The sequence below is a fragment of the Ornithorhynchus anatinus genome, chromosome X1 (genome assembly GCF_004115215.2).
Source record: "Ornithorhynchus anatinus isolate Pmale09 chromosome X1, mOrnAna1.pri.v4, whole genome shotgun sequence".
In the NCBI taxonomy this organism is placed as follows: domain Eukaryota; kingdom Metazoa; phylum Chordata; class Mammalia; order Monotremata; family Ornithorhynchidae; genus Ornithorhynchus; species Ornithorhynchus anatinus.
In genome coordinates, this window is record NC_041749.1 from 103,074,063 (window position 1) to 103,218,241 (window position 144,179).

General features: G+C 46.2%; 1 protein-coding gene and 5 non-coding genes across 6 annotated transcripts; 3 read left to right on the forward strand and 3 right to left on the reverse strand.

Moving 5' to 3' along the window:
• Nucleotides 1-18,698: 18,698 nt before the first annotated feature.
• On the reverse strand, nucleotides 18,699-117,989 carry SLC6A11 (solute carrier family 6 member 11). Its single transcript, XM_029052240.2, has 15 exons — nucleotides 117,862-117,989; nucleotides 117,328-117,560; nucleotides 112,612-112,746; nucleotides 112,346-112,486; nucleotides 110,157-110,247; nucleotides 85,342-85,474; nucleotides 60,178-60,312; nucleotides 36,900-37,003; nucleotides 30,403-30,527; nucleotides 29,392-29,504; nucleotides 27,586-27,723; nucleotides 23,465-23,567; nucleotides 22,016-22,116; nucleotides 20,205-20,375; nucleotides 18,699-19,713 (listed from the first exon to the last, which is right to left on the reverse strand). Exons 2-15 carry the CDS (start codon nucleotides 117,545-117,547, stop codon nucleotides 19,561-19,563), a joined length of 1,863 nt encoding a protein of 620 aa, XP_028908073.1. The 5' UTR covers nucleotides 117,548-117,560; nucleotides 117,862-117,989; the 3' UTR covers nucleotides 18,699-19,560.
• Nucleotides 33,218-33,290, forward strand: TRNAF-GAA. Its single transcript has one exon. It is a non-coding gene; the product is annotated as a tRNA-Phe (tRNA).
• LOC114807039 lies at nucleotides 63,768-63,905 on the reverse strand. Its single transcript, XR_003755092.1, has one exon. It is a non-coding gene; the product is annotated as a small nucleolar RNA SNORA7 (small nucleolar RNA).
• LOC114807051 lies at nucleotides 65,087-65,224 on the reverse strand. Its single transcript, XR_003755104.1, has one exon. It is a non-coding gene; the product is annotated as a small nucleolar RNA SNORA7 (small nucleolar RNA).
• LOC114807024 lies at nucleotides 72,614-72,751 on the forward strand. The gene has a single exon (XR_003755077.1). It is a non-coding gene; the product is annotated as a small nucleolar RNA SNORA7 (small nucleolar RNA).
• Nucleotides 89,605-89,741, forward strand: LOC114807031. Its single transcript, XR_003755084.1, has one exon. It is a non-coding gene; the product is annotated as a small nucleolar RNA SNORA7 (small nucleolar RNA).
• Nucleotides 117,990-144,179: the final 26,190 nt, after the last annotated feature.

The following is a 144,179-nucleotide window of genomic DNA, read 5'->3' on the forward strand; positions in this document are numbered from 1 at the left end:
TACCCCAGCGCTTAGAACAGTGCTCTGCACATAGTAAGCACTTAACAAATACCAACATTATTATTATTATTATCTCCTCCACAGTGTTCTCAAAGACAAATTCAAAAGCTTTTCCCTCCAAGTTCTTAATCAATCAAGAGAAGCAGCATGGTGTAGTGGCTAGAGCGTAGGCCTGGGAGTCTGAAGATCAGGGTTTCTCATCCCAGCTCTGTCACTTGTCTGTTGTGTGAGCTTGGGCAAGTCACTTCACTTCTCTGGGCCTCAGTTACCTCATCTGTAAAACAGGGATTGAGACTGTGAGCCCCACGTGGGACAGGGACTGTGTCCAACTTGATTTGCTTGTTTCCACCCCAGTGCTTAGTACAGTGCCTAGCACATAGTTAGCGCTTAACAAACATGATTTTTTTATGTATTTATCAATCAATTAATGGTATTTGCTGAGTGCTTACTGTGTGCAGAGCACTGTACTAAACGCTTGGAGAGTACAACGCAACAGAGTTAGCAGACACAATCTCTCCTTTTCCTCTTGCTCCTTTTAATGTTGGTATTTGTTAAGTGCTTACTGTGTGCAGAGCACTGTTCTAAGCGCTGGGGTAGATACAGGGGAATCAGGTTGTCCCACGTAAGGCTCACAGTCTTAACCCCCATTTTACAGATGAGGTAGCTGAGGCCCAGAGAAGTTAAGTGACTTGCCCACAGTCACACAGCTGACAAGTGGCCGAGCTGGGATTCGAACCCATGACCTCTGACTCCCAAGCCCGGGCTTTTGCCACTGAGCCACACTGCTTCTGCTTTTCCACTTAATCCTCCCCCTTCCCATCTTCCTCATGAGCACAGAAACAGTAGTGTACCGGGGAGTCTCACAAATAGCAGAATGACCTGATCCAGGACAGGGAAGTCCCCAACCCCCTCTCTCAGCATCAGAGGCAGTTCTGAGAGATGGGGGGAGCTGGTACCCACTTCCCAACCCCCACCCTCTGACATTGAGGGGTGGAGTCACCAGGTTGGGCCCGAGTCTCCGGAAGTCTTCCCGCTTCTCCCTTGTTTCCTTGCTCTTTAAACAGTGAGACCAGTTTACTCCCTGAGCTCCCAGTGAGGGAAAGAAGAAAGCCACAGAATAAACACATGGACTTCTCTTTGTTTTGATGCTGTCACCTTGAGTCCCCTCACATCCTCATGAACTGGATGGGGAACAGCTTACCACCAGTGATGCTCCAAGTCTTTCAAACATTATTAACAGTTAATGGTTTCAAATTAAGGTTTCTGTAGCAATTATATTACTGGCTCCAGTTAAAAAGTCAAATCGGGAGCCAGCCTCCCACTTCCCAGCCAACGAGTGAGAAATTGGTCAGATTGCGCTCTGAATTATCTCCATCTATCTGGAAACACTGACCAGGTTAAGGGGAAAAGGGAAGCTGGCTAACTCTTTCTGTGTCCTGGAGCAACCAGATAGTCTGAAGAGTTAATGTTCTTTCCAGGGAACAGTGCACCTCTTCACCACCTCCGCCTCCGCCTCTTCCTTGCCTTTATTCTACCCCTCACCACTACAATCTACCTACTCTTTGCAGAGCCCTGAACTAGGGGGAACATACAAAAGAAAGAAAAGATGAAACCCTAGCCCCTGAGGGAGTTGAATAAGGGAGATGGGAAACTTAAATTATTGAATATTCACATGGATGATAAGTACAAGTGGTAAATAAAGAGATGAATAAAAGATACATTCCCAGATGCTAAAATGGCTAAAGGAATGGCATGATCTGGGAGGAGGGAGATCATTATTATTATTAATAATTAATGATAATTGTGGTATTTGTTAAGCACTTACTGTATGTCAAGCACTGTACTAATCACTGGGGTAGCTACAAGATAATCAGGTCAGACATGGGGTTCACATTCTAAGTGGGAGGGAGAGCAGATATTTAATCACCATTTTTCAGAGGAGGAGACTGAGGCCCGGAGAAGTTTAAGTGACTTGCCCAAGGTCACACAGCAAGCAAGTCGGAGAGCCAGGAGATTTGTAAAGGAAGGGCTTCTGGAGGAGGTGATTTTTAGGAAGCCATTGAAGAAGTGAAGGGGAGGAGGGACATGGGGTGGGGGGTTCAGGCAGGGGGAAAGCCTGTTAGCTTGGTCCTGGGTTGGAAGTGTGGTCTGTCTCCCTGCTATATTACAGGATCCCTGAAGGTAGGAGTCAGCGTGGCCTAGTGGAAAGAACACAGCCCTGGATTCTATTCCCAGTTCAGCCATCGGCCTGTTGTGTGATTTGGGATAAATCACATAACCTTTCTGGACTTCCATTTCCTACTCTGTAAATGTGATAAAATGTCTGCTCTCCCTATCTCTTAAAGTGTAAAGTCCCATGTGGGACAGAGATTGTGTGTGTTCCCAGCACTTAAATGTCACAATTATGATCATTATTAGAATAGAATCTGGGAAGCACAAAGTCTTAGATCTGCTCTGAGTTGATCAGCACATTTACCGGGAGGGCTTGGGGAAATCCTCTAAAGCAGATTTCATGAGATCCCAGAGACAAACCCTCCTCAAAACCTCCTGAAGAATAACTTCACTGGCAAACTCATCAGGGCCTTAGAGGTAAGTTTTCCTGAGTCTGAAATACTGGCCCTCTCCCCTCCCTCCTTCCTGTTCCCCACACCTATGTATACTCTTCCCTCATCTAAGGGAAAGAGTCGAACCCACAGAAAATACGAGCACTTTCAGTTTTCAAACCATAGTGACAGTATTATCAAGCAATGAAAATGAGAAATGAAATCCACCAGCTTCTCTTGAATGCATCATGAGTTGATCCAAATCATCACAGACACTGTCAACTGAAGGCCCTTCTGACTTTGCCGTGCCCTGGCCACCCGTCTGCAACTGGTCTTTAATTATAATAATAATAATCATTAATTATAATAATAATTATTATTACAATACTTGTTAAGCACTTATTATGTGCCAAACACCGCTGTAAGTGCTGGGAGAGATACAAGTTAATCAGGTCGGACACAGTCCCTGTCCCATATGGGACTCACACTCTTAATCCCCATTTTACAGATGAGGTAAATGAGGCCCAGAGAAGTGAAGCGACTTCCCCAAGGTCACAACAGACATGTGGCAGAGCAGAAATTAGAACCCAGGTCCTTCTTAATCCCAGGCTCGTGCTTTTTCCATTAAGCCTTACTGCTTCTGTTTAAAGGGCTGAGAAGTTACCTCAGTACAACCGATCTGGAAGGCAGGATACGCATCAAAATGTTCTTGAAATCAAACCAACTAGAAGCAAGAATTTAACCAAAGACTCTGTGTAGCTCAATCAAACGGTGGCAGTTGGATAGACACTAGAACAAGAATTCTTTCTGAACGAGAAGTCCACCAAACCCAGTAAAAAAGGCCAGAGGCAGTTTGGCGACGTCAGTGCCTCTAATGAGCCATTGCTTCATAAACCCAGAAGGAAAGAGAGACTCTGGAGTGTCCCAAGGAGGAATGAATGTGGACACCTCACCCCAGCCCACCAGGACAGATGGGAGGTGGAAGAGACAGTCCCAGCACATATCCACAAGAGCCCAGGGAGCCAACGTGTTTTGTCACTAAGCAGGCAAAAGCTTCCATCAATCAATCAGTGGTATTTATTGAGTGCTTACTATGTGCAGAGCACAATACTAAGTGCTTGGGAGAATACAGTATAACAGAATTAGCAAACATGCTCTCTGCCTATAATGAGTTTACAGTCTACAATCTCACATCCAAATATTTTGACTCTTTCTGCGCAAGGAGCTTAGTCCAGCCTCACGGGTAAGTGCCTAACGACCGTGATGACAATGAAGGAATCTCCCCTTATAGAAAAGAACCTGCATGAAGGAACTGATCCTAGGGTTAGTGTTTTGCTAGGGACTGATTCTTGGGTTAATAATGATGGCATTTGTTAAGCGCTTACTATGTGCATTGTGAAGGGCCTGCTAAGATATTTTTTTATGGGCAGGATCTATTTACAGTGCTGCTGCTGTTGTGATTCCACAACCAAGCAGGCGGTTGCTTTGAGATCTCCCACAGTCTTGGCTGTCCACATTGGCCAGCCATTTTTCAGGATTCCTGCTGTGTCGGTCAACCTCACAGTGTGCCCTTGGATCTGGGACCTTCGGGAGATTGATAATTGCCCCACCCTCAAGCCCGGGGCACATATGTACATACCTATAAATTACACATTGTAAATTATTTATTCATATTAATGTCTGTCTCCCCCTCTGTTAGCTCCTTATAGGCATGCAACGTTTCTACCAACTCTGTTGTACTGTACTCTCCCCAGCACTGAGTAGAGTGCTCTGCACATAGTAAATGGGAAATGAATACCACTGATGATGATGAATGCTCTAGGTGGTTCTTCGGTCAGGTACCTTTACCACCTAAGGCAGAGCCCCAGCAGAGATTCTACATTTCCAAAACTGGGACCAGAACCCAGTTTTCCTGATCCCCAGAGCCATGCTCTTCCCAGTGAACCAAGAGTAGGGCTATCTAAAAGTTACCAGCCTACAGGCATGTTTCTCAACCACACAGTGAATGTCATCCACCCTGCGTGCTCCCACATTTCATATATGGTAACTTGGGTCAGGTAAACAGGTTGACCGTCAGACTGGCTTAGAAATCTTTTGAGCTTCTGATTGCCAACCTACAAGCAGGAAATGAAGAACGATTACTTTCCTCAAATTGGAGGTGAAGCGGTACCCACGGGCCTTGAGTTCCAGCCTTGAGGATACTTCTGAAAGAAACTCCTCCCTGTTCCCTCTTCCTCCTCCTCCTCTTCATTTTCCTCATCCTCCTCAGCATCAATGGCAATTACTGAGCACACATTGGGCATGCAGAGCGCTGAACCAGGCACTTCAGGAACATGCAAATGAAATGGAATTTCTAGTCTCTGGCCCCAAGCGTTTTACCTGAAAAATGTACTAGAAACAAGCCTCTTTTTTTCATCCCTCCATTTATCAGCAAACTGCAAATAGGTTGCCGGGCATCAGAGGGTTTTAAAATTCAACTCAATCGATCCCTCTGTAGCAGAATGGCTTTGCCCACAGTGAGGCTTGGGTCTCATCAATGTATTTATGTAATATATCAATGATATATTTAGGGAGCTAAGAAAACGGTGTGCCTGAGCCCCTTCCCTCCTCACCCCTTAAATTCGAAGCCTCTGCTGCCAAGGTCACTGTCTCTAATTCCAGGAGCGTGCAGAGACCAGTGTTTGCTCTCCAATCTCGATCCTGGGGCTTGTGCAGTCTCAGAACAGCTGCCAGCGTATTCCTGCTCTCAGGCAGTCAGCCCCTTCTTCCCCCAGACCTCAAAAATGGATCCCTCCTCCACCCTCCAGAGGACCCATGCACCCACAGACGACCAAGGTCATTCCACACTGTTGGGAGATGAATCCTTCCAACCCTGGGCCTGGAGCCTCAGTCCCAAAATCCCGATAGAGCCGGATTCTGAACACTGTGGCTCGCGGGTGACTGGCGAGCAGTTTGGAGGGCTTGTTGGTTTCTTTGTTTCTCCCGGGGAGTTTCAGTACCCTCTGGGTAATGATTGCTGCATATTCTGTGCAGGTGATGTATGGGATTTCTGCCGCAATATCGCCCCCTTTGAAAGAATGGCTATTTCTAACATATTAGAGTCATTTGTCTTTCACTTTGAGTCTTTGTAGCTAATCAAATTGTCACTGCAGAGGCATTGATCTTAATTTATGTTTTAATCCGGGAGGGTCTGAAAGGCAGCCATGCCTCAGCCCCCAGCCCCCAGCCTCAATCTAGGACCCTGTCAAAGCCTCAGGACTGCAAGAAGCAGGACGGGATCGGCAGGGCTGAATTCATCATCGGTTCATCTCTCTCCAGCTCATGTTTTAGGCAGGGCTAAAGGCCACCTTTACACACTCAGAGATTATAAGGATGCTTGGAATGTCAAGTGACCTCCCAGAAATCAAAAATCAAACCCAGGGAAGAGAAACATTGGTTCGGACTCAGTTTGAGTTCACTGGGAATTTTCTTTTGAATTTGGGAGCTACTGCCATTTTGATTATTACCATGAATATTAGTCGGAGTGGTTTCCAACTAGTGCTGTTTAAATGACATTTTTCTGTGGGCAGGGAATGTGTCTACCTGTTCTGTTGTATTATACTTTCCCAAGTGCTTAGTACAGAGCCCTGTACACAGTAAGCACTCAGAAAATACCATCGATTGATTGATTGAGAGATCACAGACTTGGACCTTAAGAATATGAACCTGGAATCAATCAATCAATCATATTTATTGAGTGCTTTCTGTGTGCAGAGCACTGTACTAAGCATTTGGGAGAGTACGGTATAACAGAATTGCTAGACACGTTCTCTGCCCACAGTGAGTTTACAGGAATCACTGAACTGAAAGGATCTCAGGCCTCTGAGCCCCCAGCAGGGCCCTTTCCAGGTCTCCAGGAGGAAGAAACCATTCAGGTCTTGTGCAGTGAAAATTTCTCAATTCCCCCAAATGTGAGCAGTGTCAAGAGGGGCTTAGAAACTTTTTCAGGGCAGGGATTGTGTCTACCAACTCTAGGTTATTAACCCAAGCATTCAGTACAGTGCTCCATTTCCAGTAACTGCTCAATAAATACAATTGATAGATTGAATGATTGATTTATGAATAATAATAACATTTGTTAAACCCTTACTGTGTGCCAAGCACTGTACTAAGTGCTGGGATAGGTAAAAGATAATCAGGTCCGACACAGTACCAGTCCCACAGTCTAAAGGAGAGGGAGAACTGGTGTTGAATCCTCATTTTACAGATGAGGAAACTGAAGTACAGAGAAATTAAGCAACTTGCCCAAAGTCACAAGCAAGCAAGTGAAGCAGTGCGGCCTACTGGAAAGACCACAGGACTGTGAGTAAGAGGACATGGGTTCTAATACTGGCTCTGCCATTTGTCTGCTGTGTGATCTTGGGCAACTTGCTCAACCTCTCTGTGCTTCAGTTTCCTTATCTGTAAAATGGGGATTAAATCCTACTCCCTCCTACTTAGACTGTGAGTCCTTGTGTCAGGGAGTGTGTCCAACTTTATTATCTTTTATCTACCCCAGCGCTTCATACAGTGCTTGGCACATAGTAAGTGCTTAACAAATACTATAACAATAATACTACTAATAAAGTATTAGTATTTAATAGGAGCCCCATGGCACTGTGGACAGAGCACGGGCCCGGGAGTCAGAATGACCTTGGTTTTAATCCCGGCTCCACCACTTGTCTGCTGTGTGACCTTGGGCAAGTAACTTCACTTCTCTGGCCCTCAGTTACCTCATCTGTAAAATGGGGATTGAGACTGTGAGCCTCACTCGGGACAGGGACTGTGCCCAACCAGATTTGCTTGTAACCACCCCAGAGTTTAGAACAGCGCTTGACACCTACTAAGTGCTTAACAAATACCATTATCATTATTATTATTATCAATAATAATAAAGTGTGAGAGCCGGGATTAGAATCCTGGTATCCCGACTCCCGGGCCCTTGTTCTTTCACTAGGCCAGGCTGCTTGGCACTGATTTATAGACAAGTGCTCCATAATGGTAGGGGAAGATAAAGTTGGAGTGGGAAAAATTAGTAGTATTGAATGGCCCCTTCCTAACCCGGAAGATAGGTATCCAAGAGGACAACCTTTGTTCAATTCCCTCACCTGTGCTCTTGTCACTGTTGGAGACAGAGCTCTAATAAAAATAATTGCGTCATTTGTTAAGTACTTACTCTGTGCCAGCACTATAGTAAACACTCGGGTAACTACAAGATAATCAGGACACGGATTCCACGGAACTCACGGTCTATGAAGGAAAGAGAACAGATAGTGAATCCCCGCTTTGTATATGAGGAAACTGTGGCCACAGAGAAGTTATGAGACTTGCCCCAAATCACACAGCAGGCAAGTGGCGGAGGCAGAATTAGAAAAGCCAGGTCTTCAGATTCCCAAGCCCGAACTCTTTCTGCTTGACCACGTTGCGTGTGTGATGGATCCATCTGCACTTGGAGAGTCTGGAGACGTGGCTCTCACGAGATGCTGCACCCCGCTTCAGCCGTCCAGTTGTTCAAATGCGACGTTGTGTTGGAAATGGTGTGGTTTGAAACTCCCTTTTAAGGGCTATATTAATGGGTTTGGATTTAGTCGCAGTGACACCCAGTGGCAGTTTAAATGAATTATTTCTGGTCAGAAAAATTCAGCCGATAGTCACCTTGCCGTCTCCTGTTCCGCTTCTTAACCTTGGGGAGGGAGAGAAGGGGTGGGAGGGAGACTGAGTCCTAGGGTTCTGAGTAATGAGGCTTGGGTTGGAGAGGTGTTACTGTGGTCTTCCAAGGGGATGTGTCGGCCTCCAGAGATGCATTGGTGAGATCTCAAGGTGCTGTATTCACATTAGGCGATCAGAGTAACAGACCAGGCTCCTGTTCCAGTCTGTTATTCACTCCCCCCCACCCCCTTTCTCTCTCTCTTTGTCTCTCTCTCTCTCTCTCTCTCTCTCTCACACACACACACACACACACACAGTCACACACGGAATTCTGTAACGACAACCAATCACTCTGAAGGTCAGCGTCCCCAAAAGGCTTTCTCTTTCTCCTTTGGCTTTCCGCACATAATCCTTCTCTCTGGGGCCTTAAGGTGGAAGTTGCGCAGGGATCATTACAGCAGCAAATGAGGCAAATGAGGTCAGAATCAGTACCCTGAGTGCTCTCTGCACCATTTCCCTGGGGAGCATCTGGGCCAGAACTGAGTTTGTAGTCCCCAAGAAAGGAATCTGCAACTGTCTCCCCTTGAGCTTTTCTACCCCTCAACCCCCACCAAACTGATGATGAAACCCCCCCTCCCCCCCAGGGGAAATGGTACTCTCACTGGGTGCCTGCTGATGATCAGGAGAGGAGCTGCTTAGGGAAAACAGGCAGGCGTTCTCCAAACCAAGCCAAGTTCATTTCCTTCTCCCCATCCCTGCCTTTATGCCTTCAGGCCTCCTTCCTGAAGTCCCAGAGACGATTTCCTCAGCTCTGCTCCTGTCTGCCCTGGGCAAAGTTGAGGGCTGACATTTCTGCCATCAGGCATCTTTCCCGCAGCCCAGAGCTTGAGCAGTGGAACTTTCAGAAAGGCAGGGGTGGCCGACTCTCTTGGGGATGTGGCAGTGTGCAGCAGCTTCCCCATTCAGAATCTGGGAATTGGCTTCGGGAGGGTGTGTGACTTCAAGTGCTTCGAGACAGTTTGTTTTATTTTGCTTCGCACTGAATCTTCTTCAGGTCATCTAATCCCACTTGGACCATATTTAACCAAACTGCTTTCCAGGAAAGCTGGCGTGGAAGACAAGGTAAAAGGAACCTGGGAGTCCAGATCCCCAAACCAACCCCTGGTGGTGCTGATAAGTTCCGGTTTCATGTATAATAATGGTATTTGTTAAGCACTTCCTGTTTTCCAAGCACTGTACTAAGCACTGGGGTAGATATAAGGTCATCAGGTTGGACACTGTCCCTGTCCTTCATGGGGTTCACAGGCCAAAGGAGAAGGAGAACAAGGAGAAGCTAAACAAACCCAACTGGGCTCACCTGGACGAGGACCCACTTACCACCATACACCATCCCTGGGCTTGGACAACCGAAGCCTCCACTGGAACTGGCCCGATTGTTTGGGAATTTGAGAATGCTCTGGAACTGCCAGTCATCTTCCAGGAGGAGAGGCAACCTTGTCAAGAGCCGAGGGCTAGATCTTGAGCTTTAAATAGCTGCCTGCCTCGATACTGTTTATCAGCAGTGATGAGAGACAGGCCTCCGCATGATTGCAAATCAAGCTTTTCAGCCGGAGCACTTCTGTAATTACCTTTTCATAGAAAATTTGGAAGTAATGCATATTTATTGGTGGGGACAAAGAAAGCCGTCTAGCCAGAGATAGCACCACTCTTCCTTGGCTGGATTTTTCCCCTTGGGTTTGAAATAGAAAGGTTTATAGCACCCTGAGCCAATTTCATGCTCTTCTGTCTTTCCAATCAAACACCGTTCTCACCAAAGCTGCTTTCTTCCTGCTCAGAATTCAGCACCACAGTCAGGGCCACCTCTAGCCAGGCAGCAAGATGCAATGGTGTTCTCCAAGAAACGTTAGCAGGGTTGGTTGGCCACCCCATCCCTCACCGTGAAGATGGGTCTCCACGGTTCTATCTTCTTCCCTCAGAACTCCCAGCAGGGGTCAGGTGAGGTGAGGGGCAGGACGGGAAGGTTCCAGAATTGCCTTTTCCTTCACGGGTTGAGGAATGGGAGAAATTGAGGGATTGGGAAGGGGAAACCTTCCTTCCCAGTTTGGATTTAGACTGTGTGCCCCATATGGGACAGGGACTATGTCTGACTTGATCAACTTGGATCTGTCCCAGTGCTTAGTACGGTGTTATGCCTATAGTAAGCACTTAACAAATACCAAAATAAACCAACCACCCCCGCCCCTACCCACCCAAAACCTCATGAGCAGGTGGGGACAGAGGGGTAGGGTGTGGGGCAACCAGTAGCAAGGAGGGGCAGAGAAACAAGAACACAAAGCAGAGGGAACAGCCGGGCAAAGCTGGACAGCCTAAGTGTTGTTGGACAAGCTGGTATATGGAGATCAGACATCCGGTATTGGGTACTGCCATCAGTGGGGTCAAACCAGGACTCGCATAGTTGCCAGGGTCTGTGTCATTAAGGAAAGACAGAAGCTCAAGGCGATGCCCTTTCCCAAGGTCCTCATCCTGCACCGATATTCTGGGGGACTCCGGGCTGCCCCTGCCCCAGTGGGAGACTGAGTTTCCTCCTCAGTAATAATCATAATAATTATGGTACTTAGTAAGTGCTTACTATGTGCCAAGCACTTGTAGATACAAGTTAATAAGGTTGTACACAGTCCCTGTCCCACATGGGGTTTACACTCTTAATCCCCATTTTACAGATGAGGTAACTGAGTCCCAGAAAAGTTATGTGACTTGCCCCACGTCACACAGCAGACTTGTGGTGGAGCCAGGATTAGACTACCAGGCCCCTGCTCTATCCACTAAGCCACCCTGCTTCTCAATAAACTGGGGAAGATTTCAAAGGGCTAACAGGGAGGAACTGCAGGGTGGATGAGGGGGCGGCCGCATGTTCTGATACAAGGAGCCTCAAACATTGTCTTCATGAATGCCAGAGCAGCAAGATCCTAGTGCGGCCCCAAACCCACACTCTTAATCATTAACTCAATCAATCAATCAATCAATGGCATTTACGGAGCACTTACTGTGTGCACAGCAACATACTCAATGCTTAGGAGAATACAGTACAACAGTGTTGGTAAACATGTTCCCTTCCCTCAAGGAGATTTCAATCTGTAGGGGGAGGCAGACGTTAAAATAAATAACGGTTACGGATGTAAGTGCTGTGGGGCTGAGGGAGACATTTCCTGTCACTGTGATTCCTACTGCCTTAATTGTCACCACTCCAGCTTGGACATCCTCTCATGGCTCGGAAGTGAATCCAGCTCAGAGAGCCACTTGGGCTGGTGGGTGGGTAGGAGGACCATAAGCAGGACAGCAGAGAGACGCAAACGGTGTTCTCTAGGAACTGCCCTTAGACTTCACAGGGAAATCTCTGCCTTTCCTGGGCCCCGGGCCTGAGGGCTACTGCTCCCAGATTCAGAATGGCTGCAATCTGCAATGGCTCTTTATGTGCAGGGAACTTGTCCCTGTACTCCCAAGCACTTAGTACAGTGTTCTGCACATAGTAAATGTGATTTGATTGATTATGTGTGTGGGTATGTGTGGGCAGGATGGGTGTTATTTAACTGGGGCTCCCTGTGCCAGTGGGTGTCCCAGAGGGAAGATATAGCATGGGATCAGGCTGGAGATCACTAGTTAGCAGAGAAAGCACATCCGCCCGGTGATTGATCACCGTGCAGTGTGGACTGTCAGGGTGGAAATCTGCATGCCCTTCACGCCAGCTGCCTGGGGTGTCTGATTCACTCTCTCCTAGAGGTAAATGTGTTTGTTAGGCTGTAGAACAAAAGACTCTCTGCTGGAATGTGCTGCCATCAGATGATCCGGAAATCTCCTCCTCTGGCAGCTTGGCTCGGAGACCCGACTCTGGGGACAGGGAGGCAGGAGAGGCCAAACTGAGCGGCTTGACTGAAAAGTCCAGTGAGTGGAGATAGGGTTGAGGCTCTACTATCCAAGCTTTAGATATGGGATGGGTTCTGGGGTGGGGTGCGGAGGGGAAAGGGCTGACTGGGGAGTCACCCCATCCAGAGTTGGCCCCAGCTGGCACCAGGAGGAAGGGGTCTCCGTCTCCTGCCCACCTGCACTGAGAAGCATGTGACTGAAGGAAGACGGAAAGGCTGCTTCCCTGTTTGCTTCCAGTGGCCCAGCCCAGGCCCATGGGCCACAGAGAGAGGGATAGCTGCCCTCTGCCACACACATCCAGAGTGGAGGCCCAAGGAGGTGAGATTCAACAACTGCCAGGGGTCGTAAGCTTTCCAAAAAGGAGTGTAGTGACAGTATAGGGCCTATGGGTGGTTTGCCTCTGTGGACAATACGATCTCCAAGTGACACGCTAGAATCCTCAGGGCTGACTGAAGACTCCGGGGCTTCTGAGACTTCAGCTTCAGGGTGAAGTTTAATCTCCCAATAAGTTCACAGGAATGGCAGGCCTGGGATGGAACTTGAGAGGTCATCTAATCCATCTGCCCTTTAGGCAGGGCCACACCTAATACATCCCAGGCTGGTGATACTCTCTCCTGTTTACAGAACTCCAGGGAAACAGACTCCTTTGATCACCTGTTCCAGGGCTTGATAACCTTGTCAAAAAGTTCTTCCTGTGGTCTAACCTAAATCTCTCCTGCTGTCTGGGGCAGGAAAATCCAATATAGGTAAAAGAATGATACGGTTGAGATGGGAAGCTTAGCATGAAACTTGGCTAGGCTGGGATAATCTGGGAAAAGGGAATTCCCCAGGGAAAGGGAGCTGAATTGTCCAAGGGTATTTTTTTAAAATCCTTTTCCTCCCCTCAATCCGAGGGTTAATAATTGTAGTATTTGTTAAATGTTTATTATGTGCAAGCACCGTAGTGGTGGGATAGACACAAGGTAATCAGGTCAGGGAAGGTCCCTGTCCCACATGGGGTTCACAGTCCAAGTAGGCAGGAGAACAGGCCTTGATCCCCCTGTGTGGGAAAAGAGAGCAGTCAAATCTCTCAGCTAAGCAGGAAGTTGCGCAGAGGTGGGAGGGAGTTTTATTTCTGGCCCCGGGGGACCCCATTAAATGGTTGAGAAGAGACTCAGAAGGCCCAAAGGGTGGCGATCAGGTCCGATCTCCAGAGCTTGTTTCTCCCACAGGAATGAAAGTGGGTCAGCAGGGGCAGGGGGCAGGGGAGGTCACTGCAGCAGGAACGGTGACTGGGAGGCCTAGTGAGGTCTGGAAGTGTACTTCGGTCTTGGCCAAGGGGACCAGGTGCTCAAACTTGCAAGCCAGGTACCTGGTTGGAGCAAGAGAGGTCTTGCCTGGGAAGGGGAGAGCAAGATCTGTTCCATGTTGTCTGGATGTTGTCTGGGCCCCTCCCTGTGTTGTGTCCATACCTGGGCTCCCCACAGTAGGATATGGGGTGAGCAGGCTAAGGATCTTCCTGAACAAATTAGAACCTCACAGGTACATTCACATCGGGTCTGTGATGGGGATGCAATTTGCACAAGAGGCATTTGGTTGGATGACAAATTTGTCTGGGCATCCTATCTGTTTTACCCATCCTTAGTATAAGGGGTTGAATTACAACCCAACATGGCACTGATTCCCCTTGCCAGTCATATGATGCCTGGCGCCCACCCACAACATGAGCCCACGCAGCCGAGAGTTACGAGTGTAGCACCCTTGCGTAGGTCAGTGGTTGCAGCATTCCCCAGTCCGGGAGATGCCCATGCCCCGGACAGCTGCTGGACCCAGGGGATTAATTTTTTGTCAGTTTTCTTAAATGAAAAGAAAACAAACATGAGGCTTCTTTTTTCGTCTCCTCTGCCCGCCCTGTGGTCGGGGTCTGGTGAAGAGCCACAGGTGCTTTCCTGCTTTCTCCACTCCAGCCGTCGCTCCAGAGCCCAGGTTGACGAGTGGGGAGATGGAACTTGGGTGGCATGAACACTCCCAAGGAGCCGGGACAGTGGAGGAAAACACGCGTGCATCCCCAGTGGACATCCCACATCCCCCAGTCTGCACGCCCCCACTCCCTTCCTCCCGACCTTCATGGAAAATCCCACCTCCCTCTTCTCCGGTGTCACTCAGATGGGGTGACTGTAATTTAAACTGTGAAGACAGCCGGTCAGAAGGCGTTACAAACTGCTCGTTTATCGGATCTCCTTGAAGGGTTTCCCCTGATGAACGTGTCACGGTGCAAAATGTGCCGATCCATTGTGGATCTGTACCTTCTTCAACCTGCCGTCTCTGCTGTCACAGACCAATCCCCAACTCCCTTCAGAGCTCTTACCCACCACCTCTCCATAGTGGCCCAACAAAGATTCCCACTAATCCCTCACTAAGTGCCTTGGGTTAGCCCTAAACTGGATATTCCCCACAGTACAGCCTGAGGGTATGTGGAAAGAGACAAAGACAGAAAGACAGCTATTTCCAGGCTTCCAACATGGCACGCTTCCATACACGGAGCCAACTACTTGCTTCTCCACTGGCTCTGGTTGCGAGGCATTTGGCTGTCAAAACCTGGCCCCACCTCTGACCGGAACAGGTGATCGAGGGTTTGCTGAAAAGGAGCAATGGTAGGCATATTTCAGTCCTGAGATGCCTAACAGAAGGGAGCAACCCCACTTCCAGCAGACCCACAGCACGAGGGAAAGCACAGTGTGGGTGAAGCTGCCTGATGGATGGGACAGGAACACTTGTCAGCAGGTGATAATAATAATGATGGTATCTGTTAAGTGCTTACTATGTGCCAAGCACTGTTCTAAGCGCTGGGGGGATACAAAGTGATCAGGTTGTCTCACGTGGGGCTCACAGTCTTAATCCCCACTTTACATATGAGGGAACTGAGGCACAGAGAAGTTAAATGACTTGCCCAAAGTCACACAGCTGACAAGTGGCGGAGCCGGGATTAGAACCCATGACCTCTGACTCCCAAGCCCGTGCTCTTGAGGCCAACAGTATTTGGCCTAGAGGATAGAGAATGTGCTTGGGAGCCAGAGGACCCAAGTTCTAATCCTGACTCTGCCATGTCTGCTGTGTGACCTTGGGCAAATCACTTCACTTCTCCGTACCTCAGCTACCTCGTCTGCAAAATGGAGGTTCAGACTGTGAGCCCCATATGGGACATGGACTGTGTTGAACCCCCCTCCCCCCAAAAAAAGTATGGAAGGGTCATTTTGGGTCGGGGAGAGCCTAAGGACTTAGCCTAACTAGGCAAATGAATAGAGATCCACACAGTCCTGGGGCTAAAGAAATCCAGTAAAGAATTGGACTAAGCCTTGAAAATTGACCTTCCTGCCCACCACTCTCATCCTGTTCTTCAGGGGCACCAGAGTCGCTGGAACTCATGGGTGGAGAAGATCTGGGGAACATTTTGGATGCTGGAAAGAAAGTTTGTCGGATGAAAAAGTTTGAGATCTGAACCTTCTGGTAACCAAAGCAACAGGCAGATCCTCCAACAGCTCCTACATCTCTGGTGGAGAAGGCCCATCTTGGAAATCTCTCAGGGGCCGGGAGCTGAGTTGGCTAGAAGGTTGGAGGAGAAGGTCCATCTTGGAAATGCCAGGGGCTGGGCAGGCTAGAAGGTCCTCACGGCTGAGGGTGCTTCTGGGACTCCTGCTGTTTCCAACAAGATTGACATTGCCCTCTTGGGCACAAACATCACAGATTCCCAAACCAAAAACACTTGTAGAAATCCTGGGGCCAAGTAGGGGAGAAATCCACAGAGGGAAAAAAAAAATAAAACAAGGACAGTCACTCTCCCAGAACACAAAATGACCATGTGATACAGTTTGTTTCTTTAATTTTTAAAAATGAGTAAGCTGACAAAATCTTGTGCCCTTTGAATACCAATAAAAACTCTCACTGGGTAAAACAGTACATACAACTTTTTTTTTTGAACAACACTGCAAAGGACAAATTGTTTCTACTGCATATCAAAAAAGTAATCACAATGACATCATTTTGTCTTCACATTTTTGTTCCCCAAAAGGTACACGAATCCTAGTAGGAAATTTGGGAGAAAATGATTCCCCTCCCAACCCGAATCAGTAAGGTATTAAATGGATCAGGTATTAAACACAAACATGTACACACACAGCACATTAGTAGCAGCGCCTAATGCTGGAGACCATGACGACCCATATGTATGTGTATAAAGCTATTTCTTGGGGAAACGATCCATAGCAGCAGTGTTGGAAGCATGTTCCAGTCAAAGGACCTGTCGGAGTCTCTGGGTAAGGGTGGAGAACTCTAAGAAAGAAGAGAGCACCAACCCAAACTCAGGCCCCTGCCAGTGATGTTGCCAGAGGAAGGAGTCTGAGCTCCTGGAGAGGGTCAGGGATGGAATGGTTATGTCAGTGGGGGAGACTTATTCCCAGCCACCTGCCTCCATCTGCAAAGGGGCCAGATGAGGAAGAGCAAAAGAGTGATTCCGGTTCTGCTCCTCCCGGTGGGTTGGGTGGGTGACAAGATGCCAGCCCTCGTCAGAACACAGGACTGAGGCCATTGCTGGCCATAGTAGACAAAGTCAAGTGCTTTGGTAATTTTAAGAACAGGTTTGCTCCCGCTCTTCCCCCTCCCCCCACCACCCCAACACCCAGCACCAAGGTAGAAGCGTAATTCGCCCTTTTCCTGTCCTTCAGGGGGTAAATTCAGTTGACAGTGCCTGCTTGAGGAAACTTTTGTTTCCAGAAATTAAAATTTACGGGTAAATAACAAGAAAGTTTTTATCTAAAGAAAAAAATAGAGGAGGGTGGGCGATTAATTTTGAAATGCTGCCCAGAGGGAACAAGGGTGAAAGATGCCTGCCGGGACCATCTCATCTTACGCTTGTGTTCACTGGGGTAGGTCTGAGAGCTTTTCCGTCCCCTGCTGCCTAGCTTTCCCCCATCACAGGATCGGATGCTTCCTCTCAGCATGAAATCCAGCAAAGGAATTAGGAGTCTGGCAGGAAAGGAAGGGAGAGCATCTGCACTGCTGACAGGGGAGACAGGGAGGGCCTTGGAAAGGAGAGAGAGCTTGCTTTGGGGGAAGAGAGGGAGCAGAACTGAGAAAATTCTGATTAGTTGCGGGGGGGTGGGGGGAGAGGGGGAAGAGAGACAGAGAGAGAGATCCAAGAGGGAGAGCGGACAGGATGCTTGTAGAAGGATGGGAAGGGACCTGAGATCTGACGAGGCTCAAGAGTGGTGAGAGAGAAAGAAACTGATACTCCCCATTACCATCTGGAAGCAGTTTGAAACTGCTTCCAAGCCCAGTGTGCACCAGAGCAGAGGAACACATTAGGGACTCCCATTCCCTCTTCTATTGCTCTTCCTGGCGCTCTCCTGTTGAGGATCACGTGGAAAGATGCTATGCTAGGGAGCGCAGTGTCTGACTTGTTTCTCTTGTATGCACCCCAGGGCTTAGGGAACACCTCAGAGAATCAATAGATTCCATTACAAACACCACCATCCTTCGCCAGAGATCCATTTGAGAAGACTGGTGCTGGCCTGGTGTCTCCTTTAGAAGAGGGCTATTGCTAGCTAAACCTCCCAGGCCCTCTTTTTGGACTTCACTGGAGAGAGCCTGCTGCTGCTCCCAGCTCTGAGGGAGGCAGCACACGTTTACAGAGGAAAACACAGAACCGGGCCACAAGAAGGCCCTGAGACAGGCTGAAACTCAACTGAGCCCGCACAGAGGATATCAACCCATATTTAGTAGATAAATTGCCCATGATCGTACAATTAAAGAGCATTTTAAAGCTTAGATATTGAATAAGCTACTTTCAAAATAGACTTTAAAGTAAAATGGATTTCTCATCTCATCGTTTGCTTTAAACGTACTACATCTATTTTGATAATGCCTCTTGCTGGCAGTTCTTAAGAGACGCCAACAGATTTCGGTCTGGGAATGCCAAGCCCCTGGTCCACTACTTAGCTTTCAGGAGGATGGATAGGAAGAGAAAGAAGCAGGCAGGCTTCGAAGCAGCAAAAGGATCCATCCGTGGGAGAGGTATCCGTCCAAAGGGGTCCCACCACCTGTTTCTGTCCGGGAACTATAAATTCACCTGTTTTGCTGCATCGCTCTCAACATCCCCAGGGAGTGTGAGCAATCACCTCACTGGGCTGAGTGCTAATGGCTGCTGGAAGAGGGGAAAGAGGATAACTTATTCTAACAAGCCTTTCGGCCACGTTTTAGATCTGGGCCAGTGTTAATTATTAATTATGGTACTTGTTAAGAGCTTACTATGTGTCAAGCACTGGGGTAGATACAAGTTAATCAGGTCAGATTCAGTCCCTGCCCCGCACGGGGCTCACAGTTCAAGTAGGAGGCTCACAATCTAATCAATCAGAGGTGTTCACTGAGCGCTCACTGTGTGCAGAGCACTGTACTAAGCGCTTGGGAGAGGGCAATAAAACAGAGATGGTAGACACATTCCCTGCCCACAGTTAGCTGGGTTGGCTTTCGGGAAAAAAGACTGAAACGTCAAAGAGATAGCCCTTCACAAGTCACCGCCCCCCCCCCCCCCGCCCACAATTACCACTGTCCCCCAAAGTGACTCTTCCCATCCGATTTTTATTTTAACCACCACAAGTTGACATGCTTCCCAAGTGGGCCGAGGAGAGATGCCCCCCTGAGTAGGACAAATCTCGGGGAGGCCAGCCAGAGCAGGTGGGCTGGGCCGCTGGGGAGTGATGGACTTGTGGGACTGAAGCATATGTTGATTGGGCCCTACCTTCCTATGTTCAGGGACAACATTCAGGGCTCTGAAAAATCATGTCTCTTCAGCTTTTTAGCAACCAATCACCTGAGGGAGCAACTCGGCAGCAACCAGATCTTTCTATTGCCTCTGGCTGCAAGCTGCTCCGGGAGATGGAGGAAGGAAGGTCGGATTCTGGGAATTGCTCTTGCTCCTCTCCCCGGGAACTAGCTCCAGAGTTAGCGTCCCAAATGCCCACCGAAAGAAGAGCAGGGAAGAGCCACGAGCTCTCCCTTTTTATATACATACATTCCGAGTGGAAATGGTCCGTACCATCTGCTGAAATGCTTGCAGGTTAGAAGCATAATGATCTACCTATACAACACCACGCCTTCCAGAACCCCAAATATAAAAGTTTGACAGCACATTATACACGTCTTTCTAATGTCTAGACAACATCAACTGAATTCACCAGATGACAAGAAGTCGTGACTAGCAATACCGTACAATATCTTCTGATCGTTGTTACTTATCGAATAATTAAAAAAAAATCACTTTTAAACAGGTATACAATGTTCACCTCAAAATTAACTGGTTAATAATCCATTTTTGTGCAAAACAAGCAAGCTCCTATAATTAAGTGAAGTACTTCATCAATTCATTTATACAAAACAGAAAGGGGAAAGGGAGTTTTCAGAAATGCGTCTCCTTTTCTGTGATGGCCGAAATGTTTCCATCCCCTTTGAGTTTGGTGTCACAGTCATTTACTGTTGCCGTCCGGGGGCCGCCCCCAAGCTTCCCTCTCATTTTCAGGTCGGGGCTGGGAATGATCAACTTCCTGAATTTCTGAGCAATTGGAGAATGGGGAAGACGTGGTCAGAGTCTATCTGACCCTCGCCACCCTCCTCACTCCAACAAGATGGGCTCAGTCTCCCCTAGACCTTCCCGCTCCAGATCAGAGCTGGATTGCACAGGATAAACCCAGGGCCTGCTGCTCCTTTCCTCTGCCTCCAAACCTACCTGGCTCCATGGCTTGCGGGGCATTGGGGATGGGGGTGGGGGTTAGGAGATTCAGAGCTGAAAGCTGGGGAGGACACCCCTGCTGTCTCCTCTCTCCACCCCCACACCCCGGGTTGGAAGTGTGCTGGGAGAGGGGGCGGGGGGGCTAACAGAACCTAGGGCTGACCTCGCCAGAGCCTCTGGGCTCTTTCTTGTTACCCGGACCTCTCTGACTCGTGCCGGTTCCAGGAAGAGACAGAGCTCAGGGTTTTCTTGCATGGAGAAACCCCTCTGTCCGTCACAAGTCACGCTCATGGGGGGGGCCGGGCCAGGCTCACCTCAAGGACGGTCCCCTCTATCTGCCACATCTTGATGAAGATCCACAGTGGGATGCACACCATGGAGGAGAGGGCCATCATCCAGCCAATGCCATAGCCCCAGTTGGGGTAGGTGTACACGTTGTTGTACTTGAGGGGCTTATATTTCACCAGGAAGAAGATGAAGATCCCCTGCAATGGAAAAAGGGATTATGGAACCCCAGGGATCGCCTAGCTCAAAGAGACTTTTTTCCATCAAGGAATCGACCCTAGGTCTCTCCATCCCTCCACCGACCCCTCTCCCCCAACACCACCCCCAACACACACACACACACACACACACACACACAACACACACACACACATCTCTGAGCCTGCACCTCAGCAGTCTTAGAGTCTGGGGCCGTGCGGTGCACTCCATAGGCCCTCGATGAATACTTGCTGTTGTCGAGGAACCAGGTGGAAGCTTCTCGCTGGGTCTAAATTCACTTTCAGAACTAGGCAATGGAGACGCCGGCCGGTCGGCAGCCCAAACTCCCCAAACTCCCCACGGGTGGCTAACCGGAACCATTGCTTAGTTCCAGCCAGATGAGGCTGGAGAAAATCAACTGATTCAGGACAGACACTCTATCTAACCTGATTATCTTGTTTCTGCCCCCGTGCTTAGTACAGTGCTTGGCACATAGTAAGCACTGAACAAATACCACAGTTATTATCATTATTACCATTTATAACCAGTAGAACATTCTTGGCTATCTTAATCTGAATATGCTCTAAACTCCCCTTGAGTAAGTTCATGCGGGGTGTGAATAAGTCCTTATACAAGTAAGTCCATAATGGATTGCTGGAAGGAAAGGTTAGGGATGTTGGATGGTCCATCTCTAACCATGCAGTTGAATGTCTAGTTAGGGCCACCATCTTAGGGATCCTCCACGTTTTACCATTGGTGGAGGAAGAATTCCGGGCTAGATGGATCATGGTTCTGACCACCCAGATGGCACTGTGGCTGGCAGCAAACAGAATTTAAAGAACATTCAGAAGACCTGATTTGGGGCAACAACTCATTACAACCATCTCCCACCCCCACACTCCCTTCTCTAATGAATTTGGGTAGTGTTTTAGCCATTTGGCAGTATTTAATGAGAGACCACAGGGTGCCGACTGTGTTAAGTGATATGCAATTACAGAGGAAGAACAGAAGCCAGTCCCTGCCCTTGAGGAGCTTGCAGTCTGCTTTAATTTATATTTTTATCCCATTCATCACAACTTTCCACTCCACATTTGCCCCGTGGTTTTTGAGAACATGTCGATTTTTTTTATTTCCAATGGACTTCTTTGCCCTCCATAAGCCACCCAGACTGGAAGGATGTTAGGTCTTCCCAGTGCAGATAGATATCTGAGGTCCCTGGAGTGAAGGGTGGTGAGGGAGAAATGCATATGGTGCAGGGACGCAGAAGTCCGTGTTAGCTCCCAGTTATATGACCACAGAACCCCAGGAGGCTTCTGTGCCTCATTAAAAAGGGGACAGGGCAGGTCAGGGCAGGGTGTTCTGTCTGGAAGGAAATTTCAAGGATACTGCAGTCATTTAGAAAGAAACCCTCTCTCCCTCCCATAGAACCTAAGGGCACCGCCCCAAAGGACATTTAAGTAGGATGGGGTCTAATACAAAAATAGGTGTGAGCATTTTGAACTGAAGAGGAGACAGTCAGGAGAGCAACTTTATTCTGAATACCCAGCAGTCAGCCAAGAACAGAACCTCCTTTCCTGGACTCTGACCCAAACCGGGGGGCTGGGGGTTAGCAAGGAACACTAGTTGGGTAGGGAACACTTACAGCACAGATGCCAGGAGTCACGAGCTTCCAGCACCACTTAATTAACCATAGCGGCCTGTAGCCAATCATGTCTTCAATGTTGTCGTAAAAGCGATTGCTTCCTGTCGGAAAATAACCACACACACACACACACACACACACACATGCATGCAGACACACACAAACACACACAAACACACATCAAACAAGTACTACTGGAGAACAAAAAGCTAGAGGAAAGGGACTAGTAACCAGGGAAGAGAATATTGAGTGAGGACTGAATTAGTCTTCAAGTCCAGGAGAGGCTATTGTCTGAGTGATGGCGAGCCGCTGTTCAAACTGCAGCGGAAGGGATTCACATTCGATATTAGGAAGAACATCTCAAGTGCAAGAATGGAAAATAATGGAGTGCTTTCCCAAGTGATATTATCTTCCCTGGAGGGTTTAAGAGAAGGCTGGACACCCCGCTCCATGAGGTTGGTTTGGATGGAATCCTGCTCAGAGGCAGGAAGATGTTTCTGCCTGAGGATTGTAGCATTGGAACAATCAGGTGCCCACTTTTTACAAGGGGCATGGTGGAGAGCTTTCCTCTCCCATGTCAGAATGCCTTCTTGGATCAGGACCGCCAGAGTTAAAGGGATAGTATGTCAGGGTAGCTCAAGATAAAGAAGCTGGGGAATCACATATACGACACTGATGCAATGAGCACACATTGAAACTAGTATAAGCCAGTCTGAATAGGCCTAGATGGTTCAGTTATTTCTTTCCAAGCATTTTTTTTTTTTTGGTAGGGAGTGTCACGCAGGAAGAACTAGTGTTCAATTACACAGCGGGCAACCAAACGAGGAAGACCCCAGTGGGGTCCCTATGTTAAAGGGATAATGCCAGGTGGTAACCTCAGGCAAGTCGATTACCACCGGGATTGTATAGGAAGTAGAGCCCGGGCCTGGGAGTCACAAGACCTGGGTTCTAATTCTGGCTCCACACCTTGTCTGCTCTGTGACCTTGGGCAAGTCATTTCACTTCTCTATGCCTCAGTTACCTCATCTGCAAAATGGGGATAGAGATTGTGAACATCACAGGGGACAGGGTTAGCTTGTATCTACCCCAGCTTTTAGTATAGTGCCTGGCACATAGTAAACGCTTAACAAATACCATTAAGAGAACCAAAAAACAATAGCCACAAATAGGCCAGTGGCAAAAAGGTGCCATGCTTGGTGGGCCATGGGCTGCCCTGGAGTGGGGAACCTTAGAAATAACCCTGGTCTTGACTCCAGGCCAGTCTCCTCTCATTCTGATCAAGGGGTACCCAAGGAGTTTTCAGTTTCCTTGAGGAAATGAATTATCCCTTTTCAGGAGGGACTGCTCCAGATGGCACATTATGCCTAGACTGGCTGAGATGGCAGTGGGGTCAAAGTTCCAGGAACAACTTCCCCAAGAAGAGCACCAAAGGGCCAGGGAGAGTCTTACCATACACCCAGCCTATGCAGACACATTCAAATATAGCAACAAAGAGAAGGCACATCCCACTGGCAGCATAGGAGTCAAACAGCTGGAAGATGTACATGCCACCCTGAAAGACAGACGGACAGACAGATAGAGAAAAATTAGCTTCCAATAAGCTATAGCCCAAATGCAACTTCGTTGTTCTCCCAATCATTCTTGCCTAGTATCCTGTCCACTGACATAGCTCTTCCAGTCATAAGAATCTCTGTCTTGTCTGTGATTTCTCTTGATTTCTTTTTTTTTCCCCCAAACCTGAGGCTTTTCTCCCCTGGTCTGATAAGCACTACACAACATCAAAGAGTGTGTCAACACACACACACACACACACACACACACACACACACACACACACAAAGTTAGGAAACCCCACCCAAATTTGAGGCAGTCCCAGTAAAAATTCACTCCCACTGTACACAGTATATTTTGTATGGGTAATGTTGGCTTCTCACTGTATACTTCAGGAAGCTATTGGTGTACATTACACGATCCTTCGCAACAGGAGTAGGACTTTCATGTGTGCAAACATGTGTGCGTGTGTGTGTGTACAGGTAGAAGGGAAAAGCAAAAACTAGAACTGGGAAGGATAAGGAATCAGTGGAGTTTTGATATTAACCTGCTCACTTGCCTAGGGAGGCAGGGTAGCTAGTAGAAGAGCATGGATATGGGAGTCAGAAAACAAGCTCTGCCGATGGCTTGCTGCGTGACCTCAGGCAAGTGACTCAACTTCTGTGGGCCTCAGTTACCTCATCTTTAAAATGGGGGCAATAATATCTGCCTTTCCCTAACCCACAGAGGTGATGTGAAAGCACCTTGGAAAAAAATGAATATTAGCAATCAATGGGCCTTACTGAGTGCTTACTGTGCTCAGAGCACTCTAGTAAGTGCTTGGGAGAATATAACAGAGTTGGTAGATATGTTCCCTGCCCAACAGGAGTTTGCAGATATTTTTATTACTACAGGGCTAGAAATCTAGCAAGTACTCACTCTTTGTCCAGCCAGGACTCTCTTAGGACAGAAAATTTTCCTGAACATAAATTAATTGGCTATTTCCACATTTGGCTGAAGGCGCTTTCCTGACATTTAGGAACATCAGCAAGTCACACTAGTCAGGCAACAAAAAAGTACCACAATTTTAAGGTCTAGAATTGGCAGCAGTCTGAACAGCAGAAGCTTTGATTAGATCCCGAGCATGGATGCAGAACTGAAACCAATGCCATTTACTGCAAGTGGCGGTTGTAGCTCTGAATCAGAGGACAATCTCTGTGTGGATGAGGTGGTCGGCTGTGCACAGGTCGTTGGCCCCAGTGATTTCACCTCAAGTGGCATCATGTTCGAGTATGAAGGACAATATGGCTTCTCAGGAGTGCATTCTCAAAGAAAAAACTAATTCAAATGCCAATTAAAAAAACAGTGATGTCCACCACAGAGAGACCCCTTTGCTGCCCATGCTTAGGGAGAAAATGGATTGGAGTCTGGGTTGGGGTCCCACCATTCACTTTAGTGGGATTTGGGGTGGGAAGATGTGTTCTTACCATCTTGCCCAGAGAAGGGTACCGCACTCTTTCCTCACCCGAGTGTGGAGCTAGGGATTGTGTGACAACGGCCCTAGAAATCTTGCCATCTGTGCAGCCTTCACAACTCTGCTCCTCAAACATTGGACAACACCTCCTATCTGGACTGGGGGGCGCTGCCCAGGTGAGAAGGGGCTTGTGAGAAGAGTCCCTACAGCACTTGTGCACATATCTGCAATTTATATTGTCTGCCTTCCCCCTCTAGACTGTAAACTCGTTGTGGGCGGGGAACATGTCTACCATTCTTTTATATTGTTGTATTGTACTCTCCCAAGTGCTTAGAACAGTGCTGTGCACACAGTAAGAGGTCAGTGGATGCCAATGCCATTGATTTATTGAGTCCAGGTGGCCCATGGATTGGATCTCTGCCCTGAAGGGCATGTCACTCTCCTTCTTAAAAACCTCCAGTGGTTGCCTATCAACCTCCGCACGAAACAAAAACTTCTCCCTCTAGGCTTCGAGGCTCTCCATCACCTTGCCCCCTCCTACCTCTCCTCTCTTCTCTCTTTCTACTCCCCACCCCGCACGCTCCGCTCCTCTGCCGCCCACCTCCTCACCATCCCCCGTTCTCATCTATCCCGCCGTCGACCCCTGGGCCACGTCCTCCCGCTGTCCTGGAATGTCCTCCCTCCTCACCTCCGCCAAACTAATTCTCTTCCCCTCTTCAATACCCTACTTAGAGCTCACTTCCTCCAAGAGGCCTTCCCAGACTGAGCTCCTCCTTTTCCCTCTGCTCCCTCTGCTCACCCTCTACCCCCCCTTCACCTCCCCTCAGCTAAGCCCTTTTCCCCCCTTTCCCTCTGCTCCTCCCCCTCTCCCTTCCCTTCCCTTCAGCACTGTGCTCGACTGCTCAATTGTATATATTTTCATTACCCTATTTATTTTGTTAATGAGATGTACATCACCTTGATTCTATCTATTGCTATAGTTTTAATGAGATGTTCATCCCTTTGATTCTATTTATTGCTATTGTTTTTGTCTGTCTGTCTCCCCCGCTTAGACTGTAAGCCCATCAATGGGCAGGGACTGTCTCTATCTGTTGCCGATTTGTACATTCCAAGCGCTTAGTACAGTGCTCTGCACATAGTAAGTGCTCAATAAATACTATTGAATGAATAAATGAATTGGGGAGGGGGGTGGGGTGGGGGAGGAGAGGTGGATGGGAGCCTGAATATGCACAGTCCAAGGTGGAGCAGAAAACAGGGGAAGCTCAGCAAAGAGGACTGTGCATGCTTGTGTGTGGGGTGTGTGTGTGTATGTGTCTATGTGGGGCGGCGGGGGGGAGGGTGCAAAATCAAGAAATCCGATATTTTCCTTTCTAGCTGAGTTGGGTTTAAAAAAATTAAAGGCCTTGAAGAATTAAACCAGTAATTATTCTAATAGTAGCAGCTGAATTAGCACATTGTACAGCTCTAAGTGCTAACATCCTCAAGTGCAGAGTCCTGAATAGCTAGTCCCTTTTGGCAGATAATACCAGTCTGAAAAGGATGTCACTTAATTATACCTTCCAGTGATCTGACTGGTGAAGGGCTGCTGGAAGAACATTTCACCTTCTAAATGGGAGAAAGGATCCACTGCAATGGCTGGTATGTGGCCCCAAGGACTTTTCCGTTTGCATTTCCCAAGCTCCTAAGTGTCTCCACTTTATGGAATCGGAGGTGAACAAGGTGTCAACAGGCTGAGCACATCGTGTAACAGGTGTGGGAACAGTCAATGCGGATACATGTTTTCTCTGATCTGAGCATCACATTGAATATTTCACTGGGTGTGAGACTGAAACCCTTCTGTTCACACCAGCAGGAGTAGGGGTGGAAAGGATATCTAAACTCGGCCTTTGTTAAAAAAAAAAAATCACAGCATTTTCGTGGGAGAAAACTTGAGAGGGATGGGAGGGGTTTCCTTGGGCAAAGGGTGAGCAGATCCCTCCAAGTCCTGTAGGAGCCGGGGACAAGCAAAACATCTCTCCTCCGAGAGGCTGGAAGAGTTCAATTCCGCGTCAACAAAACACCTTGTGGTGTGAAACCTCTGCTCTGCAAGTCACTTTCACTGGAGAGCCGCCAGGGAACGGGTAGAATCTTAGCTCCACTAGAGCTCAGTTATTCCTGTAAATTAAGTGCCCAAGTTATTCCCTCTCTCTCTGGGGATTTAATGGGCTTTTAATGATGTTCTTCTGCTCCGTATCTTTTTCAGACCCAAGAGTCAGGGTCCCTAGGAAAGAAGCTATTCCTAGAAAGTGCCTGCCTAATTGGGATTCAGGCCGGGCCAAGCCCCCCCGGAACCCTCCAAGGATGATCATGGTGAAGACAGCGATACATTTGCCACTTTACTTCGAAGGGATCAAGAGATAGGAGCCCAAGCCCTTTCCAGAGTCTCATTCCCAACCTCTTCCGAAGGTTCACCTGGCTTCCCTTGAGCTGAACCGAGCTGGGCCCACACCTGTGGGAAAAGCCAACTTCATCACCTAAGCCTCCACCCAGAACTTCTCCAGCAAATCCAACCCCAAAACCTTCTTACCTCCGTTAACATTATTAGGCCCAGGAAATATGAGACGATAGACAGAGCCAGGATGAGCAGCTCCCGTCTGTATCCCCTTCGGAAAATCTTGGGGTACATATCCACCACTGCCGTCACAAGACTTTCCACGCACACAAACTAGACAAACCAACATCAAAGAGTAAGATTGGGAAAAAGGGACTTTCTTATGGAACAAAACCCCTATATAACAAACTCCCCCATGACAAAAAACTTCATATAACTCTGTTGTCCATCTATTGGATATGCAGATTTCATACACTTTTTCATTCTCTTCTATGTACAAAGTTCTATCTAATCAGTCTCTTCATCCCTAAAAATAGGTTGCCTTTTATGTTCATTTGTTTTCAAGGCCACATATGACTCCAGATCTTAGGAATTATTGCAAGCTATACAAATCTAGAGACACTTTCTCTTCCAACCCTGGCCTCCCCACCTAGACTATTGGCCCCGCATATGAAACTCCAACCTGCAGAATGGGTCAAAGGGGTTAGAGACTAGGAGGTTTGGGGACTGAGCAGAGAATTTGTTCCCCTTGCCTATGTGGCTATTCTTGGAGGAGCTAATACTGAACACCAATCTGACCCTGCCCTAGCTTCTCCTTCTGACTCAGGCAAATCAAATTTAGGTTACTCATCACAAGACCCTCCTTCCCTGTAGCCTTCCCCAGGATCTAGTGCCTGGAGCAGCAGGGTTTGAAGAGGGTGACCCGCCAGAGACCCCGGCCCTCCCACCTCCTTTTCAGTGATTGATCTGTCACAGCTCTCATTACCAGCTTCCATTTTCTATGGTTTAACACTGAACAATGGAGAGAGGTTATCAGGGCTGACACCCGTCTCTCACTGCCTCAGCTTAGGAATGATTTCTGAGAAACCAATTCTGGGAAAGAAATTGGATTTGCCCTTCCGGAGTTCCTGGGGGCTCATCTCAAGAGAATCTCATTTTTCAACAAAGTTATTGCATCTGAGCTGGATTTTACAGCTGCGAGGCACTGAGGGTAAGTGACTGGCTCAGGTCACAGGCAACCTCACCTAAGTATCAGGATGATAGCGAGGCAGCTGTGGTCACCTTCCACTAGGCCAAAGGACAGAGAAAAGTCTCTTTACCCCAGGTCCCACTGATCCTAGCCCCAGCCCACGCTGCAGAAGTTTGATGGATCTGGATGCTTGGGAAGAAAAATTAATCTAAGTTGAAAGACAGAAAAGCTGCACTCTAAAAATCATCTCAGATATTTGGGTCTTCTTCTGACAGGATCGGGCTTTGTGCTGGCCTGATATCTCTCTAGAGATGACAGGGACATTGTCCTGGGCCCACTGGCTGCTCTTCAGTTCCACATGAATCACTCCAGAGGTACCAACTACACTCCACTAGTTTCAGGGCCTCCAAAGAAACTCAGCTCTTGATGAGGGGGCACTGCAGGCTTGGGCTCAACTTTTCCCAGATCTGGGATTTTAGCCCCTCTCTGCATCCATGTTTGGCTAACAGATCTGGGGCAACCAGAATGACTGAGTGAAAAGGAATAGGTAAGAGTCAAATTAAGACATAACCACCTTCAGGTGGGGATGAGTGGTGGCAAGTCTTTGGGCTTGAAAATTGCTGGAGAATAGACTGCAAAGTCTGCATAAACACAGGCAAATTAGACACAAACACTCTTTTTTCATACACATGACCCTTAATACAGAATAAGAGGTTCAACTCTAGAGTTGACTCCAGGCAGAGAATGAAGGATCAGTCTCCTTGCTCTCTGCATTCCTCAGTTCCAAACCTTCTCCTCCCCAAGCACCTTACCTGGCTATCCAATCCCAAGAATATCAGCATCATGAAGAACAATGCTGCCCACAAAGGGGAGAGAGGCATCATGGTAACAGCTTTGGGGTAGGCAATGAAGGCCAAACCTGGTCCTGGATAGAAAGCAGAAAGAGAGGAAAGAGAAAGAAAAAGAGAGAGAGGGACAGACAGAAAGAGAGAGAATAATCACAAATACCAAAATGAGGTTGATGGCCCTAAAGCCATTTCACTTCCCTCCCTTAGGAGGGAAGGGTGGAGGGAGGATGGACTGTGGGCGGAAGTCAAAGGTAATGGAGTCTTTGCAGGGAAATTTGAAACACAAGGCACCCGTTTAAGTCTCTGCATCACTTCGGTACTCTTTTTGGGAGGCAGGGAACCATCTTACAGGGCCTGGAGAGGAATGTTCCAGGAATCTAAGCAGGAACAAGTGCAGTACGGTGAGCCTGCCAGGCAAATGGCACCCCGAAGCCTCCATTATAAGGAATGGCCTATTAGAGCTCAAGTGAGAAAATGAGTGTAAACAAGCAGGGCGCTATTGAGGAGCAATAAAGGCCGAGTAAAAGCCCGAGCTACGAGAGACACCCATGGAATCAAGTTTGTGCAGGAGACCTGATGAGACACTTATCATGCTGCTGTCTGTTAATTCACCCGGGCACTCTGGAAAGCCAATTGAATTTCCTGGGGAGGAAGTTGATTAAGTTCTTTTAATTCTTCCCCAGTGAATAAGTTCAGGGCTTCTGCTTGGGGTTGGGTCCAGTGGTGCATTCACTCGGTTGCAACTCTCATTTTCTGCTAATGGGGTTTGGGTCTGAGGGAGTGCACCTTCTGTGGGACCCGAGACTTTTCCCAATCGAAGGCTGTGATTGGTGTGTTCCCTCCTCCCAGCCAGGTAAATATTTCAAATCAATCAATCAATCAGTGGTATTTATTGAGCACTTACGGTACGCAGAGCACCATACTAAGCACTCGTCTCCCATGACTGTCATTCATTTCTCCTCTTGGGCTACTTACCTGACTCAGCCACCTCGGCGATGGGCACCCCCTGCTCATATGCCATGAAGCCAAGCACCGAAAAGATGGCAAATCCGGCCACAAAGCTGGTGCCGCTGTTCAGACAACAGAGCATGATGCAGTCTCTGGGGAAGAAGGAAGAGAGCCATTGAGACTTCTATAGGAGGGGCCAGCCCGGGCTGGTTCCCTACACAGGGAAAGGGATACAATCTTCATGTTCAGATGATGCTCCCCAAAGATCTAACATACAGGAGGGGTTTGCAAGAAAGAGAGTGGGAAAGAGTTCTCGGCCTCCTTCTCTACTCCCACTCTTCCAGCTTGCATTAGGGCATTTACCCCTCTCCCTTTTAACAAACCTCTGAAAAAACCCACCTCCTCCTGGGTTCAGCTGGGCTGCCTCAGACCCTCTAACACCTCCAGTTGCCCCTTAGCACTTTTGTTTACTTCTTTAAATGATGGGGATCAGCTTCTGATTTTTTACATGCTTGAGACATTTGTCATTTTATGAGTATTTCTGTTTTTAATCCATTACTCTCTTAGACTGGGAACTTTCTGAGGGCTTGGACCCGTTCTTACCTTCCCTTTTTAAGCTGCCATTCAGTAGGTACTCGAGAATCTTACCCTCCCTTTTTAAGTTGCCATTTAGTAGGTACTCGAGAACTTGGAGACAGGGAAGTCAAGAGGCTTCAGGCCTAGAAGCAGTGTGGCCTAGTGGAAATTCATTCACTCATTCATTCATTCAATCATATTTATTGAGCACTTACTGTGTGCAGAGCACTGTACTAAGCACTTGTAATGTACAATTTGGCAACAGAGACAATCCCTGCCCAACAAAGGGCTCACAGTCTAAACGGGGGAGACCTGGGAGTCAGAAGTTCATGGATTCTAATCCTGGCTCCAACACATGTCTGCTGGGTGACCTTGGCCAGGTAACTTAATTTATCTGTGCCTCAGTTACCTCAGCAGTGAAATGGAGATTAAGACTGTGAGTCCTATGTGGGACATGGACTGTGTCCAACCTGATTAGCTTGTATCTACCTCAGTGCCTAGTACGGTGCCTAGCACATAGTAAGCACTTAACAAATACCATTAAAAAAAGGATGAGTAGAGAATTTTCCTGAGAAAAGGAGACCTTTGGAAAGCCATACAGTCTTAGCACAAGGGCCATGTTATACAGTGCTGGAAATCAGTTCACTGGGAGTAAAAAGTGATTTTCCCTCTCAGAAAAAAGCCCAAAGGGGCTTGAGAGGGCAGGATGAAGGACATCTACCAGCCTTTCCTCAACACTCAGCCAGGAAGAGACAATAAGAAAAGCACTCCTGAGATTTGCAATCTGACTGCCCTGCCCCATAACGACCTTCTCTTCACATTACTCTACATTATCTTTCATACTCCAAGCAAATGATGAAGGTCACTTTCGGGGGGGGGGGGGAGGGGTGTGGCCAAAAAGGTCAATGCCAGGCCTACAGGCCTCACCACAGGGAGCCCACTTAGAGACTGTCCTTTATTGTGCTGATATGTTTGTTTCCAGTGCTTAGCACTGCTTTTGTTTTGGCCTCCTTCTATTAATAATCTCTCAAAGTTTCTGCTCAAGAAAAGTGGCTCCTTTCTTGATAGCAAGATGCCATACTGGTCATTCTGTGACTGAGGCCTCCCAGTTTCCAGCTGAGATGATATTATGACTGCAGTCGGGAAAACTTTCCAAGCTGGGAGGACACATCCAGGAAGCTGCTGCTTCACTGCCTATTGCCAAATGCCAGTCCTGTTTTGATCAGCAAATTTGAGTCTGTGAAGGAATGGCAGCCCTTATCAGAAACACCACTCATGGAGCATTTTACCCGAGCATCAACTTTCTGCCCACCTCTGGACCAGACCACCTGCAGGAGGCTCCCTCAGGCTTGCCCAGGGTCGTTCTGAAATTAGCCTGGGCCTAAAATCAGTAAATCAATGAGTGGTATCCACTGAACACTTAATGTAGCAATATCCAGCACGGAGGTCAGTAAAGGTTTGAATACAAATATCAAGTCCTCTTTCTGCCTCTTTGGCCTCACCCTGGGAAGGATTATGTGAGTGTGTAGATTTGTGACCCTATCTGCAAGACTGGCTTAACACTTCTCAAAAGTTGCTCTAATTCTGAACTAAAACAAGGAACGGGACTGGTAGATTACAAAGGCAGAGCCATGCATTTTGTCGGAAAGGACCCTTGCCTCATGCTTCACCCTGTCCAAGCCCAGGGACAAAATGGCCCTCACTAGACACTCTACTCCATCCCCTCTGAGGAAGCATAAGGTATCTTCTCCAGGATCCCAAGGAACTGAGACACACTCACCCTGACGTTCAGACATATCAGTGGGCCTACAGGGGCTGAGATATCCCTTCAGTGAGCTCTAATCCCCTTCTCCAGACATTGGGGAATGGGTTTCCCTGGATAGGCAACTCATAAATCCCCAACTCAGATTACAAGTCCTTTGGAACAAAGTTAATGGGCCTCACTTTGAAACCAGGACTTCTCACTTTTCTTTTCCCACCCCAAGTCTCTACGCTGCACAAACATGGGAAGGAATTTTATTTCCCCAAGGCTCTAACAGTAGCTTCCCCGGCCCCCTAAAATCTTGATATGCCATTACCCAGCTATGGCGGAGATCATCAGCCTAGCTCAAGGCAGGAAGGAATTTAGGAAACATGAGTATTCAGATTTTGCTAGGCCTCTGTCTTCTGCTGAAGAGTTAAGGGAAAGTATCAAACAAGAAACCCTAAACAATCTGGAGCAGGTTAAGTTAAATACCAACTTCCCCATTTTATACCTCATACATCTGGCGAAATAGCTCAGCTGGGAGAGCGTTAGACTGAAGATCTAAAGGTCCCTAGTTCGATCCCGGGTTTTGGCATGCGGTGTCTTTTATAGCGCAGCAAATCCTTTCTCCGAAGGCAGGGAAACCTGCTCCAGCCTAAGCCACGGCTGTAGAGACTCCAATGTCAGTGGAGAGAAAGTGGCATTGCTTTTTTTAGAGAAGTAGCGTGGTTTAGTGGCAAGAGTATGGGCTTGGGAGTCCAAGGTTGTGGGTTCTAATCCCGGCTCCGCCACTTGTCAGCTGCGTGACTTTGATTTTGTCATCTGTGTCACTTAACTTTCCTATGCCTCAGTTACCTCATCTGTAAAATGGGGATTAAGACTGTGAACCCCACCTGGGAAAACCTGATAAACTTGTATCTCCCCCAGCACTTAGAACAGTGTTTGGTACATAGTAAGCGTTTAACAAATACCATCATTATTATACATATGTTTTATAGATTTAATTCTCTATGTGGTGACATGCCACTTCATTTTTTACTAGAACAATCAACATTTATTAAACACTTATTATGTGCAGAGCACTGTACTAAACATTTGGGAGAATACCCTTTAACAGAGTTGGTAGATTCATTCCCTACCCACAAGGAGCTTATTGTGACAGAGATACAAAAACACAATATCAGAAGATTCAGAGAGCGAGCTCAACAGTTGGGGTTACTGCAATGCTAAATTAAGCACTTTGACCAGAAAATAAAGCATCCATTTAGCCTGCCCCCCTTTCCCAGCCGAGAGGGGTTTTGTGACCCCACTGACCCTCTAGGAAGCCCACATTCAAATAGTAACTTGTGTGAGGGCCCAGGAAAAGACCGAAAGGGAGTGGATGGCAGGGTGGAGGAACTGGGAGGAAGGAGAAGAGGTGTGATGAGTGATAGCTGCACTAGAAGGACATGGGCAGGGGAGAGAGGGTGCGAGAAAGAGAGAGAAACAGACAGATGGGGAAGTAGCAGCAGGAGAGCCTCTGCTGAATTCCTCTCAGACCTTGCCCCCACCATCTCTCCTTGGGGAATGTCAAAATTGATGTTGACAGATCAGAAACCTTTGACGCATGAACAGGACTTTCTGATAACCAACTGACATCCTGGATGTAGGAATAGAGTAGCTAACCTAGCATCATGCTGCTCAGTAAACAGAAAGGAAAATTCAATTCCAAAGAGTGAAAATTGCATTGCCCTGAGCCTGCCAGGCCCAAGTGCCAGTTCTGATGAGAAAGGGACAGGAGAGAGGTCCCATTTGAGGAACGTGATGCACAGAGAGTACGACCTGCAACACAGAGAAGCAGCGTGGCCTAGTGGAAAGAGCACGGGCCCGGGAGTCAGAAGATCATGTGTTCTAATCCTTGGACTGCCACTTGTCTGCTGTATGACCTTGGGCACGTAACTTCACTTCTCTGTGCCTCAGTTACCTCATCTATAAAATGGGGATTGAGACTGTGAGCCCCACATGGGACAGAGACTATCTCCAATTCATTTTGCTTGTACCCACCCCAGCGCTTAGTGCAGTGCCTGGCACATAGTAAGTGAGTAACAAATACACTTATTATTACCCACTTACTGGTGGGTTCAGGGCCAGTGTTGGTGGCAAGAGCCTGCATCTGGTTTAAGTGAAAGTATCTAAGTACAATTTCAACCAGAAAGGGAACCCCAGGGAAAAATTGATCCAATACAGTTTCTCTATAGATCTTCCATCTTTCTTTCCTCCTTTTTCTAACAAGGGAGAATCACAGCAGCCCTCCAGCACCTGTTGTCCTGAGCAGACTAGCATTATCTGGTGAAGTTTAAGGGTAGAAGCATCACAGGTAAGGAGATGAAGAGAGGAAGAGAGTGCCCAGGAGGCTTCAGCCTTACAACTTATGGTGATTGTACAGAGATACCTAAAAGATCATTCTGATTTGATGTTCAGAGCTCTGAAGTGTTTGTGTGTGTTGCTCAATTTTAGGCCCCAATCTTCATGCCAAACTCGGTTAATGTGGCCACTGATAGCCCTCAGGGATATCAGACACACATGATGTCACATGCGTTATGCTGGGTAACATGATGTTGTCAATGCCCCATTTTGTAGAAGTCCATATGAGATCACCGGAATTAAAGCACTTTTTTAGGGGAACCCATGACCCACAAATCGCTCCAGAACCATTGTGTTCCTCTTCCAGGTCACTGTGACCAAGTGCGCTGCTTCTGAGCCATGGGACTTGGTAGCAGAAGCTGAGGCGAAGGGAGGTTGAAAGCTTAAAATAAAAATACCAGGCACACAAAAGCAGCTGGTTCCTTATTTATATAGGGAGGGGACAGTCCAACAGAAAACCAGACTGTTCAATATAAAACTGGACAACGGACTGCTCTGAACTAGCTAAAATCAGATTTTACCGACACCCGCTTTTTCCTGCTTGAATGAGTCCAAATGTTAGTCTGTCTCAAATGCATCCAATAAATTGCCTAATTTGTCAAGGTTTTTTTGGTTTTGTTTTTCGGGGGAAGGGTTTTTGGTTTTTTTCTTACTAAAGAAAGGATGTTCTCACCAGGCAGAAGGAAAGGCTCTCAACCTCTCACTAGGTGGAGCCATCAACACTGTCTCTAGGTCGGGACAGTGGACCATTTTTTCCCCACTCCCTGGGGACAAGCACTCTGTGATTGTACTACTGCTCCACAAATTAACTCTCCAAAGTGGGGTGGAGAAGGAGGAGTTGGGTGGGGGGTTCTCGACACAGGTCGGGCAATGGAAAAATTAGCCAGGAACAAAATGCCATCCACTTGCATTCTAATCCCATATTCCTCTCTCTAAAGATAACAGGAAGGGTGGAAGAAAATGGGGCCCTGGGCAATCATCATACAGCCATCCTGATCCCACAAGCCCCTGCTGATCGAACTCCTATAAGCCCTGAGGTTCAGACTGAGTTCACCTTGCAGCTAGCACAATGGGACACACCCCTCTGTCTTGGATTGTTTATTATTATTATTGCAAACAATAATAATAATAATCATGGGAGTTGTAAGCTCTTACTATGTGCCAAGCACTGTTCTAAGCACTGGGGTAGATACAAATTGATCAGGTTGGACACAGTTCCTGTCCCACATGGGGCTCCCACTCTAAATCCCCATTTTACCAATGAGGTAACTGAGGCACAGAGAAGTGAAGTGGTTTGCCCAAGTCACAAAGCAGACACACGGTGGAGCTGGGATTAGAACACAGGTCCTTCTGACTCCCAGGCCCGTGCTCTATCCACTAAGCCACGCTGCTTCTGAGAAGGGGTGGAGGCTGAATTGGGTCTGGTGGTCTCTCTTTCTGAGATACAATTTTGGCTAATGGTTCCTGGACTTTTTGGCTTACTCTCACAGACTTCCCATGTGAGTCACCTTCTCCAAGACAGTGGAAAATTGGGCCCTTGCAGCCAAACGCAGGTGCCTTTCAAAATGCCACTCTTCTCTCAGCCTTCTCCATTCCCTCCCTCCAAGCAGGGGGCAAGCCTGCATGGGACCCACAAGCTTGGCTCAAGCCCTCTCTGTCCTACCTCATACTGCGAATGGAACACTAGGCTACCTGGTTTCAGCCTCTGAAAACCACTTGTGTAGTTCAGAAAGTCCTAAGCAGAGAAGAACGGGGCAGTAGGTGAGGTGGAGAGGTGGCAGGGAAAAGTATTTTGGCTTACCTGTAACAGTTGTTATTGTAATTGTTGTAACTTCCCAAAGCCGTCAGGCAACCCAAACAGATAGCATAGGAGAAAAATATCTGAGTCCCAGCATCCACCCAGACCTGAAAGCATGAGATCAAAGGAGTTATTGCAGAGAAAGAAAGGGTCAGTGAAGGACTGGTCAAGGTCAAACCACAGAAGGGGCAATAAATAGTGCAAAAAATACATTGAACAGACTTGCTCTTCTGGGGAGAGCTAGATTTTATTTTTATTTCCTTCTTAATTCATTGATATTTTAAAAAGCTTTTCTTTCTTTGTGCACAAAAACTGTGGCAAAGGAAATTTGATAAGCGAATGTTGGCCAAAGCAGCTTGCATAATCTTCCTACCCAGAAGAGAAAGAGAACGAAGTCAAAAATGCTACATCTTCTGTCTTTTTTCACATCTTTTTCATTTGGCTGTTCTGTTTAACAGAATCGTATGCTTTCTATCCCAGCAAACTGCAGCAAACAGCCTTGAACACGGTGACACATCAAAACTCACATGGCCTTCCTCCCAAAGGCTGGCATTCCTATGAGCAGGTTCCCAGGAACTGGGACAGGGATATAAAAGGAGCTTCTCTCCTGACTCTATATCAGCTGAAGTCCCAAATGAAGATGGAACAAATGAATACTCAGAACAGTCTGCATCACCCTAGAACCATGCACAATATCTTGCTAAACAGTACACTCACTAAATGCTTTTCTAAAAGAAGGCAGGTTAGATGCCCTTGGGACTCTGTGATGGAAAGTACTCTCTTTTCTATCTCAGTTTCCCCGCTGGAAAGCTCAGTGATCCCTCTTTCTCTCCAGATGGATGGGCAAGACATGATGAAATGGAGAGATCTGCATAAACTTCATAAAGACTTTCTGTTAAATGAACCTTGATGATCCAAGGAAAACCAAGAATCTTCTCACTAAGCTAAGCTCTCATAATGTCACTAGAAATCCAAATAATTTTCTTGCTTCTCACTTTTGAAATTTCCTCATTCCATCTATGGACCAAATCTTTAAGCTCTCCATGCTTCATCTCTAAGGGTCTTTCTCATCTCTACCACGGGGCTGAGCATTGGAATCAGGCTGTAACAGAGCCCTAGATACGACTACTACTAATAATAGTGGTATTTGTCAAGCACTTACTACGTGTCAAGCACTGTACTAAGCACTGGGGTACATACAATATAATCAGATCAGACACATCTCTGCTCCAGGGAGGGAGAGCAGTTATTTCAACCCCATCATACGGATAAGGAAACACACATGAAGTGAAGTGACTTGTCCAAGGTAACACAGCAGGCAAGAGGCGGAGCTGGGACTGAGTCTCCTGACTCCCAGGCCTGTGCTCTTTCCACTAGGCCCAGTTTGGGGTACAAGTTGGGGAACAGCCAGCCTTGCTGCCAAGGTAGTCTCATTTGACACCCACACTCTCATCTCTGATCAGAGTAGAACCCCCACATACTCAGACATACAGGGCAGACTGTGTTTGCCAGGTCAAATCGATCCTGACAAGGTTTCCAGATCACCTACATGTGGACAAGGAGCAGACTCAAAACTAATATGTGATAAGTAGCATGCAGTTTTCACAGAAGCAGAGTGGCTTAGTGGAAAGAGCATGAGCTTGGGAGTCAGAGGTCATGGGTTCTAATCCCAGCTCCACCACTTGTCTGCTGTGTGACCTTGGGCAAGTCACTTAACTTCTTGATGCCTCAGTTACCTCATCTGTAAAATGGGGATTAAGACTGTGAGCCCCACGTGGGACAACCTGATTACCTTGTGTCCACCCCAGCGCGTAGAGCAATGCTTGGCACATAGTAAGCGCTTAACAAGTCCCATAGTTGTTATTATTATTATCTGCTTCGCATATCCAAATGCTCAGAAAGTTCCCTGGCCACCGCTCCTTTGTCCAAGGACACTCATTATTTCCATATCAAGGTGGGTGAGCCTAGCCTGGCTACAACTTCACCTCTCCAGAGTTAACTTTGCCTCATCAAATTCTACAGATCAGGGAAGAAAGGAGGGGATAATTTGGGAGCAGGGAGCCCTGAAAATTTGACTATTGGATCATTACTGGTATTTTCTTCAATTATTCACAGACTAGTGGAGCTGGGAGGTCCTGTGGCGGGGTTCCTGTCCTTACTAACCCCAATTCCCACCCTGAATGAGTGCAAATCCCCTTCAAATGATCTTGGGCCATTGTGCATGTCTTTTGAAGAAGGAACAGAATCAGCTATTCTCTACTCAGACCCAGCACATCTGACCACCCAGCCAAGGTCTTTCTCCAGCCAAGTTGGTAGAGCTGGGCGATGGGGTCAGGAATGGCAAACAGGATAGTTCAGGAGTGAGGTTGACTGCTTTCATTTTTAGATTCCATCCTCAAATCTTTTCCTGTCGCTGACTGGGGCTCCACTGGGCTCTTGAACTCAACTGAGGGTCCAGTGTAGGAGGCCACCCAGAACACAATACCAAAGGGTGGGAAATCTGGCATTTTCAGGCTCTAGACTGGGGGTAAAAATGAAAGAGCAGAACTACTGCCCTTTCACATAGTTCAGTTCCCTGAACAGTCCAGGGGAGTGCCTGACAGCAGAACTAAAGCCTCCCAGGCTTGGTCCAGGAGAGGGCAATTCAAGGAGCTGAGCTCCGGCAGCAGCAGTTAAACCCCCACCAGTTAAGTGCTTAGGGCTGTGCAACTGGTAGCTATCAGAGGTGGGAGCGGAGGCAGGTGATCCCCTGCCCTGGGCACTAAAATGTTTTAGCTACAGCACTGACTGAATGCTTGCCCTTTGCCTTACCTGGAGTTTCCCACTTAATCCCAGCCTTGCTCAGATGGAAGGGAAGTGGGACGCTTCTTCACACAAGCTTCGAAGAGCTGTCAATTTATCCAATGGGGACATGGGACAGAAGCTGGCGGGAAGGGGAACTCCGGGACCATGGCAGCAGGCTCATCATGGAGTCCCCAGCAGTTGGGTGGGACACTTCCTAACCCAGTCGGAGGAAGGAGGTGTATCAGGAGGAAGGGGCTTTGACTTAGAGAAGCAGCGTGGCTCAGTGGAAAGAGCACGGGCTGGGAAGTCAGAGATCATGGGTTCAAATCCCAGTTCAGCTGCTTGCTAGCTGTGTGACTTTGGGCAAGTCACTTAACTTCTCTGTGACTCAGTTATCTCATCTGTAAAATGGGGATGAAGACTATGAGCCCCACGTGGGACAACTTGATCCCCTTGTGTCCTCCCCAGCGCTTAGAACAGTGCTTTGCACATAGTAAGCACTTAACAAATACCACAATTATTATTATTATTATTATTAAGGTGGGTAAAGCTTTCATTCTGAGAGCACGTGGGAGGCTGGTGGCTGATTTAGGAAAATTCATTCATTCAGTTGTATTTATTGAGCGCTTACTGCATGCAGAGCTAAAATCCTCAGACAACAGCACCACAGTGGTTCTCTGCTTGGTAGTGGAAGCCTGGAAATGGATGGGTTATTTTACTGGACTGAACGGTGCACACTGCACAGATCAATCAAGAAAGGTCTTGTTCTTTCAGAGCAAAAAAGAAACCTCAACAGCTGAGAGGAAGCAGGGTCAGTGGGGGCAGTTCTCTGCGTATGGAATGGGGGTAGGGATCCCAGCCCATATTCCCACACTTTCACAAATGGCTCCTATTCTCGGTGCCGGGGCTAATCTGCTTGGCAGTGCTGGAGACCAGATTCCAGGGCCATGGGGCCTGGAGATAAAGGTGATGGAGACTCTCTGCCCAGGCATCCTCCAACCTTTTGACATACTTTCCTAGTTTACAGACATGGGGACTTTCACATCTGAGTCTCTATGCCCAACACACTTCTCCCCCTTACTAAATCTTTGTTAGCTTGCCATCTTGTCCCATGTCTTCTCCCAACTCCTTTGTTCCCGTGGTGCCCATCTCTCCTCTCCACAAGCCATGGTGTAGTAGATAGAGCACGGTCCTGGGAGTCAGGTCCTGGGTTCAAATCTCAGCTCTACCACTTGCTTGTTGTGTGGCCTTGGACAAGTCACTTTACTTCTTTGAACCTCAGTTACCTCATCTGTAAAATGGAGATAGAGACTGGGCACCCCACATGGGAGAGGGACTGTGTTCAAGCCAATTTGTTTGTAACTACCCCAGCGCTTAGTACGGTGCCTGGCATATAGTAAGCACTTAACAAATACCACAATCATCATTATCATCATCATCATTCCTCCTGTCTTGAGCGACACCCTCCCCCCGCCCCCCACTGCCCTCCTTGTTTATCCCCCTTCCAAAAGAGAGTATCTGTTCATGGCCTATTCCATTTCTGCCCAGAATTAAGCACAACTCTCACATGTTCTTGGACACTCTGGGTCAAACCAGCTGTTCAAGAACGAGGTGCTTGAGACTATTATTCCACCAAATGGCTACGACTTATTTATGCCAGATGACCAAATGTCCTGTGCTGATAAATGGGAGTCTAAAAGAAAAGGTTGGGGGTTTTTTGGTCTTTTTTAATTTTTAGGCATCTCATAAAAGTAGACAGGACTCTCCTTCAACATTATTCCCAAACTGTAATATACACCCTGTGGGTACACCTTCACACCAAACTTTCCTTGGTGAACTGTGGTTTTTTTTTTTTATTTTATTCAGTCAACTTTTTCAGGTACCTCACACAGATAGACAACCAGGCACCCTTTCTAAAGTATCTCCAGTTAAATTCCACAAAGCTTCACCTTCAAGTTATCAAAAATACTCTTTCTTAGCATCCTCTATGATATAGGTTGTGAAGCACAAATTGGCAAAAAGAAGCACATGCATTATGAGATCATACATAATTGATGGTATTTATCGCATGCTTACTGTCTGTAGAGCACTGTACTAAGCACTTGGAAAAGTACAGTAGAATAGAGTCGGTAGGCATAATCCCTGCCCACAAGGAGTTTATGGTCTAAAGGGCTCTCTGTTCCCTTACTTCACACATTGCTGTGGACTGCTTTTTGGAAGCAGAGTTTTTACCATGTTCACCCTTCTCTGTTATAACTATTTTTTCATCTTCCCTTCCATCAAAAGGCTGCTGTGCATCTGCTTTGACACTGGCAAAATGTATTATTTGCAAAGCCAGAGAATATATTTGCAAATAATCATCTGAGTAAATGGCACCCTACTCTCCAGCTCTCCATTTGCTAGTATAGAAACAGACTGTGTTTCTTGGCCTCTCTCCTGTCATCTCTTAGTTGTTGATTGCTAATAATGACCTCACAATGGAGTCCAACTGAGAACTTTCCCTTACTGCTTTTTCCTCATCTCCCTTAGCCGAACACCAGCCCCCAAAGGCTAAACTGGCAGATTAGTATTCCACCCGTGGCCAGGGCCCAAGTCCATTCTTCTCAATGGCTGGGGCCCCAGACCTGGCGATAGCTATGTCCCCACTGTGGAGAGCTTCATCGCTTAAAGATATCTTGTTGCCCCAACAGCTCACTGAGACGATCCATTAAAATGGCCAATAGAGCCAGATCCAATAGAATACAGGGAAGCCGAGTGTCACAGGCAAGAAGCAGAAAATGCTGAGCTTTGGGGACAAGGCTAGGTTTCCCTATTGGCATTTATTAGCCGGGGTTGGAGCTTTTTTTTGTCGGGGGGTGTTTTTTGGTTTTTTTTTCTTCCAAAAAAAAAACAACCAACCCCAACACAACTTTTGTAAGCCAAGCCTTCATTAGAGGAGAAAACAGAACTTATAAGGCCAGGCAGAAAATGGCTGAATTAGGCTCTTTCTTTCCCTCCTTTATAGTAAGAGAGATTCTCAAAAGATTAAAAGTAGGTTAGGAGAATAATAAAACAGCTGTGTTTCCAGTGTCTACCTGACAACAGCCTTTGTCGAAGTGAATAATTACATGAAAATCACTTCCTTTCCACCTCTTTCTTGGAGTTCTCTGGGTTGCTAGGCAGTTCCTCTCCCACCTTCTGCTAATGCCACATACGGACGCCGATGAATACAGTATGTCCATTATGAGGAAAGGGGAGCTGGGGAGAAGAGCTCAAATGCCTGAGCTTGAGTTTATTCATTGCTGCCTTCGGAGGAGGAGAACACCATGGCAGAGATTACTGGAGAGACATTTAAATGCTAATGCTCCCGGGTGGGATGAGTGGGAACTGCCCCGGTGCCGCTGGGGCTGGGCCCCTCTCCCCTGGTATGTAAGTCACCCTGGGAGTATGTTCTCCTGGGGCTGGCTGGGGTGCCAAGTCAGCAACGGGGGCCTGGGGTGGGGGGTGTGGGCCGGGGCAACAGTCAGAGACATCCAACTTCCTGTGCTGAATCTGGGCTCCATCTGTGGTCAAGGCCTGAGCGGAATCTTTGGCCTGGCTCTGAGCCAAAGCCAGAGCCATCAAAGTGCCATTTGACGGACCAGCTGCATGACCGAGTGTGAAGGAACTGTTCAGCTCAATTACAGGGAAAGCAAATACATTTAACCTAACCCCACAGCCACACCCATCGAGGGCATCAGGTAGCCTGGGCCACTGAGAGTCGCGCCCTCTGGAATTACTGGCCCGGGGAAATGACAGCAGTGAATAGCTACCCAGAGAAAGAGAGTGGCAGCTCCCTGTAGCCTCCCCAATCACTCAGGCCCCGACAGGGTGCAAGCCAGGTGTCACTAATCAACACAGTACAAGCCCTGCTCTACTCAGTCAGTCAACCAGGCAGTTGTCTGGGGACAGGGCAGATGATACTCAGCTCAGCACTTGGGGTCCAAGATGAGAAACATGTGAATAGGAACCCTGACCTCCAGTTTTCAGAGGTGAGGCAGGACCTGCAGATGAGTTGCTCATCCACTCTGAGATGATTAAGCGCTCAGTATAGTGCTCTGCACAAAGTAAGCGCTCAATTAACACCATTGATGGGCACATCTGCTTCTCATATCTTGTATATTAGGGCCTATAATTATTATGATATTTGTTAAGCTCTTTCTATGTTCCAGGCACTGTACTAAGCACTGGAATAATAATGATGGTATTTATTAAGCGCTTCCTATGTGCCAGGCACTGTACTAAGAGCTGGAATAATAATGATGGTATTTGTTAAGCGTTTACTACATGCCAGGCATTGTACTAAGCACTGAGGTGAATACAAGCAAATCGAGTTGGACACAGACCCTGTCCCATGTGGGGCTCACGGTCTCAATCCCCATTTTACATATGAGGTAACTGAGGCACAGAGAAGTGAAGTGACTTGCCCAGGGTCACACAGCAGACAAGTGGCAGAGTTGGGATTAGAACCCATGACCTTCTGTCGCCCAGACCCATGCTCGATCCACTATTCCATGATGGTCTTTTAACTATGGCATGTTCAGCAATTTATGCCTGCTGTCTCCCCTTCAGACTGCAAGCAACTCAAGGGCAGAGATTGCATCTTTCACTTCTACTATATATTCCCCAAGTGCTCAGTACAGTGCAGCACCCACACTGTGTGCTCAGTCAGTCATTCCTGGAGATGTTGTTATGGGTCTCTTGGGCCCCAACCTCTTTTCCAACCAAGACTGTGAGATGCTCGAATGAAGTACATTTTTTTTTAAGCTACCAGCTTCTGGCAGGAATGAGCTTGATTTTGCCCCCAGTGTTTCTTAACTCTCTATTTTTGCACACACACAAGACATACATATGCACAGAGAGGAGGGGGAGAAAGCATGCCCCTGTCACAACGTATCACCAAAGAACTGTGCTGAGCTTCCTGCCCTCCCTGCCCAGGATCTGGGGAGATGATCTCCAGGTATTTGAGCTGGCTTCATTGAAGAGGTGAGGAGATGCAGAATTTCCCTGGTTCTCATAATGTGCGGGTTGTGGCTGAGCACGCAGAGGGCCAGGCCATCCATCAGCCATCTCATCTAGGTTCTGACCAGGGGTTGTGTTTGCAGAGGGAAACTTTAGAGGCATTCTACCCTTGACCTAAAGGCTGTAGACTGGTTAACTGTCACCATTCTTTCCAGCACTGCTGCTCCTAGAAGGATTCTCTTTGAGCACAACGGGGAATGGGTGAGCAGCAGCAAACTCTGGGGCAGAAAAAGGTGGCCTTGGAAGGTCTTTTCTGGGAGACTTCTGAGCCCGTCTCCTCACCCTCCAGTCTATCTGGGCTGCAGGAAAGACCTTACTGCCTGGAGGCAAAGTCCTGAGCAAAAATAGCCTATAGAGATGATGTCAGCAACCAACAAGTGCTTTCCCAGACAGGCTCCGGTAATCCTCATGAACCTCCTATCCATTCTGAAATCCAGGACCAAATTGGTTATGTGGCCTCTGAACTCTCCCATGGTCTACCCTACAGCCATCCTCTTGGGTCTTCTCTTTTTGCCCTTCATTGCTGCTTCTTGCTGCATTAGCCCAGGGTCACTGATGATAATAATAATAATAACATAAAATAAAAATAAAAATAATGGTATTTTTAAGTGCTTACTATATGCCCTGCACTGTACTAAGTACTGGAGCAGATACAAGATAATCAGGTCCCACATGGAGCTCACAGTTTAAGGAGAGAGAACAGATATTGAATCCCCATCTTGTAGTTGAGGAAACTGAGTCCCAGAAAAGTTAAATGACTTGGCCAAGGTCACACAATAGGTAAGTTCAAGAGCCGGGATAAGAACCCAGGTCCACTGACTCCCAGGCCCATGCTCTTTCCATTGGGCCACCCTGCTTCACTGCTTCACTGATGTCATCCACTACTCAGTCACGGTCCCTCAGGAGCTAGCAAACCTTGGACCCATCAGCAATCAGCCCAGCCTGGTGCAAAGGAAATGCAGAGGGGACAGCTTTTAGTTCCACATAGCATCAAATTGCAGTTCGTCATAATCACAAGAGATAGGGAGCGTGGATATAAGATGCCACAGAAAAACCCATAACCTCTTTTCAGCCATTAGTTTCCTACTTCCTTCCCATTGAATTGTATGCTCACTGACACTGTTAGAAAAAAAAATTTAACTGACTGGTATGATTTTTCTCCTCTCTGCCTTTCCACTGCCCACCATTTGAATAATTAGGCTCTGAATAATCACAATTGGGTATTCTCTATCTTGGGAGAAAAGTGAAGAGCAAGGAAGCCCTCATCATGAGTGTGGGCTGTGAGGGGAACCCAGTTTACCTGTCTGTTCACAGTGGCAGGAAGGCTCTGAGACAAATTAAGGAAAGATTAGGGGCCCAGAATCCTGTAGGCAAATAAATTAGCCCCTCATCCACTTGTGGTTGCCCGGGGTTCCCCAGACGAGACCGATCGTGCCTAGCTTTTAGGAGAGACATGGATCAACCTGTTCTCTCCCCCATTTGGTACCTCTCTCATTTAAAAACCCTGGGATTCAAAAGATTTTGACTCCAGGGGAAATTATGCTCCCCCACTAGATTGTAAATTCCTTGAGGGCAGGGATCAAGTTTACTAACACTACTGTATTCTTCCAAGAGCTTAGTACAGTGTTCTGTACCCAGCAGGAGCCCAGTGAGCACTATTGATCGAAATGGTTCCATACTCACCCTCTGGTCACGTGTACATGTTTTCTTCACCCAATTGAATTCAACCAATTACCCTCAGCCATGATGGGGTTAGATTTCTGTTTCCAGACATCTGCCCCCACCCCCAGTCTTAGAGCCCCTTTACCTCCTGACCCACTCCCCACTCATCAATACTGTCTGCACAGCTAGACTTGGCTCCAACATAAGACTGTTAAGTGATGCAGGCTAACAAAGCATGTGGAATGCCTGCAGTGTCATTCCCGTTTACTGGCTGAGGATAAGTGCTACTAACGTGCCAGATCATTTTTTAAATCCTTAATTGCTTGTACTCCCTGACTCTTGTTAAACACACCAGTACCTGCCCCATTAATCCACCTCTGTCCAAAATCCCCATTGCTATGTTCGCTATAGCTGCATCCGCGACATGAATCCATGTTCCCAGGCTACAGGAGAGGAGAGTGCATCTTTAACAACACAGTGTGAGTGAAAAATGGAACACAAAAATAGAACAGGAAAGCTGGGGGAAGAGAGCAAAAACATTTAGGAAAAAAAAAAACAAGTCAACACAAGTTCCAAAGTCTTGGATAATACCAAATCCCTTTGATTGAGGCAGAGAAGAAGTGAAGAAAGAGGAGATATTAAGTCAGACGAATCTAGGCCATATCCCCATGGTCCAGGAGGGCAATTTGGGCTGTATACCTAACCAATCAGGACCTATTTGTGGCCTGATTGGATTAGCCAATTTTACAAGTAAAACCATTCCATCTGACACTACTCTCTTGGTGCAGACCTGATCTCAAGCACTTTGGGAGGGTCATTGGCTCTTGGAACCCCTTTCGTATGCCATTTATTAGATAACATATATCTCTAGAAGGGTGTCAGATACAAGAAACAGCTATTATTCTAGCTGGGTCTAGACCAAAGTCTTGGAGGTGCTTTGAGCTCTAAGGAACAGAAATCGAATGACTTTTCCCTGCATCCTGATGGGTGCAGCAGCCAGGAGACCATAGCTCAGAAAACAACAGCGATAAGCACCTGGCCACAACTCAGTGCCCTGCTGGGGCATGTGGTATTTGGGCCATAGGATTCGAGGAGCAGCATGGCTTAGTGGAAAGAGCCCAAGCTTGGGAGTCAGTGGTCGTGGGTTCTAATCCCGGTTCCGCCACTTATCAGCTGTGTGACTTTGGGCAAGTCACTTAGCTTCTCTGTGCCTCAATTACCTCACCTGGAAAATAGGGATTAAGACTGTGAGCCCTACGTGGGATGACCTGATTACCTTGTATCTACCCCAGCGCTTAGAACAGTGGTTGGCACATAGTAAGCGCTTAACAAATACCATCATTATTATTATTATTATTCAGTTTCCTCCACTGTAAAATGGGGTTTCAATGCCTGTGTTTCCCTCCTACTTAAACTGTGAGCCCCATGTGAGACAGGGACTGTGTCCAACCTAACTTGTATCTACCCCAGAGCTTACAACAGTGTTTGACACATAGTAAGCATTTAATACCATAATAATAATAATTATAAAACATCTAATTTACTGACTTTAAGGGTAAATAATACCAGAGTCAGGAGTCACTCTCCCAGCGTGGAGTGATATTCTGAGACCAGGGCTCATCACATTGTGCATTTCCTACAGAAACCATTTCAGGCTTTGGCTCCAACATCAGGGGGTCCCCTGGAGGAAAACTTTATTATAGGAGTTTCCCTTCAGAAAGGGAAGAGAAGTATGCAAGATCCCACCCTGACAGAGACCAACACGCAATAGGTTCTTCTCCCAGAATTTGGACGCCACCAAGTGGCAAAACATCTCATTATGAAATTGAGACTCAAAGACTTGCCTGGAAGCAAAGGAGCTGATATTTTGTTAGTTGTCTCATAACAGCAGAGATCCAACACTCTAGTCGAGTGGAGCCCTCCATGGATCAGGCCCCAGATTAGGTTTACAAAAAGTAATAAGCAACCCAAGCTAGAGGCTGGATTTATGCTGTGTTTAGGCGGGCTTGCCTTTCTTTCATTAGGCCTTCTCAGGGTACTCCTGGGACCTGGCTGGCATAAAAAATTTGCACCCTTGCAGGGGCACCCACACACATTCCTAAGATTGCATTCGGCACGCTAACCACGAGAAGCAGCGTGGCCTAGTGGAACGGACCTGAGAGTCAAAGGATCTGGGTTCTAATCCCCGCTCCGCCACTTGCCTACTGTGTGACCTCAAAAAAAGAATGAAAAAACAGTCTCTGCCTCAGTTCCCTCATCTACAAAGTGGGGATTCAATAATCACACTCCCTCCTACTTATATTGTGAGCCCCATGTAGACCTGATTATTTTGTTTCTACTCCAGTGCTCAGTACCATGCTTGGCCCATAGTAAGCACTTAAATGCCACAATTATCATTATTATCAGTATCATATTATTATTACTACAAATTCCAGCACCCTGGATGAGCTACGGTACATGTATGAGATCAACTGTGTACATGCTCAAGTTTGAAAAATCCCCTTATTTTTGCCCTCCCCTTCTCATCTCTCCCATCACAAGCTCTGAAGAAGGGAAACCATGCATGCTGGGCCCAATTATACTGGGTCTCCAGACTTGCCAGACTAGGCTTGGGCTGTGCTTGTAAATTTAGGTAAAGGGCTCTAATTCAAAGGATTTTTGCATCCTCTTTGGTGCCGATGTCCCTATCGGGAAGGCTCCTTCAATGTAGGCCAGCTTGCCATGGCATTTTTTTCTAAATAAACAATCCAAGGATGTTTTTCCCTGCTCTCACATGGCTTTTAGACCACATTTGCTGATATTACCAACTCAGAGATTTGTTTTATTTCCTTTAACTTTCATATTTCTGAGCCCACTTTAAACATATCTGAAGCCCCAAAGCACTTAAAAATCTACTCACTTAAAAATCCTAAAGTGTGTCCCCAGAACTCAGGATGGCTTTGTATGACTTGGATCTTCTTCCGAGGGACATTAGACAAATCAGACAGACAGGTAACTTCAACCATGATTGCAGGGAGACATGAAGCTCTTTCAGCACCAGTGCACAAAATTTCCTCATGGCGAATGCAAAGGAAATATTTTCCAAAAGAAGAAATCTTAGTACTTAATTTTTAAGCTTCTAACCCTTAAGCAACCATGATGTATTAAACTATCAGTGGCAGTTCATTGTCTCCCCTGAGCTCCATTTCCTGGCAACTGTGTGGAAAAAGAATCTCTCAAACATTTCTGCACCAAAAATCAATAACTGCAAATTAACAGCAGCATATAATCCAATCTGCCCTAATTCTTGAAAATAATTAAGGAGGCTTGGGAACCTCAGTTAGAGAGAATGATCCCCAGCCACAAGTGATTGAAAAAACTGGTGAGCTTGTTTAAGCAATCACCCTTGGCTTCAAAAAGAGCAATAAATCCAGTTAATGAAATCCAATTTTGTAAAGTGGCAACCCTGTGTGCCAGCTCTGTCAAATACATGACAAAGCATCAAGATGAACCTCCAGCATGCAGCAGCACAAACCATCACACTAAAACCTTAGTTGGAGCCCATCAACCTCCTGTGGTTTCCAATCACTGTCCCAATGCCACTTAAGTTCCTTAAAACCAGGTTCTTGGTCCTCTCACCCAGATGATCTTCCAGATTGTGCCCTCCACCCTGCCCACAGTAACTGCCTCACACTCTCTCAAAGTGAACACTTCTCCCCACTTGAAATGCCCTTCCCTCACGTCTTTGCCAAACAGTATTCTCTTCCACCCTTCAAAAGCCCACTCATATAAAATATGTTTCCTAGTTCCCTGCTCCCTTGGACACATAACTCAACAGACCTTCCTAACAGATATGGATATGTTCTATAATGCATCTCAGTTCCTCCCACTACCCTATAAGATCTTATCCCTGTCCCATATAGGGATCACAATCTAAGTAGGAGGGAGAATGAACACTGAGTCCCCACTTTACAGACGAGAAGTTAAATGACTTGCTCAAGGTCACACTGCAGGTAAGTGGCAGGAGCTGGGATTATAACTCAGGTCTCTGACTCCCAGACCTGTGCTTTTTCCTCTAGGCCATGTTACTTCTGGAGTCTCAACCCTTGATCATTGTCAATCATGCCCAAGAACTCTGAGGTCTCCATACCCAGCCCCAAAACTCTATTCTTTGATTTAAGGACATACCTGCTGGGCCTCCTCTCAAGATGTAGGAGAAACATTTGGGAGAAACACTCATGGCAATGGGGAAAAAAAGAATCAAATTGAAATTTGGGTAGTGGCTGGAGGGCGGGGAGAGAAAGGGAAGGGGCTGTTCAGCAAAGGGAGGATGACAAAATGCTTCCTGTATATTTCCATCCTTCCAAAGAGCTCAAAGTACTTTACAGACTCATGAAAAAATCCTCTCCCCTCTAACACGATACTGTATAAACTCCTGAATATACTTTGATCTCGAGTTTTAGGATTTTTGTAGGGGAGGGGGTGGTGTCTTTTAACGGAAAACAGAGACGACTTTAGAACTTTGAGTTTTTTACTTATCAGATTAATCACCTTGGGAACAGACGATTCTCCAAATAGAACATCACACCTGCCTCATTTTTAGCATTTATGGACCTCCTGAATTGTTGATTCTTGTAACATATAAATGGGAAAAAGAATTAAATCCATCTGTCCTTCCCTGTTGACACTGTGCAGAGAAATTTTTTTTTACAACAATGTCTTCTGAATTTCCTGGAAGAGATGTGGATTCAGGAGAAGCTATTTGTGTAAAAAGAAATAGAGAAAGTGAGATGTGAGATTTATCCACCAACTAACTTCTTTTGCCAATGAAAGACACGGAACATTGGAATCCCGAAAAAAGAACACAGAACAAAAGTGTTAATGGACATTTTAGAGTCTGTTTGGCCCATTTTGCTTCTTCCTGGAGAGGAAAATTTTTCCTGATCAGAAGCAAACACTCCACAGCTTCCTAACAATCAGCACTTAGAGATTCCGTCTCCCTCCAGGAAGGCTTCACTATTTTTAGGGAATATCTGGGAAATCCCAAGGAGGAAAACAGGGCAAAAAAAGCAGATGCGGGACAATTGTATTCCATATCAATATAGATGATCCAGAAGAAATAGATATGTATTTCAACAGGAGAGAGTTCAGTTGGTCATAAGGAAGAACTTCATTCATTTAATGGTGTTTACTGAGCACTTACTGTGTGCAGAGCACTGTACTAAGTGCTTGGGAGAGTACAGTGTAACAATAAACAGACACATTCCCTGACTACAATGAATTTCCTGTCAGGGTCATTAGATCCTATAAAAGGCTACCAGGGAGCACCATTCCTGGTGTTCTTTAAAAGATGATATACATTCCATTTATCCTGAAAGCTTTGGCCATGTGCCTGGAAGCATGGGTCTGGACTCGAAGACCTCCCAAGGCCTGTTCCAGTTGGATGAGCCAGGGGTCCAGATTAGCGCTAGCATTTGTCCACACCGGCTAACGGAATGCTACTTTCCTTTATTAGAAATGGTAAGAAAAAGGCATATCGGGTGTCTGCTTTGAGGTCCATGGGAAGGAAGCAGTTCCCCAGAATAAGTTGTCTGTGATAGGAAAGGCAGTCAACCCTCAACGAGCCCAAATCCTTGATGTCAGGTATCTCTTGGGGGAGAAGAAGGTTAAGGATTATCTGGCCGGCAAGACCTGAAGCTGGGAGGAGCAGAGAGGCTGGCTGGTACAAACCTTACTATCCAAACTTCTTTTCTATATTAAACTCACTTCCTTCCTGTTCCAACTTAAGCCTGTTTCCTCTCATTTAGTCTTCAAAACGTTGAAGGATAGTTGGTCACCCTTCATCTTTTTTATATTTCTCTGTCCTGCATGAAGCTTGCTCCATGCTTGAAAAATTACCATCGACAGATTAATAATGATGGTATTTGTTAAGCACTTACTATGTGCCAAGCACTGTTCTAAGTGCTGTTCTTCCTTTCTAACTACAAAGATATGTAGTGATAATAATAATAAATAACGTTGGTATTTGTTAAGCGCTTACTATGTGCAGAGCACTGTTCTAAGCGCTGGGCTAAATACAGGGTAGTCAGGTTGTCTCACGTGAGGGTCACAGTTAATCCCCATTTGACAGATGAGGTAACTGAGGCACAGAGAAGTTAAGTGACTTGCCCACAGTCACACAGTTGACAAGTGGCAGATCTGGGATTCGAACTCATGACCTCTGACTCCCAAGCCCGGGCTCTTTCCACTGAGCCACGCTGCTTCTAGTGATGAGATTGGACAATAGCAACCCGAGGCAAAGAGGTCTGCAGACCCTCAGTCCCCAGCCAAGTTGCCCATTGTCTGTAAAGATCTTTACAGGATTTAGGGACACAACCAATTTTAGCTCATTTTTACAGTTTGCCTGTGAATTTAAGGATGGTTGGCAACTCTGATCCCCAGGAATAGAATGAAGGCGCTGACCAGCACTGGTTTAACTGTTGATATGTTATCTTTAATGTTTAATGGTTTCTATGCTTGTCTTATCCTCACTGAAACTGTGAATTTCTTGTGGGTCAGGGACTGTCTTGAATTCAAATTTACTTTTCATATCTCCAAGCACCTAACAGAGCAATACGTGCATTGGAGGCACTCAATGGAAAGAGCCTAGGCTTCGGAGTCAGAGGTCATGGGTTCGACTCCCGGGCTCTGCCACTTGCCAGCTGTGTGACTGTGGGCAAGTCACTTCACTTCTCTGTGCCTCAGTTACCTCATCTGTAAAATGGGGATTAACTGTGAGCCTCACGTGGGACGACCTGATTACCCTGTATCTACCCCAGCGCTTAGAACAGTGGTCTGCACATAGTAAGCGCTTAACAAATACCAACATTATTATTATTATTATCAATAAATGCCATTGACGTTGATGATGACCTATCCTATGACCTCATTATCATCATTAGCAGCATTTATTGAGCACTTATTTTGTGCAGATCACTGAACTGGGCACTTGACAACAGGCAACAGAAGTAAAAAATGAGAATGTAAGCTCCTGGAGGGCAGGAATCTGGTGTCTTGGTTCTGGTGTACTCTCCTAAGTGCTTAATTGTTGAGAGAAGTTCAATAAATAATGATGTGGATGAAAATATGTGATTCCTGCCCTTAAGGAGGCCACCCAGCACTCCAGTGTTTGAGTTCCTCAGAAGAATGCACCAAAAGCATTCTCTACCATGAAGGAACTGGCCGACAGATTCCCAAGAAAGAGAATTCCCAGCAAACCACCTCATATGACTGGCTCAGAGACTCCATTTGCCTGTATGCAAAAGTCTCACCTTCAGAATATGCTTCTCGACAGTTTAATACTGAAACACCATTCCCATTTCCTCCCTTAGTATCCCTTGGCAGCCAGTCAAAGATAGGATGGAACTTGGCAAAAACAATTCAATAAGAAATAAAGCTAGTTGTGAAGGTACAACCAACAGGATTTGGTGACAGGTTGAATACGTGGGTCAAATAAGAGAGATGAGTTGAGGATAATGCAGAGATTATGGGCTTATCTTGTTTGCTTACAACTATTATTATCTGCATTTTACAGAGGAAGAGGTTGAGCCAGGGAGAGGGCCCACATACTTTACTCCTCTAATGCCAACCTACTCACTGTACCTCGATCTCATCTGTCTCACCACCGATCTATTGCCCAGGTCCCACCTCTGGTCTGGAACATCCTCTTTTCATATCCGACACACGGTTACTCTCCTCACCTTCAAAGGCTTACTGAAGGCACATCTACTTCAAGAAGGCTTCCCTGACTAAGCCCTCATTTCCTCTTTTTCCACTCCCTTCTGCATCGCCCTGACTTGTTCCCTTTTTTCGCCAGCCCTACAACACTTACAGACATATCCATATTTTATTCATTTATATTAATGCCTGTCTCTGCACCCCCACCCCCACCCCCACCCCCAGACTGTAAGCTGGTTGTGGGCAGGGAATGTGTCTGTTATATTGTAGTGTTGTACTTTCCCAAGTGCTTAGTACAGTGCTCTGCAACTGCAAGCAGATTGCTAAATGTGCAATAGGTAAAAGAGTGAGAGATTAAACATGAATGCTAAAAAGAAATCATAAAATCAATAAATGGATGCTAGGATGGCTGATCCCCCTCCCAAGGTCGCACCTGGAGAGTTTCCAGTACTCTACCAGTCTCCATTACAGGAGGGAGAATCAAGTAGAGGCATTTTCATTTCTAACTTGGGCAATGGCTAACATGTGGAAGGCAATCTGCTCCAAGTCAAAGGTCAATGGTGCTGGACAGCAGGGGCATGGGAGAGAGTCAAGGTTGGAGACTCCAGTTTACTGCGCGGAAGGAGGCAGTGGTAAACCACTTTTGCATTTTTACCAAGAAAAATCTATGGCTACACTATCAGAACAATTGCAGATAGTGGTGGGGGGTTCTGGGAGAGATATGTCCATGGCGTCTCTATGGGTCGGAGATGACTCGACGGCACAAAATAAGACAAGGAAGGCTGATGGGGTGGCATGACTAGGAAAGTGGGGAATTAATTAGGAAATGCCTCCTCCTGGCACCAAGAAGAGGCACCATTTTAGGTATCGCTTTCAAAACCCTCCTAAAATCACATGTCCTTCAAGAGGCCTTCCTAGTCTAAGCCCTGAATTTCCCCTATTCACCCTCCCCTCTGTATTGGCTATGAACTTGGTTGTGTGCCCCTTAAGTACTTTGATACTCACCCCACCCCCACAATACTTATATGAATATTCTTATACTCTACTATTTACCCTATCCCTAATCAATTTTAACGTCTGTCTCTCCCTGTAGACTATATGTTCCTTGTGGGTAGGAATCGTCTACCAGCTCTGTTGTACTGTACTTTCTCAAGTGCTTAGTACAGTGCTCTGCACATAGTAAGCACTCAAAAAATGATTGGTTTATTGATAGAGAGCCTTTAAGGAGGGGAGGGATTCAAAAGGCTGAGGAGGGAAGAACACGAGCAAAGGGTTAGAGACAGGAGAATCCAAGTCGAGAGATGGTTAGAAGGTTTCTGCCTAACCCATAGTTAGATTCAATGGGAATAGAGTCAAACTTCCCAGCACAAACATCTGCTATTTCTACCCCAGCTGCAACACCAGCCAGGATCCGGAGAGGGAAAGTGGTGGATGTACTTGGAGAGTGGTGTGGATGTACTTGGAGAGCGGCCTGCTCATCCTGCTCCTAGAGGAGAGATAAGACTTTCCAGCACTAGGGCTGCCTGGACCAGAGAGGTGCAGCAGAAAGCCAGCGATCCTGCCACCCTCTAATGTCTCACCTGCAGCTTACTGGCTACTGCTTTTGGTGTGCTTGTTCTGCTTGAGCATGAGGGGGCTTCGGGAACGGATGCAGAAGAGACACTGCAGGACAGTGATTGGTCCTAAGTAGGCCCCATGTTTGAAAATGCAAGAACCTAAACTGTTGCCTCCTATTATCTTGTTCTACAAAGCCGATCTCTGAGATCAAAGACCTGGGCTCTTCCAAGGGCAAAGGACCCCGATTTGGACCTGGGACAGCTCCTTCTCTTCTCAGCTTCCCAACACACACTCAAAGGACTATGGAAATGAAATGGAATGGAAAGCAAAAGTGGAGGGAATTTTGAGTGCAGAAAATAAGATTAGCTGCATGGACAGCAGAGAGACAAGGGATCAAAGCTGATGTTTTCTAAAGCCACAGGGACCTCTAGAACACAGAAAAGATGGAATATAAAAAATGAGGTAGAAACACTGAGAGCTTGAAAGCTAAGAGGGAGCTGAAAGGAAAGACAAATAGCTGCTTTGAAACTTATAACAAACCCCAGAATGTAAACTGCACAAAGGCAAAGACTTCAAGCTGCAATATTGTTTGAAGTTCTTGAGGAGAAAGTTAATTTGGTTAGTCCACAGTAAACATACTTGGCCCAGAGGTATAAGCCCCTGTCCTTAAAGGAACAAATTGGAGTGACTTCAGCCTCCAATGAATAAGATTAAAGGAAAAAAACCAGAAAAAATGGCTGACCTAATTGATTTGTCTCCGCTTTTCACAAAAGCATTCACAGTATCTATTTTCACATTTCATTAAAAACAACATGTAAATTAGCATAGGTCCAGGAATGCAGGAGTCCGAAAGAAATTAGGCTGGTCCTAAAAGACAAATCTAATAAAAGGGGAAAATAATTCCCACCGCCCTGGTAGAGTCCATTTTCATTGTTCTAATACCCTCTGCCACCAAATGCTTCATCTCAAGGACATGGGGAGTGTGGAAAGGCTAAGATACTAGGATGAGGTAGAGGAAGAGAGGACAATTCAGGGTTGCTAGAATTTTTTTTTTGGACCTTGTCCGTGAAGCTGCAGGATAAGGTCACAGATATTCAAAGACAAATCACCCAGTGACCTAGACTAAGCCCGAGTAACAGGACTGCCGAGTTCCCAATTCACTAGTCACAGCCCCACGCTTGCCATCAAACCATGCTGCAGAAGGCCACACACATAGAAACTCTTCTTAACACTGATCTCTTTTCATCAGCTTTCAACTTCTCCCTTTCCTGATGCCATGTTGGCTGGGGGAGGTCGGGGGTGGGGGAATGAATGTCCATGAGCAGCTGCCTGTCTTCCCCATTTAATCAACCCTGAATGTTCCAAAAAATTAGTGCCCCACACATCCAGGCAGGAAGGAGGATGGTCCACGTGCCCCTAAAGGATTTTCCTCCAGGGTGCCAATGTCTCAGAAGCTATAGCAGTGGCCCTGGTAACAGTGGGGTTCTTTAGAAATGGAAATTATATACCAAATAGGCATGTCTGAGATCCTTGTATTCTGTCAGCAAAGCAAATGGGAAATGCTGGCCATGGTTTTATAGGATTTCCCGTCTCCCCCCCACCCTTCGCCCCTACACACACACCCAAACACACACATACACACACACTCTATCCACTTCTCCTCTCTGAATGCAGCGTCTTTGCTCATCCCCTGGTTCAGGGGACTCAACTTCCTTTTTCTTGGATCCCTTCCTGATCCCTATAACAATTGTGATATTTGTTAAGGACTTACCTATATCCCAACCACTGTATTAAGCACTGATGTAGATTCAAGAAAATCAGGTTGGATACAATCCCTGCCTCATATGGGGCTCACCGTATAAGTAGAAGGAAAAACAAATATTTCACCTCCATTTTACAAATGAGGAAACTGAGGCACAGAGAAATTAAGTGATTTGTCCAAGATCACACAGCAGACAGGTAACAGAGCAGGGATTAGAAACCAGGTCCTCTGACTCCCAGGTCCGTGTTCTTTCCACTAAGCCATGCTACTATCCTAAGGATCAAATCCTAGAGAGGGAACGTCTGGGTGGCTTGTAGAGCTAATTTTATCCCTTGAAGAACATCAGGTGACTTGGCAATTTACCCAACATCTCTGGACCTCAATATTCCTCCATCAGTAGAATGGAGACTAGCCCCTTCCATCCCCTCAATCTGTAATAATAATGTTGGTATTCGTTAAGCGCTTACTATGTGCAGAGCACTGTTCTAAGCGCTGGGGTAGATACAGGGTAATCAGGTTGTCCCTTGTGAGGCTCCCAGTCTTAATCCCCATTTTACAGATGAGGTAACCCAGGCACAGAGAAGCTAAGTGACCTGCCCACAATCACACAGCTGACAAGTGGCAGAGGCGGGATGCGAGCCCATGACCTCTGATTCCCAAGCCTGTGCCTTTCCACTGAGCCACGCTGCTTCCCTAGTGAGTTGAGCACCTTCAGACTTTTGGAGAAACACATCACCTAAACAAAAAGTGGAATATAAAATTATTACTAGGAATATGAGTATTTTTCATTCAAAAGGAATAAAGGAAACCAAGTCAAAGCTAATCAATGCCAGGCCAACAGATTTCACAATGTGTCAAATTTGTTGCAAAGATTTGGGAGGCAGATGGCAATTTACTGAACCTTTCTTTGCAATACAGTTTCATGATTATCTCCCAAGTTGAACCAGATTGCTTAGCACCTGGATGTGTTGAACAGAGAATACCACTGAAAGAAGAGAGACCAAGGTCTCTGTGGAGCCTCGTTATTTTTTTACACTACTAAAATATTTACAACAGTCAGCTCCCCTGCCCTACTTTCCCACACTGAATGGGAATGGTTTGAAATTCCTGATTGCCTTTCCTCTAGTGCTGACATTCTCACAAAGAAAATGATAGATAAATTAATGGAAGTGTGTGTGTGTACATGTGCGCGTGTGTGTCAATATGTGTGCACGCGTGCATGCGGGCGCACACGCGTGTGTGTGTGGTGGGGGGGGAGGGAGGAAGAATTCCCAGAGATAATCCAAAAACTTCATTTTAGTCAACAGTTTCAATTTCCTCCTCCCACCAAAATTTTCATCAAAGTTTCTCAGAAGTTGCAAAATAAGTTGGTTGGAGTTTCATCTCTTTAATTTATCATTCCCATCCACTGCAGAATGGGCTCTGGAGCAGGAAAATTGCCAGCCAGAAGAAGAACATGCTATGGGCCTGGATAATCCACAACCTGGCTCCCCAGCCCTTGATTTATCACAGCAGGTCACACGGTTCTGGGAACCTCAGAAATCTGGGTTAGTGTCCAGACCTGATGTTTCATCTCAGGCAATTTTCCTCACTATCCTCAAGACCATCTTGCATCCTGTGCTACCCTTGGGGGAGTCCTTGTCACTGGGAAGTGAAATCTAAAGCTGCAAGGGCTGTCACTCAGAGACTCCTCAGGCCACCTCATGTGGAAACATATTTGAGTAGCAGTATCTCGTGGTTCACTGGGCTCAGACAGGATGGATTCTGACAAGGCTCGCTGAGCCTCGTTTCTAACTCTGTTACAGTCTTCAGCTCCTACTAATGTCATAACATAACTTTTAGGAGAACACAGTTTTCATCCTGTTATTTTGTTTCCCTTTGATGACTGAAATTCCAGCTGTCTACACCCTGTCAGCTGTGAAGAGGGAATGTCACTTTCTTATAAAGATCTTAGCCAAATGGCAGTCATGAATGCTCTCTCCCCCTCTTCATCCTTGCCAACGCTACTTGATCTGCCAGGATATATCTCAGTAGAGTTGGCCTCTCTGGGTAGCATTTTTATTGAGCCCGTACAATAGCAGAGAAAATAAGCTCTAGTCCTAGCCCAGATCAAAGGGATCAGGGCACATCTAATGGAAACCAGGCATGAGAGCCTGAAATATTTAATATTCTGCCCCTCCTTTCAGCTCCCTGTCTATTTGGTTTGCCAAGAATTCATTCATTCAATAGTATTTATTGAGCGCTTACTATGTGCAGAGCACTGTACTAAGCACTTGGAATGTACAGTTCGGCAACAGATAGAGACAATCCCTGCCCAACGACGGGCTCACAGTCTAAACGATCTTGGTCTCTTGGAGTGCTTCAAGTGTGTTTGCTGCAGAACAACTCTGGGAAGCAGGAGAGGAGAGAAGAGATGGAGGTGGGGAGGGAGAGACAGATAGCCAATGCCAATATTCTGGCCAAATAGCATTTCTGTGCCTTAATGATTTGGGAAAATCTTTGGCAAGACTGTCTAACAAGGTTCCTTGGGTCATTCTTTTTTCTTTCAAATGAAAAACAGATCAGCTGAGAACATGCACACTAACAGGTGTGTGGTTTCAGGCTTACCATACTGCAGCAACAGGCATGGGAATGAGTCTTCCTCTTTCATCAAGATCACACCTGCCAGAACTTCATGTTTGCCCACATGCCATCATGTGCAACAGTGGAGAATGACAAAGTTCGGGGTGTTTTTTACCTGTTTCTTGCTGGGGCTGTTGGGCTTGAGTGACTGAGCCCTACCTGTGGGTCAGAGAGTCGAGAGAGGTCTGGATATAGGTAGAACTTGATTCCTTCAGAAGCCCCAGGCAACGTTACTCCTCGGATCAACAGAATTAAAAGCATGATGTATGGGAACGTGGCTGTGACATACACCACCTGCAAAGGAAAAGTGGAGGAAACAAGTCACCGAGTGTTTCTTTCCAACAGCGAGTGTCCAGAGGGTTGGTTACTACTCCCCCAGAAAATCAGGTCTATCAGGAAGGAAAGCTGACCGTCAGAGCCAGCCCCATGCTCAAGCTCAAGAGTCAAAGCAGCAAGGAGAGTTGTCGTGGTGGGGGAGGCCAATAAGTCACAGACAGGGTCAGCCAAGGGTCACAGGCAACACAGACACAAAATCACTATAACTGAGTCTTTGTCCTTCCTGTGCCTAGGCAGGAAAGGAGGATGAATGAGCTGAGACAGCTCTGAGGGAGAGATAGCTGGTGCCAAGTTAAGACGTCCAATTCCTACTGTCTAGTTCCCATGATATTTTCATTTGTGGATATACACTTCAGGTAATCATGGGTTTTCTGACCTGTTTTCATCCTCGATACTCTGATTCTCACAGTAGAGTTTTCACAGAAAATATCAATAGGTTTGACAGAGAATATCAGTAGGTGCAAGGACACCTGGCACAATGATTGATGGTATTTGTTAAGCACTTACTATGTGCTAAGCGTGCGGGGGGGCGATACAAGGTGATAAGGTTGTCCCACGTGGGGCTCACAGTCTTCATCCCCATTTTACAGATGAGATAACTGAGGCCCAGAGAAGTTAAGTGACTTGCCCAAAGTCACACAGCTGACAAGCGGCGGAGCTGGGATTAGAACCCGTGACCTCTGACTCCCAAGCCCGGGCTCTTTCCACTGAGTCACGCTGCTTCTCTATGATCTGGGCCCAGTAGACATTCGATGCTGATTTAATGATGATTCAGATGTGTATAAATAAGAACAAGGGCAAGTGGTCCATAATGGATTTTTAAAAGGAAAATTAGGGGGGTAGACAGGAAGGATGTTTGATCTCTAATGCCAGGGATGGATATCCAGGAGGGCTACCATCACGGAGTCCATCCAAGTATTCTGTTGACACTCTCATAAATCCTAGGTTGGATGGACCGTGGTCTGACCCAGGAATGGCACTGTTCAATAAAGCTGGGAAGGAGAAGCAGCTATCCTGAGAGATAGTAACTGTCCCTGACCAAGTCAAGTGTGAACTTTAAGAATTTTTCACTAAAAAACTCCATGGCTAGGCACCAAGGTAACATCAGTGTGGATTGGGCTACAACCCAGCCTGCACATTTCACTCCTCCAATGCCAACCTACTCACTGTACCTCAATCTCATCTATCTTGACACCAACGTCCTGGCTCTGGCCTGGAACTCCTTCCCTCTTCATATACTACAATCTCTTTAAACACCTTGAAAGCCTTATTAAAAGCACATCTCCTCCAAGACGCCTTCCCCTACTAAGCCTCCATTTTCTCTTCTTCCACACCCTTCTGTGTCACCCTTGCACTTGGCTTTGCGCCCTTAATTCACCACTCCCTCAGCCCAACAGGAGAGGACAGCACTGCCAGTAACCCCAGGGAGTTCCTGTGAATTGGCCAGACCCCTGGGGGGAATGAGAGAGCAAAATTTATGATGCAATAAATATTGTGGCAAAAATGCATTGTTCATCTGGTGACAGTCTATGACTTTTTAGCCCTTCCAAGATGCATCGCTATAATTAGCATTAGCTGGCCAACAAGGCAAGTATCATTCGAGCTGTTAAAACATATGTAAGAGCTGAAAATCTTTCAGACTGCTGTTAGGTTTGCCATGGGCAGACATGGCCAAAATGTAATAAAAACAATTCTTCAATTTCACTTGGAAAAAAGAGAAGGTGCAAAGAAAATGTTACACTCCTCACAGAAAGAAAGGGAAAGCTGATAACACAAGACTGTTGAAAGGCTGCAGGGAAGAAAAGAAAGGGGAAGGGGGAGTTTTTATTGCTTTTTTTCCACTTTTACTTTTTAAAAATGATCAACTTTGATCAACCGCCCCAAACAAATGACACTTGTAGTGGGAGGAAGGAAAGTCAACCTTGCATATCTGGCCGCCCGCGATGTGGATTTCAGGATCAGGATTGCCCAAGTACTATATGTGTATAGAGCACTGAACTAGACCCTTAGAGAATTAGAGAAGCAGCATGGCCTAGTGGAAAGAGTCTGTATCTGAGAGTCAGAAGACTTGGGTTCTGATCTCGGCTCAACCACTCAATAATAACAATAATAATAATAGTGATGGTATTTAAGTGCTTACTACGTGCCAAGCACTGTTCTAAGCACGGTAGGGTAGATGCAAGGTTATCGGGTTGGACGCAGTCCCTGTCCCAGGTGGGGTTCACAGTCTTAATACCCATTTTACAGATGAGGTAACTGAGGCTTAGAGAAGTGAAGTGACTAGCCCAAGGTCACACAGCAGACAAGTGGCAGAGCCGGTATTAGAACCCAGGTCCTTCTGGCTCCCAGGCCCTTGTTTTATCCACTAGGCAACACTGCTTCTCATTTACCTCCCGTGTGACCTTGGGCAAGTCACTTAACTTCTCTGTGCCTTAGTTCTTTCATCAGCATTATGGGGATTCAATACCTGTTCTCCCGCCTACTTGAACTCTGAGCCCCATTTGGTACCTGGTAATCTTGCATCTACCCCAGCACTTAGTAGAGTGCTTTGCAAATAGTAAGCCCTTGATAAATACCATAATCATTACTATTAATATTACATAACAAAAGTGGCAGATGTGGTCCCTGCCCTTGAGGAGCTTACAATTGAATGGGGAGAAGGTAAACCCAAACTGGTTCCCTCTAGATCATAAGCTCTCATTCCACCAGACAACAGTGTGACTCTGGAATCCTGCCACCCCACCCCACCTCCATCTTGGCACTCAGGGCTCTGCTCCAAGCATGCCCTGAGTACCTCCTGTCGTGTGCATTTATACCACTGCTGAGTATTTGCAGAATCCCCTTCTCTCCACCATATGGCTGTGTGACTCCCATCATTGCTCTCAAGGCTCTGTTCCTGGCATGCCCTGTGAAATGCCAGTCATAAAGACCTAAGCTGCTGCTGAATATTTACCGGACCGCTCTCTTTTTTTCCATCCCTCCATCGATCAATCAGTCGATGGTATTAATTGATCTTTTACGAAGCACTTGGGAGAGTCCAACAGAGTAGGTAGATACATTCCCTGCTCACAATGACCTTACAGTCTAAAGGACGAGCTTACAGTCTAGAAACCTAGGCTTTTATGTGTCTATCGCCAATCCCTTCCGACGTTTTTTACTTTTAGATAGTGAGCCTCCCGAGGGACAGGGTTATTGTTTTATGCTGTCAAGTCGTGTCCGACCCATAGCGACGCCATAGACACATCTCTCCCAGGACACCCCACTTCCATCTGCAATCTTTCTGATAGTGCATCCATAGAGTTTTCTTGGTAAAAATACGGAAGTGGTTTACCATTGGCTCCTTCCGCACAGTAAACGAGTCTCTGCCCTCGACTCTCTCCCATGCTGTGGCTGCCCAGCATGGGTGAGTTTTGACTTGTAGCAGATTGCCTTCCGCTCACTAGTCACTGCCCAAGCTAGGAATGGAAAGGGTATGCCTCTGCTTGACTCTCCCTCCTGTAGTCGTGACTGGTAGAGTATTGGAAACTCTCCAGGTATGACCCTGAGAGGCCGAGGGACAGGGACTGTATCTAATTCCCACTTGTCTGTTCTTTCCCAGCAGTTAGTACGGTGCTCCACAAACAGAAAGCACTTAATAAATACTATTTCTACTAAGCTCCTTGAGGGTAGGGATAGGGTCTACCTACTCTGTTGTACTGTACATTCCCCAGAGCTTCTTACAGTGCTCTGCACACAGTAAGCACTTAATACCATCAGGTAGAGAAAAATTGATATGAATAATGGACACCCAGGAACATTGCTAAGGTAGGGCCAAGCAGGACACTTCTCTTGGGCTCTGTGCCCAAGTGAGCCAGACACCCAGTGAGCAGGACTTAGAAGAGTTGCTGCTGCATGAGGCGGCAGCAGTGGTAGAGTGCCCGAGTCACTGATGCCAAGTCTAATCGCTACACTTTCCCTGCTGTCTTGCTCAGGGCCAGGCAACTTCTGGAGTTCTGCCTGTTGGGAAGAATGGCTCTCTCTCCCGCCAGAGCCCAGCTTTGCCCAGAGCCTTTTGGAGATTGCCAGTGAGATAGCAGTAGTTTATCCTCGTGGGAGGAGAGGGAGTTGAGAGGATATAAAGGTAGGACCTTAGCACTCTAAACCCTCCCCGTGGACTGGCAGAGGCCCTGTACCTCCCGGTGACACTCCCATAATAATAATAATGATTATTATTATGGTATCAGTTAAGCGCTTACTGTGCCAAGGCACCATCAGTTAGCGTGGGGCAGTATTCAGGGAACGCCTCCTAGAGGAGGTGACTTTTTAATAGGACCATGAAAGAGGGAAGGGATATGATTTGGTGAGGTTGAGGGGAGAGGATGCTTTCAGGCAGGAGGAAAGGTGAGAAGAGTGGGGGTTGGATTTTGAATCTCCACTTTCTCTGGACCATTTTGGGCTCTCAGACTTCAATTCCTTCATTTGGGTCCCAAACCCAACTCTGCTCCCTTTCCCAGCCCCTGACTTCTTGTCTTGTCTTACGTTGTCGAGACGTCTCCGACCCATAGTGACTCCATGGACCTATCTCTCCCAGAATGCCCCACCTCCATCTGCAATCGTTCTGGTAGTGTATGCATAGAATTTTCTTGGTAAAATTTTGGAAGTGGTTTACCATTGCCCTCTTCCACACAGTAAACTTGAGCCATCGCCCTCGACTCTCTCCTGTGCCGCTGCTGCCCAGCACAGGGGAGTGTGGACTTGTAGCAGATTGCCTTCCACTCTCCAGCCACTGCCCAAGCTAGGAATGGAATGGGTAGGCTTCTGTTTGACTCTCCCTCCTGTAGCTGAGACTAGTAGAATGCTGGAAACCCTCCAGGTGCGATCCTGAGAGGGGCGCCCTGGCTTCTAGACAAATGAAAAAGAATGAGGCAAGAGAAGACGGGTAAGTACTCCTTCTCCTTCCTTTAGTGTCAAAGGAGGGCACCACTTTTAAAGTGAGCCAGGAGCTGAGGCTGGGTCCCACGTACCCAGACGGGGTTTGTCCCTAAGCAATCTGGATAAATGAGGTTATGATGGAAAAATCACCAGAAAACTAACAATGCTCAAATCAATGGAGCCTGATGACAAGCATCCTCGGATATTGAAGGAACTGGCAGACATTCATGTGGAGTCACCAGCCATTATTTTGGGAGCAGTCCCTGGGAATGGGTAAAGAGCAAATGTGATGTAGTACTTCTTTCAAAGAGGATATCATCTAAATAGCAATACCTGAAAAAATTCTGAAACATAAAATCAAAATCAATTAATTCACAATCAGCTGTCTTGAATGGCTGCCTGGAAGCAGAGGTTGGATCAAATGGTCCCTTGAGAGCTCTTTCAGCGGGATGATTTTCTGACCCCAGGAGACATTTCAGCCAAGTGAGTATTAGTAAAAGTAAGAGCATTTATTGAGTGCTCATAGGTGCAGGGCACTGTACTAATTATTTAGGAGGTACCAAACAAGTGATACGTTCCCTTCCATAAATGATTTACAAATAGATTAGTCAAAAGAAGTACTTGAAAGTACAATTGAATGCATGTATGAACCTAAGTACTGAAAAGAGGTAATACATAAGCACATAAGTGCTAGAGATGGCTAATGGGCTTATACAACTCGAGATGCTGAGAATTAATCATTAAAGAGAGTGCCAGAAACCAAAAGTCATTCATTTGGGCCTGTGTTTCACCCTCCACCAGACCTCTTGTCGGGCAAAGGGCATCCAAGGCACTGTTCAGGGCCCTTTCTTTTTCTTATGGCATTTATTGAGCACTTAGTGTGCAGAGCACTGTACTAAGCATCTGGGAGAGCACAATACACCGGAGCTGTTAGACACATTCCCTACACACAGTAAGCTTACATTCCACCTACCTTCACCTCCCTTCAGCTAAGCCCCCTTTTCCCCCCTTTCCTTCTGCTCCTCCCCCCTCCCTTCCCCTCCCCTCAGCACTGTGCTCGTCCACTCATTTGTATATATTTTTATTACCCTATTTATTTTAATGAGATGTACATCACCTTGATTCCATTTATTGCTATTGTTTTAATGAGATGTACATCCCCTTGATTCTATTTATTGCTATTGTTTTTGTCTGTCTGCCTCCCCCAATTAGACTGTGAGCCCGTCAGTGGGCAGGGACTGTATCTGTTGCCGATTTGTACATTCCAAGTGCTTAGTACAGTGCTCTGCACATAGTAAGCGCTCAATAAATACTATTGAATGAATGAATAAGCTTAGAGTCTAGAGGGTAATGTTTTCTCCTAAGCAAAAATGCCAAAGTTAAAAGAGAACAGAGAACAGGGAGCCAGTAGCCTAGATAGAACTCTAGGCACCCTGGACCCACGCAGAGGCAGGCCCTCTGTGGCCTGCAGAGAGCGCCTGGTATCTGGGAAGCTCCTCCCCACATTCCCCCATCTATAGGACTTTCAGAGGACAGCTAAATCCAACTCAAGGAAAAAGGCAGCAAGACACAAGGTGGGCCTGTAAGCAGCACACATGCACACCCTCTCAATCAGGCTGGGATACTTGCCAATCAATCAACGGTATCTACTCATCGCCTACTATGTGTACAGGATACTGTAAAAAGCATTTGGGAGAGTTCACAAGAATGAGTTGGACACGGTCCCTGCCCCCATGAAGCTTACATCAGATGCTATGAATCATCACCTTCTTCAGCAGGATAGTCACTTTTTATTTGCCCCCAGAGAGCAAGTGCCCTCATGTTTGCCTATCACTAAGGCGACCCAATATACTGACATCCCTGACATTTCTTAGACTCCTATCTCCTCCCAGCTCAGCCCACACACTGCCGGTTCCTGAAGTTCTGGTACATATTTACTTGGAATATATGGACATTAACTCAAATATCAAGGGTCTGGTTCAAATAGAACACGGTGGATAAATTAGCAGCAAACTGAAAAATGATACACCGTAGGTAAGTTTTGAAAACTGCTCTGGCACTTTTCAGAAATGAGGTTGATACTTTCCTTGTTTTGAAGTTGGAAAGGGGATGTTCACATTAATTAAGTCCAGAGAATGACGTTCCTGGGTTTCCGCCAAAGGGACGAAGTTGATTCAGTTCATGGAATTGAAATGTGCTACTTCTAATGTTGAGGCAAACAGGAACTCTGGTCGTTGACAAGAAACTGTCACTCTCAAAATGCATTTCTCCAATTGTTTTCTTTTTCCCTTAGCACATCAATCGTAATTTACTGAGCATGTACTATTCATTCATTCATTCATTCATTCAATCATATTTACTATGCACTTACTGTGTGCAGAGCACTGTACTAAGCACTTGGGAGAGGGCAATACAGCAATAAACAGACACATTCCCTACTATGTGCAGAGTACTGTACTAAGTGTTTGGGAGAGTACAATACAACATAATTAGCATAACATAACTTAACAGGTCAAGTTCTTCTGAATATAAACATCAGCACAATTGGATTAATTATGCTGTATCCTGTTTTAATTGACTCTAATGGCTCATTTGTATGCCAATACAAGGAAACATGTTGGGTTTTTTTTCCCCAGCTCACAGTTATTTCAAACCAGGGCTGTTGTCTGAGTTCTCTGAGAAACCTAAACGTTGCAGGCATGTCTGCCCTCACTAAATTCTCATTAACAATATGTTTAATTTGAAAGTTTGCTTTTGAAATTATCTAAAATAATAACATGATATAATAATAAGAATGACAATAATGATCATGGTATTCGATAACTGCCAAGCTCTGGTCTAAGAACTGGGGTAGATAGTGTTACCCTGGGCAAGTCACAACTTCTCTGTGCCTCAGTTAATTCATCTGTAAAAGGGGAATTAAATCCCCAGGGAAACACCTGTAAGGCATTATTTTCTCTCTTTGGTGCAGTGCCCACTTAGGGCCCTGCTCAGATTACAATCACCATCTACAAGAAGGAGGGAAGTCTTGGGTTTTCTAAAATCTAGCATTTCTCTGGGGTTCCCTCCCAATCAATAAATCAATGAATGGTATTTATTGAGCGCTTACTGTGTTCAGAGCCCTATACTAAGCACTTTTTTTATTATTAAGTGACAATGAGTCGTTTCCGATTCATAGCATCTCCATGGATATACTTTCTCCAGAACGCCCTCTCCTCCGCCACAATCCACAACCTTTCTAATGGCTCTTCTGTTGTCATTATTATGGTCTCTATCCATCTAGCTTCTGGTCTGCCTCTTCCACGATTTCCCTGGACTTTTCCTCGCATTAGTGTCTTCTCCAGAGAATTAGTCCTCCTGATTATGTGTCCAAAATATGCCAATCTAAGTCAAGTCATTTGGCCTAAGCACTTGGGAGAGTCAATATGAGTGTGTAGACACAATCAAGGATGTTACAATCTAGTGGGGGATTAAAATAAATTATAGGAGGGGGAAACAACAGAATATGAGAATATGTACGTAAGTGTTATGAAGTTTCAGTGAGTACCTAAGTGCTTATGGGTAAGGACTCAACCACAGAGGTGATGCAGAAAGGAGGGAAATTAGGGTAAGGAGATGATAAATTTTCAGGGAAGGTTTCCTGGAGAAGATATGATTTTAGTAGGGCTTTGAAGAAAGGGGAGAGAGGTGGCCTGTTGGATATGAAGGGGAAGGGAGTTCCAGGCAGCAGGGAGGGTGTGAGCAAGGGGTTGATGATGAGAGAGACAAATGCATAGAACAATGGGTAGGTTGGAGTTAGCGGAGCAAAGTGTGTGGGCTGGGTTGTAGTGGGAGAAAATGGAGATAAGCAAGGGAAGAGAGCTGACTGAGTAGCATAAAGCTGACGGCAAAGTGTTTCTCCTTGATATGGAGATGGATGGGCAAACAATGGAATTATCTGAGTCGGGAGACATACATAGAACAATTTCTGAGCAAAATGATCTGGCAGCAGAATGAAGTACGGACTGAAGAAGAGAGAGGCTGGAAGCAGGTAGCTCAGCAAGGTGGCTGATGCAGAAGTAGGGATGGGATATGACAAAATGCTCTGACCAGTGTGATTGTAGTTTGGATAGAAAGGAGGAAGAGGTGGATTTTAGAAATGTTGTGAAGATAGAACCAACAGGATGTGGTGACAGAATTTGTTGGTTGAAGGAGAGGGATGAGCCAAGGATAATGCCAAGATTGCAGGCTTAAAAGACAGGTAGGATAGTGGTGGTCACCAGTGATGGAAAATTGGGGGGAAGAGAGAGTTTGAGTGGGAAGATGAAGTGTTCAGTTTTAGACATGGTGAATTTGAGGTGTCAGTAGAGATGCATCCAAGTAGATATGGCCTGAGGCAAGAAGAAATGTGAGATTGCAGAGGAGAGATGTCAGGGCTGGAGAGGTAGGTTTCAGAGTGATACCCTTTCATATCCACCAGACCACAACTCTCCCCATTTTTAAAGCTCTCCTGGAGACCTACCACCACCTAGAGCCATAAATTTCCACACAGCAACTACCTTTAGCATTTCTTTATCTATCGACCATTTATTTGTTGATTTATGCATTTTTCCCAACTCTTGCATGCATATTTTTATGTCCACCTATCTCCCAAGTATCTAGTACGGTGCTAGCTACTCAGTAGCAGAGAAGCAGCATGACCTAGTGCAAACAGCACAGGCCAGAGAGTCAGAGGATTTGGGTTCTAATCCCGGCTCTGCCAATTGACCGCTCTGTGACCTTGGGCCACTTAAACTTCTTTGCACATCGGTTCCTTCATCTGCAGAACAGGGATTCAACACTTGTTCTTCCTCCTACTTAGACCGTGAGCCTCAATTGGGACCTGATTATCTTGTGTCTACCCCAGCGCTTAGTCCAGCACTTAGAACAGTGCCTGGAACATATTAAGCATTTAAATACAATAATTATTATTACAGTGCTTGCAGAGAGTGAGCACTTAAGAAATAACCCAATTATTACAGTAAGTGCTCAATAAACACTACTGAAACAAAGTGTCGATGCTGCTGGGAGGTAGTCTTTTAGAGACTTCTCTGACCCATTTGTCTTGGGGAAATGAAGTGTTGTCAATAGCTCCTTTCTGGTGGGATATCTGGACAGAGAGAATGGCATCTGCCTCTGAGTTAAAGGTGGAGAAGATTTGGGCCCAGGCTGCAGAGAACAAGGAAACCAATCAATCAATCAATTGCTTACTGTGTGCAGAGCACTGTACTAAGCACTTGGGAGGGTACACTTCTCTCCTCTAATGCCAACCTTCTCACGGTACCTCGATCTTGTCTATCTCACTGCCAACCTCTTGCCCATGTCCTGTCTCTGGACTGGAACATCCTCCCTCTTCACATCCGACAATTACTCTCCCCCCCTTCAAAGCCTTTTGAAGGCACATATCCTCCAAGAGGCCTTCCCTGACTAACCCCTCCTTTCCTCTTCTCCCACTCCTTTTTATGTAGCCTGACTTGCTCCCTTTACTCATCCCCCTTCCCAGTCCCACAGCATTTATGTATAGATCTGTAATTTTATTTATTTAACATCTGTCTCCCCCTCTAGACTGAAAGAGTAAGTGTGTAAGAGTAAGTAAGAGTAAGACAAAGAAGAGTAAGATGGTTAGAGAAGCAGCGTGGCTCAGTGGAAAGAGGCCGGGCTTGGGAGTCAGAGATCATGGGTTCGAATCCCGGCTCTGCCACTTGTCAGCTGTCTGACTGTGGGCAAGTCACTTAATTTCTCTGTGCCTTAGTTACCTCATCTGTAAAATGGGGATGAAGACTGTGAGCCCCACATGGGACAACCTGAACACCTTGTATCCCCCCAGAGCTTAGAACAGTGCTTTGCACATAGTAAGCGCTTAACAAATGCCATCATTATTATTATTATTATTAAGCTTGTTGTGGTCAGGGAATGTGTCTGCTATATTGCCACACTGTACTCTCCCAAGCACTTAGTATAGTGCTCTGCCTACAGTAAGCACTCAATAAATACGACTGACTGACTATATAACAGAATAGTAGACACATTCTCTGTCCAGAGTGAGCTTACAGTCTAGAAGGGGAGAAGGGCCTTGGGAGAAAGGAGCCATCTGGAGATCAAGTAGGCTCAAAGGAACTGCTGGACAAAAAATTCCAATCAACTCCAAATCTGAGGGGCTATAAGATGCCCCACTATAGCATTTAGTGTTTTTAAAGCACACAGAATCCACAAGTGGGAAGAATGCTTTCATAAGAAAGTAGTGGTAGCTTACAACTCTGTCTCTAATCCTATTGGATTTTTCATGCAATGAAACACCAGCCTTGCAGCTAAGAACTCTCCCAACCCTTGACTCAGAGCCTGAAAAGAAATCAGGCTGTGGGCAAACATGTATTAAAATGAAAATAATTAATTTGCTCCCAAGCCCTCGATCCTTTCTTTGAGGTTCCTGCAGCTCCTTGTTTTCAGATGCATTGTTGCTATTTAGAAAGGGGACTGGGGAGGGAAGACAAAAGAGAAAGAGGAACAGGAGTGGGAGGGCTCTTTATAGGTCAAGAGATTTCTTGGCAAAGCTGGCTTAAGGGTGATAAAAATGGATATCTCTTCACTGGCACTCTTTCAAGACAAGAAAGACTTGCATCTGTAGGGGATTAAATGGCCTCTTCTAGCCCATAGTCCATAGTTACCACAAGACTCAACTTTTTTTTCCCCAGGGAAAAATTGGCCTGGATTTCCCCTGCAATTTATGGATCGATAGGCCCTTTCTCAGAAGCTCCAGTAAAATAACTAAGGCTGTCATCTTTGAGAAAGGGGCTGCCTACCCGGTAGGGTAGTCCCAGGTGAACCAATGAGTGTTCTGTCCAGAGGAAAGTCATTTCAGGATGGAGCAAGAAGTTCACTCAGGATTAGCCTGCCAGTCAGGTAGCCTCTCTACCAGGGGTGTCAGGGTGTCTCTTTGTCCTACCCCCAGGTGGGAGGCACAAATGCACCACTTTGAAACTACAGCTCTGATCTCAGGGCTGTGTTCTCTCCAGGCAGCGTGGAATCAACTCTGTTGAATTTCTGGTCTTGCATCTCTGGTTATCCTGCTTTTTCTGCAACTTCATCCACAGCAAGACTTGTTATAGAATGCAGCGAGACTGGATACAAAACGTTTTCTCCAAAGTTTTTCACTCTGAATCTTTGCGGTTTTTAGGTGTGATTGATGGAATTCCCAATTAAGTGCATTGGTCTTTTAACCAGATGGACAGGGAGACCAAGAAGAGCTTTGGTTCCTCTCTATGAGGCTTTAATTTAGCCTATTCTAAATCATTTCTGTGCCTCTCAGGGTCTCCCCTGGAGAGTTTCCATTAGGCTCTCAGGGTCTCCTCTGGAGAGTTTCCAGTACTCTACCAGTCTCAACTACGGGAGGGAAAGTCAAGCGGAGGCATATCCATTCCATTCCTAGCTTGGGCAGTGGCTAGCAAGTGGAAGACAATCTGCTACAAGTCACAGCTCACCTGTCCTGGGCAGCAGCGTCATGGGAGGGAGTTGAGGGCGGAGACTCAAGTTTACTGCACAGAAGGAGACAACAGTAAACCACTTCCATAATTTTATCAAGGAAACTCTATGTATCCATCCATAACGACTGTAGATGGAGGTGAGGCGTTCTGGGAGACATGTATCTATGGTGTCGCTATGGATCAGAGACTACTCGACAGCCAAAGACAAGACAAATCATTTATTCTGAATTTGTTTGTTGGGTTGATACTACACAGGCCTAGCTTTTGGGTCTCCTGGTTTCTGAATGATCTTTCCTTTATCCATCTCCATCCTCCTCCCTCGAACATCTAGATTAGTGTCACCCCAGAGACAGAAGGCATCCCACTGACTGTGGATTTGTTCACCGTGGGTAACGAGGTGCCATGTTGGAAGCATTGTTCTAGCAGTGGCTTGAAAGAAGGGGCAGTCTTCAGGGAAGGGGAGGAGACATGAATTGAGGACCCTGAGTTCTTTCCATAGGCATTACTCTTATGAAGACTGGCAAAGAGGAGAGAAAGTCCTCACAGTAGAGCCCTCCCTAAGTAATTGTAAGTAATGACCCTAAGAATAAGGACAAAAGTTTAAGTGCCAAGACAAGCACTGGCCCCCACACTTCAGGAGCCTTCATCTTGAGATGAGAAGCAGTGTGGACTAGTGGATAAAGCACAGGACGGAGGGCCAGAAGACCTGGGTTCTAGTCCTGGTTCTGTCACTTGCCTGCTGTGTGATCCCAGGCAGGTCACTTAGTTTCTCCAAACCTTGGCTTCCTCAACTTCAAAATGGGGATTCAATACCTGTTTGTCCTCCTAATTAGACTGTGAGCCCCATGTGGGACCGAGGCCGGATTAACTTATATCTACTCCAGAGCTTAGAACGTTGCTTGACACGTAGTAAATGCTGAACAAATACTATAAAAATAAATTTAAAAAACCCAAAAATAAAAGCAAGTCCCATCTCATATTACTGCATCCTAAGCTCCAAGGTTGGCATCATCTCTCCAAAATAGCTTCAAGAGGGGTTTAGATAGAAGAGTGTTCCACAATGAGTTACTAGAAGAGAAGTTAGAGATGTAAAGAGGAAAGGTTAGGAGTGTTTTTGGTCCATTCCTAATGATGAAGATGGATGTCCAGGAAGACACAAAGTTCCAAAAGTGGTGACAAGATGCTTCTAGGAGATAGAATCTCAGTCTGGATCGACCATTAATCTAATCCAGGATGGCATCATTGATTATCTTTCATTCTCCCTCCTCTCCAAAGAAGCCATCAAGAACTGAGAATCATCAACATTTAACAGCATGGACTGAGAGCCTATTGTGTGCAGAGTCCCGTACAAGGCAAGTGGATATAAACTGCTGACCATTCAATAAGCACAAAAGTAAAGGCATAGAGATAAATGATTAAAAAAGTGAGGAAACCAGTGAGTAGACTAATACAGGAGTAGAGCCAGTGGTGATAGCTGGGATGCAGTACTGCATCCTTAAAACATCTCTATCATCTTTGCTTTCAGTTCTCTGATTTCAGCACCCCATACTGCAGTTGTTTGGGCCTCCTGCTGTTGCCCATTCTTCTCACTTGTCCCATTCAGTGCTGCTTTGTTGAAATCATCACTATTTCAGTGCTAGGAGACAGACTTCATTGTTTTTGAACCTGCTGGGCTATTTGGTGTTAAATATAGCCTGTGAGTGATGCTGATGGAACTGCTGAAGGAGCCAGATGTGACTCCTGTGTGGGGAGTCCAGGTCTCACAGCTGTAGAGAAGGTTGGACAGCACTACAGCTCCGTAGAACTTTAATTTCGTCTGGAACCTGATACCACACTGCCCTTACACTCAGTTTAACAGTTTCCCAAAGTATGTGCTATTGTTTGGATTCTCTAATTTCCTGTCTCTCACTGTGCTGTGCTTAGATAAAAGAATTCTGCAACAACATTTAGCTTGGTGGTGTCAATACAGAGCTTTGGTCGTGTGTATGTCTCTCTTGGTACAGGCTGATTCTATTGATTGAACGCTGCATAATAATCTTCCTGAGACCCAAGGGTAGTTCTCTATTCCTTTAACCTTTCGATATCCTCCTTGTTTGCCTGTCCTTGATGATGAGGGTAACTCTGGCCATGTGAGGCCTCTCTAGCTCTCCAGGGCAAGATCTAGAGATTGTCTCACTCAACCTGTTTTCTGCTAGGAGAGGTGTTCCCCACCTAAGGCAGTTGAGTTGGGACGACTGTACAGTCCCAAGACTTTGCAACACAACATCAGGGGGGATCCCGTCCAAATGCTCTGCCACAAAGGTGCCCTCCAGCTAACGAGGTACAGAAATGGGCAGCCTGCATCCCCCGGCCAACGAATCCCTCAAGGAGGACAGGGTGGTTTTCTGCTCTCCCAGGCCCCCCCATCACCACTCACTGCACTGAAACTGCCTTTGTGGTCCATGTAGCAATTCATGTCATTGAAACCATTCTACTGTTCAAACGTGGTTTGGACCACTGCCAACCCAAGTCCCTCTGCCAAGGTGGACAGACCCCTAAGTTTACAATCATAAGAGTCTGAGCCGTAAACAGAGCTGACCCAGCCTGGGCTGGGTATCCCCCAGGCAGCAAAGTGATTGACCATTAGGTTCCCACACCAACAGAATCCCCAAAGAGTCCCAGACACGACAGGGTTTTGTTTTGGCCTGAAATACTGGGGAGGGGCATTACTATACATTTTTCCAAGTAGGGAAAGTGCAAGGGAGGGTACCCATTTTCCCTACCTGGGAATTCAGCCTTAACACCCTTTAATCCTGCCAACTAGTCCTACGTCACTAGAAAACCACTCCCATTAGTGAATGCCGGTGACTGGTACCAGTACAAGGACAGTATCAGTTCTGTGGATCACATGTTTAACGACTACTGAAGTTCCTGTGTGCCTGCAACCTCACTTCTTTCAGGCCCGGGACTAACTGGCACAGTTGAGTGAGATGCTGGGTCATCATCCTGTGTACTTTTGCCTGAAAACTATCATTTCAAGATGAAGGAGAACAGCAAATTATTTACTGGTCTAAGAAGAACAGATTCTTTCCCCACTCCTCAAAATCCTTCACTGGTACATGGCCCTCCCTCCTAGCACCGGAGCCTCTGAAGGTACACCAAAGATGCAGCAGCTCAATCCTCTGCTGTGAATATGGCATTATGAATCCAGAATAGCAGAGCCATTAACCAAGAGAAATAAGAGTTAAACTCTCCCTCCCCCACCCTCCTCTCCTTACCAGACAAGGCTTTGGCAGGCAAAGTGTTCACAACCCAGAGATCAGACACTGTTGTCCTCAGACTCAGCCTAGATTTTGGCTCTCCTCCTCTGGCTGACATTTTTTTCCCTGCTGTTTTCTCAGTGTCTGGACTGGGGGAGGGGTGAAGTGGAAGCGCTGCACACATAGGAGGCGACCTGGCTCAATGACTACCAGGAAATCATTTGGGAGCCTGTTAAAAGACCCTTCCTCCGCCCCCACCCCACTTCAGACACCTCACTGACCCATTGGACCTCAGGAAGTCTAATTTCAGCTGATGAAAGTGTGAAGTGGAGGCTGAAACAAAGGGCAGCAGCTTTGCAAAGATGCCTCCAGGGTCAGATGAGAGGGAAAGGAAAGCCTCTGAAAACAAAAAAAAAGTTTGGAAGTCTGCTGAAAAGAGGTCCCCCAGGCTGCAGAACGACTCTCAATCAATCATATTTATTGAGCACTTACTGTATGCAGAGTGCTTGGGAGAGTACAACACAACAGAGTTGGTAGACTCATTCCCTGTCTGCAACAAACTCACAATCTGGGTCCCAAGGCACAGACCTCCTTGTCCTCTAGACTTCTCCAACCTTTAATGTCTCTTTATTTCACTGAAATATGGGTCCATCTCTCCCTGAGGATGGAAATACTATCGTCAGCACTCGCCTTTCCTCAGCCCCGTGTTTCACCAAGGAAGTGAAGTTGGATTTTTCTGTTATGTGGTTTCAACAGCAGGGGTTGGATGGTGAAACGTGGTATTAAACAGAGATGAAGGGGGTCTCTCAACCTTTCCCTAGATGCCCACATCTTATGGTAGGCTGTGCTTATACCCGCCAGCTCTCGGGCAAAGTTTAAAGTTGGATTTCTTGGGAGGTAATTCCTTCTCCTTTTCAGCTGTTTCCCAGTCACTCTGACTTTGGCTGGGTGTGTTAGAGAGGCATGAAGCTGCCCCTTCTTTGGATTCATGGGTCTCAGCCAAAGTTCCCGCTAAAGGTGAACCTCTGTCATTCAAGGCAGAAGAAAGCAGGGAATGAATGAATGAATGAGGCACTAAATTCTCCAACTTACTGTCACACTTTACTACCATCTCTACACCCCCAGTTTGGTGGCAAGAATCCACCACCACTGCCACATCACGACCCCCTTAGCTAAGAGTTCTGAGATGTCCTTGAATGCTCGGGGCTACATCGGGAAGGGAGGAAAAGATCTCACTCATCATTTGAAAGACTCACACAGAGAAGGCTGGAGAGCAGAAACTCTGCATGCATCTCATGAACGTTCTACTTTCCTCCTTTGAATACAGAGATCAATCTTGGACCGGGTGTTAGAGTCTCACCATGAAGGCCTATTCTTTCCTCTTACTTCAAGCTGCAACAAAAGACACTTCAGGAGTGAGAAGCACTGCTGCCTAATTCCTTTGCCTGGGCCCTTACAACAGGGCCCAGTTCTCCTCTTTTTCACACATCTTTCCCTTTTATTTCCTTCTGCTCCTTTACTCTTTCTTTATGCCTCATTGAACCCATTAGGCTCTTTATAGGCTGCTATTGAAAAATCAATTTTCTATGTGGGCCTACTGACAGAGTCTTAACGGCCGGCAAGCCAAGTCCTTCTCCCTCAGCTGAACGGGAGAGCCACTGAATGAGAGGGCAAAGGTATGGAGTGACTAGTTCTGAACTTTATGTTTCAATTTAGAACCCACAGGACAGCCTGATAAACAGTCTCCTGACCATTCAGGGAGCAAAATAACCACACACAAATGTGGGAGTTAGGTATTCTGTCCATCTCTTACTCAATCCTAAATTTGTCATCCCCAACACTCACCATCGCCTGCTCCGGTGTTCACTGGAAAAAGTGAATCCCTTGATCATCCTCATCACTTTGAGGCCCTGGACTAGATGATCTACGTTTAACAGTTCTTGTCCCCCATTTTGGATTCCTTAAATTATTGGTTGATTAGGCAGAAGATTAAAATCAATGAGGGTTCTTTATACCTGTTGCATTTTTCTGCTCTGATTTCTCAAAAGTTCTAGAAACAGAGAAAACATGGGTTCTAAAGCAGAGGCAAGTACACAATTCTTCTCAAAATATGGCAAATCCTGCAGCTTCCTCTAATGAAGCAACAAAAAAGTGGAGGGGGGAAGGGAACAGAAAAGTGTTTCATCACATTTAACCACTCCACTACTTCTGGAAACTGAGAAACATGATGATGGGACCAGAAAACCAAAGGAAACAAATCCATGAGTCATCTGACACTCCCCAATTTGAGGAAGGAGGGAGAATAGGAACAGATAACAGGAGAGAAAGGAAACAGCTTGGGACAGACACGGAAGAGGGCTGGGCTTAGTTTTTTGCTTAAATGAATGGAGCTGGCTAAATCTCTCCAACATTTCATCTGGCAGGCGATGATGAGCAGCTAACACAAATTTCATGGATTTCCCCAATGAGAAAATGCACCACTACTGAGGCTGGGTGGAGGCATCCCCATATGGATGTTGATTTGTAGGACACATTGGGGGAAAGGACTGATGTGGCTGAACCTTTCAATACTTGGCTGATAGCACTGCAGTTCCAGAGCATCATCACTGGGCAATTAGTCAAGAATTTTCACGTTATACATTGCTGTGAGTCACGGACTTACCTTTTAGCTAACCTTCATATTTTTTTTTCTGGGAACTTTACATCATATGCACATAGAAATCTTTGGGCCGAAAATGTGGCCATGTTTCCTCAAAGGCAGGAAGGAGAACATGTGGCTAACAAACATTCACAAATCTACAATGCAGGTTCCCTCATCTCTGAATGGTGTGATCCCCTTAGAATGGTGTTGTGCGTCAGGCTTCTCATCAATAGTTACTTTTACTGCAAAATACGATGGAAAGGTATGATAATTTAGGTCCAGGCAACATCAGTTCAGCAGAAGGTATCAGTGTGATCATTAGGCATTCTGCTCTTCAAGCACCAGGTCACGAGATTTTGCCTAATCACTGACTTCTTAATAAGCAGAATGCAAAGCCTATTAGATGCTTCACACAATCCAGGCTATTACCACAAAGCTGCATGTTAAAAAGAGGAAACTCCCTTCAGAAACCCTTCCCATTTGTCCTAAAAGGCACAACTCCCTCCCCTCCCGTTCCTTCAACAGCTCCTCCCTGCCCAACACACACACCTAAATCATACGCTCCTGCAGACTGGATCACTTGGTTATGACAAAAAAAACAACCAGTTCTCAGTCCTAATCTGACTTTAATGACTAAGGTTCCCTTCAACCTGCTCCAAGCAGCTGGGAGTTATGTACCAGCATGGCACACATCCGTTGGTAATTAGGCTGCTGGACAGAACTTTGGCTTCACACAGCCATCCTGAAACTACTATATTGCCATCTGTTTTCACATTGGCCAGAACCTGTCTAAAGACCTGTGCCTATTTCAGGCTCCACAACATGGACAAAGTCCAAAGGAAAGTTGATGAGGATAAGGTTGGGGAAATGAGGCCATGAGGAAAGATTAAAAGAATCGGGTTAATTTAGACTAGAGAGAAGGGGTCAAAGGGGAACCTAATAACAGACTCCAAGCCTATGAAGGGTCTTTAGCTGTTCTCTATCTCCACTGAGGTCAAAGAGAGAATGAGCTTAACTAACTGTTAAAGAGATCTGATTCAAAAGAATGACCTTCCTTGACAGTGAGGGTTGTTAGAAAGAGAAGATGGGGGAGGAGGGGAGGTTGCCTGTCAGGAACAACAGACAGCCTTGGTCCTGATGCTTTGGAACCAAAAACCTATGCAGAAGAATTGATTACAGAGATGGAGATGGTGGCTTGCACTGTTTGCACATCCCTATTTGTCATGTTCCCACTGGCAGGCAGGGGTACGGCACAAGCTCGTTGTGGGAAGGGAATGTGCCTATCAACTCTGTTATACTGTACTCTCCCAAGCACTTAGTACCGTGCTCTGCACACAGTAAGCACTCAATGAATAAGTAGAATTAACTTATTGCAAAATGCACATAGAATCTTCTTCCATGCTACCCAACTAAAGGCAGAACTAGGAATAGAACCTAGGCCACCTGATTCCCAGAGCCATATACTCCTCCTGGACCAATAGCTGGGCTAGGGTCCTTAAACAATAAAATCAGCGACAGCTTTGGTATCATCTCTTTCCTGGAAACCTTGAAAAACCCAGTCAGTCCATCTCTCACTTGGATGGGTAAAGATAAGCTCTGTGTAGAGACGGGAAATGGGGTAGATGACCCCTGGAGCGGCTTCGTGGCTTAGTGGAAAGAGTCCGGACCTGAAAGTCAGAAGGTCATGTGTTCTAATTCCGGCTCCCCCACATGTCTGCTATGTGACCTTGGGCAAGTCACTTCACTTCTCTGGGCCTAAGTTACCTTTCATTCATTCATTCAATGGTATTTATTGAGCGCTTACTATGTGCACAGCACTGTACAAAGCGCTTGGAATGAACAAGTCGGCAACAGATAGAGACAGTCCCTGCCGTTTGACGGGCTTACAGTCTAATCGGGGGAGACGGACAGACAAGAACAATGGCAATAAATAGAGTCAAGGGGAAGAACATCTCGTAAAAACAATGGCAACTAAATAGAATCAAGGCAATGTACAATTCATTAACAAAATAAATAGGGTAATGGAAATATATACAGTTGAGCGGACGAGTACAGTGCTGCGGGGATGGGAAGGGAGGGGTGGAGGAGCAGAGGGAAAGGGGGAAAAAGAGGGTTTAGCTGCAGAGAGGTAAAGGGGGGGTGGCAGAGGGAGTAGAGGAAGGAGAGGAGCTCAGTCTGGGAAGGCCTCTTGGAGGAGGTGAGTTTTAAGTAGGGTTTTGAAGAGGGGAAGAGAATCAGTTTGGCGGAGGTGAGGAGGGAGGGCGTTCCAGGACCGCGGGAGGACGTGGCCCAGGGGTCGACGGCGGGATAGGCGAGACCGAGGGACGGTGAGGAGGTGGGCGGCAGAGGAGCGGAGCGTGCGGGGTGGGAGGTAGAAAAAGAGAAGGGAGGAGAGGTAGGAAGGGGCAAGGTGATGTAGAGCCTTGAAGCCTAAAGTGAGGAGTTTTTGTTTGGAGCGGAGGTTGATAGGCAACCACTGGAGTTGTTTAAGAAGGGGAGTGACAGGCCCAGATCGTTTCTGCAGGAAGATGAGCCGGGCAGCGGAGTGAAGAATAGACTGGAGCGGGGCGAGAGAGGAGGAAGGGAGGTGAGAGAGAAGGCTGACACAGTAGTCTAGCCGGGATATAACGAGAGCCTGTAGCAGTAAGGTAGCCGTTTGGGTGGAGAGGAAAGGGTGGATCTTGGCGATATTGTAGAGGTGAAACCGGCAGGTCTTGGTAACGGATAGGATGTGTGGGGTGAACGAGAGAGACGAGTCAAGGATGACACCGAGATTGCGGGCCTGAGAGACGGGAAGGAGGGTCGTGCCATCCACGGTAATAGAGAAGTCTGGGAGAGGACCGGGTTTGGGAGGGAAGATGAGGAGCTCAGTCTTGCTCATGTTGAGTTTTAGGTAGTGGGCCGACATCCAGGTGGAGACGTCCTGGAGGCAGGAGGAGATACGAGCCTGAAGGGAGGGGGAGAGGACAGGGGCGGAGATGTAGATCTGCATGTCATCTGTGTAGAGATGGTAGTCAAAGCCGTGAGAGCGAATGAGTTCACCGAGGGAGTGAGTGTAAATGGAGAACAGAAGAGAGCCAAGAACTGACCCCTGAGGAACTCCAACAGTTAAAGGATGGGAGGGGGAGGAGGCGCCAGCGAAGGAGACCGAGAATGACCAGCCAGAGAGGTAAGAGGAGAACCAGGAGAGGACGGAGTCCGTGAAGCCGAGGTGAGATAAGGTATGGAGGAGGAGGGGATGGTCGACAGTGTCAAAGGCAGCAGAGAGGTCAAGGAGGATTAGAATGGAGTAGGAGCCATTGGATTTGGCAAGAAGGAGGTCATGGGTGACCTTAGAGAGAGCAGTCTCATCTGTAAAATGGGGATTAATGACTCTGAGCCCCACGTGGGACAACCTGATTAACCTTGTATCTACCCCAGCGCTTAGAACAATGCTTGGCACATAGTAAGCGCTTAACAAATACCATCATTACTGAGTGTTTAAAAATACCACAATTATTATTATTATTATTACAGTACCTGGCTTTGCATACATCCCAGAAGACTTTGGCCACTGACTTCTTTGGAGATAAAATCCAGTAAGCAAATATGACTAATCTCCTCACCACACACCTTCCCACAGGAGGCATAGGAAACCCCTCATTAAAGCACTCAGGTTCACCCTGTCGTCATAGAGTTATTTTTTCCCCTCACCCTGCATATTATGATGATGAACTTCAAAACCACTCTGAAATCCCACCTCCTCCAGGAGGCTTTTCCCAATTAATTTTTATTCTCCCCAGCTCCCAAACTCATTACTCAGCTCAGCCCTTTTACACTCACTACTTCCTGTGGCACTTTTGTATGTATTTTACATACTATACTATTCGGGCAATTCTTCCTCCTATTTGTAAATTAGCTTATACCTTCTTCTCATCTAGATTATAAATTCTTTTCAGGCAGGGATTGGGTCTTCTTCTATTGTACTCTCCCAAGAGCGTGGTACAGTGATCTGCCCACAGTAGGTACTCCAAAAATACTATTAAGAATATCTGGCTCTCATTGCACCACATCCTCAACAGGTCCTCCCCAATGATCTGTCCTGATTCAAATCTCTCTCTGCACTTCTCTATGGAAAATTGGTTAGGAGTATGTAACCAACCAAACGCCGTTTAGACTGTGAGCCCATTGTTGGGCAGGGATTGTCTCGATCTGTTGCCGAATTGTACATTCTAAGCGTTTAGCACAGTGCCCTGCACATAGTAAGCGCTCAATAAATACGATTGAATGAATGGTATGTTTCATGCTCCTAACCAGTATTCCACCAAGCGACTTCTGTAACCACAGAAACCTAGGAATCTGAGGTCCAAAGTCGAGGACATCTTTCTTTACACCATGATCTTGAGTGATTAGTCATTAGTGACTCGACAATATAATCACCATGACAAGAAAGAACAGTCAACTTCAATGACCACTTATTTGGCTGTAGAACAGGGATGGGCAATTACTGGGTCAGAGCTCCTCAAGTTTGCAGAGGGTCATATGGACTTTTCTCCTCCTTCCTGTCAGGGTGACGGGGACAAGATGGAGTTGGGGCAGCAGAGAGGCAGAAGTGCAGCTGCTTCTGTAAATCCACTGTTGGCCTCCATTCAGCTATGAAGGCCGGACATAATCAACTGGCAAGTCGCAGGATGCATTTTTCCCACCCTGGCTTTAGTGCAGTCGTCATAGGTCTAGGTGGAGCAGGATCATGTTGGGTCTATGAGGTTAGGCAAATACTGGCTTTTGGATCACTAATATCCATTATCTAAAATTAGTAAAATGTACTGAGTTCCCTCTAAAAATCCATTCCCTAATAATAATAATAATAATAATGGTATTTGTCAAGTGCTTACTATGTGCCAAGCACTGTTCTAAGTACTGGGGTAGATACAAGGTAATTGGGTTGTCCCACGTGGGCCTCACAGTCCTCAACCCCATTTTACAGTTGAGGTAACTGAGGCACAGAGAAGTGAAGTGACTTGCCCAAGGTCACACAGCTGACAAGTGGCAGAAGCGGGAATTAGAACCCACGACCTCTGACTCCCAAGCCCGTGCTCTTTCCACTAAGCCACGCTGCATTCCCTAGAGATGCAGCATGGCCTAGTGTAAAGAGAGTGGGCCTGGGAGTCAGCGGACCTGGGTTCTAAACCTAGCTCTGCCACTTGTCTGCTGTGTGACCTTGGGCAAGTCCCTTAACCTCTCCGTGCTTCAGTTTCCTCATCTGAAAAATGGGGATTAAGACTGTGTCCAACCTGATTATCTTGTATCTACCCAGTGCTTAGTACAGTGCCTGGAACATAGTAAGCTCTTAAAAATACCATTAAAAAAATTCCCCCAAAAGATAACCAAATGCCCAACCATCTCACTGGCTCCAGCTCTTGGCCCTTTCTTTATACTAAGTAGCAACTAAAGCACTCTGTGGAGGGTTTGCTCTCACTGTTTTGAATGGGAATGACAAGGTCAAACTTACAGCCCTGCAAGAGGGAAGAAACAGATTTCCAGACACTCACTCTCTCTCTTTCTCACACATGCACACACACGCACACACACACACACACAGTGGTCTAGTGACTAGACTGAAGGGGCAGCAACCCTAACAGAGCCCCTCTTCTTTGCAAGAATTGTAGGACTCTCAACCCACCAATCCCACTTTGTCTGCCCTCAAAAGATCCAGGACACTGATCAGCAGCCCATCCACCCATCTGATTTTCCAGGATCAAGCCCATGACACGGGACAGCCCAACAACCAACTCAGTGTAACTTCATGTGAGCGGGCTTTGGGGTTATTGAGAGGTGCAATCAATCAATCAGTCAATGGTGGATGGACAACCACTGGAGTTTCTTTAGGAGTGGGGAAACATGGACTGAACAGTTTTGTAGAAAAATGATCCAGGCAGCAGAGTAAAGAATGGACTGGAGTGAGGAGAGAGATGGGAGGCAGAAAGGTCAGTGAGGAGGCTGATGCAGTAATCAAAGCAGGATATGACAGGTGCTTTGGTCCATATAGTAGCAGCTTGGACAGAGAGGAAAGGGTGGATTTAAGCAGTGCTGTGAAGGTAGAATCGACAGAATTTAGTGACAGATTGAATATGTGGGCTGAATGAGAGAGACGAGTCAAGGATAATGCCAAAGTTATGGGCTTATGAGATGGAGGACAGTGGTGTCGTCTACAGTGACGGGAAAGGCATGAGGAAGACAAAGCTTGGGTAGGAAAATGAGGACTTCTGGTTTGGACATGCAGTTCTGAAAGTGCCATATCACGGGAGAGCAGAGCTGGACTCACAGGCCCCCAGACAGGACTTCTGTCATCACTCTCAACCTGCATGCCTCCAACCCCCAGCTCACCAGATGTACATCTGCACACGAGAGGGTGGCAGGATGAAGTTGTCTTCCAGGGTACTCTCCTTTGAGGGTCACTGAAGCCCCATTAACATAGGGAGTCATTGAGAAACTCTCTGGTTTCTCCCAGTCCTATCCCTTGAAAATGAGATACACAGCTGCAGGGTCACTGAGAGAAGCCTGGTGAGTGCTCACAGCCCAGGTGCCAACCTAAAGATCATGACCTAGAGGCCACTGGTCTTTGCAGGCAGAGCTGAGAGATGCCCACTCGGAGGGGGAATGGAAATCCTGGCTGGAAGTCTCACTCTAAGGTCCCGCAAGCACTACTCTGCCTTACCTTGCCGGTAGACTTGGTCCCCTTCCAGATGCAGAAGTAGCAGATGGTCCAGGCCGCAAGAAGACACAGAGCCAGCTCCCAGCGGAGGTTCCCGATGTCCTCAATGCCGTCGGAGATGGCCAACACCCTGCGCCTGCAGAGAGCAAGCAAGCACATGAGAGACACAGGGGTGGGATAAAGTCACGCTTCAGAACTCATTACTAAGGAGACAGTCCTAAGACATCGAGGTAGGAGGAGACAGGTTCAGACCACAAGGCTGAGGGAAGAAGGCAGAGGGTTGGTGGTGGGTAAGGGGGAAGGCCCGTGGTGTAGAAGGGAGTTCTGCTGAGATGTTAATGTATTGCAAACCCCACCTTCAAATACTATTCTCTTAACGGAGCTGTCCAGGAGGCTGGTGGAAGTATTTCTGGTTTGTTATTTCAGGAACTCCTGATGTTCATGTTTATAGTTCATTTCTTTTGCTTGAGCTTTTGTGGAACTGTGATGTCCTAAGTGTCTGCCATTTGAGCTTCATAGTTACAAGTATGTTTGTGTATTTGTGTGTCCCTCATGATCGACCTGTTGAGTCGAAGGTCAAGACCTTGAGGGCAGGCATCGTGGCTTTGTTTTCCTGTCAATTTCCATGGTGTGCGAGACAGGGCAATGAATACTGCGTGCATTCAATGAACAACTGACTGACTGACCAATAACTGAGTGCATCTTCCCCCCTCGCGGCCATACCCGACTGCCAGCTTTTTGTAGAGACTGGGGGTTTTGTTATCTTTTAGGAAGACATGCCACACTCCAAACTATCCTGAAGAAATTACATCAGACAAGCCCTTTTCTGAAAAAACAAATCATCTCCATAAGTCTCATTCAGGCTGGTGAACTCCCTCCTCCCTAATTCACTGCAAAATTATGTCAGTCAACTCAGGATTTAGGACTTTCTTTGAGAAATCTTAGCCTACACAGGAGTCTGAAAGCTTCTGTCAATGTCTGCTTTCCTGGGAATCAGCTCTGGGCTCCATCAGTATTAATTATTCAACCATGCTAATTATTACCAGTGCCAGAGCTCTTGGCCTAAAAGAAATAAGGCTGGCCCCAAAGGAAATAAGGCTACACCTAGCTAAGAATTTTAATAACTTGATTAACTTGTCTCTAATCCAGTGCTTAGTACAGTGCTTGACACAGAGTAAGTGCTTAACAAATGCCACAATTATCACTATTAATAAATGCTCAAGTCATAACCCTGGGTCTTGTCTGTTTTTTTTTCCTTGCAGGCCTCTGTTTGCTCATAGCCATTGAACACATAAACATCAGGCAGGCATTAAGGAAGGTGGGGGCTGGGGAAGTGTTTAGTGGGCTGGCAGACATTGTGAACTTGCCTGCAAGGCTGAATTGCACAGAAATCAAAGGAGACATGGCCAGTGACCTAAATTCTGTACCTCCACAGTTAGCTCAACCCAGACTTCTTACTCTCTGATCAGTCCCCAGTCCACTCTCCCTCACCCCCTTCCCTGTGTCAGTCAATCAATCAGCGGTATTTGAGTGCTTACTGCATACAAAGCACTGTGATAAGTGTTTGGGAGAGCACAGTATAACCGAGTTGGTAGACAAGTTCCCCGTCCACAAGGAGCTTATAGTCTAAGTGGAATTTATAGTTACATTTTTCAATCACACCTGTATGTGTGTCTCTGTCCTGAGGGAAGGGATTGTGTGCAGATGATAAAACCTCTCTAGAAGATACTGCTTTCTAACCACACCTCAATGTAAAGGTTTTCTCTTGGTCCTGGGGGTCCACAACAGGGGTGTGATTTATATGAGGCTTTTGGTTGGCTTATGAATTTGTCTAGGCATCCTGACAATTCTACCAATCCTGAGGCAAAGGCGTTGAACTACAGTTTAAGCTGCTTTCCTGCTTTGAGGGGGGAGGGGGGAAGGGCTTTCCCGCTTCAGAGCCCAAGCTGAGGAGTGGAGACGGACCCCTCCCCCTGTTGGAGTAGCTTCTCTGTCCCTCGGTCCAGTGGTGGAAACTGTGGCCGTGTATGTCTCCCTTCACCCACACAGTAACGGTAACGGGGTAGCTCTTGGCAACCGGCTGGGAGACCCCTGACTGCAGCTGGTCAAACTGGGGTCTTCCTGCCCCTGCCACAGGGGTCAGCTCCAGGTTCACCCACACACACTTCAGTTTCAGAGGAAACTGCATGAGCTCAGCTCTACAGTCCACTCCATCGATATTTCACCTGAATAACATTTCACAGAACAAAATGCACCAACCCGGCGTGGAACCCGACCTGGTAAAGCCACTAAGTCATTTAATACAGTTTCCAACGAGCTCTCCAAATAGCAAAATTCCTCCAAATTGGTCCCTTCAGTTGAGTTATTTAAAAGAGGTGATACTGCACTCTGTGTCCTCAAGCCTGGCTCAGGGCTTTGCAATAAATGCTTATTGATTAACCCCACAAGATAAGCAGAATAATAATTATGAGTGAGCTTTCCCATCCTATTCCTCTGCAGCTGCCCCTAGTGGGAACTCTGGGAACAGGCCCGTATTTGGAAATGAATAATCAATTTTAAAACTCTACACCCCACAGGATTGAGTTGGAGGTGGCTAGGTTTCCTTTTCACTTTTAGTTGCATTCCCCAGATTCACTAAGTGGAATCCACTGTGCTCTCTGTCAACATGGGACCCGAGCTAATTCATGCCCCATGTCCCACTGGTTAGAAGTGTAAGCTCTAGAAAGCAGGAATCCTGTCTTCAAACTCTACCATACTTTCTCAAGCATTTACTACAAGACTTGGGTCACAGTAGACACTCAGTAAATACTATTGATCGAGAAGCAAACTGAAGGCCTGACTACAGGCACTAGGACTATCATTTTGTCCTGCCTGATACTGCATGAACAACCAGATATGTCAGTGAGCAGCAAGAGACTCTTTTGATCTAGGTTTCCAGGATTCTTGAACTTCGCATCTAATTTCCATCTGCCTTCCACCTAATAATCCATAATTTTTTTGTACTTATTGAGCATTTATTCTGTTCAGAACACTGTACTAAGCACTTGGGAGAGTACAATATAACAGATTTAGTAGACATGCTCCCTGCCCACAACGAGCTTACAATCTAGAGAGGAAGACAGACGTTAAAATAAATTATAGATATTAGCATAAATGTTGAGGTGCTGAGGGTGGGGTGAATTTGAATTTGGACACAAATCCAAATGCAAGGGCAGTGCAGAAGGGAGAGTCAGTAGGGGAAATGAAGGCTTAGTGAGGGAAGACCTCACTGGGGAGATGTGATTTTAATAAGGCTTAGAAGGTGGGGAAAGTGATCATCTGTTAGATATGAAGGGGTTGGGAGTCCCAGGCTGGAGGTGGGATGTGGGTGAGGGGTCGGCAGTGCCTCGTTCTCGCCTGTCCCGCTGTCGACCCCTGGCCCACGTCCTACCTACCTCTGGCCCGGAATGCCCTCCCTCCTCACTTCTGCCAAACTAGTTCTCTTCCCCCCTTCAAAGCCCTATTGAGAGCTCACCTCCTCCAGGAGGCCTTCCCAAACTGAGCCCCCCTTTTCCTCTGCTTCTCCTCCCTTCTCCTTCACCCCTACTCCCTCCCTCTGCCCTACCTCCTTCCCCACCCCACAGCACTTGTGTATATTTGTACATATTTATTATTCTATTTATTTTATTAAGGATGTATATATATATATATATCTGTAATTCTATTTATCTGTTTTGATGCTGCTGATGCCTGTCTACTTGATTTGTTTTGTTGTCTATCTCTCCCTTCTAGACTGAGCCCGTTGTTGGGTAGGGATTGTCTCTGTTGCCGAATTGTACTTTCCAAGCGCTTAGTAGTGTTCTGCACACAATACTCAATAAATATGATTAAATGAATGAATGAAGAGTGAGTAGGCTGGGGTTAGAGGAGCCAAATGAGCATGCTGGGTTGTAGTAGAAAAGCAGCGAGGTAAGATAGAAGAGGGCAAGGTGATTGACTGTTTTAAAGCCAATGATAAGGATAAGGAGTTCCGTTTGATGCAGAGGTGGATGGGCAACCACTGGAGGCTTTTGAGGAGTGGGGAAATGAACTATTCCTTGCAAATTCTGGGCCAGATCCTAACCCGAGCATTACTGTCTTACATGCTGTCAACCATCCTCAATGAATTAACTATATTTACTGAGCATCCATTGTGTGCAGAGCACTGTACTACACATCGGTACCCACTCTACCAGAGTGGGCATCACCACAGTATTCTGAACTGAATTCTCAGATTCACTCTTCCCAAGTCCCTCAGGGTCGCACCTGGAGAGTTTCCAGTACTCTACCAGTCTCGACTATGGGAGGGAGAGTCAAGCAGAGGCATTCCATTCCATTTCTAGCTTGGGCAGTGGCTAACGAGTGGAAGGCAATCTGCTACAAGTCAAAACTCACCCATGTTGGGCAGCGGCAGCCTGGGAGAGAGTCAAGGGCAGAGACTCAAGTTTACTGCATGGAAGGAGAGAATGGTAAACCACTTCCATATTTTTACCAAGAAAACTCTGTGGATCCACTACCAGAACAATTGCAGATGGAAAGCGGGGCGTTCTGGGAGAGATGTGTCCCTGGTGTCACTATGGGTTGGAAAAGACTCAACAGCTATAAGACAAGACAAGACTCTTCCCGAGTCTCTGGCAAGACCTGAGAGCTTCCATTCAGGGCTGAAGAGATCACCAAATGGTGTCTTTCTGCCTAGTAGTTCTTTGAAGCCTGCCCCTTCTCAGGACCCAATCTCCCTGCCCCACCCCCTCAAAAAAAAAAACAACTCCTGCTCCCTTTTCATCCCCAAACTCAAAATGAAAAGTTGGCACCTTTGGAACTAAGTGCTTGGGAGAATATTTGATATTCACCCCCCAAGTCCAACAGCACTTATGTATGTATCTATAAATTATATACTATAAATTATTTCTGTATATTAATGCCCGTCTCTCCCTCTAGACTGTAAGCTTGTTGTGGGCAGGAAATGTGTCTACCAACTCTGTTGTATTGTACTCTGACAAGCACTAGGGTACAGTGCTCTGCTCACATTAAGTGCTCAAATGCCACCAATGGTGATGAGGAGGAGGAGAGTATACTAGAAACAAATGGCATAGTCCCTTCCTTCAGGGAGTTTATAACCCTCTTCAGTTGCTGCTTCCTTGATAATTCAAAATGACCTTCATTTCTTCCTCTCATCCTTCCCTCTCCACCAATCCCCACAGTGCTCCACTCTAAGGGTTGGCCTCATCTTCTTCCAGTCACAGCTCATGTATGGCCCCAAACCATACTGGGCTAAATATACTTTTTAAAAAATGTTATTTGTTAAATGCTTACTCTGTGCCACTCATTGTACTAAGCACTGGGATACAAGATAATCAGGTTGGGACAACCCATATCCAACATGGGACTCACAGTCTTAATAGCCATTTCACAGATGAGGTAACTGAGGCCCAGAGAAGTTAAGTGACTTGCCCAAGGTCACACAGCAGACAACTGGAGGAACTGGGATTAGAACCCAGGTCCTTATAATTCCCAAGCCTGTTTATCCACTAGATCATGCTGCTTCCCTAAGGTCACGCTGCTTCTTGACAATCATAACAAATCAGAGCTGCAAAAAGTAACTTCTAGAAGGGGAAAATGCTTGACAAAACTTATCAATCAATCATATTTATTGAGTGCTTACTGTGTGCAGAGCACTGTACTAAGTGCTCGAGACAGTACAATATAACAGAGTTGGTAGGCACTGTTTCCTGCCCACAACAAGGTTACAATCTAGAGGACAAAACAAATAAGGATTATTATTTCAGAATTTGGAATCTGAAAATTAGAGCATCCTTCCCAGACTGGAAACAATATGAGAGAAAAAAAAAACCTAAATAGAGGAGCCTGACCAGGGAGAGAGGTGAACTAGATGATTCTGAGAGTTTTAGGTTTTGTTTTTTTCATAACCAGTCTCAAACTTTAGAAAACCTTTTACTGCCCCACCTTTTCAGGATTTTTCTACTTGATGAAATAATCTACTCCCAGAATGGAAATTTCACAATTAAAGCTTGGAAAGATAAATTACTCTGCTATTTTTTCATCAACTGCATTTTAGAAATGAGTTACTTTTCTGGCGCCAGCCCATTTTTCAATGTAGTAACTTAGTAATGACATCTCAAAAAAGGGAGGAAACCCTGCTTGCTCAGTCGGGATGTGTGGTGAATTCATCTCCTACAAGTGTGTTCTTTCAGAGCGCCAGGGCTGCCAGGGACTGGGAGAACATAACATTTCCCTGAGAAAGAGCTCCACTAAATAATGCTTCCCCGGTGTGCCAAGCTGGAGCACACACACATAGAGAAAAAGGGGAAACCCTGCCAATACCCTGTTGAAAAATGTCTAAGTCATCACTGTATATGCTGGAGAGAGTGAGGCACTTGAGGAATCCCACAGTGGACCCAAATTTTCCCAGTGCAGGCCCCAAAGCTCACCTTTCTATCCCAGTTCAATGGAGTGTATTCCTGGAGATTTCTGCTCAAGTTCTCCACCAGAAACCGGAATCTTCCAAGGGCACATACATCTCAAAGAAGGTGGTCAGATGCAGTGTCTCCATGGGCATTACAGCGGGAGATCTGGAATCTAGCCAAGGTCAAGGGGTGGTGGGGAAACCTCTGGCTGACCGAAGAAATTTTAAAAAATGACTTCAACTGGAAATTGCCTCAGTATGACAAATCTTTCTCAAACTCTGTGTGGCTGTGAAAGTAGCAAGGGCCCTGCTAACACCTATCTTTGCTTTCCAGGACACTAACCAACACCCAGTTTCACACTCCAAACGAGTTTATTTCTGCTCTCCCTGATTATGTTGATAAAAGCTGCCCAGAAGGTGACTGGGTTGTGGGAGCAGAGAAAGGATTTCACTTCCCAAGCCCCTTGAGTCAACACTGCAGATCCAAGTTCACACTGGGTGCCCCTAGCAGCAACAGAAGACATTTTGATACCTATTCCCAGTCGATTCGTCACTTTAACGGGAGCTAATTTCCCACAGCTGGAAACATGTGGTTAGCCCCATAGCAGCAAACCAGAAGCCTTCAATCTATTGATGTTCCAGAAGCCTGGGGCTGGCTAGGCCTCCAGAGGTCTTTTCAATCATTCCTTCTTTGTATAGACCTCTCTCCAAGCCAGCCCATCCATATGGGCGTAGCCTATTCTTAAGGGTCTTAAGGGAGTCTTCTTAAGGGGTGAAGGCTCCCCAGCTAACCTTGGCCGCCTCTTCCAGCACCTTTCAGCCCTTCCATTCTGGAATGCCTGCCATAAATTGTCCTTGCTACATTCTGGACCACTGTCTCTGGTTCTGTCTGCAGTGCAGACAAGTGGAGCTTAGCTTTCATAGCATCTTGAACCCAAGTTATGCCCACAGTGCCTCCCTCTGTTTTGTTTCACTGAGAAATTGTATTTCTCCTGAGTAGTTTCTAACAGCTGCTTCAGGGAAACGAAAGCAATGTAAAGCCACATCGGTCTCTAGTTGAGCTAGGGATTACCCTGTCAAGTGGTTCCCTAGAATATGGAAGCTGGCCAGTTCCTCTTCCTCCTGTTTTGTCTTTTGCTGATGAACCATACAGCAACAATTCTGGAGGTGAAAAACACAGTCAATACAGTGTTTTCTTTCTGAACCCTATGACTTTAGCAAGGCAAGTGTATTAACAAGGCAAAAGCAGCAGCGTGGCTTAGTGGAAAGAGTCCGGGTTTGGGAGTCAGAGGTCATGGGTTCTAATCCTGACTCCATCACTTGACAGCTGTGTGACCTTGGGCAAGTCACTTAACTTCTCTGTGCCTCAGTTCCCTCATCTGTAAAATGGGGATTAAGATTGTGAGCCACACGTGGGACAACCTGATGACCTTGTGTCTACCCAAGCGCTTAGAACAGCGCTTGGCACATAGTAAGTGTTTAACAAATACCACCATTATTATTATTATTGTTACTATTATTAAGGCAGGGATTAGGGGGATTGGGTTGCTCTGGGGACCCGGTGCTACTAGTTGAAAAATTCTTTAGATTTTTTTCTTTTAACAAAGAGGAAAAAAATATCATAAAGGATTGTGTCAGTCCTAAAAGTCATGGGCTCCTGTGATAACGTTGAGGTCCAATGGGGACAACAGATCGGCTCAACAATCACGCTGGGAACCAGATGGAATCTCTGACCACTACCTGAGGAAAGTGTCTTCCAAGGTAAAGCTCACTAACTTTAACAGATTGAGCCTGGAGCTGGTTTTCCTGAGCACCAAATCAAGTGGGGCCTTAACTGGTAATCCTGAAAATGCCTTGAAGTCAAAGACAGTAGGAGTTTTCTCTGGTGCTAATGAAGGAAACAGGTCTAGGTTTCCCTTCTGGGTGTCCTTGCATCTTTTTTCTCTGGATCACTCAGGATGGCTCTGCTCAAATAAATACCCAGTCTTCTCCACTGACCAAAAGATGACCCAAGATCCCCACTCTCTTCAACTTCAGCATGTGAAGTACCTCTCTTTCTTTTGCTCCTGTTTTTCCTGCTCTCTTCAGGGCAAAGCTAGTAGAAGCTCTCAGGAAGGAGAGACACCAAAAAAAAAAAAATCATCATGTAGAAGCCTGTCTCTCCCCACTTCAGTCTTTACTTCACTCTGCTGCCCTGATTATCTTTCTGCATGTCACGCCCCTCCTTTCTGCATCTTTGGGCATGTCACCCCCCTCCTCAAAAATCTCCAGTCGTTGCCTATCAACCTTCGTATGAAGCAAACACTCCTCACTATTGGCTTCAAAGCTCTCCATCACCTTACCCCCTCCTAACTCACACCTCTCTTCTCTCCTTCTACAGCCCAGCCTGCACACTCCGCTCCTCTGCCGCTGACCTTCTCACTGTGCCTCGTTCTCGCCTGTCCCACCGTCGACCCCTGGCCCATGTCCTACTGCTGGCCTGGAATGCCCTCCCCCTCCTCACATCTGCCAAACTAGCTCACTTCTCCCCTTCAAAGCCCTACTGAGAGCTCACCTCCTCCAGGAGGCCTTCCCAGACTGAGCCCCCCTTTTCCTCTGCTCCTCCTCCCCTCCCCATCACCCCTACTCCCTCCCTCTCCTCTACCCCCCTCCCCGCCCCACAGCACTTGTGTGTATATATGTACATATAATTCTATTTTATTAATGATGTGTATATATCTACAATTCTATTTATTTACACTGATGCTATTGATGCCTGTTTACTTGTTTTGATGGCTGTCTCCCCCCTTCTAGACTGTGAACCCATTATTGGGTAGGGATTGTCTCTATCTGCTGCCGAATTGTACTTTCCAAGCACTTAGTACAGTGCTCTGCACACAGTAAGTGCCCAATAAATACTATTGAATGAATGAATGAAGCCTCAGAGATGATCTATCTTGGAAAAACTTTCTCATATTGTTAACTATGTTTTGCCTACTTCCCAGTGCTTTATGATGATTAATTCTACCTCCTGCCATCAAAGGATACACCCAGTGAAGTCTAAAACAAAATGGGGATGCTCATTCCTGCCTCTTCCAAAGTCCTAGGGATGTGACCTAGGTAGAGGACGGAATCATCACCCCCATTTTAACGAGGCACATTGGCCTGATGGACAGAGTACTGGCCTTGGAGTCAGGAGTGGTATTTACACCTTTAGCAAGTGACTTGTTGGGTATCCTTCAGCAAGTCACTTAACTCCTCTGTGCCTCAGTTTTACCATCTGCAGAATGGGGAGAAAACTAGTTGCCCTCCTTATTGCATAGGAGGGCTGCTAAGTTAAATAGACGAGAAAGCATTTTGACTTCAGAAAAAGATAGCATCCAATACATTATTTTTATTATCATCAATAAAATCTTGTTAAAAAAAGTCTGTGGGGGTTTCTGAATTATTTCATGAAAACAGAATTTTATTACAATGAAATCAGGCATGACTCTCCCCGCTGCACTTTTTTGCCCAACGCAGAGATCACCACCAGGGTTGGCAATACAAGAGGATAAGCAAAGGAGCCCAATCCTACCTGGATCCAAGGACCTCTGACTTGGTTGAAGGAAGACAGGGGATCCATTCAGCATAGCCCCACTTCCTTTGTCGTCCCACCTTCCTCATCTAAGACTACAGTGTTTAGTGCTATGGTCTCCAAGGAGAAGGAAGAAAGGGCTGCCAGGAAGTTAGGGTAGCCTTGAGCATCCCAAGCCTCTCAGGGGATCCTAATGCTAGCATAGGACTGAACTGCATCAACTTCAGTCCCCTTTGTTCTGTCTCAGTAGGTTCCTTCCTAAAGGCGAATGGGTCCCAGGGCCAGGGCAGGATTTGAAAAAGGAAGAAAAAAGGTTTTGTGATTGTATACTTGGCTGCTCTTTGTAATGGGCTTAGAAATGTATTGAAGGTAGCAGAGGTCAGCTGGGACTTAGGGAAAATCCATGTAGCTAGTAATTTGTGGTAATGATTTTCATTCTGATGGGATTTAAACTGCATTATAAATTGTGGCTCAAAGAGGTTGAGTAATTTGCCCAAGGTCATACAGTCAGTGACAAAGCCTGGTCTGGAATACAGGGGCCCTGACTTAAGGGTCCATTGTTTAATGACTAGATTCTATAGCTGGGAGAAGCAGCATGGTCTAATGGAAAGGTCATGGGCCTGGGAGTCGGAGGGCCTTCGTTCTAATCCCAGCCCTGCCACTTACCAACTGTGTGACCTTGACCAAATCACAATTTCCCTGAGTCTCAGTTTCCACAATGGTAAATGGATATTAAATGTCTGCTCTCCCTCCTTCTTAGACTGTGAATGAGCTAAACAAAGGCAGAGACTATAGCCAAGCTGATTATTTTGTAGTTTTCCCAGCTCTTAGTACAGTGCTCAGCACTCAGTAAGCACTTATGAAATACCACAATTATTAATAAGCCTCTGAACTCCAGTAACAGGTTTTTTTCCCTTATTCTGCAAGGAAGTTTCAAATTGAACCCTGTAAAGATCAGCCAATTTGGCGTAAAGCTGTGATACTGGAGGGTTTGTCTTGCTGCCAGTGAGTTCCTGAATATCCAAGTCTCCATTAATGAAATTCTCCACTTCAGAACATCCTCAGTTCAATCACAGTTTTGACTGGATTCCCTTTGTTCTCAGCTAAAATACAAGCAAATTTGGGGTATTTTCCTCATCAGAGTTACTTTTGCTTGCTCTCACCAGTCAGCTACGGTGGGTTTTCCTTTGCTATAACTTTCTGGAGTATCTAAAATAGTGTTACTCTCATGCCTCATAGAGAGTCACAGAGAAAGTCAGGGGCCCAGAAACTGAGAATTCTAGCAGCAAAATAGTGACTGTGAGTGAATCTTTAATTATGGATGTTTTCTGGGTTTCTCCTAGATTTTCACTGATGCTCTAATTTTTAAAAGGAGTTGTTACTGCATAAGTGGGCAGAGCAAAATTTTCCCTGAGAATCACTCCTCTGGAATATTCATTCAATATTATCCCTGTAGAGCAAACCCCTCTGGAATTAGGATTGGATAAAAGCTCTCATATATGCCCAAGAGAGCTCAACTAACATCAAATTAATCTATTAACCTACCTCTTCTGTAAGATATTAAAATGAAATAGGATTGGCATCTCCCCGGATCTGCCCTGCTGCATGAAGTTTAGGTATTAGAGAGACTGACATGGAAGAGGTATCCAACTGAGGCTGTATTAGTAGAAATTTCTATTCTTTCCTGCCACCACAGTTTTGCTTCTTGGTCATCTCCTAGCTGAGGTGAGAGTGTGTTTGTGGTAGGGGGAAGGGAGGGAGGGAAACAAAAGTGTGTGTGTTTGTGTATGTGTGCATCCATTCTTGTATATGCGTGGAGCTGAGCTCCTCTATCTCCCTCTCTTCCTAATCCAGGGCAAACCCTCAGGCAAATGTGCTAGTTCACAATAAATGGAACAAATTAATAATAATTATTATGGTATTTGTAAGGCTCTTACTATGTGTCAAGCACTGTTCTAAGCCCTGGAGTAGATACAAGTTAATCAGGTCGAGCACACTGTCTATCCCAGATGGGGCTCATAGTTTCAGGAAGAGGGAGAACAGGTATTGAATCCTCATTTTATACTTGAGGAAATGGAGGCACAGATAAGTTAAGTGACTTGACCAAATTCACACAAGAAGCAAGTGGTGGAGGCAGGATTAGAATCCAGGTCCTCTGACTCCCAGACCTGTATCTTCTCCACTAGGTCACGCTACTTACCACAGAAAACTAGAGTATCAGAAGCCTGTTAAATATTATTAAGGACTGGCCAATTACCAGAACAAAATTCATATTCAAAGTCAAGTTTGAAAGTAAACTCCACCTTCATCTAAACATCAAAGACAACGCAATGGGGGAGGAAGAAAAGCTGTTGGGGGTAGATGGAGGAGGGGGACATCGAAATAAATTTTTTCCCCTCTTAGGGGTGGAAAATTTTGCTCTAAGTATAAGATTTTTTGCCAGTATCAGTCTCACCATTTCCATCTTGGCTTCTGTTTGTTCCATAACCCCTTGCAAGCAGGAAGTAGACTGAATCTGGGGAGAGAAACCTCCGGTGTGAAAACTTCAGCCCCCACAGGCTCTGACACTCACAGATAATGCACTTACAAAATAGGGACGGTCCAAGTAGAAAAATGTTTTACAAAGAAGGGGGATCAACACAGCAAGGAAGAGCACTTGTTTGGGTGTGATGGGAAAATCACCTGACACTAGAGAGCTTTGTCTTCACTGAAAAAATCCCCAGGAAGGAGGTTAGCCCACATGAGAATGCCTGATTTTAATGTTGGCCATGCTGAGGGTAAAGTTCCAACCAGCAAACTTCACCCTCAGTAGCTCATGTAGGTATGGATTTGAAAAGTTAAAGCTGGAAATGACTTGTAATAGTATAAAAGGAAACAAAAAGATTCATTCTTTTAGAATTAAAAGAAAGAACAGAGAGAAAGTTACCGTTCTGATAGGCAAGCTTGTTAGGGCCTTTTAATGATTTTTTTCATTTCTACTTTTATGAAAAGGAACAAGTCCCAAACCATAAAAAGGAAAGAAATCACTAAAAATATTTAAAAATACCAGACGCATTTAAACCAACAGGGTCAGATAAGAATTCTAGGGCATGTAAGGAAGAAGAAGACGTTCTGTATTAGCCATTATTTTTGTAAAACCTTGAAGGTCAGAAATGCTCTGGGCTATCTTCCTGGATGAGAGTAAAATGTCATGCCCATCTTTAAAAGGGGGGAAAAGGGTAATTACAAACCAGTCTCTTTTCCATAGATGCTCAGGAAAATTCGAGAACAAATCCAAAAGTCACTTTACCACCGCCACCTAGAGGAGCAAAGATACTAGAAAGCACTGGCATGCCTTTGGGAAGAGTAAACCATGCCAGATCGATTGGATTTCCTTTTGGAATAGGGCAATAGGTCATGTTGACAAGTGAGAATCAATTGATGTAATCTATCTAGACCTTGGATCCCATTCCACATGATACCCTTATCAATGAACTAGAAATGTATGGTCTTAACCATACCATACAGAGATGTAGCGTGGCTCAGTGGAAAGAGCACGGGCTTTGGAGTCAGAGGTCATGAGTTCGAATCCCAGCTCTGCCACTTGTCAGCTGTGTGACTGTGGGCAAGTCACTTAACTTCTCTGGGCCTCAGTTACCTCATCTGTAAAATGGGGATTAAGACTGTGAGCCCCATGTGGGACAACCTGATTCCCCTATGTCTACCCCAGCGCTTAGAACAGTGCTCTGCACATAGTAAGCGCTTAACAAATACCAACATTATTATTAACCATACTATCATTAGGCGGGTGCACATATGGATCAAGGGCTGCATTTAAAGCTGAGCTACCAGTGGATCGCGATTAAGTTGTGAGAAATGTGTCGAATGATCTAGCAGACCTCCCAGAGTTCCTCCCAGGTCTCTGATCCTACCCTTGGGAAGGTCCACGGAGCCACCTAAAAGACACACACAGAACTGCAACTCGGCCTTGAAGAGGTTGTGTCCAATATGATCCAAGAGTTAATAATCGTGATATTTGTTAAGCGCGTACTATGTGCCAAGCACTGTACTAAGCACTGGGGTATATACAAGCTAATCAGGGCCCACGGGGGCCTTGCTGTCTAAGTAGGAGGGCTAGCGGGTATTGCATCCCCATTTTAGAGATGAAGCAACTGAGGCACAGAGAAGTTAAATGACTTGCCCAAAGTCACAATGCAGCCAAGTGGTGGATCTGGGATTAGCACCCAGGTCCCCTGACTCTCTGACCCACGCTCCTGCCAGTAGGTGACACTGCTTCCCAGTTCCTTCCTGTATCATCCCCCAGTCTCCATCTTCCGTGAATGACCGCCAAAGGAGAAGATACTTATGTTGATTTAATAAACCTGGCGTTGAATAAGAAGATATATGTTTATATTCACTTTACGTTCCTCGTGATCCTCCTTCGACCAGCCACAGAATGAGTTCTGCCTGAGCTTTGTAGAATGGACAAAATGCTTGCTTCATTCACTGAGGCAACAGTCTATAAATAACTTTACTTCTTACTTTGCACCGCCCCAGTGGAATATCGCTCCGTGAGTCACAGACAAAAATCACATTGCCCAAACAAATGTCCCAATCACAGCATCCTTTTCCAAGAACTGCAAACACATGAGTTATTATCCCTTATTTCTCTGGGGACAAAAGAGACCAAGTGTTCCAAACTGTCTGTTCTTAGAACTCTGCCACTGCTCCCACACCTAGGGAATGAAGAGCCGGAGCTGCAATTGAGATGTGATTCCGGCTCAAGTGAGCCAGAGTTTCGCACACAGCGTCAGTGGAGAGTTGGAAGATGAGAAGGGAACTGAGAAAAGGGTGACCAAGAAGGAAGGAAATGGAGTACTGGGGAAAACAGAAAAGCATAAGAATCACGTCAACCTAGAAAGGAAGGATGTCAAGCATCCTTCCCTTGAGAAGCAGTGTTGCCTAGTGGATAGAGTGTGGGTCTGGAATCAGAAAACCTGGGAGAACAGTGCTTGGCACATAGTAAGCACTTAACCAATACCATTGTCATCATCTAGTCCCGACTCTGCCACTTGTCTGCTGCGTGTCCTCGGGCAAGTCGCTTAACTTCTCTGTGTCTCAGTTATCTCATCTGTAAAATGGGGATTAAGACTGTAAACCCAAGGTGAGATATGGACTGTGTCCATCCTGTTAGTCTTGTATCTACCCCACCACTTAGTACAGTGCCTGGCACATAGTAAGCACTGAACAAATACCATTTAGAAAAAGAAAAAGATGTACAAAAACCAAGAGTAAAGATAGTATCGATCCAGAAATATAGGGAGAGGAGAGACAGCAAATTTAAAAGAGAATATGGTAGCATAAGATTAGAGTTTATATGAAGGTGGGGACATGGGTAGCAGGTGCTTTAACTAAAGCTAGAGCTGCAATGATATTCCATAGGGTTTCCTTCTACAACCTATTATGGCATGCTAGATCAAACTAAGCAGCATGGCCTAGTGGCAAGAGCATAGGGCTGAGAGTCAGAGGACATGGGTTCTAATCCCGGCTCTGCCACTTGTCTGCTATGTAACCTTGGGCAAGTCACTTCACTTCGCTGTGCCTCAGTTACCTCGTCTGTAAAATGGGGATTAAGAGTGTGCGACTCATGTGGGACAACCTGATTACCTTGTATCTACCTCAGCATTTAGAACAGTGTTTGGCACATAGTAAGCGCTTAACAAATATCATCATTCTTCTTCTTCTTCTTCTTATTATTATTATTATTATTAACAACCCAGGGGGTCAGAGGCCCTTTCTGATTTGATCCTGCTTGTGTAGAAAATGGGCGCTTCACATAATGAATGAACTAGAGTTCTGGACCAAAGTCCAATCACCTCTGGATCCCTGAATTTTCCACCAAGTTTCTGTTTAGGTTTAGTAAAGAGTAACTGGTTCCCATGGAAGTGAGTTAGGACAGGGTGTGCAGATGCCTGGAAGACTTCCAAGGAGAAACCCGAAACGAAGGTGGGGATTGGTTGGGTGGTGAGAAAGAGATTGTGTTTTTTTAATTTCTGGCGAAATTTTTTTCCGCACATATTTAATCCCAGCTTTGTAGATAAATGCCTGCGTTTATCAGTCCCAAATGGCTACCAGCCATTCATGGGTCATTAAACACAAACCTCTATTTGTGCCAATGTTCACTGTTGTGACTACTTATTAATGGCTTGTGCTACCAACCACAGAGGAAATACAAAGTAGCACTCCAGCTTTCATTTCATATAATCATTATTATAACATCATTAAACCGGAGGCACAATAATCAACTCAACATTATAAGCCAAGCAGAAAACCAACGTGACACTTAGAAAAAGCTCAGATCACTTTTTTTTAAGGGCATCATTCTAAATTCATCCAAGGAACTTCGAAGTAAATCCTTTATGCCATGCGCAGAATTATTTCCACTCTGCTCTTCCCCTGCCTTCTTCCTTCCTATATTCACAATAAAATCTGTTGAATTGCCCAAGTAGGAATGGAGAATGTTCCATTTTGAAGAGGAAAAGTGAGGGAATGTTATGACCAAATAATTTTCCATGACTAAAGACGACAGATAATTGCTTCCCGGCATTAAAGGTTTAGCGCCTGGTTAGCATCTTCTCAGCACACAATAATGGAGACAGAATTCCAAGGTGATGCTAAATCCCAACTTCCCATAATACCTGACAAACCTCTCATGAATCACTTACACATTCTGAACGTCTGATGAACTTCACGTACCTGGTTATTTTAATACAGTCATTTATCTGATTTTTAAGCTAATAGAATCAAGCAGAAGTATATATATATTGCATGCCTTCTGGGTGCCAAACACAGTACTAAGGGCTTGAGAGAATATGATGGAGGTAAAAGACATAAGCCCTGCCCTCAAAGAGATTACCATATAACAAGGGGGGGGGAGGGAGGCAGATTCAAAATAGGATAGTACACATAAATGTTATGTACATAATAATAATAATAATAATGTTGGTATTTGTTAAGTGCTTACTATGTGCAGAGCACTGTTCTAAGCGCTGGGGTAGACACAAGGGAATCAGGTTGTCCCCCGTGGGGCTCACAGTCTTAATCCCCATCTTACAGATGAGGTAACTGAGGCACAGAGAAGTTAAGTGACTTGCCCACAGTCACACAGCTGACAAGTGGCAGAGCTGGGATTTGAACCCATGACCTCTGACTCCAAAGCCCATGCCCTTTCCACTGAGCCACGCTGTTTCTCATAGTACATAAGTACTATGGGTGGTAGTTAGCAGGAGGTGACCTAGGAAGAAGAAATAATAATTGGGGAAGGTCTCCTGCAGGAGGTGAGATTTCAACCTGTGGTCTGGCAGATACGAAAGGGGATGGAGTTCCAGGCATGGGGGAGGGCATAAGAAAGGGGCTGGAAGCAGGAGAGATGAGAATAAGGGAGAGTGAGAAGGTTCCCTTGGGAGGACCGTAGAGCGTGGGCTGAAAAGTAGCAGGTGAAGAGGGAAGATATTAAAGGAAGAGAGAATTGATGGAGAGCCTTGAAGCAAATTGTAAGAAGTTTTTGCTTGATGCAGAGGGAAACAGGTTCCCATGGGAATTTCTGGGGGAACAAAGAGATGTGAACAGAACATTTTAGGATGGTGACCGAAATGTAAAGTGGCAGGTAGACTGAGGAGAGGAGATGGTGGAGGCAGGGAGAACAGTGAAGGAGACTGACACAGTAGCCTATTTGAGAGACACATGAGCTTGATCCAGAGTGGTGACCACTGGGGTAGAAAGTAAAGAAAAGATTGAATGTGAAGGCTAAAAGGTAGCGAGGAGTCCAAAATGACAGCTAGGTTGTGGGCTTCTAGGACAGGGAAGATGGTTGTCAACCGAGTTAGGGAAGTTAAGAGAGAAGTAATTTAGGGCAGAAAATGAGGAGTTCAGCTTAAGGTGCTGGAGGAACAGCAACGTGGAAATGCCCTGAAATCAAGGGGAAGTGTGAGACTGTTTAATGGAAGAGAGTCTGGGACTGGGGAGGCAGTTTTGTGAGTCGTCCATATTAAAACATGAAGTTGAAGCCTTGCGAGTGAGTGTAGACCAAGAAAAGTAAGGAACTCAGAACAGCCTTGTGGAACACTCAGAGTTTGGGAAAGATGATGGGTCTAACAGGAACAGTGGATGAGACTTCAGGATCGAGAATCTACGTAAAAGAATTAATTATAGGACTAATGGTTTGGGATTAGCACTCTCATTCCTACCAGCCACGTTCCTGCTGGGGCACAGAGTGCAACGAGCAAAGTACAGCACAACTCAGAATGTAGGTGAATTTATTTTTTATGTGCAGGACCCATTTACAACCGAGGTGATGGCAGCATGGGGCTGGCGCCATACTGAAGAGCCATGATCTTCCTCCCACATTAGCCAGCTATTTTTCAGGATATCGTCTGGGTCTATCCACCTTATGGAATACCCTGGGTGACTTCACTCAGAAACCTTCGTCACTGATGACATAGTCCCAACAAGTCGAACCAAGACTATAACAGGAAGCAGTTAGTTATTGCTGTTGACTTCACCAATAACCATTAAACTTCTCTGGTCCCAACCTGTCCCCTCAATCCACTCCCTATAATCAGCCCATCCCTGTCTGTCCTTCCTTCCCAGCATGCCCCCTCACCTCCCTCCATCCAACCTCTCCCAACCCTCCCCCTGCTTCCCCACCCCATCCCTGTTACCCTGTCCCAGATCTGCCCCTCATTCCTCAGTCACACCAGGCCCTGTCAGCTCACTGCCATCCAACCACCCCACACCACAACCCCTCGAGCCACCCCCTCCACCCATGCCCCTCCCTCCCAGCCAAATGAAGTCCCCCACTCCATCATGGGAAAGCTTCCCTTCATCCTTGACCTGTTCCTGACCCAATCATTGCCTCTCCTTGCCATTACTGAAACCTGGCTCTACCTAGATGACACTGCCTCCCCTGCTGCTCTCTCTAGGGGGGGCCTAATCTTCTCTACTCATGACACTCATTGGGAAAGGGGGAGGAGTGAGTTTCCTTTTTGCTTCCCAATGCCACTTTTACAGCATTCATTCATTCAATTGTATATATTGAGCACTATGTGCAGCATTCCACCTCCCCTATCCCTCTCTTTCCCTTCCTCTGAAGCCTGTATCATCCACCTCTACCACCCACTCAATTCATTCAATCATATTTATTGAGCGTTTACTGTGTACAGAGCACTGTACTAAGCACCCAGATACCGGTCAGTCATCTTCTGCCCCCCAGGCCCCACCTCCAACTTTCTGAACCATTTCAATCCCTTTCTCACATTCCTTCTCTCTTTCTCTATTCCTACATTAATCCTTGGAGACTATTTTTATAATTGCTAAGTACTTACTGGGTGCCAGGCACTGTTCTAAGCGCTGAGGTAAATATAAGCTAATCAGGTTGGACACAGTCCACATCCCACATGGGGTTCACAGTCTAAATCCCCATTTTAGAGATGAGGTGACTAAGGCAATGAGAAGTTAAGTGACTTGCCCAAAGTCGCACAACAGGCAAGTGGCAGAACCGGAATTAGAACCCAATCCTTCTGAATCCCACGCCCGTGCTCTATCCACTAGGCACCACTGCTTCTCCATATTTATGTTCCTGACGACTCTTTGGCTGCCAACTTTCCATCACTGACTTCCTGCTCCACCTCACCTCGTCCACTCACCAACTTGGACACCCACTCGATCGCATCATCTCTAATCGCAGTACAATCTCTACCCTCACCCACTCTGAAATCCCTCTCTCTGACCAACAATGTCCTCATCTGCCTTCTCTCCCACACACCTCCTTCCCACAAATTTGTTCTGTTCCCTCACAGAGATCGCCAATCTTTTGACCCACACCAATTTTCTCAAGTTATCATGCCACATTTGGTCTCCATCCCCAAACTCCCTGCCCTTGAAAACCAAATTGACACCCTCAACAGCACCCTCTCTACTGAACTCAACTAACTGTAAGCTCATTGTGGGTAGGGAATGTATCTGTTATACTGTTATATCAAACTCTCCCAAAAACTTAATACAGTGCTCTGCACACAGTAAGTACTCAATAAATAAATGAATACTGACATGCTGCTCAATCCCTTCACCAATCTAGTACCACTAAGTCACAGCCCTGGATCAACTCCAGTCTGCCTCCTTCACTCCTGTGCACAAGCCACAGAGTACCGTGGGCAGAAACCCAGATACCAGAAATCCTTGACCATCCAAAGATCATCCTTTCCTGCTACTCATTGCCCTCACCAGTTGTTTTGAAATTTTAACTCCCTCCTCAGACCCCTGCCCCTTCATCCCCCAATCCTAAAATCTCCCCTACTCCTCTCTGGTCCCTCCTTCCTCCTGTCCTTCTTTGACTCTTCCACCTTGATTACCGTATCAGCCTCCTTGCTGACCTCCCTGCCTCCTACCTCTCCAGACCATACTTCACTCTGCTGCCTGTATCATTTTTCTATTAAAACGCTCAGCCCATGTTTCCCCACTCCTCAGAAAAGTCCAGTGGTTGCCCATCCATCTCCGCATTAAGCAGAAAACTCCTTACCATCGGCTCTAAAGCAGTCAATCACCTTGCCGCCTCCTACCTCACCTCCCTGCTCTACTACTACAACCCAGCCCACAGACTTTGCCCCTCCAATGCTAACCTACTCGCTGTACATCTACCTCACCGCCGACCCTTCGCCTACTTCCTGCCTCTGCCCTGAATGTCCTCCTTCTTCATATTCGATAGAAAATTACTCTCCCCCTGCTTCAAAGCCTTACTGAAGGCACATCTCCTCCAAGAGGCCCTCCCTGACTAAGCCCTCATTTCCCCTGTGTCTACCCCAGCGCTTAGAACAGTGCTCTGCACATAGTAAGTGCTTAACAGATACCAACATTATTATTATTATTTTCCCACTCTCTTCTGCATTGGCCCGGCTTGCTCCCTTTATTCATCACCCCCGTCCCCAGTACTCATGAACATATCCATAATTCATTTATGTGTATTAATGGCTATCTCCCCAACTAGACTGTAAGGTCATTGTGGGCAGGGAATGTGTCTGTTATATCATTGTGTCATACTCTCCCAAATGCTTAGTACAGTGCCCTGCACAAAGTGAGTGCTCAGTAAATGATTGATTTCTGGGAAAGATGGGATCGGTGTCCCAAGAGAGATCTCCCTCCTCCTCTCAAAATCCACCTCCTCTATGTGCCTCCAACCCCACTCCTTCACACCTTATCAAAACACTTGCCCACTCCCTTCTTCCCTCCCTGACCGCCATCTTTAACTGTTCACTCTCCAATGGCTTCTTCCCCACTATTTTCCAACATGCACATGTCTCCTTCATCCTAAAAATACCCTCCTTTTGACCCCATGACTCCCTCCAGTTATCGCTCCATCTCCCATTCATCTCTACCATTCATCTCCAAACTCCCTGAGCAAGTTGTCTACACCTGCTGCCTCCAGTTTCTCTCCTCCAATTAATAATAATAAATGTGGTATTATCGTGCCAGGCACTGAACTACGTTCTGGGGTGGATATAAGCAAATTGGGATGGACGTAGTCCCTGTCCCACATGGGGCTCACATTCTCAATCAGTTCCCAATTCTCTCCTTGACCCCCTCCAATCTGCCTTCCACCCCCTTCAATTCACCAAAACTGTCCTCTCACAGGTCACCAATGATCTCCTTCTTGCTAGATCTGATGGCCTTTACTCCATCCTAATCCTCCTTGACCCCTCAGCTGCCTTCAACACTGTGGACCACCTCCTTCTCCTGGAAATATTATTCAACCTTGGCTTCACTGACACTGTCCTCTCCTATCTCTCTGGCTACTCGTTCTCAGACTCTTTCACATGCTCCTCCCCTGCCTCCAACCTCCTAACTCAAAGCTCAGTTCTTGGTCCCCTCCTATTCTCCATCTACACTCACGTCCTTGGAGAACTCCTATGATCGCATGGCTTCAACTTCCATCTCTATGTGAATGATTCCCAAATCTATATCTCCAGCCCTGATTTTTCTCATTCTCTGCAGTATTTCCTCCAACCGTCCGGACATCTCTACTTGGACGACCCACCGACACTTCAAACTTAACATGTCCAAAACAGATGTCCTTATCTTCCCACCTAAACCCTGTCCTACCCCTGACTTTCCCATCACTGTAGACAGCAACACTATCCTCTCTGTCTCACAAACCCTTAACCTTGGCATTGTCCTTGACTCATCTCTCTCATTCAATTTAACCCACATATTCAACTCTTGGCTAAACCTTCACAACATCTCTAAAATCAGCCCTTTCCTCTCCTGTCTCAATTACTGCATCGCCAACCTTACTGACTACCCTGCCTCTTGTCTCTCCCAACTTCAGTCCATAATTGACTCTGCTGCCCAGATCATTTTTCTACAAAACTGTTTAGTCCATGTTTCCTTACTACTCAAGAACCTCCAGCGGTTGTCTATCCACCTCCACATCAAACAGAAGCTTCTTTCCTTTGGCTTTAAAGCACTCAATCATCTTAACTCCCCACCACCTACCTTACCTCTCTGATTTCCTACTACAATCCAGTCCAAACGTTTCGCTCCTCTAATGCCAACCTACTCACTGTACCTCGATCTCGTCTATCTTGTCTCTGACTACTTGCCCATGTCCTGCAACTCCCTCCCTCTTCATATCGACAGGCCACACTCCCCACCTTCAAAGCCTTTTATTAAAAACACATCTCCTCCAAGAGGCCTTCCCTGATTAAGTCCTCATTTCCTCTTCTCCAACTACTTTCTGCATCGCCCTTGCACTTGGATTCGTACCCTTTATTCAACCCACGCTCAGCACTTATGTGCATATCCATAATTTATTTACATTAGAATCTGTCTCCCCCTCTAGACTGTAAACTCTCTGTTGGCAGAGAGCACGTCTACCAACTCTGTTATATTGTACTCTCCCAAGCACTCAGAACAGTGCTCTGCACACAGTCAGTGCTCAATACCACTGATTGATTGATAACACAGGTCTCCTGCTTCCCAGAGTAAGGCTCCTACCACCAGATCAAGTGCAGGGCTATAGTTAGAGAGTAAGAGGTGGAAGAAGAATAAAGGAGTGAGATGGAGAAGGAGTGGCCAGATAGGAGGAGAACCTGAAAGTGTCATGTCAGTGAAACCCAGGTGAGAAAATATTTCCAGTAGTAGGGAGTGATCAAATGGAAGCAGTGTGAATAATACAGTACAGCTGGTAATAGAAAATAGGGGAAGCATGCCATAGTGTGAGAGAACATTGGTGGGAAGGAGGGCTGGTGAGGGCTTAAAAAAATCTGCCTTGGACAATCCATAAAATGGATAAGCTATGCATGGAAAAAAGTTAAAAGGAGATGGAAAGACTCTACATCTAGTCTAAGCAGAACATTCACATTTGTGTGACTTTTGATCACCAATTTTGGTCCATGATACTGTCTGCCTTTCCCTTTGATGTATAGGAGGAAGATTTTCTTCTTCGATCCTGCTGATAAATGGAATATAAGTCTCAAGGATGCTTATCTAACCCCCCCCCCCCCAAGTGTCACCACAATCTGTGGTACCAGAAGGCCCCCGAGAAACATTCTGTTAGAAAACATAAAATGGGAGGATGAGGGGGGCGGTTCTTGTAATCATTTTTTCTGTGCTTATTTCTACACACAGAGTTCATCCAGATATTAGTGCTAGGCATGGATCAGTGATTAAAAAAGGTCAAGTGCATCATGTCTGAGTATATTACACAAGTAAATATTTTCAGAGACACTTTATATTTTAAGTTTCTATTCAGGCAAAATCGTGATGCTCAGACCAGCACTTTCTCCACTGAGTGCTTTAATACATCGTTCAGAGAACTCACCGCTGGCTCTCAAGGTTTTATTGAAATATCGTTCATTATTTCCACACATGTCATTCCAGGTCAGAGTAGAGAATCATCCAAATACCCCAAGGCCAGAAAAGAAAAATCCTGCTAGCCATCATCACTCCCTCAGCTGGCTCTTTCTTACCCATCTGCTCTCTTCTCCCACTATGCCCCAGCTCACGCTAACTTCCGTCTATCCCTTCTTCTTGACTCTCCCTTCTCTGATTCTTTCCACATGCCCTTACCCCTTGTCTGGAACAGCCTCCCCATTCAGCTTTGCCAAACCATGTCTGTCTCCAACTGGGTAGGACCACACGCATGCCCACCCAACTCTCTGGAACCTCCATGTAGGTAAGAGGTGTCACTTCTTGTTTATGGTAGAGCAAGCGAAGAGAGAGAATGAGGGTGGCCTGGCTCTTTCTGCTGTTGGTGAGCTATTCACAGGAGTGGCTGGGTTCCCAAGAGACTAGGTTTAAAAAAAGAGAGAGCCCTAAGTTCATCAAATAACCACCTACAAGCTAAACAAAGAAACTACCAAATAAGACTACCTTGAATGTTGTGCCATCCTTGTTTGTGTCTTGTTACTCACCACATCCCCAGGGTTCATCTTCAGGTAACAGGTAATGCCTATAACGGCTGGCCAGAAGGCTTTTGTCCCATTTATCAACTAGGTGAAGCTGATAGCTACCTACACTCCCTACCCCCAGTTAAATGCATATCCATGCTCTCTGCCTCTGTTGCCATCTTAAAGCAGACACACCCTTAAGCATTCCAAAGGGGTCTTGAATGGGTGGGCCGGGATTGTCTCTGTTTATTGCTGAACTGTACTTTCCCAGCGCTTAGCACAGTGCTCTGCACACAGTAAGCGCTCAATAAATATGATTGAATGAATGAACTGCAATTTTTCAGAACCTGTGAGAAGGAATAATAAAGTGCGAAAGAGTGAAAAGTTTGTCTCCACTTACTCCCAAAATTCCATGACTGGGGAGGTGGCGTTCTGCAAGGAGAGCTGGCTGCAGTTGCTCATGTTCAGCTTCTGAAATTCCACACAGTTTTCTATAATAGGAAAACAAAGGGAAATTGTCCTTCAGATAGGGAATACACTTGTGTTCTGTCAATCACGGAAAACACATATGGTTAATAATACATTCAGAGTGGTTCCCCTGGCTGCTCTCTGCAACAAGGCTCATGGAATGGCATGTACTTAATTGCAAACCAGGGCATGGCAGCGTGCTTGGGACCATGTACCCCTGGGTACCTCACCTACATTACTGGATGGGGAAATTGACAGAGCATCTCATAGGAAGAACATGGGCACACGCACAGCCCAGCCTGCCCAGGCAATAGTTCCACAGCCATCTGGATGATTCTGAACTTCTCACTCTAGGCTTCAAGGCTCTCCATCACCTTGCCCCCTCCTACCTCTCCTCTCTTCTCTCTTTCTACTGCCCACCCCGCACGCTCCGCTCCTCTGCCGCCCACCTCCTCACCGTCTCCCGTTCTCGCCTATCCCGCTGTCGACCCCTGGCCCACATCCTCCCACTGTCCTGGAATGCCCTCCTTCCTCACCTCTGCCAAACTAACTCTCTTCCCCTCTTCAAAGCCCTACTGAGAGCTCACCTCCTCCAAGAGGCCTTCCCAGACTGAGCTTCCCTTTTCCCTCTGCTCCTTCTGCTGCCTCTCTGCCCCCCTTCACCTCCCCTCAGCTAAGCCCCCCTTCCCCCTTCCCCTCCCCTCAGCACTGTCCTCGTCCACTCATTTGTATATATTTTTATTACCCTATTCATTTTGTTAATGAGATGTACACCTCCTTGATTCTATTTATTGCTATTGTTTTTGTCTGTCTCCCCCGATTAGACCGTAAGCCCATCAATGGGCAGGGATTGTCTCTATCTGTTGCCGAATTGTACATTCCAAGCGCTTAGTACAGTGCTCTGCACATAGTAAGCACTCAATAAATACTATTGAATGAATGAAGGAAATAGAGACCTGGGAAAACAGGAATAAAGATCCAAAGAGAAATAAGACTCCAAATACCTCAGAGAGGGCTCGACCTAAAGGAAGACCTACTGCTCCATGGTAAGGACACTGAAATTAATCTCACAGTGAAAATGCATTGGAAAGCCAGAGAGATGATGACACATAATAGAGTGACAGATTTGGAAAATAAAGGCAATGATAGAGAGTCAGTGAGAGGGGGCCACTCAGACAGCAAGAGAGTAAAAGTGAGAAAAAGACACAGAGAGAAGACAAAAGAAGGTAATGATACACACATTTTGCATTAAATCCTAGCCAGAGATCAATCTCCAGTTCTCAGATCATCGCTTCGGTTCTCAGGGGCTCAGGCTGCATCCTTGCTGACCCCAGTGAGTCCTGGAGAAGCCCAAAAGGCAGGGATGGATACAGGCATCCCCACCTACGTGCCGGTAGTGAAACTAAGCACTGACACTGAGGTGGTTCCATGAAAATAGTTTCCCATAGGAAATAATGTACAGCACCTTATTGTGGAAAGACACATTTAATGTAGTTAACACTGTTGAACTAATATGAGCAATGTAAATATGGACCAATAACAAAAGGTGATCAATTTAAATGTGAACATCCGCACACATTAAAAACCAGAATTGTCCTCACCACCGACCTCTCCAAGCCCAGATATTTGCATAGAATGATTCGATACTCACCTGAGTTCAGGTCCTGCCACCCACCTAGTTTAACCGCCAGTCTTAAATGTAACTTTGTTTCCTCTTCTGGGTAACAGTAGCTTTGGTAACATGCTTCGAAATGCGGATACCCTGTCCTGTACTAGCGAAGCGGCAACTTCTATACAAAACACAGCAGCCGTGTGTGTTGGTACACGGGGGGCTGCCCATTGGGTCCGTGTAAGACCAACACACAGGACACACTACGCCGTTCAAAGCAGAGGCGTGGTCAAACCAGGGCACTGTTGCCAAGTGAGAGCACACCGTCAGAAGTAGTGGTATCAAAATTCAAAAGTGCTTTGGTGCAGGAGTCCCAAAAGAAGAGCATAATAAATGGCAATGCTGTACACCCTGCAATGCAAAATAAAGAGCTCTCTTCTTCTTCTTCAGCATGGCCTCGAAGAGAGCGATAAGACTTCTAACTTGTAGCAGCTACTTTGCTGTGTACATACCTGTGTTCCACTCATGCCCACAGGAGGCCCACGGGAGTTCAGTGGTGAAGCAGTTACACAAGTAGAAGACGGCCCATGCCAGGATGATGATGTAGTAGACATTTAAATGGGCCTCGATGACTTGTGTTGCATATCCAATGCCTAAAATAGAGCAAGGAAAAAAATGACATACCTTTCTCCCCTCAAAACAACTTTGAGCTACCTGCTCCATCTCGTATTTTAACATTCCTCAGATTAGTGAAAATCATTAAGACTAATTTCATTACCTTCAAATAAAGGACAGATTTTCCTCCAGCATGTAATGCCACCTTCACTAGTAAACTGTCCCAAGGCAGTCTCCAAGAAGAATACAGGTATTCCACAGCAGATGAAGAAAACCACATATGGAATTAGGAAAGCACCTGCAAAAAGATATGACAGGGAATTTCAATTCATCAAAATTATTTCAGATTTTAATGTTGTACAGTCTGAAATGCCAGTTGTTCCGGAAACTTGAATGTGGATGTTCAATAGCCAGTGCATATCTCTCTCTAGTTATTGGCACTTTCCATTCAAAAATAGCTTCAAGAAAGAAAAATAATTAATTCGGGAATTGTAGCTGCTGTTTTATTTGTTTCCCTGGGCTCAGACTGACCTTCGGTGATTTTTTTTTCCATGAACAACAACAACAATAAAAAAAAATCACACAAACTTAAAATAGTTAATATTTAAAGAGTTAAACATCTGAGCATCTGTGTATGAGGTGAAGGGAAAGGAAAGGAACTAATAAGCTCCAAGGTTCAGAAGAACCATGCATGAGCAGAATTGGTGTCTATTTCACTTAAAAAAATTTCCACGAGCAAGACAAATCATCAACAAGTATTCACTAAGCAGCTACAGGTTTCCTAATGCTGTATTAGGTGCTGAGGGTACGTTTGAAAGAAGAAGCACGATTCCCACCCTCAGAGAGCTTACCATCTACTAAGAGAGACAAAATGGAAGAACACAGAGCCAGTTTTCTATCCATACCCTCCAATCCCATGATTAGTCAGTTGCTTTTTAAAGTCTCTGTCGCAGACGCTTTTGAAAATCTAACTGTATTACGGCATTGCTTCCCCTGTAACCATGTATTTATTGTCCCTTTCAAAGAGCTCTAATAGCGTGATACTCAGAAAAGTGACTGTTTATCCCTATCCTTTACGTAAACACACACTCAGCTCTCATCAACTCAATATAGTAAAAATCATGTAACAAATTAAATCATTGTTAAAATAAACCAATGCAGTTGTCCCTTCAGAGGTCCATCATCTCCCCTATTCTTTACTATCCTGTGAGAATAGCATAAAATGAATAAAGTCCCCCGTAAGAGGTTTCAACCTCAATCAGCCTGGGCACCAATACGTGCCTACATCTTTCTGATCTCATTTCCTTTCCTTTCTGAAGCAGCGTGGCTCAGTGGAAAGAGCAGGGGCTTGGGAGTCAGAGGTCATGAGTTAAAATCCCGGCTCTGCCACTTGTCAGCTGTGTGACTGTGGGCAAGTCACTTAACTTCTCTGTGCCTCAGTAACCTCATGTGTAAAATGGGGATCAACTGTGAGCCTCACGTGGGACAACCTGATTACCCTGCATCTACCCCAGCGCTTAGAACAGTGCTCGGCACATAGTAAGCGCTTAACAAATACCAACATTATTACTATTATTATTATCATTATTGTTAAAGTGACTACTTTTCAACATTTTACTCTAAGAAAAACAAAAATAACAATGAACTGCTATAGGTTACAATGAATTGAATGGTTTAAAATGGAGAAATATAAATTTTTGATAAGTATATTCCCCGGGAGTAGCTTTGAATTAGAAGAGCAATAAAGGGGAACCTTGCTATGCCATGCCAGATGAATTCTAAATCCATGCAACCAATCATAACAGAGGATCACCAATATTACTTGCTAACCGCTGATCTGGAACCTGAAAATGTCACTGAACCTTCGCAGTAAGTAAAAGCATTTCATTCGGTGCTTACAAAACAACTGTCCTTAGGTCAATACATCCCAGCCAGGGGATCCATACGGATAAGTAACTTTTCTAGTACAGAAGATGCAAATTTCAAGGATCAGTCTCTGATTTATCAAAAGGGATCCTTCCATTAATTTGCATGGTTCGATTTATAATTTGCACGATTTTTATTAGCTCAGAAAGAAGAGGAGAAGGTTTTCACGTGAGGGTAGACGGGCAATGTAATATCGAGCATCAGTTATCGATCTGACGAACACATTCAGAGACTTCCTAAAACAAGATTCATGCAGACATGCATTTTGGTTTCTCAGACCTTGCTCCTTCTTGTGCAAAAAAATACATTGGAAAACCGCTCCATTACCAGTGCAAAACACGCTCTGTGGAGTTGGCCTAATTTATGAATGGCCCCAAGAAAGAGCACCAAGTGCCGTTTTCTCTTGCTCCAGACACCATCCCAACACTGATAAAGCCTCTTAGGAGAAGCTCTGTAGAAGTGGAAGAGCCCTTCTACGCAAGACTGTAAGCCCGTCAAAGGGCAGGGACTGTCTCTGTTACCGATTTGTACATTCTAAGCGCTTAGTACAGTGCTCTGCACATAGTAAGCGCTCAATAAATACTATTGAATGAAATAAATAAATACTATTGAATAATCACTTGGCTATTTACTTTGCATCTTCTCTCCTTAGAACAGAGAAGGGAAGAAAAGCCAAATCACCTGCATACTAGCTTCTACAAACCATGCCGAGATGTAGAGGCATCTGGTTGGGGACATATTTTCTGATGGATGGAGGTGGGTGATTCTAGCAATGGCCAAGATGTGGAGGCATCTGGTTGGGGACATATTTTCTGATGGATGGAGGTGGGTGATTCTGGCAATGGCTAAAAGGAGAGAGGGGGGTATCGGTGTGTTTCTCCAGAAATCCCCTCAGCTTGGATACTCTCCTCCTGGTTGGAGAGTACGGCTCGGCCATTTGTCAGCTGTGTGACTTTGGGCAAGTCACTTAACTTCTTGGTGCCTCAGTTACCTCATCTGTAAAATGGGGATTAAGACTGTGAGCCCCACGCGGGACAACCTGATTCCCTTGTGTCTACTCCAGCGCTTAGAACAGTGCTCGGCACATAGTAAGCGCTTAACAAATACCAACATTATTATTATTAGAGTAACTCACGCTCAGCAATTGTCAACTCGGTCTCCTTGCTTGCCTAGTTATCAAATCCAGCTAGACTGCACAGATGCTTCCCACTCATCCTGTTGATTAGTACAGACAGTAAACAATACCAGTGTCTTTACCACTCACCGGGGATGTTACCCCAGGTGAGCAGCTATTTCCAAAGCCGGTTTAAAGCAGCAGCACCTGCCTGGTTCAAAATTCCCCCTGTCCCTCAAGGCGTAGTTCTTCAAACCCAGCACCTCCACATCCCTGAGATACTGAGATGACAAATCGGAATAACAGGGAAGAACCGAGTGACAGAAAGTCATGATTCTCCAGATACACCTCGTATGGCCTATCTCTATTTTCCCCCAGAGCCGAATGTGGCCACAGCTGTTTTCAGGCTTAGGAGACTAACAGAGTTTAAGTCGCTTTTGCCCCATGGTCCTTTCTTTCCCACAGCTTGTCTTGCTACAGAGATTGCAACTACTGTCTGTAGAAATGGGAACACACAGAGCCAATGTCAGATCATTCAGTGGCCCCGCGAACTCTCTCGGGCTCACTCTCTCGGGCTCTTTCCCCTTTCCCTTGTAAACAGTCTTCCTAAGTTACTTCATAACTTCCGGAGGCTGGTGTAGAGCAAGCTCGGTGTTTTAATAATCGGTGGTTTCGCCCTTACAAAGCAGAGGGAACTTTTTCTCTCCTCCCCTGATCCTCACATCGGCTCCCACGCTCACATTCACAGGTACTCGCAGAGAGAAGCGTACAGATAGGCGCATGGAGCCTCAAACTAGGTGAACAGATGTGATGAGCTGGTGGGAATAAACGACCCGGAGCGCTGAGAATAATAGGGAACCCAAACCTTCCCCTCTCCCTCCCTTCACTAGAGCAGTAGTGATCCGGACCCCATCTTTCCCGAGACCCGCTTACCGTCTTCACCCTCCCCCCCCCCCCCCAGTCCACACAGGTGACACTTTCCCTCCATAGCGTCTTCCGGAGGACCCCCACACCTAGACCGCTTTCCGTCGGCTGGTCGGGGGCAGGGAAGGGGGGTGTCTGATGATGATGATGATAATAATAATGTTGGTATCTGTTAAACGCTTACTAGATGCAGAGCACTGTTCTAAGCGCTGGGGTGGATACAGCCCAGGGTGTCCCACGTGAGGCTCCCAGTCTTAATCCCCATTTTACCGAGGAGGGAACTGAGGCCCAGAGAAGTGAAGTGACTCGCCCACAGTCACACAGCTGCCAAGTGGCAGAGGCGGGATTCGAACCCATGACCTCTGCCTCCCAAGCCCGGGCTCTTTCCACTGAGCCACGCTCTTTCCTACCGACCGCGTTCTTTCCACGAGCGCTCAGTACAGTGCCCCGCACGCAGTGGGCGCTCAGCAAATACCGCTGAGTGAGGGATCCATTTCGGGAGTGTGGGTAACCCCGGTGGCGCACATCAAGCAGCGTGGAGGAGTAGAGAAGCAGCGTGGTTCAGTGGAAAGAGCCCGGGCTTGGGAGTCAGAGGTCGTGGGTTCTAATCCCGACTGCGCCGCTTGTCAGCTGTGTGACTCTGGGCAAGTCACTTCATTTCTCTGTGCCTCATCTGGAAAATGGGGATTGACTGTGAGCCCCACGTGGGACAACCTGATCACCTTGTATCCCCCAGCGCTTAGAACAGTGCTTTGCACAGAGTCGGCGCTTAACAAATACCATTATTATCATTATCAAGAGGTGACCCTCCCAGGGGGCTTTCAAGTTGGCCGAAGGGGCCCGGGACCCCCAGCTCAAGCCCAGCCGGGAACTTTCTTCCCTCCCTCCCTCCGGGGCTGCCCCGTCCTCGCTCACCTCCTCCATTCTTGTAGCACAGGTAGGGGAAGCGCCACACGTTGCCCAACCCGATGATCTCTCCGGCCACGCTCAGCACGAACTCCACCTTGTTGTTCCAGTGGCCCCGCTCGTGCACCGCCTTGTCGCCGCCGGGGACCAGGCTGGTGCTGGAGGCCTCGGGGTCCCGGGCCTCCTCCGCTTTGCCGTTGCCGATGGGGAGCGCCTTCTCCGCGGTCATGGCTCCGAGCAGCCTGCGGGCGAGAGCGGAGCGCGCCGGTGAGGCCCCGGGTCCCTGGCACTGCGGGGCCGCCCGGGGCGGGCTGGGTTTTCAGGAGGCGCGGTGGGCGGGAAGGGGAAAAGGGTGTGGGGAAGTTGGGGGGCGGGAGGGGGGGGGGGGACGGAAGGGAAAAGAGAGGAGGGGGAGGGAAGGACAGAGGGAGGAAAGAGGGCGGGGGAGGGGGGGAGCCAAGTTAACGGGCCCGGAGCTGGTGCCAGGGACGGGGAGCCGGGGAGGCGTGGAACGGAAGGGAGGGAGGGAGACGAGCCACTCACGGGTCTACTTCGGCTGGGTTCGATCCCGGCCCGTCCGGAGGAGGTGTTGGCCCGAGGAGGTCGAGCGGGACGACGCACACCCTCTTCTCCCTTCTTCTCTCCTTCCCGCGGCTCCCCCACTTGAGGATGCGTCTGCCGCCGCCGCCGCCCCCCGGCCGGGCGGGGGCCGCATAGGCGGGTCCCGGAGCCTCCGTTCCTCCCGCCGTCCGGGCGGCCCAGGCGGCCGCCGACCCCCCCGGCGGGGGAGACGGGGCCCAGACGCTCCCCTCCGCGGCCCCGCGGGGACCGCGCGGCGACACCCCGCCATCCGCGGCCGGCGCGATCCGCGCTTCCAGCCAGAGCGCCGGGAACGGGCGCGAGCGGCCCAGGGCGCGCCTTCGAAAAGTCCACAGGACCCTGGAGAACGTGGGCTGCCTTTGGGGTCGGCGCCCCCGCCCGACCCTGTCGGCTCCCTCCCTCATCCCGGAGCGCCCGGCCCCCGTCCTGCCCGAGCGCCCACTCTGTGCACAGCACTGGCCGTCTGGGTCCCACCCGGGAGGAGCCTAAGAAGGGATCCCTGCCCTCGTGGAGCTTCTTCGGTCTCAGGGGTCTGCGTGGGTTGGGGTGGCGGGGAAGAAGAGGCAGGAGACACACGGCGATGAATATACAGCGATTAAAAGCGCGGAAGCGTCGATATAAATAACCGACACACGTGGATAAGCCAGTAACGAGCAGATAAACAGATCTATACACGAACGCTGAGGTGATGGGCTCGGAGGATGGCCCGACTGGGAAGGTGGGGGAATCGATTAGGGGATGCCTCCTGGAGGAAGGCTTTTTCTGAAGGAGGGCAGGGGAGAGGGGGATGTCGTTGGGCGAAACTCAGGGGAGAAGGAGCTCTTCGCGGGAGAGAGGGACGATCCCTAAAGCGGAGTCGAGAGAGTTAAGAGCAAAGAGAAGGTAGGAAGCGACCGCTAGGTAAAGAGGAGCCAGCGGCTGAGCAGGAGGTTTTGTTTAAGGTGAGAAGAGAGGGGGAGCCGCGGGAGGTTTTTAAGCAAGGGAACCAGTTGAAAAACGGCCATCTGGGCAGTCAGTTGGGTGTAGAACGCACTCACTGAAAGAGGGAGAGAAACCAGTTAGTTGGCTAGTACGGCTGGGAACCGGTGACAATGTGTAGCGGGATGGCGAGGAAGAACCAGCGGGACTCAGAGAATGACAGCGTGAGAAGTGAATGAGAAAGGGGAATCAAAGATGCTACAGTTCCAAGGGACGGGGGTTAGATTTTAAGAAGGGCCACCAGATCGCCTCGTGGGAGACGGTGGAGGAGGGGGGAGAAGGAAGAGAGTAGGAGGAGACTGAGAAGGTAGGGGAGGAGAATCCGTTCACCTGTGCTTTGGGCCCCATTCCTCTCATTTCTTGAAAACACATGCTCCCCTCTCTGCAAATTGGCAGTCTTCAAACTCTCCCTATCCTGCTTCCTTCTCTTCTGCCTTCATTCATGCCCAGGTTGCCTCTACACTGAAAAAGAAGAGGTAGCAGGGGGCATTAGAGGGTCTCGTCTATTCGTTCAGTCGTTCACTCAACGGTATTTATTGAGCGCTCACTGTGTGCAGAACACTGTACTAAGCGCTTGGGAAAGTACAATCCAACAATAAACACATTTCTCGCCCACAGTAGGCTTACAGTCTGGATGGAGGAGAGACAGAAATCGGTACAGATAGATAAATTAATAATAATGTTGGTATTTGTTAAGCGCTTACTATGTTCAGAGCACTAAGCGCTGGGGGAGATACAGGGTAATCAGGTTGTCCCACATGAGGCTCACAGTTAATCCCCATTTTACAGATGAGGTAACTGAGGCACAGAGAAGTTAAGTGACTTGCCCACACTCACACAGCTGACAAGTGGACAAATTACAGATATGTCCATAGGTCCTGTGGGGCTGGGAGGAGGGAAGAACAAAGGGAGCAGGTCAGGGCGATGCAGAAAGGAGTGGGAGAAGAGAAAAGTGGGGGCTTAGTCTGGGAAGGCCTCTTGGAGGAGATGTGCCTTCAATAAGGCTTTGAAGTGGGGGAGAGTAATTGTCGGAATGGGGGGGGGGGGGGCGTTCCAGGCTAGAGGCAGGACGTGGGCTAGGGGTCGGCGGCGAGACAGGAGAGACTGAGGCACGGCGAGAAGGTTAGCACCAGAGGAGCGAAGTGTGCCGCCTGGGTTGTAGAAGGAGAGAAGCGTGGTGAGGTAGGAGGGGGCAAGGTGGCAGAATGCTTTTAAAGTCAATGGGGAGGGGTTTTTTGAGGAGCAGGGTGACATGTCCTGAGCGTTTTTGTAGAAAAATTATCTGGGTAGCAGAATGACGTATGGACTGGAGTGGGGAAAGACAGGAGGCGTGGAGGTCAGCAAGGAGGCTGATGCAATAATCCAGGTGGGCTAGGGTGGGTGGTAGTCTACCTTGTTAACAAAATAGTCTGGGAGCTTCAGTAGGAAGAAGAGTCAGCGGAGACTGCAGAATGGTGTCGAAGGTCTGGGGAAGCCAGTGAGGACTATCGATTAATCAATCAGTGGTATTTATGGATCACTTACTGTACTAAGCACTAAACATTAAATACTAACAGAGTTGGTAGACACATTCCCTACCCGCAAGGAGCCTGGAGATAATGGGGTAGGAATAGTAGCTTTTTTTTTTTTTAACCACATGAAAGGGCAGAATTGTAACTTGAAAGGCTAAATGTAGAGCGGCAGAGGCTGGTACGATTTCCGGATTTGTATCGAGATCACTCAGTGCAGGAGAAGAGGAAGCTGACTGGTGAGGTAATCCAGGGGTGGGCGTCCGCTGGGTGAGGGCAACAGAGCGTTACTGAGGCAGGTAGCACAGAGTGCTGCTGAATTTTAATGAGCGTATTTCTTCCAGGGCCCTCATTTTAATATACAACTGCAAAATGTATTTCACCTCCCTTCCCCTCACTCTCAACCTTTAAAGTATTTTGACAGACTTGAAAAGAGGGAGTAGAGTAAAGCCTATTTCAATTTAACACTAGATTATGAGTTCGAGTCTGTTAGCACAAGATCCCTTTTTGCTGAATGGACTATAAAAGATAGCACTTGAAAATTAAGTATTTACACAAGTATAGAAAAAAAAATCCAATTCAAAATATTTTATCATTAGTACATATTTCCATATTTCCGGTATTTATGTCAACATTGTTTTGATCCATTACTTAGATCTAGAGAACACACAAATGTGCTTTCATTATTTCCTATGAGGTATTCTACTTTAGCGCTCTTTTGCTTGACACAATTTTCATGTGTCAAGTGTAATAACACTACCTGAGATGTAGCCAAACTGGAGAGGGTGGAGTGGGAGAAATGAACTCTCCTTTCGAGGAAGGGGAAGGCCGCTAGGAAGGCTAGGAGGGGCTAAATAATTTGGGACAGGACGTGCTGGAGATGTAATGGAAAAAAGCAGCAGAACTGAGCGTATGTCCTTGGTTAGATTGTATTCAAACTATTTATTGTGCTTCCGTCCCCTCCACTCTACCAAGACTGCTCTCTCTAAGGTCACCCATGACCTCCTTCTTGCCAAATCCAATGGCTCCTACTCCATTCTAATCCTCCTTGACCTTTCAGCTGCCTTTGACACTGTCGACCATCCCCTCCTCCTCCACACCTTATCTCACCTTGGCTTCACAGACTCTGTCCTCTCCTGGTTCTCCTCTTATCCTTCTGGCTGGTCATTCTCGGTCTCCTTCGCAGGAGCCTCCTCCCCTCCCCCTCCCATCTGTTGAGGAACTGTTGGAGTTCCTCAAGAGTCTGTTCTTGGCCCTCTTCTGTTCTCCATTTACACTCACTCCCTCGGTGAACTCATTCGCTCTCACGGCTTCAACTACCATCTCTACGCAGATGACACGCAGATCTACACCTCTGCCCCTGTCCTCTCCCCCTCCCTTCAGGCTCGTATCTCCTCCTGCCTCCAGGACGTCTCCACGTGGATGTCTGCCTGCCACCTAAAACTCAACATGACCAAAACCGAGCTCCTCATCTTCCCTCCCAAGCCCGATCCTCTCCCAGACTTCTCTATCACCGTGGGTGGTGCGACCATCCTTCCCGTCACTCGGGCCCGCAACCTCGGTGTCATCTGTGACTCGTCTCTCTCGTTCACCCCACACATCCCATCTGTTACCAAGACCTGCCGGTCTCACCTTTATAATATCGGCAAGATCCGCCCTTTCCTCTCCACCCATACGGCTACCTTACTGCTACAGGCTCTCGTAATATCCCAGATAGATTACTGTGTCATCCTGCTCTCTGATCTCCCTTCCTCCTCTCTCTCCCCGCTCCAGTCTATTCTTCACTCCGCTGCCCAGCTCATCTTCCTGCAGAAATGCTCTGGGCATGTCACTCCCCTTCTTAAAAACCTCCAGTGGTTGTCTGTCAACCTCCGCTCAAAACAAAAACTCCTCACTCTAGGCTTCGAGGCTCTCCATCACCTTGCCCCTTCCTACCTCTCCTCCCTTCTCTCTTTCCACTGCCCACCCCACACACTCCGCTCCTCTGCCGCCCACCTCCTCACCGTTCCTCGGTCTCGCCTATCCCGCCGTCGACCCCCGGGCCACGTCCTCCCGCGGTCCTGGAATGCCCTCCCTCCTCACCTCCAACAATCTAATTCTCTTCCCCTCTTCAAATCCCTACTTAAAGCTCACCTCCTCCAAGAGGCCTTCCCAGACTGAGCTCCCCCCCTTATATCCCTCTGCTCCCTCTACCCCCCCCCCCGTTCACCTCTCTGCAGCTAAACCCTCTTCTTCCCCCTTTCCCTCTCCTCCTCCCCCTCTCCCGTCCCACCACCTCAGCACTGTACTTGCCCGCTCAACTGTATATATCTTCATCACCCTATTTACTTTGTTTAATGAGATGTGCATCACCCTGATTCTATGTATTTGCCATTGTTTTAATGAGATGTTCTTCCCCTTGACTCTATTTACTGCCATTGTTCTTGTCTGCCTGTCTCCCCCGATTAGACTGTAAGCTCATCAAAGGGCAGGGACTGTCTCTATCTTTTGCCGATTTGTCCATTCCAAGCACTTAGTACAGCGCTCTGCACATAGTAAGCGCTCAATAAATACTATTGAATGAATGAATGAATGAATACTAGAAGACAAGGCGATCAAAAGATTCATGTTTCATATACGATATTAGAAGATGAAAATTTTCAACCTATGTACCAGTGTTAAAGATTTTCTATCAGAGCTGCACCTTTGTAACTGTTACACCTTCATTCATTAGCAATCAAATAATAATGGAATAAAATGCAGGCATATGGAAAGTAACTACTGGCGGCGGATGAACTGGATTTAAATAAAACCACTACAAATTATAAAGCAGCTGGGGCTAACTAATTTTGACTGCAATTGATGCAAAAGACAATGTTAGAGGATAGCCAGAATTTGGTCAAGGTGGATAGATTGAGAAAACATGACAGTACAGCAGGAATGTAAATAGCATTGACTGAAAAAAAAATGGTAGGAATCATCAACTACTAAGACCTTCTTCATTGGAAAAAATCTGTTAGCACTGCATTTATATATGCTTCTTTATATCTGCACTTTACCCTTCTTTTTGTCTCCCCTTTTGCCTCTCTACCCCTGCAGGAGCAGAGGGTGGACAGAAGTTCTGAGCCATTTCGCCAGGGATCTCCATACTCCTAAGACTGAAATAGCCTCCCCATTTCTGCTAGTTATCATGGGAGCCAAGCCCCGTCTGTGCACCTGCATAAGTGGAGGGTGGGTAGAAATTTTTCTTTGTTATAAAAGAGTGCATTCAAAATATTTATATTAGAAAACCTTAAAAATTACAATACTATTTCCTCTCTTCTCCCTTTCTTCACGACACCATCATTTTTTCCATGTTTGCCGTGTCCTTGAACTCCCTCCCCCTTTATATCTGACAGACCGCTACTCTCCCAACCCTCAAAGCCTTTCATTTCCTACTCCCTCTCCCTTCTGCATTGTCCTTGCACTTGAGTTTGTACCTTTTATTCACCCCTCCCTCAGCCCCACAGCACTTATGTACATATCCATAATTTATTCCTTTATATTACTGTCTCTCTCCCCCTCTAGGCTGTAAACTCCCTGTGGGCGGAGAACGTGTCTACCAACTCGACCTCCTAGCTGTCATCGGCACTGTTGACCACCCCTTTCTCCTGCAAATACTATCCAACCTCAGCTTCATTGACACTGTCCTCTCCTGGTTCTTGTCTCTCTGGCTGCTCATTCTCAGCTTCTTTCACGGGCTCCTCCTCTGCCTCCCACCCCCTAACTGTGGGAGTCCCTCAAGGTTCAGTTCTGGGTTCTCTTCTATTCTCCATCTACACCCATTCACTTGGTGGAGTCATTCGCTCACATGACTTCAAATACCACATCCATGTGGATGATACCCAAATCAATATCTCCAGCCCTAATCTCTCTCCCGCTCTGCAGTCTCGCATTTCCTCCTGCTTTCAAGACATCTCTACTTGGGTGTCGTCCCGTCACCTCAAACTTAACATTTCAAAAACAGAACTGATCTTCCCACCCAAACCCATCTCACGACACCTTGGTGTTATCTCGACTCCTCTCCGTCATTCAACCCACATTTTCAATCCATCACTAAATCCTGTTGGTTTGACCTTCGCAGCGTCGCTATAATCCACCCTTTCCTCTCCATCCAAACTGCTACCAGGTTAATCCAATCACTTATACTCTCCCATCTTAATTACTGTATCAGCCTCCTTGCTAACCCCCCAGCCTCCTGTCTCTCCCCACTGCAGTCCATACTTCACTCTGTTGCCTGCATCATTTTCCTCTAAAAATGTTCAGTCCACGTTTCCCCATTCCTCAAGAAACTCCAGTGATTGGTCGTCCACCTCTGCATCAGATAGAAACTCCTTACCACTGGCTTTAAAACACTCAATCACCTTGCCCCCTCCTTCCTCGCCTCACTACTCTCCTTTCATTCATTCAATCGTATTTACTGAGCACATACTGTGTGCAGAGCACTGTACTAAGCGCTTGGAAAGTACAATTTGACAACAGATAGAGACAATCCCTACCCAACAATGGGCTCACAGTCTAGAAGTCTCCTACAATAACCCAGCTTGCACACATCACTCTTCTAATGCTAACCTTCTCGCCACACCTCAATCTCATCTACCTCACTGCCAACCTCCTGCTTCTGGCCTGGAATGCCCTCCCTCATTATATTTGACAGACACTCACTCTCCTCCCCCATCAAAGCCTTACTGAAGACCCATCTCCTCAAAGAAGCCTTCCATGTCTAAGCCATCCTTTCCTCTTCTCCATCACCCTGACTTGCTTCCTTTATTCAACCACCCCCCCCAGCCCCACCACACTTATTTATACATATCTGTAAGTTATTTATTTCTATTAATAGCTGTCTCCCCCTCTAGACTGTAAGCTCATTGTAGGCAGGGAATGTCTATTATATTGTACTCTCCCAAGTGCTTAGTACAGTGCTCTGCACACAGTAAACGTTCAATAAGTATGACTGACTCTTATAGCATACTCTCTGAAGTGCTTAGCACAGTGCTCTGCACACAGTAAATGCTCAATAGGTGCCAGTGACTGACTGTGATTTCCTTTGAAAACCTTGTTTCGACTCCCCTAAAGCAAAAATATCAACAGTTTTAAATATATCGACTAAACAGTGCTTGGAGGGGGCTGTCCATGGCTATTCTATTTGTACAAACAAATCACAGTCTTCTGCTTCCAGGTCCAGTCTTTCTATCTAAAACTATAATGCAGTTTTTGCTTGTACATAAGGCTTAGCTCCCTTAGTTCCTTCACCCAGTTTTCCCCTCAAATCTTTGGCCACCTGACATTCTGACAAAGCAGGGTCACCCAGCCAAGAGCTCCTAAGCAGCCTGAACTCTGGGGGCTGTAAGAGAACGTTTGCTCCTCAGGCCAACCTCACCTCTCCTGCTGAGCCCCACGGGAACCAAGGCTGCTTCCCAAGTTTGTGAAAGTTGGGAAGGCTGTGGCTGTTTATAGTCTAGGGCTCTTTGCCTGAAGCAGTGGGGTGGTAGTCGTAGTACTTCTCCTGAGTGTTTACTTGGTGCGTTATATTCAGCACTTGGGCAGGATAAAAAGGAGTGGCATGCTCTTTTCCCACAAAGAGCTCTTGACTGGAGAGACAAACATAAAAGTGTTGTACAAATAGAATAGCCGTGGACAGCCCCCTCCAAGCACTTAGTCGATATATTTAAAACTGTTATATTTTTATTCTATTTTTAACCTGTTTTAGCTACGTTTACAAGACAGTCTTCTCTTTTATGTAATGTCTTCCCCTATTTAGATTGTGAACGTCTTGTGTAGCAGGGACCTTGTCTTCTCGTATTTATTGAACCCCTATTCTGTGCAGAGCACTGTACCAAACACTTGAGAGGGTGCAGTAGAATCAGTAGGCATGATCCCTACCTTTAAGGCGTTTACAGTCTAGTGGGGGAGTAAGAGACAAAATAAGAGGAAGTAGTAGTGTATAAAGTTCTACAAAAGTGTTATGGTGGGGGTTGAGTAGCCAAGTGCTGAAGTGGCAGTTGTGGAGAGATGAGGGATGAATCGGAGAAGGCTTTGTGAAGGAGATGTGATTTCAGAAGGGTTTTGAAGATGGGGAGGGCAGTAGTCTGCTGGTTGTGGAGAGGAAGAGAGTTTTGGGTGGGAGGGCATGAGCAAGAGGTCAGTGGCAGGAGAGATAAGAATGAGACACAATGAGTAGGTTTGAATAAGGGGAATGAAATGAGCAAACTGGGGTGTAAGGGGGAGAAAGAGAGGATAAGTAGGATAAGTGCTTAGTAGAGTGCTCTAGACAGAGTAATTGCTCAATAAATACCACTGATTGGTCGGTGAGAGAGATATGATTGAGTGTCTTTAAGTCACTGGTCAGGCATTTCTGCTTGATGCAGCTAGTAATGGGAAGACGTGTGTAAAATGACATTTTAGAAAAATTATCTGGGCAGTAGAGTGTGGTGTGGACTGGCTGTTGGAGAGACTGGAGTTAAGGTGATTAGTGAAGAGGCTGATGTAGCAGTCGAGATGGGATATGACAAATGCCTGGATCAGTGTGATGGACTTTTGGATGGAGAAGAAGGGGGAGATTTTGGAAATGATGTCGAGGAAGAACAACATTTAGCAGCAGACTGCATATGGGAGTTGAAAAAGATGGAGGAGTCAAGATAATGTCAAGTTGCGGGCTTTAGAAATGAGGAGGATGGTGGCTACCCCAGCATTTAGTAATAGTCATAATGAGAGTAAAAAGCAAAAGAGCGAAAAACAAAAGTGCAATCCATGAAAAATGACAACAGAACACGAGTGGACAAGAAAGAAGATGACTGGATTTATTAAGACAGACATCATGTTCAAAAATAGAAAAATGAATTAGAACAGTCCAGAGTAAAGTATGAAGCTTTGCTAAATGGAACTGAAGTAAAGTTTTGGGAAGACACAGTGGATATATAATGGGATAAAAATCAAATCTGAAATATAGGAATGTTACACTACATAACATTCCAACCATAGGTTCCGGTACTATTCTGGTGCAAGTGAAAGATAAGAAGGAAATCATACAATATGTTGTCGGTAAGGGAATTTGTGTAGCAATCTGGGGATTGCACATCGGGGTTCATTAGAAGAACGTCTAACTTTCCACAGAATGGAAGTGTGATTGTTGAAAATAGACACTAAGAAGGCACAGGAAAGTATGAGCTTTTGAAATGACCTTATGAAAGATTACTTTCTTGTAATATATTCTTAATGTTCTGTCATCTTTAGGGGAAAATTAAAATAATTGTATTTGTTGAATGCTTATTCTGTGCAGAACACTGTACAAAACACTTTGGAGAGTACGGTACTAGCGGCGTGGCTCAGTGGAAAGAGCACGGGCTTTGGAGTCAGAGGTCATGAGTTTGAATCCCGGCTCTGCCACTTGTCAACTGTGTGACTGTGGGTAAGTCACTTAACTTCTCTGTGCCTCAGTTAGTTACCTCGTGTAAAATGGGGATCAACTGTGAGCCTCACGTGGGACAACCTGATTACCCTGTACCTACCCCAGCGCTTAGAACAGTGCTCTGCACATAGTAAGCGCTTAACAAATACCAACATTATTATTACTAGAGTCGGTAGACATGGAGACATGATCCCTGCCCACAGGGACCTTATAGGAACTTAAATTCTAAATGAAAAGAATAATAGTCGGCAGATATACAGGATGGGTACTTCGTACTCTTTCCTGTTGTTTTACCTGCTCCCACTATTTGTGCATAATTTTTGTCTGTCCACCTCCATTATAATGTAAACTCTTGGAGAATAGTGATTGCCTTGCTTCTTTTGTACTCTCTCAAATACCCTGCACTCAGTAAGCATTCAAGAAATACCATTGATGATGATGATGCCAATTAGTGATAGAGAAAAGGGATGGGTTTCTTTAGATTGTGATGGAATACCAAAGAACTGAATCAATATTTTTAAAGTACATTTTTCTAATCCTTTTTTTTCCCCTCCCTATTGCATCTTCAAGTTTCTGGTTGATGCTATAGAAAGAATATAGCAGAGCACCATTTGGAAGGTATTGCTTTAGTAGGCTATCACTGGATTTGTATCATGGTCTTGAAATTTTCCAAAAAGGCATACAATACCGAAAGACATACGAGGTATAAAAGTGAACATTGGTGACAGTTCTGTACTCATTGCCGAGCTACCTCAACAATGTGCGTTTATCTGATACTGACATTCATTCACTTGTATTTATTTTATATCGACAGCCCAAGGGGGCAGAGTTTTCTATCCTATTGGCTAAAAATCTGTCCCTCCCAGAATATTTCTTAAGGACCTTGATTCAGGCCAGACCTCCTTCTCCCTCACCCTTCTCCAATCTGGTGACCTCTCACATAATAGGCCATTGGTCTGACCCACTAAGGAAATTTCTTCTGTCCTTATGTTCTAAGGTAATAGGTAACCTGAACAGACATTGATTAAAATACAAACGGGCATGAAGCTGAATAAAATGATATGTAAATTTAGATTGAAGAAATTTTCATATTTAGGGGGAAAATTGTCAGCAGATGGTGTAGAAATAGATCAAAACAGAATGCAGGAGATTGCAAACATGAGTGTTCCAAAAGAAAAGGAAGGGTTGCAGAAGGCACTGGACATGTTTAATTTTGTGGGAAAGAACATTCCAAATCTGGCACATGAGACAAGACATTTTAAGGTCTTGACAAAAAAAAAATACATTCATGTTGGGGTGACAGCAGAAAAAATTTAACAAATTGAAATTGTTGATTAGAGGAGCATCATCACTCACGTGTCTTGATGCTAATAGAGCAATTATAAGCACAGTGAAGACTTCAAAACAAGGACTAAGAGCAGTATCCTGCCAAAATATGTCAGGAGGAAACATCATGTCCACATCTTGGTCTTTGACACTCACAGAGAGAGAGTGTCCTCAGACAAGTATTTTTCTTTGCATTAAAAAATGATTGAGAGGAAGATTATTTCTTGCAGAAAACATTAGTAATCATTTTTCAACAATCCACCTGAAAATTGTGATACATTCCTGTTAATAATGAATCAGTGGTACAGTTTGATGTCTGTTCAAGTTACCTATTATGTTAGAACATAGAGACAGAAGAAATTTCTTTACTGGGTCAGACCAATGGCCTAATATGTGAGGGGTCACCAGCAGCGTGGCTCAGTAGGAAGAGCCCGGGCTTGGGAGTCAGAGGTCATGGGTTCTAATCCTGCCTCCGCCACTTATCAGATGTGTGGCCTTGGGCAAAGTGCTTCACTTCTCTGTGCCTCAGTTACCTCATCTGTAAAATGGGGATTAAGACTGTGAGCCCTACGTGGGAGAGTCTGATTACCTCGCATCTACCAACGCTTAGAATAGTGCTTGGCACATAGTAAGCGCTTAACAAATGCCATCATCATTATTATTATCGGATAAGGTTGGGGAGAAGGAGGTCTGGCCTGAACCAAGGTCCTTAGAAATATTCTGGGAGGGACAGACTTTTAGCCAGTAGTTTAGAAAACTCTACCCCCTTGGGCTGTCGATATGAAATAAATACAAGTGAACTAGAGAAGCAGCATGGTGTAGTGGATAGAACACGGGCCTGGGAGTTAGAAGGTCATGGGTTCTAATTCCGGCTCTGCCACTTACCTGCTGTGTGACCTTAGGCAAGTCACTTCACTTCTCTGTGCCTATCTCATCTGGTAAATGGGGATTGAGACTGTGAGCCCCACAAGGGACAGGGACTGTGTCCAACCCAATTTGCTTGTATTCACCCCAGTGCTTAGTACAGAGTCTGGCACAAAGTAAGGGCTTAACAAATTCCATATTACTAATAATTTATTATTATTAATCAATAACAGATGAATGCAGATTGTTGAGGTAGCTCAGCAGTGAGCAGAGAATCATCATCAGTGTTCACTTTTGTACCTCGTATGTCTTTCAGTACCGTATGTGCGTTTGGAAAATTTCAAGAGCACGATACAAATCCAGTGGGCGCCTATGAAAGCAATACCTTCCATATGCTAAATTTTTTCAACAGTATCAGCCAGAAATGTGATTCCTTATAGTACAGAAGCACTGTACTAAGCATTTGGTTGAGTACAATCTAACAGAGTTGGCAGACAAGTTCCCTGTCTACTACAGTCTTACAGACTATAGGGGAAGACAGACATTAATATGAATAAATAAATGGATATGTACGTAGTTACTGTGGTGCTGGAGGATGGGGCATATACCACATTTGGGAAGCAATGTGGTCTAGTGGAAAGAGCACAGGCTTGGGAGTCAGAGGAACTGGGTTCTAATCTCTGCTCATTCATTCATTCATTCAATCATATTTATTGAGCGCTTACTGTGTGCAGAGCACTGTACTAAGCACTTGGAATGTACAATTCGGCAACAGATAGAGACAACCCCTGCCCAATAACGGGCTCACTCACAGTCTTAAAGGGGGAGACAGCAAAACAAAACAAGTAGGCATCAATACCATCAGAATAAATAGAATCATAGATATATATATATATGCATATATATATATATATATATATATATCTACGCTCCTCCACTTACCGGCTGTGTGACCTCACTTAACTTCTCTGTGTCTGCTCCCTCACCTGCAAAATGGAGATTCAATACCTGTGCTCCCTCCTACTTAGAATATGAGACACATAAAGGACCTGATTATCTTGTATCTGTCCCAATGCTTTGTACAGTACTTAGCCTATAATAAATGCTTAATACCAGAATTAATTATGACATCAAATATTGAACCAAATATAATTCAGTTATCTGTCCATTCAATTCTATTTTTTGAGCATGTCCTATTTGCAAAGCAATGTTCTAAGTTCTTGGGAGACTATAGTAGAAGGAAGACATTGTCCCTACCCTCATGGTGCTTATAATTATGTGACATGAAGTCCTGTTGGAATACTTATATTTTCTCTATGCCAAGCACTGGAGTAGGTATAAGGTAATGTGCCAGAGAGATCATCAGTGACTACAAGCACCATAATTATACCATAGAGTATTTCAAACTCATCTCCCTTTATACACATAGAGGAACTGGAGCCTAGCAAGTGGAACAGCAGCACCTTAAGCCATTTCTCTTCTCACCTGCTCCAGCTGCTGTTTCATTTCTTGCTGGGTTCCCCAGAGTTCTTGCCTCATCAGGGAAGTCACCACAAACCAGCTCAGCATTGGATTAAGTTCATTTTTACTAGATGTGAAAGACCATATAAGGATATGACATATAATGGATCACAACTAAGTAGTCCTGAATTAAAGAAATTTGCATTACAATATGATTGTGTACACAAAACCACCGGTTGAGAATACGCTCAGTCAAATGGGTTAGCAGAAAACAGGGTCAAAATAACTAAGAAACTATTTGCGAAAGCAAGAAACCCAGGAGAGTTCCCTCAGTTGGCATTATTAAATTGCCCGAATGACTCTGTTGGCAATAAGATCATCACCAGCAGAGTTATTATTTGGGAAAAAAGTCAGAATGAGACATACACCCCCTGCTTTTCTTTTTATTTAATTTTCATCTTGCCTCTGATAAATGACCTTTCACTGGTTGGCTTCATTTCTAGATTTATTGGGGCAACTATTCTCCTTATTTGCCTAAATGAAAGAAGGTTGATAAAGTGAAGCTGTTCAGTGGATAATAGTGTGCCTTGTTCTCTTTTTTCCCCACCTCTAACCTCTTGCTCTGGCCCTCTCTTCTGCCTGGGACTCTCTCTCCCCCTTCACATCCAGCAGACCACTGCTCTCCCCATCTTCAGGCCCCTTCTGAAGTCCTATCTCCAGGAAGCCTTCCCTGACTCATTGCTCATCTCCCCAATTTATTTCCCCCTCAACTGCCACTGCAGCACATTTGCTTCACCTAAGTTCTTGGGTAGTCACTTCCCAGTCCCTGTTGCTTCTCTTTATGTGTATTTCTTTACACTCTTTTGCTTCCTCCTACCTGAAATGTATTTTAGCGTCTGTCTCCCCTGCTAAACTGCAAGCTTCTCGAGGTCAGAGATAATGTTGGTATTTGTTAAGCGCTTACTATGTGCAGATTACTGTTCTAAGTGCTGGGGTAGACACAGGGAAATCAGGTTGTCCCACGTGGGGCTCACAGTCTTAATCCCCATTTTACAGATGAGGTAACTGAGGCACAGAGAAGTGAAGTGACTTGCCCATAGTCACACAGCTGACAAGTGGCAGATCTGGGATTCAAACTCATGACCTCTGACTCCAAAGCCCGGGCTCTTTCCACTGAGCCATGCTGCTTCCCATCATGTCTACTAACTGCATTGTACTCTCCCAAGCACTTAATACAGTGCTCTGCACCCAGAAGGTACTCAATAAGTACTAATGATTGACTGATGTTGTTAATGAACACCTAAAATAGAAATAAGACAGATCTCTAGAAGGAAAAGAAAACATTTGCAACTACTGCCAACTGAGAAGAGAACAGGTGAGGACTACAACATTTTGGAAAAATAAATCTGGATAGAAGAAGATGAATGAAGATATCATATATCTTTCTCATGGATATCCTTCCATGAGAAACAGTGTGGCCTAATGGCTAGAGCATGGCCCTGGGAGTCAGAAGGACCTGGGTCCTAATCCCAACTCTACCTCTTGCCTGCTGTGTATCCTTGGCAGCTCGTTGTGGGCAGAGATTTTCACTCTTTATTGCTGCATTGTACTTTCCCAAGCACTTAGCACGGTACTCTGCGCACAGTAAGCACTTAATAAATACGTTTGAATGAATGAATTTAATTTCCCTGTGCTTCAGTTACTGCATCTGGAAAATGGTGATTAAGGCTGTGAGCCCCATGTAGGACAGGGACTGTCATGTAGTAAGTGCTTAACAAATACCACAGTTATTATTATTATTATTATAAAATACTGGGGCTCAGGTGAAAATATAAGAATTAAATTTTGAGTGTAAATCAAAATAAGGAAGTAAAACTACTATACACATTCCAATTAAAGCTCGAAGACAGGCTAAAAGACTAATTGAAACTTGAAATCATTACATTATATGTTAATGTTAGAAAGCTAACGTTAATATTTGTTATAAAGGGAAAGATATTATATTGCTATACCTTTAAGAGAGGGAACATTCCTGAGAGGGAGTCTTGGAAAAGCAGCGAAGAGGGATTGAAGAACTGAGCATGATCGAGGCTTGCTTGTACAGAGTTAAATCATATAAATAAATATTTGCTGTTTATTGAAACATGCAGTGATTGGTTTGGTTACCATTGAAGAGACACAGCATTCACCTGCTGGGTACAAAAGCTGTCTCCAGAACTTTGCCTCTCATCCATAATTCAAATGAAAAACCCTTGACCAGTTCTCAGCCTGCAATGGAGATCCCACTCATATATGACAGAGAAAGTGAACCATGCAGAGCTAAGGTCAGGGGAAGAACGCAGTGATGGAACATAGAGAATGCACTTTATTTTCATGCCCCTAGGAACTGCACCCACAAGAATAAAGTTCATTGTTAAATAGGACGTCTTTGCCTTCCTCCCATCTGTGGTACTGAGCTGGGCCCTGAATCAGAGGGAGTTTACTCCTCCCTAGGGTGGATAGGCTCAAAGCAAACACCAAGGATGGGAATGAGCAGAGCTATGACAGAGGTCTGGTGATTCATTGGAGACCTCATGCCATGTAGGTCAAAGATACTGCTCCCAAGAATAGATACATGAATATGACAAAAACAGATTTCTTGAGAACTAGAGGAAAACAATGGGAAAGGACTGGAAAAATGCCTTTCTATTTATCCTGGGGAACAGAAGCTGTGGCAAGCCCTCAACTAAATCTGTTCCAAATTTTCCCTAATACCTTCTCTCTGGAACAGTCAGAGAAAGCAGCCAAGTCCAGCCTACAACCTCTGTCACTGCCTTCACAGCCTCAACCCTCTCTGGCTCCCCAGTTCCAGGCCCCTTGCCTGGACAGACTGTGGTCTGCCAGGTCAACTGGCCTGGGCTTCTTCTCTTGAAAGGGAGTCAGAGAGACTCCCAGAAGTCACTCTGGCCCACCATATGCCACTTTTCGATTCATCCAAGCAAATTTGGGAGGAGGACAGGCAGAGCCCAGAGGCAGGTGTGTGTTTATGGCACCCCAAACCAAAAGTAATGTGGCTCAGAGCAGGGCCTGGGCCCATTCCCATAATATTATTAGTCAAGTGACGGGGTACGAGGGAATGAGCTCAAGCCAGACTCATTCAGCTCAGTTTCTTCATCTCACAGTATGAGAAGAGGCTTCCCAAAGATAGGGACTTTTTTTTAAAGAATCCCTGAACTGGAGAGGAACTCCAGAGGCTATCTAGTCTATTCTGCCTCCAGATAGGGCTGCATCCAATCTAATCCCCACTGATGAGGAATTTGTCTTTGAAACCTAAAGAAAAGGAAATTTCATAGCCCCCATATTTTATCCATATTCTACTTCCTCCCTCTGGCCTGAAACTCCTCCCCCTCCATATACTCTAGACCATCATTCTCCCCACCTTCAAAGTCTTATTCATTCAGTCGCATTTACTGAGCGCTTACTGTGTGCAGAGCACTGTACTAAGAGCTTGGAAAGTACAATTCAGCAATAAAGAAAGACAATCCCTTTCCACAATGGGCTTACAGTCTAGATCACATTATTAAGATCACATCTCCTCCAGGAGACCTTCCCTGATTAAGCCCTCTTTTCCCTGACTTCCTCTCCCTTCTGCGTTGTCTGTGGACTTGGATCTATACTCTCCCATCCTCAGCCCACAGCACTTATGTACACAATCATAATTTATTTATATTAATGTCTGTCTCCCCCTCTAGACTGTAGGCTCCGTGTGGGCAGGGAACGTGCCTACCAACTCTGTTGTACTCTCAGTAAATACAACTGAATGAATGAATAAGGCTTTGAAGGTGGGGAGAATGGTGGCCTAGCATTCAATAACTATCACTGATTGATTGATTATCCATTCCAGGAGTCTCCACATTGCCATAAAATTCTTACACCTAACCTAAATCCCTCATATTGTGTTTTAAACCCATTTCCTCCTTCGTTCTCAGTGGAAACTGGCCACCACTCACTGCAAAATACTTCATATTCAAAATCTGCCATTAAGTCGTCTCTTCTCTAGTTGTCAACAAACCTTCTTGTTTAGTCATGCCTCATTTAATCATTTTCACAGCTTTCCTCCACTTGCGGAGCCTGCACTGGACACAAGACTCTGGTTTCACTTTAAGATAGAGAGCCCTGATTAGCTACCCATCTTCCTAAGGAGTAACTCACCTGGTCATCTGTGGACAATCTGGACAATATGGAGCCTGAGGGGAGAGCTGGACAGTTGAGATGGTGGATGATTTTAAGGGCCTGAGAGCCAGGGCCCTAGTGGTAAAACAGTGGAACAGGAGTCTTACATGGCTATGGTTAGTGGGCATGTCTTTCAGACATCTTGCTAAGCCCGCTTGGTTGGCTGGACAAGAGAGAGATTTTCCCTCTCTGTTTTCCGGGGGAAAGGAATAAAAATGAAAAGCAAATAACCTTAGCCCTCATGGACCTCCATTGAGTTTGCCCAAACACAGCTGCTCTGCTTCTCTCTATTTTTCTCAACCATCCATTCAAACAACAAGGCAGCTTGGCTATTGTTATGTGGATTGCAGCAGAGTGCTTTCCAGCAAGGCCCTAACATACAGAGCAGTTTCTGCCATGAGGAAAATTGGAATCATTCCTGAGATAGTAAACTATTTTTAGCACAAAAGAAGAGAGAAAATAATCAAATTCTTCCAAGGAAAGACTGCATATGGCCCAATCTTAGGAACTCAAAGCTGGAGTTGAGAATCATTCAGTCAATGGCATTTATTGAGTGCTTGTTGAGTCCAATGCATAGAGTACAACAGAGTTGGTAGACTCTGTTACCCGCCCACAAGGAGCTTACAGTCTAGAGGGGGAGACAGTCATTACAATAAATTACGGGTATGTTCCTAAATTCTGTGGGGCTGAGGGTGGGGTGAATATCGAGTGCTCAAAGGATCCAAATCCAAGTGCATAGGTGATGCAGAAGGGAAAGGGAATAGGGGAAAAGAAGGCTTAGCTTTTTTCTCTTCTAGTTCTATTCCTCAGCTGCCATCAGGCCCGGTAGGATGGCATCATTCCTCTGCCACTTTTCGATGCTCCCTTTCCAAGAGCAGGCTCCAGGTCTTGGGGATACCTGGCTGTAAGGGTCTTAAAATAAATGTGAAGTAACCAGTAACATAGGTGTTTGTCCAGATGGTGATTCTCTTCAGCATCATAGACTCTCCCTTACTCAGGAACTAATTCTCAATTTCATCAATTACTCAGATCACTTGCTCCTCTTCCACCCCTCTCCTGCTCCCTATCAAAAGATCATCAACACTGCCACCGGAGAAATGGAAAAGAAGGATGGGTACCTTAGTCTGCTTTGTTCCCAGGGATCATGTGTGGTCAAAATCACCTGAAGGAAGAGTAGGATCTGCAGGCTAATATGCAGGTTAGATATAGGCACTATTTGAGTACTCACTCTGTGCAGTACACTGGACTAGGTGGTAGAACTATTACAGAAATAGAAGCCTGCCAAGGCCACTGGCTTTCAGGAGATCACAGTGCAATGGGAGAAGTAACACACTGGTTACTGGCAAATGTCTTTTCCATTCAGAGGCTTCTGTTCCTGCCTCTTAGTCTAACGATGCTTCCCCAACTCCCTGCTCACAAAGAGGTAGTCCCTTTTTGGTTAATGGTATTTGTTAAGCACTTACTATGTGCTAGACATTGTACTAAGCACTGGGGTAGGTACAAGATAATCAGGTTGGACACAGTCCCTGTCTCACATAAGGTTCATAGTCTTAACCCCAATTTTATAGATGAGGTAACTGAGGCACAGAGACTTGCCCAAGGTTACTCAGCAGACAAGTGGTAGAATCAGGATTAGAACCCAGGTCCTCTGACTTCCAGGCCCGTGCTCTTTCCACTAGGTCATGCTGCTTCTCTAAGCCCTCCCTGAATCCAACCGCCAGGCTTGTCTGCCTGTCCCTACTTACTGCTCAACATTCGTCGGCCATGCCACTTCCCAATATACTAGGTTAAACACATCCAGCACAAAAAGAGATATACACACAGAACAACAACACAAGTGGATGGTTTCTGGCATGACCAGAGGCAAGTAGGGCTAATAGAGTTTGGGGAATAAATGCGGATTTCTCCTTTAGGGTATTTGTAGAGTATTTGGCACATTACAAATACGCCAGGTGCTGGAGTAGATAACAGTATAGTCAGATCGGATGCAGACCTTGCCCCCACGGGCCTCACAATTCTACGAGGCAAGGAGAGCAGGTATTTTATTTCCTTTTTACAGATGAGGAAACTGAGGGACAAGGAAGCTAATTAAGTGACTTGTCCAAGGTCACTCAGCAGGCCGGTGGCAGAGCTGGGATTAGAACCCAGGTCTCCTGTCTCCCACTCCTGAGATCTTTCTATTAGGTCATGCTGCTCCACAGATACCCAAGGACTGACCATAACTGACTCATCCTAAAAATGTCCTTGACATTTTCTTTCTAGAAAACCTCACTTGCAGAAAAGCTTAGAAAATCCATTAGCCCACAAACATTGGGACCTGCTCTAACAAACAGTGCCATCTCTAGTTTGCTTGGATGGAAAAGGGAGAATAGTTTGGAGGGACAGGCTGTCCTAAGAAACAATATTGTTTCATAAGCCCTGGAGACCGTAGGCATGGGAGAGGGGCCAAACAGTGGAGCAGGTATCTGATAGCCTTGCTGCTTGCTAATCTACAACTCCCACAACAAATGAAAAGTTGTGGGGGGGAGGATCCTTTGTTTTTCAGATTCTCCCGATTAAAAGATATATTGTACTCTCCCAAGAGCTTATTATAGCGCTCTGCCCACAGTAAACAATAGGATTAATTTGGTTGATATTGATCAATTGATTGATTTTTCAATCTGCCCTTACCACCACCTCCTCTGGTTCCCTGAGGCAGGATCTGATTAGTGAGCAAATATGTCTGTTGAGTCCTGGATAACAGGGTCACACTCCCCTTTGGTTTTTTATGTGGGAGGGTGGGGGCAGTGGGCCCTCAGCACACACCTTATGTTGCTTCTCATGGCAGCACACATTCTGTTTGCCAGGTCTCCGGCCACCAGTCTGTGTTCTCTCCATGGCAAAAGCAAAACCTTTGAGAGAAGAGGGGTCAGATACTAATTTGGGTGGTGGGCGGGGGTGAGGGAGCAGTCTGGGTGCTAATACTAGAGCTTGGGGTGGAAGGGACAGAGCCTGGTGGAGTTTCAATACCCTTTGAAATCCAATAATAAACTGCAAGCATGTGGGATGGAAAGCTGAAAATTTCTCCAGCCCCTGCCAAAGGATTGGAGTGATTTTTTTTTTCTCCTGCTTGCTCTCGAATCCCTGTGAAAAACTTCCTTGCTGGGAGCAGGGCAGTGGGAAGTAGGAGGAGGCAAGTAATTTGGAAACCAGGCTTCAAGCTCCAAGAAAACTGGAGGTTAGTAGATGGTGTTTGCCCAAGCGGCCCTGTGGAGGAGGAGTCCCACACTGTCTCCTACACCCACCTCATTCTCTCTTCACTAGGAATGCTGAAATGGAGCATTAGTACATTTTTGAGAATCCCTCTCTGGAGAGTTTCCAGTACTCAACCAGCCTCGACTACTTGGGCAGTGGCTAGCAAATGGAAGGCAATCTGCTACAAGTCAAAATTCACTTGTGCTGGGCAGCAGCGGCATGGGAGAGAGTCGAGGACAGAGACTCACGTTTACCACGTGGAAGGAGGCAAAGGCAAACCACTTTTGTATTTATGCCCAGAAAACTCTATGGATACACTACTAGAATGATTGTAGCTAGAGATGGGGCATTCTGGGAGTGATGCGTCCATAGCGACACTATGGGTCAGAGACAACTCGACAGCACAGATAAGACGTGACATTTGAGAAAAGAAATTATCACTTGTAAAGCCGCCTCAAAAACAATCAATCTTGGGGCGTTTGCCAAACGGTATTTATTTCCATGCAGTTGAATTCGCTTCATGCACTGCCTAGGGAGGGAAACAAGATCCAAGACCCTACTCAATGTGGAAAGTTGGGCAGGGAGGAGGAAAGTGAAGCCTGCACTACTCCAGAAGGGAAGCTAGGGAAGGGACATTGGCAGATAGGACCAAGATTGAGTTGGGAGATTTGGGTGGAAGTAGCATAGCCATTCATCCAGTTGTAAAACCAGGAAATTTTCAATGGGTCTGTCATAATAATAAAAATTGTGATAATTGTGAAGCCCTTACTATGTGCCAAGGACACCATCCCTGTCCCAGACTAAGGAGGAGGGAGAACAATCAAGCCAACAATCAATCGTATTTATTAAGCACATACTGTGTGTAAAGCACTGTAGTAAGTGCTTGGGAGAGTACAGTATAACAGAGTTGGTAGAAGATTATCTGCCCACAGTGAGCTTACAATCTAGAGGAGGTATTGAATTCCCATTTTGCAGGTGGGGAAACTGAGGCCCAGAGAAGTTAAATGATTTGCCCAAGGTCACACAGCAGGCAAGGGGAAGTGCTGGGATTAAAACCCAGATCCTCTGATTCCAGACCTGTGTTCTTCCCATCCTCTGTCCAGTATGGATTCAGCATTGAATGCCTTTGTCTGTTTTTTGTTTTATGTTTTATTTTAAACACTTGGGAATCCTCCTTCCTTGGCTCCTGCCACCAAATCCCACAACTTGGAAGCAGGACCCCTATTTACAATCTCCCCCTCTAAACTGTAAGATCACTGTGGGCAGGGAATGGGTCTGTTTTTTGTTATAATGTATTCTCCCAAGTACTAAGTACACAGTGCTTTGCACACAGTAAGTGCTCAATAAATACAATTGAATGAAAGAATATTGTACTCTTCTAAGCACTTAGTACAATGCTATGCACAGGAAGTGCTCAATAAGTGCTATTGATGCCTGTCTACTTGTTTTGTTGTCTGTCTTCCCCCTTCTAGACTGTGAGCCTGTTGGTGGGTAGGGATTGTCTCTATTTGCTGTCAAATTGTACTTTCTAAGTGCTTAGTACAGTGCTCTGCACAGAGTAAGCACTCAATAAATACGATTGAATGAATGAATAATTGAATAAATGTGATTGACTATTTACAGGGAGCTGGGATGGGACTTCAGTAGCTCTGGAGTGGGAGGAGTGATGTTAAGAGAGATGTCTGAGGACACTCACTAGATTCTGGGAAGTATTGTGGCCTAGTGGAAAGAACACAGGATTGAGAGTCAGGAGACTCAGGTTTAAATCCTGGCTCTGGTACTCGCCTGCTGTGTGACTTAGGGCAAGTCACTTAACGTTTTTGTGCTTCGGTTTCTTATCTGTAAAACTGGGATAAAATACCTGTTCCCCCTCCCCTTTAGACTGTGAACCCCATGTGGGACAGGGTCTGTGTCTCATCTGATTGTAATTGCCCCAGTGCTAGGCACATAGTAAGCACTTAACGAGTACTACAATGATTATTACTATCATTATTATCATCATTATTACTTTCTGGAAAGATTCTCTGTGACACCATTAGGTTAGAGTGCATAACCTGAAAACCACACGAAGCATAACACCTGTCTGTTATTGCCAAGTCGGAAAAGGGCCTGATGGAATTTATAATAACAGTAATATGGTATTTGCATTTGCGAGCGCCTTCAGAGGCCACCCTATACAGGAGCCAGGTCCAAGGCTTAGAGGGTATGATCAGGATGGGGCCAGCTACTTCCCTATGGTAGGGCAGAGTGGAGCCGAGTTAGGCTCTCCAGGCCTTTGGCAAGGGGCATTTCCAGACTTACTAGCAAGTATGGGGCCTGTGGTAGCCACCTTCCCACCGTACCTTACAGACAGCCTTGTCACCCTACACACTCCCAGCATTTCTCCACTCCCTGGTCTCCTGACTATAGAAATCTATTGTTCAGAAGCATCAGGTGCATGAAGAAAGGAAGAGACCAGTTCTCAGGAGGCATTTTGTCCAGCTTATTAAAATTCTTAGTTGTCCATCGGCCGGTTTATTTTAGACTTGGCCTAAGAACTAGTCCCTTTGGGCCAGAACATCGCAGCCTTGTGCAAGGGAACTAAACACATTCAGGCCTGCGGCTGCTACTGCGACTGGCACGGTAAATGACCAGAACTCTCTTGACTCAGAAAATTCCTGAGAAATTGAAACAGCAAAGGCCTTGGAAAATCCGGGAATAGGCAGATTGGCTACCAACTGCTCACTGAGTTGGTGCCAGGGAAACATAGGCATCCAGCTGCTTGCTGGGGCTACACAGCCCAATGCTCTTTTTTCTCTCCTAGAGTAGTGGCAGAAAGAGGGGGCCACAGCCAGACAGCCAGTAAAGACTAAAATGAAATCAAAGGGCTCATTTGCCCACCTCATACCACTCCCTTTGGGGGTTTCCATGGAAGTAGTGCAGCTCTTTTTGTGGATTCAGCTCCTTCAATTGCCATCATAGACAGCCACACAGACAATAGACTGACAGGCAGCGACCGACACAGACTGGCAGGTGCGGTAGACCAGACCCCCCCAGGTCACTGGTACCTTATGTCTATTAGGCTTTCTCTGGTGGGGAGTGATGTCTGTAGTTTTGTCAGCATTCTTTCTTTCTCCTCTGCCCAGCCCTTGGATTCTCCCTGCTCCTGAAAGCACATACATACCCACACAAACACACACACACAAAATCCCTGCAGACACGGAGGCAGTCACATGTGTGATTCACTAACTTTCAAAACTGGAATTTGGGGATTTGGGAGTGTCAGCATGATTCTGTCAAAAAGCTCCACAGTTCATGGGATACCATTCTCACCACTCCACTATGAACTAGCTTTACTATTCAGGTTAAACAGGTCTTCTATTCTTCTTCCTTCCCTCCTTCCCTCCCTCTCTCTCTCCAGCCAAAGCAGCAAGACATGTCCCCAAGCTTCTATCACACCCGGGTAATACTGTACTAAGCTCTGGGGTAGATTATAATACAATCAGACAGGACACAGTTCCTGTTTCACATGGGGCTCACAGTCTAAGAGGGAAGAAAAGGAAGTGGAAAGGAAAAAGAAAAAGGAAAGCAGGTGTGAGGGTCTTCACTCTAAGCTGCCATCACTCCTACTGCTGCTATTCATTCGTTCATTTATTCAATCCTATTTATTGAGCACTTACTGTGTTCAGAGCACTGTACTAAGCACTTGGAAAGTACAATTGCTGCTACACCAACCAAGCGACAGTATCCAGCTCGGGATGGGCCAGGCGAGAAGGGGCAGCTGCCACTCCAGTGGACAATGGCCCCAGCTTTGCAAGACAGGCTCTGACCTCTGCAGCTACATGGTGGCTTTCCAAACTGGCCCCACAGGGTCTGCAAGCCAGATGCTCACCTCACCTCTGGAACACTTGCCAGACTGCCTGGATGGGCTGGAAGCAAAGGTTGGTGCCAGCTCACCCCCAGAGTCTGCTTTGAGGTTCTGTTGGGAAGCGAAGCCGGGAGCTGCTATCTCATCCTCCTTTCCAGCCTTCGTTCGGTTCAACAAAAGCAGTGCCAGTCCCATGAGGGTGTTAATAATAATAATGGCATTTGCTAAGAGCGTATGTGCCAGGGACTGTACTAAGTGCTGGGGTGGATACAAGCAAATTGGGTTGAAGACAGTCCCTGTCCCACATGGGACTCACAGTCTCAATCCCCATTTTACAGATGAGGGAACTGAGGCCCAGAGAAGTGAAGTGATTTGCCCAAGGTATCACATAACCTGGATTAGAACCTATGACCTTCTGACTCCCAGGCCCGTGCTCTATCCTCTACACCATGCTGCCCCCATCTCACTTCCCAGATGAAAAGAGCACCTGAAGATGGAGACTGCCCTGAATCCTTCATCTGTAGCTACCTTGGGCTTCAGTACCCAGCATGGCTCAGTGGAAAGAGCCCGGGCTTGGGAGTCAGAGGTCATGGGTTCGAAACCCAGCTCTGCCACTTGTCAGCTGTGTGACTGTGGGCAAGTCACTTAACTTCTCTGTGCCTCAGTTACCTCATCTGTAAAATGGGGATTAAGACTGTGAGCCTCATGTGGGACAACCTGATTACCCTGTATACCCCAGTGCTTAGAAGAGTGCTTTGCACATAGTAAGCGCTTAACAAATACCAACATTATTATTATTATTACCCAGGATTGATGAAATGACTCTTTTTCTTCCAGGCATCCATCAGCTACCTCAAAAAAAGTAAAGTAGACTCTAGACTGTAGGGAGTGCATTGAATCATACTCTCCCAAGCTCTTAGCACAGTGCTCTGAACATAGTAAGCACTCATTAAATACTATTGAAGATATCAGTCCCAACAACCTCAAGTAGAGACTGAAATGTAGTTAGAAGTCCCTAATTTTTGTCAGTCATATTGCTCAGATCTTTTCTTCATCACTTCAGAGAGATGCTGCTGATGATGCAGAAATAACATGTAATTCAAATCAGATATCAAAATTGTTTTGAATGTCTCATATTTGCAGGTTGATTACTGAAATTCATTTCCCTTTCGGAATCCCATCCTCGCCCCGTAATTTCCTCCCACCTCAGCCTTCTTCGAGGTCTCCTGTTTACCTGAAGTGTCATGCTACAAACACAATCCCCATTTTCCCTCCTCATCAATCGAAGTTTCCCTCAAATTGAAAGGAGAATGAGGAGGAGAAAGAGGAGGAGGAGGAGAGGGAGGAGGAGGATTTGTTCTTATGAAACTGGCTTTTAATGAAAATAATATGATCAGCATACAAC

Excerpts from the sequence above, each read along its gene's own strand:
- SLC6A11 (XM_029052240.2), bottom strand. The coding sequence starts at position 117,547 with ATGACCGCGGAGAAGGCGCTCCCCATCGGCAACGGCAAAGCGGAGGAG. Across the intron at positions 30,528-36,899 it reads TACAATAACAACTGTTACAG|AGACTGCATCATGCTCTGTT; the intron begins GTAAGCCAAAAT and ends CTTCTTCCCCAG. Across the intron at positions 20,376-22,015 it reads TGACTCCTGGCATCTGTGCT|GGGATCTTCATCTTCTTCCT; the intron begins GTAAGTGTTCCC and ends TTTCCATTGCAG.